This window comes from Phalangium opilio, unplaced genomic scaffold (genome assembly GCF_054372755.1).
Source record: "Phalangium opilio isolate 3A_F unplaced genomic scaffold, DU_Popi_V2 ptg001421l_1, whole genome shotgun sequence".
NCBI lineage: Eukaryota > Metazoa > Arthropoda > Arachnida > Opiliones > Phalangiidae > Phalangium > Phalangium opilio.
The window spans coordinates 628,180-763,192 of NW_028324258.1; the positions used below are offsets into that span (position 1 = coordinate 628,180).

The 135,013-nt window shown below is 42.8% G+C and overlaps 43 non-coding genes and 74 pseudogenes across 43 annotated transcripts; 112 read left to right on the forward strand and 5 right to left on the reverse strand.

Annotated features, from left to right (window-relative positions):
- Window positions 1–54,474: 54,474 nt before the first annotated feature.
- LOC149583116 (5S ribosomal RNA) lies at window positions 54,475–54,593 on the reverse strand (annotated as a pseudogene).
- A 136-nt stretch (window positions 54,594–54,729) lies between these two features.
- On the reverse strand, window positions 54,730–54,848 carry LOC149583117 (5S ribosomal RNA; annotated as a pseudogene).
- Window positions 54,849–55,205: 357 nt separating this feature from the next.
- LOC149583118 (5S ribosomal RNA) lies at window positions 55,206–55,324 on the reverse strand (annotated as a pseudogene).
- Window positions 55,325–56,461: 1,137 nt separating this feature from the next.
- Window positions 56,462–56,580, forward strand: LOC149583119 (5S ribosomal RNA; annotated as a pseudogene).
- A 131-nt stretch (window positions 56,581–56,711) lies between these two features.
- Window positions 56,712–56,830, forward strand: LOC149583120 (5S ribosomal RNA; annotated as a pseudogene).
- Window positions 56,831–56,965: 135 nt separating this feature from the next.
- On the forward strand, window positions 56,966–57,084 carry LOC149583121 (5S ribosomal RNA; annotated as a pseudogene).
- A 136-nt stretch (window positions 57,085–57,220) lies between these two features.
- Window positions 57,221–57,339, forward strand: LOC149583122 (5S ribosomal RNA). Its single transcript, XR_016380553.1, has one exon. It is a non-coding gene; the product is annotated as a 5S ribosomal RNA (ribosomal RNA).
- A 137-nt stretch (window positions 57,340–57,476) lies between these two features.
- Window positions 57,477–57,595, forward strand: LOC149583123 (5S ribosomal RNA; annotated as a pseudogene).
- A 137-nt stretch (window positions 57,596–57,732) lies between these two features.
- LOC149583124 (5S ribosomal RNA) lies at window positions 57,733–57,851 on the forward strand (annotated as a pseudogene).
- A 132-nt stretch (window positions 57,852–57,983) lies between these two features.
- LOC149583125 (5S ribosomal RNA) lies at window positions 57,984–58,102 on the forward strand (annotated as a pseudogene).
- A 135-nt stretch (window positions 58,103–58,237) lies between these two features.
- On the forward strand, window positions 58,238–58,356 carry LOC149583126 (5S ribosomal RNA). The gene has a single exon (XR_016380554.1). It is a non-coding gene; the product is annotated as a 5S ribosomal RNA (ribosomal RNA).
- A 361-nt stretch (window positions 58,357–58,717) lies between these two features.
- Window positions 58,718–58,836, forward strand: LOC149583127 (5S ribosomal RNA). Its single transcript, XR_016380519.1, has one exon. It is a non-coding gene; the product is annotated as a 5S ribosomal RNA (ribosomal RNA).
- Window positions 58,837–58,973: 137 nt separating this feature from the next.
- LOC149583128 (5S ribosomal RNA) lies at window positions 58,974–59,092 on the forward strand (annotated as a pseudogene).
- Window positions 59,093–59,230: 138 nt separating this feature from the next.
- Window positions 59,231–59,349, forward strand: LOC149583129 (5S ribosomal RNA). Its single transcript, XR_016380536.1, has one exon. It is a non-coding gene; the product is annotated as a 5S ribosomal RNA (ribosomal RNA).
- Window positions 59,350–59,486: 137 nt separating this feature from the next.
- Window positions 59,487–59,605, forward strand: LOC149583130 (5S ribosomal RNA; annotated as a pseudogene).
- A 137-nt stretch (window positions 59,606–59,742) lies between these two features.
- Window positions 59,743–59,845, forward strand: LOC149583131 (5S ribosomal RNA; annotated as a pseudogene).
- A 122-nt stretch (window positions 59,846–59,967) lies between these two features.
- Window positions 59,968–60,086, forward strand: LOC149583132 (5S ribosomal RNA; annotated as a pseudogene).
- Window positions 60,087–60,448: 362 nt separating this feature from the next.
- LOC149583133 (5S ribosomal RNA) lies at window positions 60,449–60,568 on the forward strand (annotated as a pseudogene).
- Window positions 60,569–60,704: 136 nt separating this feature from the next.
- On the forward strand, window positions 60,705–60,823 carry LOC149583134 (5S ribosomal RNA; annotated as a pseudogene).
- Window positions 60,824–61,261: 438 nt separating this feature from the next.
- Window positions 61,262–61,380, forward strand: LOC149583135 (5S ribosomal RNA; annotated as a pseudogene).
- A 137-nt stretch (window positions 61,381–61,517) lies between these two features.
- LOC149583136 (5S ribosomal RNA) lies at window positions 61,518–61,636 on the forward strand. The gene has a single exon (XR_016380485.1). It is a non-coding gene; the product is annotated as a 5S ribosomal RNA (ribosomal RNA).
- A 136-nt stretch (window positions 61,637–61,772) lies between these two features.
- LOC149583137 (5S ribosomal RNA) lies at window positions 61,773–61,875 on the forward strand (annotated as a pseudogene).
- A 120-nt stretch (window positions 61,876–61,995) lies between these two features.
- LOC149583138 (5S ribosomal RNA) lies at window positions 61,996–62,114 on the forward strand. The gene has a single exon (XR_016380520.1). It is a non-coding gene; the product is annotated as a 5S ribosomal RNA (ribosomal RNA).
- Window positions 62,115–62,251: 137 nt separating this feature from the next.
- On the forward strand, window positions 62,252–62,370 carry LOC149583139 (5S ribosomal RNA; annotated as a pseudogene).
- Window positions 62,371–62,507: 137 nt separating this feature from the next.
- On the forward strand, window positions 62,508–62,626 carry LOC149583140 (5S ribosomal RNA). Its single transcript, XR_016380546.1, has one exon. It is a non-coding gene; the product is annotated as a 5S ribosomal RNA (ribosomal RNA).
- A 136-nt stretch (window positions 62,627–62,762) lies between these two features.
- Window positions 62,763–62,865, forward strand: LOC149583141 (5S ribosomal RNA; annotated as a pseudogene).
- Window positions 62,866–62,987: 122 nt separating this feature from the next.
- Window positions 62,988–63,106, forward strand: LOC149583142 (5S ribosomal RNA). Its single transcript, XR_016380537.1, has one exon. It is a non-coding gene; the product is annotated as a 5S ribosomal RNA (ribosomal RNA).
- A 228-nt stretch (window positions 63,107–63,334) lies between these two features.
- Window positions 63,335–63,437, forward strand: LOC149583143 (5S ribosomal RNA; annotated as a pseudogene).
- Window positions 63,438–63,559: 122 nt separating this feature from the next.
- On the forward strand, window positions 63,560–63,678 carry LOC149583144 (5S ribosomal RNA; annotated as a pseudogene).
- A 137-nt stretch (window positions 63,679–63,815) lies between these two features.
- LOC149583145 (5S ribosomal RNA) lies at window positions 63,816–63,934 on the forward strand. The gene has a single exon (XR_016380486.1). It is a non-coding gene; the product is annotated as a 5S ribosomal RNA (ribosomal RNA).
- A 137-nt stretch (window positions 63,935–64,071) lies between these two features.
- LOC149583146 (5S ribosomal RNA) lies at window positions 64,072–64,174 on the forward strand (annotated as a pseudogene).
- A 122-nt stretch (window positions 64,175–64,296) lies between these two features.
- On the forward strand, window positions 64,297–64,415 carry LOC149583147 (5S ribosomal RNA). The gene has a single exon (XR_016380488.1). It is a non-coding gene; the product is annotated as a 5S ribosomal RNA (ribosomal RNA).
- A 137-nt stretch (window positions 64,416–64,552) lies between these two features.
- Window positions 64,553–64,655, forward strand: LOC149583148 (5S ribosomal RNA; annotated as a pseudogene).
- Window positions 64,656–64,777: 122 nt separating this feature from the next.
- On the forward strand, window positions 64,778–64,896 carry LOC149583149 (5S ribosomal RNA). Its single transcript, XR_016380538.1, has one exon. It is a non-coding gene; the product is annotated as a 5S ribosomal RNA (ribosomal RNA).
- A 228-nt stretch (window positions 64,897–65,124) lies between these two features.
- Window positions 65,125–65,227, forward strand: LOC149583150 (5S ribosomal RNA; annotated as a pseudogene).
- A 122-nt stretch (window positions 65,228–65,349) lies between these two features.
- LOC149583151 (5S ribosomal RNA) lies at window positions 65,350–65,468 on the forward strand (annotated as a pseudogene).
- Window positions 65,469–65,605: 137 nt separating this feature from the next.
- Window positions 65,606–65,724, forward strand: LOC149583152 (5S ribosomal RNA; annotated as a pseudogene).
- A 137-nt stretch (window positions 65,725–65,861) lies between these two features.
- Window positions 65,862–65,964, forward strand: LOC149583153 (5S ribosomal RNA; annotated as a pseudogene).
- A 122-nt stretch (window positions 65,965–66,086) lies between these two features.
- On the forward strand, window positions 66,087–66,205 carry LOC149583154 (5S ribosomal RNA). Its single transcript, XR_016380496.1, has one exon. It is a non-coding gene; the product is annotated as a 5S ribosomal RNA (ribosomal RNA).
- Window positions 66,206–66,341: 136 nt separating this feature from the next.
- On the forward strand, window positions 66,342–66,444 carry LOC149583155 (5S ribosomal RNA; annotated as a pseudogene).
- Window positions 66,445–66,566: 122 nt separating this feature from the next.
- Window positions 66,567–66,685, forward strand: LOC149583156 (5S ribosomal RNA). The gene has a single exon (XR_016380539.1). It is a non-coding gene; the product is annotated as a 5S ribosomal RNA (ribosomal RNA).
- A 228-nt stretch (window positions 66,686–66,913) lies between these two features.
- On the forward strand, window positions 66,914–67,016 carry LOC149583157 (5S ribosomal RNA; annotated as a pseudogene).
- A 122-nt stretch (window positions 67,017–67,138) lies between these two features.
- LOC149583158 (5S ribosomal RNA) lies at window positions 67,139–67,257 on the forward strand (annotated as a pseudogene).
- A 137-nt stretch (window positions 67,258–67,394) lies between these two features.
- LOC149583159 (5S ribosomal RNA) lies at window positions 67,395–67,513 on the forward strand (annotated as a pseudogene).
- Window positions 67,514–67,650: 137 nt separating this feature from the next.
- LOC149583160 (5S ribosomal RNA) lies at window positions 67,651–67,753 on the forward strand (annotated as a pseudogene).
- A 122-nt stretch (window positions 67,754–67,875) lies between these two features.
- LOC149583161 (5S ribosomal RNA) lies at window positions 67,876–67,994 on the forward strand. Its single transcript, XR_016380497.1, has one exon. It is a non-coding gene; the product is annotated as a 5S ribosomal RNA (ribosomal RNA).
- A 228-nt stretch (window positions 67,995–68,222) lies between these two features.
- LOC149583162 (5S ribosomal RNA) lies at window positions 68,223–68,325 on the forward strand (annotated as a pseudogene).
- A 122-nt stretch (window positions 68,326–68,447) lies between these two features.
- LOC149583163 (5S ribosomal RNA) lies at window positions 68,448–68,566 on the forward strand (annotated as a pseudogene).
- A 137-nt stretch (window positions 68,567–68,703) lies between these two features.
- Window positions 68,704–68,822, forward strand: LOC149583164 (5S ribosomal RNA; annotated as a pseudogene).
- A 137-nt stretch (window positions 68,823–68,959) lies between these two features.
- LOC149583165 (5S ribosomal RNA) lies at window positions 68,960–69,062 on the forward strand (annotated as a pseudogene).
- A 122-nt stretch (window positions 69,063–69,184) lies between these two features.
- LOC149583166 (5S ribosomal RNA) lies at window positions 69,185–69,303 on the forward strand. The gene has a single exon (XR_016380499.1). It is a non-coding gene; the product is annotated as a 5S ribosomal RNA (ribosomal RNA).
- Window positions 69,304–69,439: 136 nt separating this feature from the next.
- On the forward strand, window positions 69,440–69,542 carry LOC149583167 (5S ribosomal RNA; annotated as a pseudogene).
- A 122-nt stretch (window positions 69,543–69,664) lies between these two features.
- On the forward strand, window positions 69,665–69,783 carry LOC149583168 (5S ribosomal RNA). Its single transcript, XR_016380540.1, has one exon. It is a non-coding gene; the product is annotated as a 5S ribosomal RNA (ribosomal RNA).
- Window positions 69,784–70,011: 228 nt separating this feature from the next.
- LOC149583169 (5S ribosomal RNA) lies at window positions 70,012–70,114 on the forward strand (annotated as a pseudogene).
- A 122-nt stretch (window positions 70,115–70,236) lies between these two features.
- LOC149583170 (5S ribosomal RNA) lies at window positions 70,237–70,355 on the forward strand. The gene has a single exon (XR_016380522.1). It is a non-coding gene; the product is annotated as a 5S ribosomal RNA (ribosomal RNA).
- Window positions 70,356–70,492: 137 nt separating this feature from the next.
- Window positions 70,493–70,611, forward strand: LOC149583171 (5S ribosomal RNA). The gene has a single exon (XR_016380489.1). It is a non-coding gene; the product is annotated as a 5S ribosomal RNA (ribosomal RNA).
- A 137-nt stretch (window positions 70,612–70,748) lies between these two features.
- Window positions 70,749–70,851, forward strand: LOC149583172 (5S ribosomal RNA; annotated as a pseudogene).
- Window positions 70,852–70,973: 122 nt separating this feature from the next.
- On the forward strand, window positions 70,974–71,092 carry LOC149583173 (5S ribosomal RNA). The gene has a single exon (XR_016380523.1). It is a non-coding gene; the product is annotated as a 5S ribosomal RNA (ribosomal RNA).
- Window positions 71,093–71,229: 137 nt separating this feature from the next.
- LOC149583174 (5S ribosomal RNA) lies at window positions 71,230–71,348 on the forward strand. The gene has a single exon (XR_016380490.1). It is a non-coding gene; the product is annotated as a 5S ribosomal RNA (ribosomal RNA).
- A 137-nt stretch (window positions 71,349–71,485) lies between these two features.
- Window positions 71,486–71,604, forward strand: LOC149583175 (5S ribosomal RNA). Its single transcript, XR_016380441.1, has one exon. It is a non-coding gene; the product is annotated as a 5S ribosomal RNA (ribosomal RNA).
- A 137-nt stretch (window positions 71,605–71,741) lies between these two features.
- Window positions 71,742–71,860, forward strand: LOC149583176 (5S ribosomal RNA). Its single transcript, XR_016380442.1, has one exon. It is a non-coding gene; the product is annotated as a 5S ribosomal RNA (ribosomal RNA).
- A 137-nt stretch (window positions 71,861–71,997) lies between these two features.
- On the forward strand, window positions 71,998–72,100 carry LOC149583177 (5S ribosomal RNA; annotated as a pseudogene).
- A 122-nt stretch (window positions 72,101–72,222) lies between these two features.
- Window positions 72,223–72,341, forward strand: LOC149583178 (5S ribosomal RNA; annotated as a pseudogene).
- Window positions 72,342–72,478: 137 nt separating this feature from the next.
- Window positions 72,479–72,597, forward strand: LOC149583179 (5S ribosomal RNA). The gene has a single exon (XR_016380444.1). It is a non-coding gene; the product is annotated as a 5S ribosomal RNA (ribosomal RNA).
- Window positions 72,598–72,733: 136 nt separating this feature from the next.
- Window positions 72,734–72,836, forward strand: LOC149583180 (5S ribosomal RNA; annotated as a pseudogene).
- A 122-nt stretch (window positions 72,837–72,958) lies between these two features.
- LOC149583181 (5S ribosomal RNA) lies at window positions 72,959–73,077 on the forward strand. Its single transcript, XR_016380438.1, has one exon. It is a non-coding gene; the product is annotated as a 5S ribosomal RNA (ribosomal RNA).
- A 138-nt stretch (window positions 73,078–73,215) lies between these two features.
- On the forward strand, window positions 73,216–73,334 carry LOC149583182 (5S ribosomal RNA). Its single transcript, XR_016380445.1, has one exon. It is a non-coding gene; the product is annotated as a 5S ribosomal RNA (ribosomal RNA).
- Window positions 73,335–73,471: 137 nt separating this feature from the next.
- On the forward strand, window positions 73,472–73,574 carry LOC149583183 (5S ribosomal RNA; annotated as a pseudogene).
- A 122-nt stretch (window positions 73,575–73,696) lies between these two features.
- LOC149583184 (5S ribosomal RNA) lies at window positions 73,697–73,815 on the forward strand (annotated as a pseudogene).
- A 135-nt stretch (window positions 73,816–73,950) lies between these two features.
- On the forward strand, window positions 73,951–74,053 carry LOC149583185 (5S ribosomal RNA; annotated as a pseudogene).
- Window positions 74,054–74,175: 122 nt separating this feature from the next.
- LOC149583186 (5S ribosomal RNA) lies at window positions 74,176–74,294 on the forward strand (annotated as a pseudogene).
- Window positions 74,295–74,432: 138 nt separating this feature from the next.
- LOC149583187 (5S ribosomal RNA) lies at window positions 74,433–74,551 on the forward strand. The gene has a single exon (XR_016380446.1). It is a non-coding gene; the product is annotated as a 5S ribosomal RNA (ribosomal RNA).
- A 136-nt stretch (window positions 74,552–74,687) lies between these two features.
- Window positions 74,688–74,806, forward strand: LOC149583188 (5S ribosomal RNA). Its single transcript, XR_016380439.1, has one exon. It is a non-coding gene; the product is annotated as a 5S ribosomal RNA (ribosomal RNA).
- A 138-nt stretch (window positions 74,807–74,944) lies between these two features.
- Window positions 74,945–75,063, forward strand: LOC149583189 (5S ribosomal RNA). The gene has a single exon (XR_016380447.1). It is a non-coding gene; the product is annotated as a 5S ribosomal RNA (ribosomal RNA).
- Window positions 75,064–75,200: 137 nt separating this feature from the next.
- On the forward strand, window positions 75,201–75,303 carry LOC149583190 (5S ribosomal RNA; annotated as a pseudogene).
- Window positions 75,304–75,425: 122 nt separating this feature from the next.
- LOC149583191 (5S ribosomal RNA) lies at window positions 75,426–75,544 on the forward strand (annotated as a pseudogene).
- Window positions 75,545–75,679: 135 nt separating this feature from the next.
- Window positions 75,680–75,782, forward strand: LOC149583192 (5S ribosomal RNA; annotated as a pseudogene).
- Window positions 75,783–75,904: 122 nt separating this feature from the next.
- LOC149583193 (5S ribosomal RNA) lies at window positions 75,905–76,023 on the forward strand (annotated as a pseudogene).
- A 138-nt stretch (window positions 76,024–76,161) lies between these two features.
- On the forward strand, window positions 76,162–76,280 carry LOC149583194 (5S ribosomal RNA). The gene has a single exon (XR_016380448.1). It is a non-coding gene; the product is annotated as a 5S ribosomal RNA (ribosomal RNA).
- A 136-nt stretch (window positions 76,281–76,416) lies between these two features.
- Window positions 76,417–76,535, forward strand: LOC149583195 (5S ribosomal RNA). Its single transcript, XR_016380548.1, has one exon. It is a non-coding gene; the product is annotated as a 5S ribosomal RNA (ribosomal RNA).
- A 137-nt stretch (window positions 76,536–76,672) lies between these two features.
- On the forward strand, window positions 76,673–76,791 carry LOC149583196 (5S ribosomal RNA; annotated as a pseudogene).
- Window positions 76,792–76,928: 137 nt separating this feature from the next.
- On the forward strand, window positions 76,929–77,031 carry LOC149583197 (5S ribosomal RNA; annotated as a pseudogene).
- A 122-nt stretch (window positions 77,032–77,153) lies between these two features.
- Window positions 77,154–77,272, forward strand: LOC149583198 (5S ribosomal RNA; annotated as a pseudogene).
- A 137-nt stretch (window positions 77,273–77,409) lies between these two features.
- LOC149583199 (5S ribosomal RNA) lies at window positions 77,410–77,528 on the forward strand (annotated as a pseudogene).
- A 137-nt stretch (window positions 77,529–77,665) lies between these two features.
- On the forward strand, window positions 77,666–77,768 carry LOC149583200 (5S ribosomal RNA; annotated as a pseudogene).
- Window positions 77,769–77,890: 122 nt separating this feature from the next.
- On the forward strand, window positions 77,891–78,009 carry LOC149583201 (5S ribosomal RNA; annotated as a pseudogene).
- Window positions 78,010–78,145: 136 nt separating this feature from the next.
- LOC149583202 (5S ribosomal RNA) lies at window positions 78,146–78,248 on the forward strand (annotated as a pseudogene).
- A 122-nt stretch (window positions 78,249–78,370) lies between these two features.
- LOC149583203 (5S ribosomal RNA) lies at window positions 78,371–78,489 on the forward strand (annotated as a pseudogene).
- Window positions 78,490–78,626: 137 nt separating this feature from the next.
- On the forward strand, window positions 78,627–78,745 carry LOC149583204 (5S ribosomal RNA). The gene has a single exon (XR_016380449.1). It is a non-coding gene; the product is annotated as a 5S ribosomal RNA (ribosomal RNA).
- A 137-nt stretch (window positions 78,746–78,882) lies between these two features.
- On the forward strand, window positions 78,883–78,985 carry LOC149583205 (5S ribosomal RNA; annotated as a pseudogene).
- Window positions 78,986–79,107: 122 nt separating this feature from the next.
- LOC149583206 (5S ribosomal RNA) lies at window positions 79,108–79,226 on the forward strand (annotated as a pseudogene).
- A 136-nt stretch (window positions 79,227–79,362) lies between these two features.
- LOC149583207 (5S ribosomal RNA) lies at window positions 79,363–79,481 on the forward strand. Its single transcript, XR_016380450.1, has one exon. It is a non-coding gene; the product is annotated as a 5S ribosomal RNA (ribosomal RNA).
- A 136-nt stretch (window positions 79,482–79,617) lies between these two features.
- LOC149583208 (5S ribosomal RNA) lies at window positions 79,618–79,736 on the forward strand. The gene has a single exon (XR_016380493.1). It is a non-coding gene; the product is annotated as a 5S ribosomal RNA (ribosomal RNA).
- Window positions 79,737–79,875: 139 nt separating this feature from the next.
- Window positions 79,876–79,994, forward strand: LOC149583209 (5S ribosomal RNA; annotated as a pseudogene).
- A 361-nt stretch (window positions 79,995–80,355) lies between these two features.
- LOC149583210 (5S ribosomal RNA) lies at window positions 80,356–80,474 on the forward strand (annotated as a pseudogene).
- Window positions 80,475–80,611: 137 nt separating this feature from the next.
- On the forward strand, window positions 80,612–80,730 carry LOC149583211 (5S ribosomal RNA; annotated as a pseudogene).
- A 137-nt stretch (window positions 80,731–80,867) lies between these two features.
- On the forward strand, window positions 80,868–80,970 carry LOC149583212 (5S ribosomal RNA; annotated as a pseudogene).
- Window positions 80,971–81,092: 122 nt separating this feature from the next.
- LOC149583213 (5S ribosomal RNA) lies at window positions 81,093–81,211 on the forward strand (annotated as a pseudogene).
- Window positions 81,212–81,347: 136 nt separating this feature from the next.
- LOC149583214 (5S ribosomal RNA) lies at window positions 81,348–81,466 on the forward strand. The gene has a single exon (XR_016380451.1). It is a non-coding gene; the product is annotated as a 5S ribosomal RNA (ribosomal RNA).
- Window positions 81,467–81,602: 136 nt separating this feature from the next.
- Window positions 81,603–81,721, forward strand: LOC149583215 (5S ribosomal RNA). The gene has a single exon (XR_016380494.1). It is a non-coding gene; the product is annotated as a 5S ribosomal RNA (ribosomal RNA).
- A 139-nt stretch (window positions 81,722–81,860) lies between these two features.
- On the forward strand, window positions 81,861–81,979 carry LOC149583216 (5S ribosomal RNA; annotated as a pseudogene).
- Window positions 81,980–82,340: 361 nt separating this feature from the next.
- On the forward strand, window positions 82,341–82,459 carry LOC149583217 (5S ribosomal RNA; annotated as a pseudogene).
- Window positions 82,460–82,596: 137 nt separating this feature from the next.
- Window positions 82,597–82,715, forward strand: LOC149583218 (5S ribosomal RNA; annotated as a pseudogene).
- Window positions 82,716–82,852: 137 nt separating this feature from the next.
- LOC149583219 (5S ribosomal RNA) lies at window positions 82,853–82,955 on the forward strand (annotated as a pseudogene).
- Window positions 82,956–83,077: 122 nt separating this feature from the next.
- On the forward strand, window positions 83,078–83,196 carry LOC149583220 (5S ribosomal RNA; annotated as a pseudogene).
- Window positions 83,197–83,332: 136 nt separating this feature from the next.
- On the forward strand, window positions 83,333–83,451 carry LOC149583221 (5S ribosomal RNA). The gene has a single exon (XR_016380452.1). It is a non-coding gene; the product is annotated as a 5S ribosomal RNA (ribosomal RNA).
- Window positions 83,452–83,588: 137 nt separating this feature from the next.
- Window positions 83,589–83,707, forward strand: LOC149583222 (5S ribosomal RNA). Its single transcript, XR_016380495.1, has one exon. It is a non-coding gene; the product is annotated as a 5S ribosomal RNA (ribosomal RNA).
- Window positions 83,708–83,844: 137 nt separating this feature from the next.
- On the forward strand, window positions 83,845–83,947 carry LOC149583223 (5S ribosomal RNA; annotated as a pseudogene).
- A 122-nt stretch (window positions 83,948–84,069) lies between these two features.
- LOC149583224 (5S ribosomal RNA) lies at window positions 84,070–84,188 on the forward strand (annotated as a pseudogene).
- Window positions 84,189–84,325: 137 nt separating this feature from the next.
- LOC149583225 (5S ribosomal RNA) lies at window positions 84,326–84,444 on the forward strand (annotated as a pseudogene).
- Window positions 84,445–84,581: 137 nt separating this feature from the next.
- Window positions 84,582–84,684, forward strand: LOC149583226 (5S ribosomal RNA; annotated as a pseudogene).
- Window positions 84,685–89,449: 4,765 nt separating this feature from the next.
- TRNAT-GGU (transfer RNA threonine (anticodon GGU)) lies at window positions 89,450–89,522 on the forward strand. Its single transcript has one exon. It is a non-coding gene; the product is annotated as a tRNA-Thr (tRNA).
- A 74-nt stretch (window positions 89,523–89,596) lies between these two features.
- TRNAK-CUU (transfer RNA lysine (anticodon CUU)) lies at window positions 89,597–89,669 on the forward strand. Its single transcript has one exon. It is a non-coding gene; the product is annotated as a tRNA-Lys (tRNA).
- Window positions 89,670–90,918: 1,249 nt separating this feature from the next.
- On the forward strand, window positions 90,919–90,991 carry TRNAT-GGU (transfer RNA threonine (anticodon GGU)). Its single transcript has one exon. It is a non-coding gene; the product is annotated as a tRNA-Thr (tRNA).
- Window positions 90,992–91,065: 74 nt separating this feature from the next.
- On the forward strand, window positions 91,066–91,138 carry TRNAK-CUU (transfer RNA lysine (anticodon CUU)). The gene has a single exon. It is a non-coding gene; the product is annotated as a tRNA-Lys (tRNA).
- A 22,064-nt stretch (window positions 91,139–113,202) lies between these two features.
- Window positions 113,203–113,275, reverse strand: TRNAD-GUC (transfer RNA aspartic acid (anticodon GUC)). Its single transcript has one exon. It is a non-coding gene; the product is annotated as a tRNA-Asp (tRNA).
- Window positions 113,276–114,526: 1,251 nt separating this feature from the next.
- Window positions 114,527–114,599, reverse strand: TRNAY-GUA (transfer RNA tyrosine (anticodon GUA)). Its single transcript has one exon. It is a non-coding gene; the product is annotated as a tRNA-Tyr (tRNA).
- Window positions 114,600–135,013: the final 20,414 nt, after the last annotated feature.

A 135,013-nucleotide genomic window follows, 5' to 3' on the forward strand; every position in this document is an offset into this window, starting at 1 on the left:
CATAGGAAATGCATTAGACTATACTTTGCAGGCCCATAACTCTGTGTCTACTACAGATACAAGGATGTCCTTAGGATATGTTATAGTCCAATTTGTCCCCCATCTAACCATACTAAAAACTTTGGTCTACGACAAACAGGGGCCGAGTACTTAAGCAAAACGTAAAGAAACAACCCCTCCATAGGAAATGCATTAGACTATACTTTGCAGGCTCGTAACTCTGTTTCTACTGGAGATACGGGGATGTGCTTTGAGTATGTTATAGTTCAATTTGTCCCCCATCTAACCATACTAAAAACATTGAGCTACGACAAACAGGGGCCGAGTACTTAAGCAAAACGTAAACAAACAACCCCTCCATAGGAAATGCATAAGACTATACTTTGCAGGCCCATAACTCTGTGTCTACTAGAGATACGGGGATGTCCTTAGGATATGTTATAGTCCAAATTGTCCCCCTTCAAACCATACTAAAAACTTTGGGCTACGACAAACAGGGGCCGAGTACTTAAGCAAAACGTAACGAAACAAACCCCCTCCATAGGAAATGCATTAGACTATACTTTGCAGGCTCGTAACTCTGTTTCTACTGGAGATACGGGGATGTCATTTGAGTATGTTATTGTCCAATTTGTCCCCCATCTAACCATACTAAAAACTTTGGGCTACGACAAACAGGGGCCGAGTAATTAAGCTAATTGTAAACAAACAACCCCTCCATAGGAAATGCATTAGACTATACTTTGCAGGCCAATAACTCTGTGTCTACTAGAGATACGGGGATGTCCTTAGGATACGTTATAGTCCAAATTGTCCCCCTTCAAACCATACTAAAAACTTTGGGCTACGACAAACAGGGGCCGAGTACTTAAGCAAAACGTAACGAAACAAACCCCCTCCATAGGAAATGCATTAGACTATACTTTGCAGGCTCGTAACTCTGTTTCTACTGGAGATACGGGGATGTTATTTGAGTATGTTATTGTCCAATTTGTCCTTCATCTAACCATACTAAAAACTTTGGGCTACGACAAACAGGGGCCGAGTAATTAAGCTAAATGTAAACAAACAACCCCTCCATAGGAAATGCATTAGACTATACTTTGCAGGCCCATAACTCTGTGTCTACTACAGATACAAGGATGTCCTTAGGATATGTTATAGTCCAATTTGTCCCCCATCTAACCATACTAAAAACTTTGGTCTACGACAAACAGGGGCCGAGTACTTAAGCAAAACGTAAAGAAACAACCCCTCCATAGGAAATGCATTAGACTATACTTTGCAGGCTCGTAACTCTGTTTCTACTGGAGATACGGGGATGTGCTTTGAGTATGTTATAGTTCAATTTGTCCCCCATCTAACCATACTAAAAACATTGAGCTACGACAAACAGGGGCCGAGTACTTAAGCAAAACGTAAACAAACAACCCCTCCATAGGAAATGCATAAGACTATACTTTGCAGGCCCATAACTCTGTGTCTACTAGAGATACGGGGATGTCCTTAGGATATGTTATAGTCCAAATTGTCCCCCTTCAAACCATACTAAAAACTTTGGGCTACGACAAACAGGGGCCGAGTACTTAAGCAAAACGTAACGAAACAAACCCCCTCCATAGGAAATGCATTAGACTATACTTTGCAGGCTCGTAACTCTGTTTCTACTGGAGATACGGGGATGTCATTTGAGTATGTTATTGTCCAATTTGTCCCCCATCTAACCATACTAAAAACTTTGGGCTACGACAAACAGGGGCCGAGTAATTAAGCTAATTGTAAACAAACAACCCCTCCATAGGAAATGCATTAGACTATACTTTGCAGGCCAATAACTCTGTGTCTACTAGAGATACGGGGATGTCCTTAGGATACGTTATAGTCCAAATTGTCCCCCTTCAAACCATACTAAAAACTTTGGGCTACGACAAACAGGGGCCGAGTACTTAAGCAAAACGTAACGAAACAAACCCCCTCCATAGGAAATGCATTAGACTATACTTTGCAGGCTCGTAACTCTGTTTCTACTGGAGATACGGGGATGTTATTTGAGTATGTTATTGTCCAATTTGTCCTTCATCTAACCATACTAAAAACTTTGGGCTACGACAAACAGGGGCCGAGTAATTAAGCTAAATGTAAACAAACAACCCCTCCATAGGAAATGCATTAGACTATACTTTGCAGGCCCATAACTCTGTGTCTACTACAGATACAAGGATGTCCTTAGGATATGTTATAGTCCAATTTGTCCCCCATCTAACCATACTAAAAACTTTGGTCTACGACAAACAGGGGCCGAGTACTTAAGCAAAACGTAAAGAAACAACCCCTCCATAGGAAATGCATTAGACTATACTTTGCAGGCTCGTAACTCTGTTTCTACTGGAGATACGGGGATGTGCTTTGAGTATGTTATAGTTCAATTTGTCCCCCATCTAACCATACTAAAAACATTGAGCTACGACAAACAGGGGCCGAGTACTTAAGCAAAACGTAAACAAACAACCCCTCCATAGGAAATGCATAAGACTATACTTTGCAGGCCCATAACTCTGTGTCTACTAGAGATACGGGGATGTCCTTAGGATATGTTATAGTCCAAATTGTCCCCCTTCAAACCATACTAAAAACTTTGGGCTACGACAAACAGGGGCCGAGTACTTAAGCAAAACGTAACGAAACAAACCCCCTCCATAGGAAATGCATTAGACTATACTTTGCAGGCTCGTAACTCTGTTTCTACTGGAGATACGGGGATGTCATTTGAGTATGTTATTGTCCAATTTGTCCCCCATCTAACCATACTAAAAACTTTGGGCTACGACAAACAGGGGCCGAGTAATTAAGCTAATTGTAAACAAACAACCCCTCCATAGGAAATGCATTAGACTATACTTTGCAGGCCAATAACTCTGTGTCTACTAGAGATACGGGGATGTCCTTAGGATACGTTATAGTCCAAATTGTCCCCCTTCAAACCATACTAAAAACTTTGGGCTACGACAAACAGGGGCCGAGTACTTAAGCAAAACGTAACGAAACAAACCCCCTCCATAGGAAATGCATTAGACTATACTTTGCAGGCTCGTAACTCTGTTTCTACTGGAGATACGGGGATGTTATTTGAGTATGTTATTGTCCAATTTGTCCTTCATCTAACCATACTAAAAACTTTGGGCTACGACAAACAGGGGCCGAGTAATTAAGCTAAATGTAAACAAACAACCCCTCCATAGGAAATGCATTAGACTATACTTTGCAGGCCCATAACTCTGTGTCTACTACAGATACAAGGATGTCCTTAGGATATGTTATAGTCCAATTTGTCCCCCATCTAACCATACTAAAAACTTTGGTCTACGACAAACAGGGGCCGAGTACTTAAGCAAAACGTAAAGAAACAACCCCTCCATAGGAAATGCATTAGACTATACTTTGCAGGCTCGTAACTCTGTTTCTACTGGAGATACGGGGATGTGCTTTGAGTATGTTATAGTTCAATTTGTCCCCCATCTAACCATACTAAAAACATTGAGCTACGACAAACAGGGGCCGAGTACTTAAGCAAAACGTAAACAAACAACCCCTCCATAGGAAATGCATAAGACTATACTTTGCAGGCCCATAACTCTGTGTCTACTAGAGATACGGGGATGTCCTTAGGATATGTTATAGTCCAAATTGTCCCCCTTCAAACCATACTAAAAACTTTGGGCTACGACAAACAGGGGCCGAGTACTTAAGCAAAACGTAACGAAACAAACCCCCTCCATAGGAAATGCATTAGACTATACTTTGCAGGCTCGTAACTCTGTTTCTACTGGAGATACGGGGATGTCATTTGAGTATGTTATTGTCCAATTTGTCCCCCATCTAACCATACTAAAAACTTTGGGCTACGACAAACAGGGGCCGAGTAATTAAGCTAATTGTAAACAAACAACCCCTCCATAGGAAATGCATTAGACTATACTTTGCAGGCCAATAACTCTGTGTCTACTAGAGATACGGGGATGTCCTTAGGATACGTTATAGTCCAAATTGTCCCCCTTCAAACCATACTAAAAACTTTGGGCTACGACAAACAGGGGCCGAGTACTTAAGCAAAACGTAACGAAACAAACCCCCTCCATAGGAAATGCATTAGACTATACTTTGCAGGCTCGTAACTCTGTTTCTACTGGAGATACGGGGATGTTATTTGAGTATGTTATTGTCCAATTTGTCCTTCATCTAACCATACTAAAAACTTTGGGCTACGACAAACAGGGGCCGAGTAATTAAGCTAAATGTAAACAAACAACCCCTCCATAGGAAATGCATTAGACTATACTTTGCAGGCCCATAACTCTGTGTCTACTACAGATACAAGGATGTCCTTAGGATATGTTATAGTCCAATTTGTCCCCCATCTAACCATACTAAAAACTTTGGTCTACGACAAACAGGGGCCGAGTACTTAAGCAAAACGTAAAGAAACAACCCCTCCATAGGAAATGCATTAGACTATACTTTGCAGGCTCGTAACTCTGTTTCTACTGGAGATACGGGGATGTGCTTTGAGTATGTTATAGTTCAATTTGTCCCCCATCTAACCATACTAAAAACATTGAGCTACGACAAACAGGGGCCGAGTACTTAAGCAAAACGTAAACAAACAACCCCTCCATAGGAAATGCATAAGACTATACTTTGCAGGCCCATAACTCTGTGTCTACTAGAGATACGGGGATGTCCTTAGGATATGTTATAGTCCAAATTGTCCCCCTTCAAACCATACTAAAAACTTTGGGCTACGACAAACAGGGGCCGAGTACTTAAGCAAAACGTAACGAAACAAACCCCCTCCATAGGAAATGCATTAGACTATACTTTGCAGGCTCGTAACTCTGTTTCTACTGGAGATACGGGGATGTCATTTGAGTATGTTATTGTCCAATTTGTCCCCCATCTAACCATACTAAAAACTTTGGGCTACGACAAACAGGGGCCGAGTAATTAAGCTAATTGTAAACAAACAACCCCTCCATAGGAAATGCATTAGACTATACTTTGCAGGCCAATAACTCTGTGTCTACTAGAGATACGGGGATGTCCTTAGGATACGTTATAGTCCAAATTGTCCCCCTTCAAACCATACTAAAAACTTTGGGCTACGACAAACAGGGGCCGAGTACTTAAGCAAAACGTAACGAAACAAACCCCCTCCATAGGAAATGCATTAGACTATACTTTGCAGGCTCGTAACTCTGTTTCTACTGGAGATACGGGGATGTTATTTGAGTATGTTATTGTCCAATTTGTCCCCCATCTAACCATACTAAAAACTTTGGGCTACGACAAACAGGGGCCGAGTAATTAAGCTAAATGTAAACAAACAACCCCTCCATAGGAAATGCATTAGACTATACTTTGCAGGCCCATAACTCTGTGTCTACTACAGATACAAGGATGTCCTTAGGATATGTTATAGTCCAATTTGTCCCCCATCTAACCATACTAAAAACTTTGGTCTACGACAAACAGGGGCCGAGTACTTAAGCAAAACGTAAAGAAACAACCCCTCCATAGGAAATGCATTAGACTATACTTTGCAGGCTCGTAACTCTGTTTCTACTGGAGATACGGGGATGTGCTTTGAGTATGTTATAGTTCAATTTGTCCCCCATCTAACCATACTAAAAACATTGAGCTACGACAAACAGGGGCCGAGTACTTAAGCAAAACGTAAACAAACAACCCCTCCATAGGAAATGCATAAGACTATACTTTGCAGGCCCATAACTCTGTGTCTACTAGAGATACGGGGATGTCCTTAGGATATGTTATAGTCCAAATTGTCCCCCTTCAAACCATACTAAAAACTTTGGGCTACGACAAACAGGGGCCGAGTACTTAAGCAAAACGTAACGAAACAAACCCCCTCCATAGGAAATGCATTAGACTATACTTTGCAGGCTCGTAACTCTGTTTCTACTGGAGATACGGGGATGTCATTTGAGTATGTTATTGTCCAATTTGTCCCCCATCTAACCATACTAAAAACTTTGGGCTACGACAAACAGGGGCCGAGTAATTAAGCTAATTGTAAACAAACAACCCCTCCATAGGAAATGCATTAGACTATACTTTGCAGGCCAATAACTCTGTGTCTACTAGAGATACGGGGATGTCCTTAGGATACGTTATAGTCCAAATTGTCCCCCTTCAAACCATACTAAAAACTTTGGGCTACGACAAACAGGGGCCGAGTACTTAAGCAAAACGTAACGAAACAAACCCCCTCCATAGGAAATGCATTAGACTATACTTTGCAGGCTCGTAACTCTGTTTCTACTGGAGATACGGGGATGTTATTTGAGTATGTTATTGTCCAATTTGTCCTTCATCTAACCATACTAAAAACTTTGGGCTACGACAAACAGGGGCCGAGTAATTAAGCTAAATGTAAACAAACAACCCCTCCATAGGAAATGCATTAGACTATACTTTGCAGGCCCATAACTCTGTGTCTACTACAGATACAAGGATGTCCTTAGGATATGTTATAGTCCAATTTGTCCCCCATCTAACCATACTAAAAACTTTGGTCTACGACAAACAGGGGCCGAGTACTTAAGCAAAACGTAAAGAAACAACCCCTCCATAGGAAATGCATTAGACTATACTTTGCAGGCTCGTAACTCTGTTTCTACTGGAGATACGGGGATGTGCTTTGAGTATGTTATAGGTCAATTTGTCCCCCATCTAAACATACTAAAAACATTGAGCTACGACAAACAGGGGCCGAGTACTTAAGCAAAACGTAAACAAACAACCCCTCCATAGGAAATGCATAAGACTATACTTTGCAGGCCCATAACTCTGTGTCTACTAGAGATACGGGGATGTCCTTAGGATATGTTATAGTCCAAATTGTCCCTCTTCTAACCATACTAAAAACTTTGGGCTACGACAAACAGGGGCCGAGTGCTTAAGCAAAACGTAACGAAACAAACCCCCTCCATAGGAAATGCATTAGACTATACTTTGCAGGCTCGTAACTCTGTTTCTACTGGAGATACGGGGATGTGCTTTGAGTATGTTATAGGTCAATTTGTCCCCCATCTAACCATACTAAAAACATTGAGCTACGACAAACAGGGGCCGAGTACTTAAGCAAAACGTAAACAAACAACCCCTCCATAGGAAATGCACTAGACTATACTTTGCAGGCTCGTAACTCTGTGTCTACTAGAGATACGGGGATGTCCTTAGGATATGTTATAGTCCAAATTGTCCCTCTTCTAACCATACTAAAAACTTTGGGCTACGACAAACAGGGGCCGAGTGCTTAAGCAAAACGTAACGAAACAAACCCCCTCCATAGGAAATGCATTAGACTATACTTTGCAGGCTCGTAACTCTGTTTCTACTGGAGATACGGGGATGTCCTTTGAGTATGTTATTGTCCAATTTGTCCCCCATCTAACCATACTAAAAACTTTGGGCTACGACAAACAGGGGCCGAGTACTTAAGCAAAACGTAAAGAAACAAACCCCCTCCAAAGAAAATGAGTTAGACTATACTTTGCAGGCCCATAACTCTGTGTGTACTAGAGATACGGGGATGTCCTTAGGATATGTTATAGTCCAATTTGTCCCCCATCTAACCATACTAAAAACTTTGGTCTACGACAAACAGGGGCCGAGTACTTTAGCAAAACGTAAAGAAACAACCCCTCCATAGGAAATGCACTAGACTATACTTTGCAGGCTCGTAACTCTGTTTCTACTGGAGATACGGGGATGTCATTTGAGTATGTTATTGTCCAATTTGTCCCCCATCTAACCATACTAAAAACTTTGGGCTACGACAAATAGGGGCCGAGTAATTAAGCTAAATGTAAACAAACAACCCCTCCATAGGAAATGCATTAGACTATACTTTGCAGGCCCATAACTCTGTGTCTACTAGAGATACAAGGATGTCCTTAGGATATGTTATAGTCCAATTTGTCCCCCTTCAAACCATACTAAAAACTTTGGGCTACGACAAACAGGGGCCGAGTACTTAAGCAAAACGTAACGAAACAAACCCCCTCCATAGGAAATGCATTAGACTATACTTTGCAGGCTCGTAACTCTGTTTCTACTGGAGATACGGGGATGTCATTTAAGAATGTTATTGTCCAATTTGTACCCCATCTAACCATACTAAAAACTTTGGGCTACGACAAACAGGGGCCGAGTAATTAAGCTAAATGTAAACAAACAACCCCTCCATAGGAAATGCATTTGACTATACTTTGCAGGCTCGTAACTCTGTTTCTACTGGAGATACGGGGATGTCATTTGAGTATGTTATTGTCCAATTTGTCCCCCATCTAACCATACTAAAAACTTTGGTCTACGACAAACAGGGGCCGAGTACTTAAGCAAAACGTAAAGAAACAACCCCTCCATAGGAAATGCATTAGACTATACTTTGCAGACTCGTAACTCTGTTTCTACTGGAGATACGGGGATGTGCTTTGAGTATGTTATAGTTCAATTTGTCCCCCATCTAACCATACTAAAAACATTGAGCTACGACAAACAGGGGCCGAGTACTTAAGCAAAACGTAAACAAACAACCCCTCCATAGGAAATGCATAAGACTATACTTTGCAGGCCCATAACTCTGTGTCTACTAGAGATACGGGGATGTCCTTAGGATATGTTATAGTCCAAATTGTCCCCCTTCAAACCATACTAAAAACTTTGGGCTACGACAAACAGGGGCCGAGTACTTAAGCAAAACGTAACGAAACAAACCCCCTCCATAGGAAATGCATTAGACTATACTTTGCAGGCTCGTAACTCTGTTTCTACTGGAGATACGGGGATGTCATTTGAGTATGTTATTGTCCAATTTGTACCCCATCTAACCATACTAAAAACTTTGGGCTACGACAAACAGGGGCCGAGTAATTAAGCTAAATGTAAACAAACAACCCCTCCATAGGAAATGCATTTGACTATACTTTGCAGGCTCGTAACTCTGTTTCTACTGGAGATACGGGGATGTCATTTGAGTATGTTATTGTCCAATTTGTCCCCCATCTAACCATACTAAAAACTTTGGTCTACGACAAACAGGGGCCGAGTACTTAAGCAAAACGTAAAGAAACAACCCCTCCATAGGAAATGCATTAGACTATACTTTGCAGGCTCGTAACTCTGTTTCTACTGGAGATACGGGGATGTGCTTTGAGTATGTTATAGTTCAATTTGTCCCCCATCTAACCATACTAAAAACATTGAGCTACGACAAACAGGGGCCGAGTACTTAAGCAAAACGTAAACAAACAACCCCTCCATAGGAAATGCATAAGACTATACTTTGCAGGCCCATAACTCTGTGTCTACTAGAGATACGGGGATGTCCTTAGGATATGTTATAGTCCAAATTGTCCCCCTTCAAACCATACTAAAAACTTTGGGCTACGACAAACAGGGGCCGAGTACTTAAGCAAAACGTAACGAAACAAACCCCCTCCATAGGAAATGCATTAGACTATACTTTGCAGGCTCGTAACTCTGTTTCTACTGGAGATACGGGGATGTCATTTGAGTATGTTATTGTCCAATTTGTCCCCCATCTAACCATACTAAAAACTTTGGGCTACGACAAACAGGGGCCGAGTAATTAAGCTAAATGTAAACAAACAACCCCTCCATAGGAAATGCATTAGACTATACTTTGCAGGCCCATAACTCTGTGTCTACTAGAGATACAAGGATGTCCTTAGGATATGTTATAGTCCAATTTGTCCCCCATCTAACCATACTAAAAACTTTGGTCTACGACAAACAGGGGCCGAGTACTTAAGCAAAACGTAAAGAAACAACCCCTCCTTAGGAAATGCATTAGACTATACTTTGCAGGCTCGTAACTCTGTTTCTACTGGAGATACGGGGATGTGCTTTGAGTATGTTATAGTTCAATTTGTCCCCCATCTAACCATACTAAAAACATTGAGCTACGACAAACAGGGGCCGAGTACTTAAGCAAAACGTAAACAAACAACCCCTCCATAGGAAATGCATAAGACTATACTTTGCAGGCCCATAACTCTGTGTCTACTAGAGATACGGGGATGTCCTTAGGATATGTTATAGTCCAAATTGTCCCTCTTCTAACCATACTAAAAACTTTGGGCTACGACAAACAGGGGCCGAGTGCTTAAGCAAAACGTAACGAAACAAACCCCCTCCATAGGAAATGCATTAGACTATACTTTGCAGGCTCGTAACTCTGTTTCTACTGGAGATACGAGGATGTCCTTAGGATATGTTATAGTCCAAATTGTCCCCCTTCAAACCATACTAAAAACTTTGGGCTACGACAAACAGGGGCCGAGTACTTAAGCAAAACGTAACGAAACAAACCCCCTCCATAGGAAATGCATTAGACTATACTTTGCAGGCTCGTAACTCTGTTTCTACTGGAGATACGGGGATGTCATTTGAGTATGTTATTGTCCAATTTGTCCCCCATCTAACCATACTAAAAACTTTGGGCTACGACAAACAGGGGCCGAGTAATTAAGCTAAATGTAAACAAACAACCCCTCCATAGGAAATGCATTAGACTATACTTTGCAGGCCCATAACTCTGTGTCTACTAGAGATACAAGGATGTCCTTAGGATATGTTATAGTCCAATTTGTCCCCCTTCAAACCATACTAAAAACTTTGGGCTACGACAAACAGGGGCCGAGTACTTAAGCAAAACGTAACGAAACAAACCCCCTCCATAGGAAATGCATTAGACTATACTTTGCAGGCTCGTAACTCTGTTTCTACTGGAGATACGGGGATGTCATTTGAGTATGTTATTGTCCAATTTGTACCCCATCTAACCATACTAAAAACTTTGGGCTACGACAAACAGGGGCCGAGTAATTAAGCTAAATGTAAACAAACAACCCCTCCATAGGAAATGCATTTGACTATATTTTGCAGGCTCGTAACTCTGTTTCTACTGGAGATACGGGGATGTCATTTGAGTATGTTATTGTCCAATTTGTCCCCCATCTAACCATACTAAAAACTTTGGTCTACGACAAACAGGGGCCGAGTACTTAAGCAAAACGTAAAGAAACAACCCCTCCATAGGAAATGCATTAGACTATACTTTGCAGACTCGTAACTCTGTTTCTACTGGAGATACGGGGATGTGCTTTGAGTATGTTATAGTTCAATTTGTCCCCCATCTAACCATACTAAAAACTTTGGGCTACGACAAACAGGGGCCCAGTAATTAAGCTAAATGTAAACAAACAACCCCTCCATAGGAAATGCATTTGACTATACTTTGCAGGCTCGTAACTCTGTTTCTACTGGAGATACGGGGATGTCATTTGAGTATGTTATTGTCCAATTTGTCCCCCATCTAACCATACTAAAAACTTTGGTCTACGACAAACAGGGGCCGAGTACTTAAGCAAAACGTAAAGAAACAACCCCTCCATAGGAAATGCATTAGACTATACTTTGCAGACTCGTAACTCTGTTTCTACTGGAGATACGGGGATGTGCTTTGAGTATGTTATAGTTCAATTTGTCGCCCATCTAACCATACTAAAAACATTGAGCTACGACAAACAGGGGCCGAGTACTTAAGCAAAACGTAAACAAACAACCCCTCCATAGGAAATGCATAAGACTATACTTTGCAGGCCCATAACTCTGTGTCTACTAGAGATACGGGGATGTCCTTAGGATATGTTATAGTCCAAATTGTCCCCCTTCAAACCATACTAAAAACTTTGGGCTACGACAAACAGGGGCCGAGTACTTAAGCAAAACGTAACGAAACAAACCCCCTCCATAGGAAATGCATTAGACTATACTTTGCAGGCTCGTAACTCTGTTTCTACTGGAGATACGGGGATGTCATTTGAGTATGTTATTGTCCAATTTGTACCCCATCTAACCATACTAAAAACTTTGGGCTACGACAAACAGGGGCCGAGTAATTAAGCTAAATGTAAACAAACAACCCCTCCATAGGAAATGCATTTGACTATACTTTGCAGGCTCGTAACTCTGTTTCTACTGGAGATACGGGGATGTCATTTGAGTATGTTATTGTCCAATTTGTCCCCCATCTAACCATACTAAAAACTTTGGTCTACGACAAACAGGGGCCGAGTACTTAAGCAAAACGTAAAGAAACAACCCCTCCATAGGAAATGCATTAGACTATACTTTGCAGACTCGTAACTCTGTTTCTACTGGAGATACGGGGATGTGCTTTGAGTATGTTATAGTTCAATTTGTCCCCCATCTAACCATACTAAAAACTTTGGGCTACGACAAACAGGGGCCGAGTAATTAAGCTAAATGTAAACAAACAACCCCTCCATAGGAAATGCATTTGACTATACTTTGCAGGCTCGTAACTCTGTTTCTACTGGAGATACGGGGATGTCATTTGAGTATGTTATTGTCCAATTTGTCCCCCATCTAACCATACTAAAAACTTTGGTCTACGACAAACAGGGGCCGAGTACTTAAGCAAAACGTAAAGAAACAACCCCTCCATAGGAAATGCATTAGACTATACTTTGCAGACTCGTAACTCTGTTTCTACTGGAGATACGGGGATGTGCTTTGAGTATGTTATAGTTCAATTTGTCGCCCATCTAACCATACTAAAAACATTGAGCTACGACAAACAGGGGCCGAGTACTTAAGCAAAACGTAAACAAACAACCCCTCCATAGGAAATGCATAAGACTATACTTTGCAGGCCCATAACTCTGTGTCTACTAGAGATACGGGGATGTCCTTAGGATATGTTATAGTCCAAATTGTCCCCCTTCAAACCATACTAAAAACTTTGGGCTACGACAAACAGGGGCCGAGTACTTAAGCAAAACGTAACGAAACAAACCCCCTCCATAGGAAATGCATTAGACTATACTTTGCAGGCTCGTAACTCTGTTTCTACTGGAGATACGGGGATGTCATTTGAGTATGTTATTGTCCAATTTGTACCCCATCTAACCATACTAAAAACTTTGGGCTACGACAAACAGGGGCCGAGTAATTAAGCTAAATGTAAACAAACAACCCCTCCATAGGAAATGCATTTGACTATACTTTGCAGGCTCGTAACTCTGTTTCTACTGGAGATACGGGGATGTCATTTGAGTATGTTATTGTCCAATTTGTCCCCCATCTAACCATACTAAAAACTTTGGTCTACGACAAACAGGGGCCGAGTACTTAAGCAAAACGTAAAGAAACAACCCCTCCATAGGAAATGCATTAGACTATACTTTGCAGGCTCGTAACTCTGTTTCTACTGGAGATACGGGGATGTGCTTTGAGTATGTTATAGTTCAATTTGTCCCCCATCTAACCATACTAAAAACATTGAGCTACGACAAACAGGGGCCGAGTACTTAAGCAAAACGTAAACAAACAACCCCTCCATAGGAAATGCATAAGACTATACTTTGCAGGCCCATAACTCTGTGTCTACTAGAGATACGGGGATGTCCTTAGGATATGTTATAGTCCAAATTGTCCCCCTTCAAACCATACTAAAAACTTTGGGCTACGACAAACAGGGGCCGAGTAATTAAGCTAAATGTAAACAAACAACCCCTCCATAGGAAATGCATTAGACTATACTTTGCAGGCCCATAACTCTGTGTCTACTAGAGATACAAGGATGTCCTTAGGATATGTTATAGTCCAATTTGTCCCCCATCTAACCATACTAAAAACTTTGGTCTACGACAAACAGGGGCCGAGTACTTAAGCAAAACGTAAAGAAACAACCCCTCCTTAGGAAATGCATTAGACTATACTTTGCAGGCTCGTAACTCTGTTTCTACTGGAGATACGGTGATGTGCTTTGAGTATGTTATAGTTCAATTTGTCCCCCATCTAACCATACTAAAAACATTGAGCTACGACAAACAGGGGCCGAGTACTTAAGCAAAACGTAAACAAACAACCCCTCCATAGGAAATGCATAAGACTATACTTTGCAGGCCCATAACTCTGTGTCTACTAGAGATACGGGGATGTCCTTAGGATATGTTATAGTCCAAATTGTCCCTCTTCTAACCATACTAAAAACTTTGGGCTACGACAAACAGGGGCCGAGTGCTTAAGCAAAACGTAACGAAACAAACCCCCTCCATAGGAAATGCATTAGACTATACTTTGCAGGCTCGTAACTCTGTTTCTACTGGAGATACGAGGATGTCCTTAGGATATGTTATAGTCCAAATTTTCCCCCTTCAAACCATACTAAAAACTTTGGGCTACGACAAACAGGGGCCGAGTACTTAAGCAAAACGTAACGAAACAAACCCCCTCCATAGGAAATGCATTAGACTATACTTTGCAGGCTCGTAACTCTGTTTCTACTGGAGATACGGGGATGTCATTTGAGTATGTTATTGTCCAATTTGTCCCCCATCTAACCATACTAAAAACTTTGGGCTACGACAAACAGGGGCCGAGTAATTAAGCTAAATGTAAACAAACAACCCCTCCATAGGAAATGCATTAGACTATACTTTGCAGGCCCATAACTCTGTGTCTACTAGAGATACAAGGATGTCCTTAGGATATGTTATAGTCCAATTTGTCCCCCATCTAACCATACTAAAAACTTTGGTCTACGACAAACAGGGGCCGAGTACTTAAGCAAAACGTAAAGAAACAACCCCTCCTTAGGAAATGCATTAGACTATACTTTGCAGGCTCGTAACTCTGTTTCTACTGGAGATACGGGGATGTGCTTTGAGTATGTTATAGTTCAATTTGTCCCCCATCTAACCATACTAAAAACATTGAGCTACGACAAACAGGGGCCGAGTACTTAAGCAAAACGTAAACAAACAACCCCTCCATAGGAAATGCATAAGACTATACTTTGCAGGCCCATAACTCTGTGTCTACTAGAGATACGGGGATGTCCTTAGGATATGTTATAGTCCAAATTGTCCCCCTTCAAACCATACTAAAAACTTTGGGCTACGACAAACAGGGGCCGAGTACTTAAGCAAAACGTAACGAAACAAACCCCCTCCATAGGAAATGCATTAGACTATACTTTGCAGGCTCGTAACTCTGTTTCTACTGGAGATACGGGGATGTCATTTGAGTATGTTATTGTCCAATTTGTCCCCCATCTAACCATACTAAAAACTTTGGGCTACGACAAACAGGGGCCGAGTAATTAAGCTAAATGTAAACAAACAACCCCTCCATAGGAAATGCATTAGACTATACTTTGCAGGCCCATAACTCTGTGTCTACTAGAGATACAAGGATGTCCTTAGGATATGTTATAGTGCAATTTGTCCCCCATCTAACCATACTAAAAACTTTGGTCTACGACAAACAGGGGCCGAGTACTTAAGCAAAACGTAAAGAAACAACCCCTCCTTAGGAAATGCATTAGACTATACTTTGCAGGCTCGTAACTCTGTTTCTACTGGAGATACGGGGATGTGCTTTGAGTATGTTATAGTTCAATTTGTCCCCCATCTAACCATACTAAAAACATTGAGCTACGACAAACAGGGGCCGAGTACTTAAGCAAAACGTAAACAAACAACCCCTCCATAGGAAATGCATAAGACTATACTTTGCAGGCCCATAACTCTGTGTCTACTAGAGATACGGGGATGTCCTTAGGATATGTTATAGTCCAAATTGTCCCTCTTCTAACCATACTAAAAACTTTGGGCTACGACAAACAGGGGCCGAGTGCTTAAGCAAAACGTAACGAAACAAACCCCCTCCATAGGAAATGCATTAGACTATACTTTGCAGGCTCGTAACTCTGTTTCTACTGGAGATACGAGGATGTCCTTAGGATATGTTATAGTCCAAATTGTCCCCCTTCAAACCATACTAAAAACTTTGGGCTACGACAAACAGGGGCCGAGTACTTAAGCAAAACGTAACGAAACAAACCCCCTCCATAGGAAATGCATTAGACTATACTTTGCAGGCTCGTAACTCTGTTTCTACTGGAGATACGGGGATGTCATTTGAGTATGTTATTGTCCAATTTGTCCCCCATCTAACCATACTAAAAACTTTGGGCTACGACAAACAGGGGCCGAGTAATTAAGCTAAATGTAAACAAACAACCCCTCCATAGGAAATGCATTAGACTATACTTTGCAGGCCCATAACTCTGTGTCTACTAGAGATACAAGGATGTCCTTAGGATATGTTATAGTCCAATTTGTCCCCCATCTAACCATACTAAAAACTTTGGTCTACGACAAACAGGGGCCGAGTACTTAAGCAAAACGTAAAGAAACAACCCCTCCTTAGGAAATGCATTAGACTATACTTTGCAGGCTCGTAACTCTGTTTCTACTGGAGATACGGGGATGTGCTTTGAGTATGTTATAGTTCAATTTGTCCCCCATCTAACCATACTAAAAACATTGAGCTACGACAAACAGGGGCCGAGTACTTAAGCAAAACGTAAACAAACAACCCCTCCATAGGAAATGCATAAGACTATACTTTGCAGGCCCATAACTCTGTGTCTACTAGAGATACGGGGATGTCCTTAGGATATGTTATAGTCCAAATTGTCCCCCTTCAAACCATACTAAAAACTTTGGGCTACGACAAACAGGGGCCGAGTACTTAAGCAAAACGTAACGAAACAAACCCCCTCCATAGGAAATGCATTAGACTATACTTTGCAGGCTCGTAACTCTGTTTCTACTGGAGATACGGGGATGTCATTTGAGTATGTTATTGTCCAATTTGTCCCCCATCTAACCATACTAAAAACTTTGGGCTACGACAAACAGGGGCCGAGTAATTAAGCTAAATGTAAACAAACAACCCCTCCATAGGAAATGCATTAGACTATACTTTGCAGGCCCATAACTCTGTGTCTACTAGAGATACAAGGATGTCCTTAGGATATGTTATAGTCCAATTTGTCCCCCATCTAACCATACTAAAAACTTTGGTCTACGACAAACAGGGGCCGAGTACTTAAGCAAAACGTAAAGAAACAACCCCTCCTTAGGAAATGCATTAGACTATACTTTGCAGGCTCGTAACTCTGTTTCTACTGGAGATACGGGGATGTGCTTTGAGTATGTTATAGTTCAATTTGTCCCCCATCTAACCATACTAAAAACATTGAGCTACGACAAACAGGGGCCGAGTACTTAAGCAAAACGTAAACAAACAACCCCTCCATAGGAAATGCATAAGACTATACTTTGCAGGCCCATAACTCTGTGTCTACTAGAGATACGGGGATGTCCTTAGGATATGTTATAGTCCAAATTGTCCCTCTTCTAACCATACTAAAAACTTTGGGCTACGACAAACAGGGGCCGAGTGCTTAAGCAAAACGTAACGAAACAAACCCCCTCCATAGGAAATGCATTAGACTATACTTTGCAGGCTCGTAACTCTGTTTCTACTGGAGATACGAGGATGTCCTTAGGATATGTTATAGTCCAAATTTTCCCCCTTCAAACCATACTAAAAACTTTGGGCTACGACAAACAGGGGCCGAGTACTTAAGCAAAACGTAACGAAACAAACCCCCTCCATAGGAAATGCATTAGACTATACTTTGCAGGCTCGTAACTCTGTTTCTACTGGAGATACGGGGATGTGCTTTGAGTATGTTATAGTTCAATTTGTCTCCCATCTAACCATACTAAAAACATTGAGCTACGACAAACAGGGGCCGAGTACTTAAGCAAAACGTAAACAAACAACCCCTCCATAGGAAATGCATAAGACTATACTTTGCAGGCCCATAACTCTGTGTCTACTAGAGATACGGGGATGTCCTTAGGATATGTTATAGTCCAAATTGTCCCCCTTCAAACCATACTAAAAACTTTGGGCTACGACAAACAGGGGCCGAGTACTTAAGCAAAACGTAACGAAACAAACCCCCTCCATAGGAAATGCATTAGACTATACTTTGCAGGCTCGTAACTCTGTTTCTACTGGAGATACGGGGATGTCATTTGAGTATGTTATTGTCCAATTTGTCCCCCATCTAACCATACTAAAAACTTTGGGCTACGACAAACAGGGGCCGAGTAATTAAGCTAAATGTAAACAAACAACCCCTCCATAGGAAATGCATTAGACTATACTTTGCAGGCCCATAACTCTGTGTCTACTAGAGATACAAGGATGTCCTTAGGATATGTTATAGTCCAATTTGTCCCCCATCTAACCATACTAAAAACTTTGGTCTACGACAAACAGGGGCCGAGTACTTAAGCAAAACGTAAAGAAACAACCCCTCCTTAGGAAATGCATTAGACTATACTTTGCAGGCTCGTAACTCTGTTTCTACTGGAGATACGGGGATGTGCTTTGAGTATGTTATAGTTCAATTTGTCCCCCATCTAACCATACTAAAAACATTGAGCTACGACCAACAGGGGCCGAGTACTTAAGCAAAACGTAAACAAACAACCCCTCCATAGGAAATGCATAAGACTATACTTTGCAGGCCCATAACTCTGTGTCTACTAGAGATACGGGGATGTCCTTAGGATATGTTATAGTCCAAATTGTCCCCCTTCGAACCATACTAAAAACTTTGGGCTACGACAAACAGGGGCCGAGTACTTAAGCAAAACGTAAAGAAACAACCCCTCCTTAGGAAATGCATTAGACTATACTTTGCAGGCTCGTAACTCTGTTTCTACTGGAGATACGAGGATGTCCTTAGGATATGTTATAGTCCAAATTGTCCCCCTTCAAACCATACTAAAAACTTTGGGCTACGACAAACAGGGGCCGAGTACTTAAGCAAAACGTAACGAAACAAACCCCCTCCATAGGAAATGCATTAGACTATACTTTGCAGGCTCGTAACTCTGTTTCTACTGGAGATACGGGGATGTCATTTGAGTATGTTATTGTCCAATTTGTCCCCCATCTAACCATACTAAAAACTTTGGGCTACGACAAACAGGGGCCGAGTAATTAAGCTAAATGTAAACAAACAACCCCTCCATAGGAAATGCATTAGACTATACTTTGCAGGCCCATAACTCTGTGTCTACTAGAGATACAAGGATGTCCTTAGGATATGTTATAGTGCAATTTGTCCCCCATCTAACCATACTAAAAACTTTGGTCTACGACAAACAGGGGCCGAGTACTTAAGCAAAACGTAAAGAAACAACCCCTCCTTAGGAAATGCATTAGACTATACTTTGCAGGCTCGTAACTCTGTTTCTACTGGAGATACGGGGATGTGCTTTGAGTATGTTATAGTTCAATTTGTCCCCCATCTAACCATACTAAAAACATTGAGCTACGACAAACAGGGGCCGAGTACTTAAGCAAAACGTAAACAAACAACCCCTCCATAGGAAATGCATAAGACTATACTTTGCAGGCCCATAACTCTGTGTCTACTAGAGATACGGGGATGTCCTTAGGATATGTTATAGTCCAAATTGTCCCTCTTCTAACCATACTAAAAACTTTGGGCTACGACAAACAGGGGCCGAGTGCTTAAGCAAAACGTAACGAAACAAACCCCCTCCATAGGAAATGCATTAGACTATACTTTGCAGGCTCGTAACTCTGTTTCTACTGGAGATACGAGGATGTCCTTAGGATATGTTATAGTCCAAATTGTCCCCCTTCAAACCATACTAAAAACTTTGGGCTACGACAAACAGGGGCCGAGTACTTAAGCAAAACGTAACGAAACAAACCCCCTCCATAGGAAATGCATTAGACTATACTTTGCAGGCTCGTAACTCTGTTTCTACTGGAGATACGGGGATGTGCTTTGAGTATGTTATAGTTCAATTTGTCCCCCATCTAACCATACTAAAAACATTGAGCTACGACAAACAGGGGCCGAGTACTTAAGCAAAACGTAAACAAACAACCCCTCCATAGGAAATGCATAAGACTATACTTTGCAGGCCCATAACTCTGTGTCTACTAGAGATACGGGGATGTCCTTAGGATATGTTATAGTCCAAATTGTCCCTCTTCTAACCATACTAAAAACTTTGGGCTACGACAAACAGGGGCCGAGTGCTTAAGCAAAACGTAACGAAACAAACCCCCTCCATAGGAAATGCATTAGACTATACTTTGCAGGCTCGTAACTCTGTTTCTACTGGAGATACGAGGATGTCCTTAGGATATGTTATAGTCCAAATTGTCCCCCTTCAAACCATATTAAAAACTTTGGGCTACGACAAACAGGGGCCGAGTACTTAAGCAAAACGTAACGAAACAAACCCCCTCCATAGGAAATGCATTAGACTATACTTTGCAGGCTCGTAACTCTGTTTCTACTGGAGATACGGGGATGTCATTTGAGTATGTTATTGTCCAATTTGTCCCCCATCTAACCATACTAAAAACTTTGGGCTACGACAAACAGGGGCCGAGTAATTAAGCTAAATGTAAACAAACAACCCCTCCATAGGAAATGCATTAGACTATACTTTGCAGGCCCATAACTCTGTGTCTACTAGAGATACAAGGATGTCCTTAGGATATGTTATAGTCCAATTTGTCCCCCATCTAACCATACTAAAAACTTTGGTCTACGACAAACAGGGGCCGAGTACTTAAGCAAAACGTAAAGAAACAACCCCTCCTTAGGAAATGCATTAGACTATACTTTGCAGGCTCGTAACTCTGTTTCTACTGGAGATACGGGGATGTGCTTTGAGTATGTTATAGTTCAATTTGTCCCCCATCTAACCATACTAAAAACATTGAGCTACGACAAACAGGGGCCGAGTACTTAAGCAAAACGTAAACAAACAACCCCTCCATAGGAAATGCATAAGACTATACTTTGCAGGCCCATAACTCTGTGTCTACTAGAGATACGGGGATGTCCTTAGGATATGTTATAGTCCAAATTGTCCCCCTTCAAACCATACTAAAAACTTTGGGCTACGACAAACAGGGGCCGAGTACTTAAGCAAAACGTAAAGAAACAACCCCTCCTTAGGAAATGCATTAGACTATACTTTGCAGGCTCGTAACTCTGTTTCTACTGGAGATACGGGGATGTGCTTTGAGTATGTTATAGTTCAATTTGTCCCCCATCTAACCATACTAAAAACATTGAGCTACGACAAACAGGGGCCGAGTACTTAAGCAAAACGTAAACAAACAACCCCTCCATAGGAAATGCATAAGACTATACTTTGCAGGCCCATAACTCTGTGTCTACTAGAGATACGGGGATGTCCTTAGGATATGTTATAGTCCAAATTGTCCCTCTTCTAACCATACTAAAAACTTTGGGCTACGACAAACAGGGGCCGAGTGCTTAAGCAAAACGTAACGAAACAAACCCCCTCCATAGGAAATGCATTAGACTATACTTTGCAGGCTCGTAACTCTGTTTCTACTGGAGATACGAGGATGTCCTTAGGATATGTTATAGTCCAAATTGTCCCCCTTCAAACCATACTAAAAACTTTGGGCTACGACAAACAGGGGCCGAGTACTTAAGCAAAACGTAACGAAACAAACCCCCTCCATAGGAAATGCATTAGACTATACTTTGCAGGCTCGTAACTCTGTTTCTACTGGAGATACGGGGATGTCATTTGAGTATGTTATTGTCCAATTTGTCCCCCATCTAACCATACTAAAAACTTTGGGCTACGACAAACAGGGGCCGAGTAATTAAGCTAAATGTAAACAAACAACCCCTCCATAGGAAATGCATTAGACTATACTTTGCAGGCCCATAACTCTGTGTCTACTAGAGATACAAGGATGTCCTTAGGATATGTTATAGTGCAATTTGTCCCCCATCTAACCATACTAAAAACTTTGGTCTACGACAAACAGGGGCCGAGTACTTAAGCAAAACGTAAAGAAACAACCCCTCCTTAGGAAATGCATTAGACTATACTTTGCAGGCTCGTAACTCTGTTTCTACTGGAGATACGGGGATGTGCTTTGAGTATGTTATAGTTCAATTTGTCCCCCATCTAACCATACTAAAAACATTGAGCTACGACAAACAGGGGCCGAGTACTTAAGCAAAACGTAAACAAACAACCCCTCCATAGGAAATGCATAAGACTATACTTTGCAGGCCCATAACTCTGTGTCTACTAGAGATACGGGGATGTCCTTAGGATATGTTATAGTCCAAATTGTCCCTCTTCTAACCATACTAAAAACTTTGGGCTACGACAAACAGGGGCCGAGTGCTTAAGCAAAACGTAACGAAACAAACCCCCTCCATAGGAAATGCATTAGACTATACTTTGCAGGCTCGTAACTCTGTTTCTACTGGAGATACGAGGATGTCCTTAGGATATGTTATAGTCCAAATTGTCCCTCTTCTAACCATACTAAAAACTTTGGGCTACGACAAACAGGGGCCGAGTGCTTAAGCAAAACGTAACGAAACAAACCCCCTCCATAGGAAATGCATTAGACTATACTTTGCAGGCTCGTAACTCTGTTTCTACTGGAGATACGGGGATGTCATTTGAGTATGTTATTGTCCAATTTGTCCCCCATCTAACCATACTAAAAACTTTGGGCTACGACAAACAGGGGCCGAGTAATTAAGCTAAATGTAAACAAACAACCCCTCCATAGGAAATGCATTAGACTATACTTTGCAGGCCCATAACTCTGTGTCTACTAGAGATACAAGGATGTCCTTAGGATATGTTATAGTCCAATTTGTCCCCCATCTAACCATACTAAAAACTTTGGTCTACGACAAACAGGGGCCGAGTACTTAAGCAAAACGTAAAGAAACAACCCCTCCTTAGGAAATGCATTAGACTATACTTTGCAGGCTCGTAACTCTGTTTCTACTGGAGATACGGGGATGTGCTTTGAGTATGTTATAGTTCAATTTGTCCCCCATCTAACCATACTAAAAACATTGAGCTACGACAAACAGGGGCCGAGTACTTAAGCAAAACGTAAACAAACAACCCCTCCATAGGAAATGCATAAGACTATACTTTGCAGGCCCACAACTCTGTGTCTACTAGAGATACGGGGATGTCCTTAGGATATGTTATAGTCCAAATTGTCCCCCTTCAAACCATACTAAAAACTTTGGGCTACGACAAACAGGGGCCGAGTACTTAAGCAAAACGTAAAGAAACAACCCCTCCTTAGGAAATGCATTAGACTATACTTTGCAGGCTCGTAACTCTGTTTCTACTGGAGATACGGGGATGTGCTTTGAGTATGTTATAGTTCAATTTGTCCCCCATCTAACCATACTAAAAACATTGAGCTACGACAAACAGGGGCCGAGTACTTAAGCAAAACGTAAACAAACAACCCCTCCATAGGAAATGCATAAGACTATACTTTGCAGGCCCATAACTCTGTGTCTACTAGAGATACGGGGATGTCCTTAGGATATGTTATAGTCCAAATTGTCCCCCTTCAAACCATACTAAAAACTTTGGGCTACGACAAACAGGGGCCGAGTACTTAAGCAAAACGTAACGAAACAAACCCCCTCCATAGGAAATGCATTAGACTATACTTTGCAGGCTCGTAACTCTGTTTCTACTGGAGATACGGGGATGTCATTTGAGTATGTTATTGTCCAATTTGTCCCCCATCTAACCATACTAAAAACTTTGGGCTACGACAAACAGGGGCCGAGTAATTAAGCTAAATGTAAACAAACAACCCCTCCATAGGAAATGCATTAGACTATACTTTGCAGGCCCATAACTCTGTGTCTACTAGAGATACAAGGATGTCCTTAGGATATGTTATAGTCCAATTTGTCCCCCATCTAACCATACTAAAAACTTTGGTCTACGACAAACAGGGGCCGAGTACTTAAGCAAAACGTAAAGAAACAACCCCTCCTTAGGAAATGCATTAGACTATACTTTGCAGGCTCGTAACTCTGTTTCTACTGGAGATACGGGGATGTGCTTTGAGTATGTTATAGTTCAATTTGTCCCCCATCTAACCATACTAAAAACATTGAGCTACGACAAACAGGGGCCGAGTACTTAAGCAAAACGTAAACAAACAACCCCTCCATAGGAAATGCATAAGACTATACTTTGCAGGCCCATAACTCTGTGTCTACTAGAGATACGGGGATGTCCTTAGGATATGTTATAGTCCAAATTGTCCCCCTTCAAACCATACTAAAAACTTTGGGCTACGACAAACAGGGGCCGAGTACTTAAGCAAAACGTAACGAAACAAACCCCCTCCATAGGAAATGCATTAGACTATACTTTGCAGGCTCGTAACTCTGTTTCTACTAGAGATACGGGGATGTCATTTGAGTATGTTATTGTCCAATTTGTCCCCCATCTAACCATACTAAAAACTTTGGGCTACGACAAACAGGGGCCGAGTAATTAAGCTAAATGTAAACAAACAACCCCTCCATAGGAAATGCATTAGACTATACTTTGCAGGCCCATAACTCTGTGTCTACTAGAGATACAAGGATGTCCTTAGGATATGTTATAGTCCAATTTGTCCCCCATCTAACCATACTAAAAACTTTGGTCTACGACAAACAGGGGCCGAGTACTTAAGCAAAACGTAAAGAAACAACCCCTCCATAGGAAATGCATTAGACTATACTTTGCAGGCTCGTAACTCTGTTTCTACTGGAGATACGGGGATGTGCTTTGAGTATGTTATAGTTCAATTTGTCCCCCATCTAACCATACTAAAAACATTGAGCTACGACAAACAGGGGCCGAGTACTTAAGCAAAACGTAAACAAACAACCCCTCCATAGGAAATGCATAAGACTATACTTTGCAGGCTCGTAACTCTGTTTCTACTGGAGATACGGGGATGTCCTTTGAGTATGTTATAGTTCAATTTGTCCCCCATCTAACCATACTAAAAACATTGAGCTACGACAAACAGGGGCCGAGTTATTAAGCTTAACGTAAACAAACAACCCCTCCATAGGAAATGCATTAGACTATACTTTGCAGGCCCATAACTCTGTGTCTACTAGAGATACGGGGATGTCCTTAGGATATGTTATAGTCCAAATTGTCCCCCTTCAAACCATACTAAAAACTTTGGGCTACGACAAACAGGGGCCGAGTACTTAAGCAAAACGTAACGAAACAAACCCCCTCCATAGGAAATGCATTAGACTATACTTTGCAGGCTCGTAACTCTGTTTCTACTGGAGATACGGGGATGTCATTTGAGTATGTTATTGTCCAATTTGTCCCCCATCTAACCATACTAAAAACTTTGGGCTACGACAAACAGGGGGCGAGTAATTAAGCTAAATGTAAACAAACAACCCCTCCATAGGAAATGCATTAGACTATACTTTGCAGGCCCATAACTCTGTGTCTACTAGAGATACAAGGATGTCCTTAGGATATGTTATAGTCCAATTTGTCCCCCATCTAACCATACTAAAAACTTTGGTCTACGACAAACAGGGGCCGAGTACTTAAGCAAAACGTAAAGAAACAACCCCTCCATAGGAAATGCACTAGACTATACTTTGCAGGCTCGTAACTCTGTTTCTACTGGAGATATGGGGATGTCCTTAGGATATGTTATAGTCCAAATTGTCCCCCTTCAAACCATACTAAAAACTTTGGGCTACGACAAACAGGGGCCGAGTACTTAAGCAAAACGTAACGAAACAAACCCCCTCCATAGGAAATGCATTAGACTATACTTTGCAGGCTCGTAACTCTGTTTCTACTGGAGATACGGGGATGTCATTTGAGTATGTTATTGTCCAATTTGTCCCCCATCTAACCATACTAAAAACTTTGGGCTACGACAAACAGGGGCCGAGTAATTAAGCTAAATGTAAACAAACAACCCCTCCATAGGAAATGCATTAGACTATACTTTGCAGGCCCATAACTCTGTGTCTACTAGAGATACAAGGATGTCCTTAGGATATGTTATAGTCCAATTTGTCCCCCATCTAACCATACTAAAAACTTTGGTCTACGACAAACAGGGGCCGAGTACTTAAGCAAAACGTAAAGAAACAACCCCTCCTTAGGAAATGCATTAGACTATACTTTGCAGGCTCGTAACTCTGTTTCTACTGGAGATACGGGGATGTGCTTTGAGTATGTTATAGTTCAATTTGTCCCCCATCTAACCATACTAAAAACATTGAGCTACGACAAACAGGGGCCGAGTACTTAAGCAAAACGTAAACAAACAACCCCTCCATAGGAAATGCATAAGACTATACTTTGCAGGCCCATAACTCTGCGTCTACTAGAGATACGGGGATGTCCTTAGGATATGTTATAGTCCAAATTGTCCCCCTTCAAACCATACTAAAAACTTTGGGCTACGACAAACAGGGGCCGAGTACTTAAGCAAAACGTAACGAAACAAACCCCCTCCATAGGAAATGCATTAGACTATACTTTGCAGGCTCGTAACTCTGTTTCTACTGGAGATACGGGGATGTCATTTGAGTATGTTATTGTCCAATTTGTCCCCCATCTAACCATACTAAAAACTTTGGGCTACGACAAACAGGGGCCGAGTAATTAAGCTAAATGTAAACAAACAACCCCTCCATAGGAAATGCATTAGACTATACTTTGCAGGCCCATAACTCTGTGTCTACTAGAGATACAAGGATGTCCTTAGGATATGTTATAGTCCAATTTGTCCCCCATCTAACCATACTAAAAACTTTGGTCTACGACAAACAGGGGCCGAGTACTTAAGCAAAACGTAAAGAAACAACCCCTCCTTAGGAAATGCATTAGACTATACTTTGCAGGCTCGTAACTCTGTTTCTACTGGAGATACGGGGATGTGCTTTGAGTATGTTATAGTTCAATTTGTCCCCCATCTAACCATACTAAAAACATTGAGCTACGACAAACAGGGGCCGAGTACTTAAGCAAAACGTAAACAAACAACCCCTCCATAGGAAATGCATAAGACTATACTTTGCAGGCCCATAACTCTGCGTCTACTAGAGATACGGGGATGTCCTTAGGATATGTTATAGTCCAAATTGTCCCCCTTCAAACCATACTAAAAACTTTGGGCTACGACAAACAGGGGCCGAGTACTTAAGCAAAACGTAAAGAAACAACCCCTCCTTAGGAAATGCATTAGACTATACTTTGCAGGCTCGTAACTCTGTTTCTACTGGAGATACGGGGATGTGCTTTGAGTATGTTATAGTTCAATTTGTACCCCATCTAACCATACTAAAAACATTGAGCTACGACAAACAGGGGCCGAGTACTTAAGCAAAACGTAAACAAACAACCCCTCCATAGGAAATGCATAAGACTATACTTTGCAGGCCCATAACTCTGCGTCTACTAGAGATACGGGGATGTCCTTAGGATATGTTATAGTCCAAATTGTCCCCCTTCAAACCATACTAAAAACTTTGGGCTACGACAAACAGGGGCCGAGTACTTAAGCAAAACGTAACGAAACAAACCCCCTCCATAGGAAATGCATTAGACTATACTTTGCAGGCTCGTAACTCTGTTTCTACTGGAGATACGGGGATGTCATTTGAGTATGTTATTGTCCAATTTGTCCCCCATCTAACCATACTAAAAACTTTGGGCTACGACAAACAGGGGCCGAGTAATTAAGCTAAATGTAAACAAAGAACCCCTCCATAGGAAATGCATTAGACTATACTTTGCAGGCCCATAACTCTGTGTGTACTAGAGATACGGGGATGTCCTTAGGATATGTTATAGTCCAATTTGTCCCCCATCTAACCATACTAAAAACTTTGGTCTACGACAAACAGGGGCCGAGTACTTTAGCAAAACGTAAAGAAACAACCCCTCCATAGGAAATGCACTAGACTATACTTTGCAGGCCCATAACTCTGCGTCTACTAGAGATACAAGGATGTCCTTAGGATATGTTATAGTCCAATTTGTCCCCCATCTAACCATACTAAAAACTTTGGTCTACGACAAACAGGGGCCGAGTACTTAAGCAAAACGTAAAGAAACAACCCCTCCATAGGAAATGCATTAGACTATACTTTGCAGGCTCGTAACTCTGTTTCTACTGGAGATACGGGGATGTCCTTTGAGTATGTTATTGTCCAATTTGTCCCCCATCTAACCATACTAAAAACTTTGGGCTACGACAAACAGGGGCCGAGTACTTAAGCAAAACGTAAAGAAACAAACCCCCTCCAAAGAAAATGAGTTAGACTATACTTTGCAGGCCCATAACACTGTGTGTACTAGAGATACGGGGATGTCCTTAGGATATGTTATAGTCCAATTTGTCCCCCATCTAACCATACTAAAAACTTTGGTCTACGACAAACAGGGGCCGAGTACTTTAGCAAAACGTAAAGAAACAACCCCTCCATAGGAAATGCACTAGACTATACTTTGCAGGCTCGTAACTCTGTTTCTACTGGAGATACGGGGATGTCCTTTGAGTATGTTATAGTTCAATTTGTCCCCCATCTAACCATACTAAAAACATTGAGCTACGACAAACAGGGGCCGAGTTATTAAGCTTAACGTAAACAAACAACCCCTCCATAGGAAATGCATTAGACTATACTTTGCAGGCCCATAACTCTGTGTCTACTAGAGATACGGGGATGTCCTTAGGATATGTTATAGTCCAAATTGTCCCCCTTCAAACCATACTAAAAACTTTGGGCTACGACAAACAGGGGCCGAGTACTTAAGCAAAACGTAACGAAACAAACCCCCTCCGTAGGAAATGCATTAGACAATACTTTGCAGGCTCGTAACTCTGTTTCTACTGGAGATACGGGGATGTCATTTGAGTATGTTATTGTCCAATTTGTCCCCCATCTAACCATACTAAAAACTTTGGGCTACGACAAACAGGGGCCGAGTAATTAAGCTAAATGTAAACAAACAACCCCTCCATAGGAAATGCATTAGACTATACTTTGCAGGCCCATAACTCTGTGTCTACTAGAGATACAAGGATGTCCTTAGGATATGTTATAGTCCAATTTGTCCCCTATCTAACCATACTAAAAACTTTGGTCTACGATAAACAGGGGCCGAGTACTTAAGCAAAACGTAAAGAAACAACCCCTCCATAGGAAATGCATTAGACTATACTTTGCAGGCTCGTAACTCTGTTTCTACTAGAGATACGGGGATGTCCTTCGAGTATGATATAGTTCAATTTGTCCCCCATCTAACCATACTAAAAACATTGAGCTACGACAAACAGGGGCCGAGTACTTAAGCAAAACGTAAACAAACAACCCCTCCATAGGAAATGCATAAGACTATACTTTGCAGGCCCATAACTCTGTGTCTACTAGAGATACGGGGATGTCCTTAGGATATGTTATAGTCCAAATTGTCCCTCTTCTAACCATACTAAAAACTTTGGGCTACGACAAACAGGGGCCGAGTGCTTAAGCAAAACGTAACGAAACAAACCCCCTCCATAGGAAATGCATTAGACTATACTTTGCAGGCTCGTAACTCTGTTTCTACTGGAGATACGAGGATGTCCTTAGGATATGTTATAGTCCAAATTGTCCCCCTTCAAACCATACTAAAAACTTTGGGCTACGACAAACAGGGGCCGAGTACTTAAGCAAAACGTAACGAAACAAACCCCCTCCATAGGAAATGCATTAGACTATACTTTGCAGGCTCGTAACTCTGTTTCTACTGGAGATACGGGGATGTCCTTTGAGTATGTTATTGTCCAATTTGTCCCCCATCTAACCATACTAAAAACTTTGGGCTACGACAAACAGGGGCCGAGATATTAAGCAAAATGTTCGTCAACTTTGGTATCGTCTCACTTATTTTTATTATGTTACTTATGATTTTTGCACTATACTTTTGAGGCTCATAACTCTTGTTCTACAAGAGATACTGGGATCTCCTTTGGATATGTTATAGTACTCTTTGCTCCCCATACAAGCATTCTTTAAACTTGAGGCTACCTCAATATCGTCGTCAACTTATTTTTTGTCTCACTTATTGTTAGAAGGTTACTTTTGATTTTTGAAAATAAACTTTGCAGGCTCGTAACTCTGTTTCTACTGGAGATACGGGGATGTCCTTTGAGTATGTTATAGTTCAATTTGTCCCCCATCTAACCATACTAAAAACATTGAGCTACGACAAACAGGGGCCGAGTTATTAAGCTAAACGTAAACAAACAACCCCTCCATAGGAAATGCATTAGACTATACTTTGCAGGCCCATAACTCTGTGTCTACTAGAGATACGGGGATGTCCTTAGGATATGTTATAGTCCAAATTGTCCCCCTTCAAACCATACTAAAAACTTTGGGGTACGACAAACAGGGGCCGAGTACTTAAGCAAAACGTAACGAAACAAACCCCCTCCATAGGAAATGCATTAGACTATACTTTGCAGGCTCGTAACTCTGTTTCTACTGGAGATACGGGGATGTCCTTTGAGTATGTTATTGTCCAATTTGTCCCCCATCTAACCATACTAAAAACTTTGGGCTACGACAAACAGGGGCCGAGTAATTAAGCTAAATGTAAACAAACAACCCCTCCATAGGAAATTGAACTATAACATACACAAAGGACATCCCCGTATATCCAGTAGAAACAGAGTTACGAGCCTGCAAAGTATAGTCTAACTCATTTCCTTTGGAGGGGGTTTGTTTCTTTACGTTTTGCTTAAGTACTCGGCCCCTGTTTGTCGTAGCCCAAAGTTTTTAGTATGGTTAGATGGGGGACAAATTGGACAATAACATACTCAAAGGACATCCCCGTATCTCCAGTAGAAACAGAGTTACGAGCCTGCAAAATATAGTCTAATGCATTTCCTATGGAGGGGGTTTGTTTCGTTACGTTTTGCTTAAGTACTCGGTCCCTGTTTGTCGTAGCCCAAAGTTTTTAGTATAGTTAGATGGGGAACAATTTGGACTATAACATATCCTAAGGACATCCCCGTATCTCTAGTAGACACAGAGTTATGGGCCTGCAAAGTATAGTCTAATGCAATTCCTATGGAGGGGTTGTTTGTTTACGTTTAGCTTAATTACTCGGCCCCTGTTTGTCGTAGCCCAAAGTTTTTAGTATGGTTAGATGGGGGACAATTTGGACTATAACATATCTTAAGGACATCCCCGTATCTCCAGTAAAAACAGAGTTACGAGCCTGCAAAGTATAGTCTAACGCATTTCCTATGGAGGGGGTTTGTTTCGTTACGTTTTGCTTAAGTACTCGGCCCCTGTTTGTCGTAGCCCAAAGTTTTGAGTATGGTTAGATGGGGGACAATTTGGACTATAACATATCGTAAGGACATCCCCGTATCTCTAGTAGACACAGAGTTATGGGCCTGCAAAGTATAGTCTAATGCATTTCCTATGGAGGGGTTGTTTGTTTACGTTTAGCTTAATTACTCGGCCCCTGTTTGTCGTAGCTCAATGTTTTTAGTATGGTTAGATGGGGGACAAATTGAACTATAACATACTCGAAGGACATCCCCGTATATCCAGTAGAAACAGAGTTACGAGCCTGCAAAGTATAGTCTAACTCATTTCCTATGGAGGGGGTTTGTTTCTTTACGTTTTGCTTAAGTACTCGGCCCCTGTTTGTCGTAGCCCAAAGTTTTTAGTATGGTTAGATGGGGGACAAATTGGACAATAACATACTCAAAGGACATCCCCTTATCTCCAGTAGAAACAGAGTTACGAGCCTGCAAAGTATAGTCTAATGCATTTCCTATGGAGGGGGTTTGTTTCGTTACGTTTAGCATAATTACTCGACCCCTGTTTGTCGTAGCTCAATGTTTTAGTATGGTTAGATGGGGGACAAATTGGACTGTAACATACTCAAAGGACATCCCCGTATCTCCAGTAGAAACAGAGTTACGAGCCTGCAAATATAGTCTAATGCATTTTCTATGGAGGGGTTTGTTTGTTCACGTATTGCTTAATTACTTGACCCTGTTCTTTCGATTAAAAATAATAACATATCTTTAGTGTAGCGGTTATCGCATCCGCCTCACTCCCGGAAGGCCACAGGTTCGAACCCGCGAAGTTTTTTTTTTTGCTTGGAACATGCAAAGACCTTTATAATTATCCGAACATTTGTGTCAAGGTCACATTATTTACATCCCCGTATCTCTGGTAGAACCAGAGTTACGAGCCTCCAGAATTTAGTCTAATGTATTTCCTATGGAGGGGTTTGTTTGTTTACGATTAGCTTAATTACTCGACTACTGTTTGTCGTAGCCCTAATTCTTAGTATGGCTAGATGGGAAACAAATTGGTCTATAACATACTCAAAGGACATCCCCGTATCTCCAGCAGAAACAGAGTTACGAGCCTGCAAAGTTTATTTTCAAAAATCAAAAGTAACCTTCTAACAATAAGTGAGACAAAAAATAAGTTGACGACGATATTGAAGTAGCCTCAAGTTTAAAGTATCCTTGTATGGGGAGCAAAGAGTACTATAACATATCCAAAGGAGATCCCAGTATTTCTTGTAGAACAAGAGTTATGAGCCTCCAAAATTTAGTGCAAAAATCATAAGTAACATAATAAAAATAAGTGAGACGATACCAAAGTTGACGAACATTTTGCTTAATATCTCGGCCCCTGTTTGTCGTAGCTCAATGTTTTTAAATTGGTTAGATGGGGGACAATTTGGACTATAACATATCCTAAGGACATCCTCGTATCTCCAGTAGAAACAGAGCTACGAGCCTGCAAAGTATAGTCTAATGCATTTCCTATGGAGGGGGTTTGTTTCGTTACGTTTTGCTTAAGTACTCGGCCCCTGTTTGTCGTAGCTCAATGTTTTTAGTATGGTTAGAAGGGGGACAATTTGGACTATAACATATCCTAAGGACATCCCCGTATCTCTAGTAGACACAGAGTTATGGGCCTGCAAAATATAGTCTAATGCATTTCCTATGGAGGAGTTGTTTGTTTACGTTTTGCTTAAGTACTCGGCCCCTGTTTGTCGTAGCTCAATGTTTTTAGTATGGTTAGATTGGGGACAAATTGAACTATAACATACTCAAAGGACATCCCCGTATCTCCAGTAGAAACAGAGTTACGAGCCTGCAAAGTATAGTCTAATGCATTTCCTATGGAGGGGTTGTTTCTTTACGTTTTGCTTAAGTACTCGGCCCCTGTTTGTCGTAGCCCAAAGTTTTTAGTATGGTTTGAAGGGGCTACGACAAACAGGGGCCGAGTACTTAAGCAAAACGTAACGAAACAAACCCCCTCCATAGGAAATGCATTAGACTATACTTTGCAGGCCCATAACTCTGTGTCTACTAGAGATACGGGGATGTCCTTAGGATATGTTATAGTCCAATTTGTCCCCCATCTAACCATACTAAAAACTTTGGGCTACGACAAACAGGGGCCGAGTACTTAAGCAAAACGTAAAGAAACAACCCCTCCATAGGAAATGCAATAGACTATACTTTTCAGGCTCGTAACTCTGTTTCTACTGGAGATACGGGGATGTCCTTTGAGTATGTTATAGTTCAATTTGTCCCCCATCTAACCATACTAAAAACATTGAGCTACGACAAACAGGGGCCGAGATATTAAGCAAAATGTTCGTCAACTTTGGTATCGTCTCACTTATTTTTATTATGTTACTTATGATTTTTGCACTAAATTTTGGAGGCTCATAACTCTTGTTCTACAAGAGATACTGGGATCTCCTTTGGATATGTTATAGTACTCTTTGCTCCCCATACAAGGATACTTTAAACTTGAGGCTACCTCAATATCGTCGTCAACTTATTTTTTGTCTCACTTATTGTTAGAAGGTTACTTTTGATTTTTGAAAATAAACTTTGCAGGCTCGTAACTCTGTTTCTACTGGAGATACGGGGATGTCCTTTGAGTATGTTATAGTTCAATTTGTCCCCCATCTAACCATACTAAAAACATTGAGCTACGACAAACAGGGGCCGAGTTATTAAGCTAAACGTAAACAAACAACCCCTCCATAGGAAATGCATTAGACTATACTTTGCAGGCCCATAACTCTGTGTCTACTAGAGATACGGGGATGTCCTTAGGATATGTTATAGTCCAAATTGTCCTTCTTCAAACCATACTAAAAACTTTGGGCTACGACAAACAGGGGCCGAGTACTTAAGCAAAACGTAACGAAACAAACCCCCTCCATAGGAAATGCATTAGACTATACTTTGCAGGCTCGTAACTCTGTTTCTACTGGAGATAGGGGATGTCCTTTGAGTATGTTACTGTCCAATTTGTCCCCCATCTAACCATACTAAAAACTTTGGGCTACGACAAACAGGGCCCGAGTAATTAAGCTAAATGTAAACAAACAACCCCTCCATAGGAAATGCATTAGACTATACTTTGCAGGCCCATAACTCTGTGTCTACTAGAGATACGGGGATGTCCTTAGGATATGTTATAGTCCAATTTGTCCCCCATCTAACCACACTAAAAACTTTGGGCTACGACAAACAGGGGCCGAGTACTTAAGCAAAACGTAAAGAAACAACCCCTCCATAGGAAATGCATTAGACTATACTTTTCAGGCTCGTAACTCTGTTTCTACTGGAGATACGGGTATGTCCTTTGAGTATGTTATAGTTCAATTTGTCCCCCATCTAACCATACTAAAAACATTGAGCTACGACAAACAGGGGCCGAGTACTTAAGCAAAACGTAAACAAACAACCCCTCCATAGGAAATGCATTAGACTATACTTTGCAGGCTCGTAACTCTGTTTCTACTGGAGATACGAGGATGTCCTTAGGATATGTTATAGTCCAATTTGTCCCCCATCTAACCATACTAAAAACTTTGGGCTACGACAAACAGGGGCCGAGTAATTAAGCTAAATGTAAACAAACAACCCCTCCATAGGAAATGCATTAGACTATATTTTGCAGGCCCATAACTCTGTGTCTACTAGAGATACGGGGATGTCCTTAGGATATGTTATAGTCCAATTTGTCCCCCATCTAACCATACTAAAAACTTTGGGCTACGACAAACAGGGGCCGAGTACTTAAGCAAAACGTAAAGAAACAACCCCTCCATAGGAAATGCATTAGACTATACTTTTCAGGCTCGTAACTCTGTTTCTACTGGAGATACGGGTATGTCCTTTGAGTATGTTATAGTTCAATTTGTCCCCCATCTAACCATACTAAAAACATTGAGCTACGACAAACAGGGGCCGAGTACTTAAGCAAAACGTAAACAAACAACCCCTCCATAGGAAATGCATTAGACTATACTTTGCAGGCTCGTAACTCTGTTTCTACTGGAGATACGAGGATGTCCTTAGGATATGTTATAGTCCAATTTGTCCCCCATCTAACCATACTAAAAACTTTGGGCTACGACAAACAGGGGCCGAGTAATTAAGCTAAATGTAAACAAACAACCCCTCCATAGGAAATGCATTAGACTATATTTTGCAGGCCCATAGCTCTGTGTCTACTAGAGATACGGGGATGTACTTAGGATATTTTATAGTCCAATTTGTCCCCCATCTAACCATACTAAAAACTTTGGGCTACGACAAACAGGGGCCGAGTACTTAAGCAAAACGTAAAGAAACAACCCCTCCATAGGAAATGCAATAGACTATACTTTTCAGGCTCGTAACTCTGTTTCTACTGGAGATACGGGGATGTCCTTTGAGTATGTTATAGTTCAATTTGTCCCCCATCTAACCATACTAAAAACATTGAGCTACGACAAACAGGGGCCGAGATATTAAGCAAAATGTTCGTCAACTTTGGTATCGTCTCACTTATTTTTATTATGTTACTTATGATTTTTGCACTAAATTTTGGAGGCTCATAACTCTTGTTCTACAAGAGATACTGGGATCTCCTTTGGATATGTTATAGTACTCTTTGCTCCCCATACAAGGATACTTTAAACTTGAGGCTACCTCAATATCGTCGTCAACTTATTTTTTGTCTCACTTATTGTTAGAAGGTTACTCTTGATTTTTGAAAATAAACTTTGCAGGCTCGTAACTCTGTTTCTACTGGAGATACGGGGATGTCCTTTGAGTATGTTATAGTTCAATTTGTCCCCCATCTAACCATACTAAAAACATTGAGCTACGACAAACAGGGGCCGAGTTATTAAGCTAAACGTAAACAAACAACCCCTCCATAGGAAATGCATTAGACTATTATTTGCAGGCCCATAACTCTGTGTCTACTAGAGATACGAGGATGTCCTTAGGATATGTTATAGTCCAAATTGTCCTTCTTCAAACCATACTAAAAACTTTGGGCTACGACAAACAGGGGCCGAGTACTTAAGCAAAACGTAACGAAACAAACCCCCTCCATAGGATATGCATTAGACTATACTTTGCAGGCTCGTAACTCTGTTTCTACTGGAGATAGGGGATGTCCTTTGAGTATGTTACTGTCCAATTTGTCCCCCATCTAACCATACTAAAAACTTTGGGCTACGACAAACAGGGGCCGAGTAATTAAGCTAAATGTAAACAAACAACCCCTCCATAGGAAATGCATTAGACTATACTTTGCAGGCCCATAACTCTGTGTCTACTAGAGATACGGGGATGTCCTTAGGATATGTTATAGTCCAATTTGTCCCCCATCTAACCACACTAAAAACTTTGGGCTACGACAAACAGGGGCCGAGTACTTAAGCAAAACGTAAAGAAACAACCCCTCCATAGGAAATGCATTAGACTATACTTTTCAGGCTCGTAACTCTGTTTCTACTGGAGATACGGGGATGTCCTTTGAGTATGTTATAGTTCAATTTGTCCCCCATCTAACCATACTAAAAACATTGAGCTACGACAAACAGGGGCCGAGTACTTAAGCAAAACGTAAACAAACAACCCCTCCATAGGAAATGCATTAGACTATACTTTGCAGGCTCGTAACTCTGTTTCTACTGGAGATACGGGGATGTCCTTTGAGTATATTATTGTCCAATTTGTCCCCCATCTAACCATACTAAAAACTTTGGGCTACGATAAACAGGGGCCGAGTAATTAAGCTAAACGTAAACAAACAACCCCTCCATAGGAAATGCATTAGACTATAATTTGCAGGCCCATAACTCTGTGTCTACTAGAGATACGGGGATGTCCTTAGGATATGTTATAGTCCAATTTGCCCCCATCTAACCATACTAAAAACTTTGGGCTACGACAAACTAGGGCCGAGTACTTAAGCAAAACGTAAACAAACAACTCCTCCATAGGAAATGCATTAGAATATACTTTGCAGGCCCATAACTCTGTGTCTACTAGAGATACGGGGATGTCCTTAGGATATGTTATAGTCCAAATTGTCCCCCTTCTAACCATACTAAAAACTTTGGGCTACGACAAACAGGGGCCGAGTACTTAAGCAAAACGTAAACAAACAACCCCTCCATAGGAAATGCATTAGACTATACTTTGCAGGCTCGTAACTCTGTTTCTACTGGAGATACGGGGATGTCCTTTGAGTATATTATTGTCCAATTTGTCCCCCATCTAACCATACTAAAAACTTTGGGCTACGATAAACAGGGGCCGAGTAATTAAGCTAAACGTAAACAAACAACCCCTCCATAGGAAATGCATTAGACTATAATTTGCAGGCCCATAACTCTGTGTCTACTAGAGATACGGGGATGTCCTTAGGATATGTTATAGTCCAATTTGCCCCCATCTAACCATACTAAAAACTTTGGGCTACGACAAACAGGGGCCGAGTACTTAAGCAAAACGTAAAGAAACAACCCCTCCATAGGAAATGCAATAGACTATACTTTTCAGGCTCGTAACTCTGTTTCAAATGGAGATACGGGGATGTCCTTTGAGTATGTTATAGTTCAATTTGTCCCCCATCTAACCATACTAAAAACATTGAGCTACGACAAACAGGGGCCGAGATATTAAGCAAAATGTTCGTCAACTTTGGTATCGTCTCACTTATTTTTATTATGTTACTTATGATTTTTGCACTAAATTTTGGAGGCTCATAACTCTTGTTCTACAAGAGATACTGGGATCTCCTTTGGATATGTTATAGTACTCTTTGCTCCCCATACAAGGATACTTTAAACTTGAGGCTACCTCAATATCGTCGTCAACTTATTTTTTGTCTCACTTATTGTTAGAAGGTTACTTTTGATTTTTGAAAATAAACTTTGCAGGCTCGTAACTCTGTTTCTACTGGAGATACGGGGATATCCTTTGAGTATGTTATAGTTCAATTTGTCCCCCATCTAACCATACTAAAAACATTGAGCTACGACAAACAGGGGCCGAGTTATTAAGCTAAACGTAAACAAACAACCCCTCCATAGGAAATGCATTAGACTATACTTTGCAGGCCCATAACTCTGTGTCTACTAGAGATACGAGGATGTCCTTAGGATATGTTATAGTCCAAATTGTCCTTCTTCAAACCATACTAAAAACTTTGGGCTACGACAAACAGGGGCCGAGTACTTAAGCAAAACGTATCGAAACAAACCCCCTCCATAGGAAATGCATTAGACTATACTTTGCAGGCTCGTAACTCTGTTTCTACTGGAGATAGGGGATGTCCTTTGAGTATGTTACTGTCCAATTTGTCCCCCATCTAACCATACTAAAAACTTTGGGCTACGACAAACAGGGGCCGAGTAATTAAGCTAAATGTAAACAAACAACCCCTCCATAGGAAATGCATTAGACTATACTTTGCAGGCCCATAACTCTGTGTCTACTAGAGATACGGAGATGTCCTTAGGATATGTTATAGTCCAATTTGTCCCCCATCTAACCACACTAAAAACTTTGGGCTACGACAAACAGGGGCCGAGTACTTAAGCAAAACGTAAAGAAACAACCCCTCCATAGGAAATGCATTAGACTATACTTTTCAGGCTCGTAACTCTGTTTCTACTGGAGATACGGGGATGTCCTTTGAGTATGTTATAGTTCAATTTGTCCCCCATCTAACCATACTAAAAACATTGAGCTACGACAAACAGGGGCCGAGTACTTAAGCAAAACGTAAACAAACAACCCCTCCATAGGAAATGCATTAGACTATACTTTGCAGGCTCGTAACTCTGTTTCAACTGGAGATACGGGGATGTCCTTTGAGTATGTTATTGTCCAATTTGTCCCCCATCTAACCATACTAAAAACTTTGGGCTACGATAATTAGGGGCCGAGTAATTAAGCTAAACGTAAACAAACAACCCCTCCATAGGAAATGCATTAGACTATACTTTGCAGGCTCGTAACTCTGTTTCTACTGGAGATACGAGGATGTCCTTAGGATATGTTATAGTCCAAATTGTCCCCCATCTAACCATACTAAAAACTTTGGGCTACGACAAACAGGGGCCGAGTAATTAAGCTAAATGTAAACAAACAACCCCTTCATAGGAAATGCATTAGACTATATTTTGCAGGCCCATAACTCTGTGTCTACTAGAGATACGGGGATGTCCTTTGAGTATGTTATAGTTCAATTTGTCCCCCATCTAACCATACTAAAAACATTGAGCTACGACAAACAGGGGCCGAGATATTAAGCAAAATGTTCGTCAACTTTGGTATCGTCTCACTTATTTTTATTATGTTACTTATGATTTTTGCACTAAATTTTGGAGGCTCATAACTCTTGTTCTACAAGAGATACTGGGATCTCCTTTGGATATGTTATAGTACTCTTTGCTCCCCATACAAGGATACTTTAAACTTGAGGCTACCTCAATATCGTCGTCAACTTATTTTTTGTCTCACTTATTGTTAGAAGGTTACTTTTGATTTTTGAAAATAAACTTTGCAGGCTCGTAACTCTGTTTCTACTGGAGATACGGGGATGTCCTTTGAGTATGTTATAGTTCAATTTGTCCCCCATCTAACCATACTAAAAACATTGAGCTACGACAAACAGGGGCCGAGTTATTAAGCTAAACGTAAACAAACAACCCCTCCATAGGAAATGCATTAGACTATACTTTGCAGGCCCATAACTCTGTGTCTACTAGAGATACGGGGATGTCCTTAGGATATGTTATAGTCCAAATTGTCCTTCTTCAAACCATACTAAAAACTTTGGGCTACGACAAACAGGGGCCGAGTACTTAAGCAAAACGTAACGAAACAAACCCCCTCCATAGGAAATGCATTAGACTATACTTTGCAGGCTCGTAACTCTGTTTCTACTGGAGATAGGGGATGTCCTTTGAGTATGTTACTGTCCAATTTGTCCCCCATCTAACCATACTAAAAACTTTGGGCTACGACAAACAGGGCCCGAGTAATTAAGCTAAATGTAAACAAACAACCCCTCCATAGGAAATGCATTAGACTATACTTTGCAGGCCCATAACTCTGTGTCTACTAGAGGTACGGGGATGTCCTTAGGATATGTTATAGTCCAATTTGTCCCCCATCTAACCACACTAAAAACTTTGGGCTACGACAAACAGGGGCCGAGTAATTAAGCTAAATGTAAACAAAAATCCCCTCCATAGGAAATGCATTAGACTATACTTTTCAGGCTCGTAACTCTGTTTCTACTGGAGATACGGGTATGTCCTTTGAGTATGTTATAGTTCAATTTGTCCCCCATCTAACCATACTAAAAACATTGAGCTACGACAAACAGGGGCCGAGTACTTAAGCAAAACGTAAACAAACAACCCCTCCATAGGAAATGCATTAGACTATACTTTGCAGGCTCGTAACTCTGTTTCTACTGGAGATACGAGGATGTCCTTAGGATATGTTATAGTCCAATTTGTCCCCCATCTAACCATACTAAAAACTTTGGGCTACGACAAACAGGGGCCGAGTAATTAAGCTAAATGTAAACAAACAACCCCTCCATAGGAAATGCATTAGACTATATTTTGCAGGCCCATAACTCTGTGTCTACTAGAGATACGGGGATGTCCTTAGGATATGTTATAGTCCAATTTGTCCCCCATCTAACCATACTAAAAACTTTGGGCTACGACAAACAGGGGCCGAGTACTTAAGCAAAACGTAAAGAAACAACCCCTCCATAGGAAATGCATTAGACTATACTTTTCAGGCTCGTAACTCTGTTTCTACTGGAGATACGGGTATGTCCTTTGAGTATGTTATAGTTCAATTTGTCCCCCATCTAACCATACTAAAAACATTGAGCTACGACAAACAGGGGCCGAGTACTTAAGCAAAACGTAAACAAACAACCCCTCCATAGGAAATGCATTAGACTATACTTTGCAGGCTCGTAACTCTGTTTCTACTGGAGATACGAGGATGTCCTTAGGATATGTTATAGTCCAATTTGTCCCCCATCTAACCATACTAAAAACTTTGGGCTACGACAAACAGGGGCCGAGTAATTAAGCTAAATGTAAACAAACAACCCCTCCATAGGAAATGCATTAGACTATATTTTGCAGGCCCATAACTCTGTGTCTACTAGAGATACGGGGATGTCCTTAGGATATGTTATAGTCCAATTTGTCCCCCATCTAACCATACTAAAAACTTTGGGCTACGACAAACAGGGGCCGAGTACTTAAGCAAAACGTAAAGAAACAACCCCTCCATAGGAAATGCAATAGACTATACTTTTCAGGCTCGTAACTCTGTTTCTACTGGAGATACGGGGATGTCCTTTGAGTATGTTATAGTTCAATTTGTCCCCCATCTAACCATACTAAAAACATTGAGCTACGACAAACAGGGGCCGAGATATTAAGCAAAATGTTCGTCAACTTTGGTATCGTCTCACTTATTTTTATTATGTTACTTATGATTTTTGCACTAAATTTTGGAGGCTCATAACTCTTGTTCTACAAGAGATACTGGGATCTCCTTTGGATATGTTATAGTACTCTTTGCTCCCCATACAAGGATACTTTAAACTTGAGGCTACCTCAATATCGTCGTCAACTTATTTTTTGTCTCACTTATTGTTAGAAGGTTACTTTTGATTTTTGAAAATAAACTTTGCAGGCTCGTAACTCTGTTTCTACTGGAGATACGGGGATGTCCTTTGAGTATGTTATAGTTCAATTTGTCCCCCATCTAACCATACTAAAAACATTGAGCTACGACAAACAGGGGCCGAGTTATTAAGCTAAACGTAAACAAACAACCCCTCCATAGGAAATGCATTAGACTATACTTTGCAGGCCCATAACTCTGTGTCTACTAGAGATACGGGGATGTCCTTAGGATATGTTATAGTCCAAATTGTCCTTCTTCAAACCATACTAAAAACTTTGGGCTACGACAAACAGGGGCCGAGTACTTAAGCAAAACGTAACGAAACAAACCCCCTCCATAGGAAATGCATTAGACTATACTTTGCAGGCTCGTAACTCTGTTTCTACTGGAGATAGGGGATGTCCTTTGAGTATGTTACTGTCCAATTTGTCCCCCATCTAACCATACTAAAAACTTTGGGCTACGACAAACAGGGCCCGAGTAATTAAGCTAAATGTAAACAAACAACCCCTCCATAGGAAATGCATTAGACTATACTTTGCAGGCCCATAACTCTGTGTCTACTAGAGATACGGGGATGTCCTTAGGATATGTTATAGTCCAATTTGTCCCCCATCTAACCACACTAAAAACTTTGGGCTACGACAAACAGGGGCCGAGTACTTAAGCAAAACGTAAAGAAACAACCCCTCCATAGGAAATGCATTAGACTATACTTTTCAGGCTCGTAACTCTGTTTCTACTGGAGATACGGGTATGTCCTTTGAGTATGTTATAGTTCAATTTGTCCCCCATCTAACCATACTAAAAACATTGAGCTACGACAAACAGGGGCCGAGTACTTAAGCAAAACGTAAACAAACAACCCCTCCATAGGAAATGCATTAGACTATACTTTGCAGGCTCGTAACTCTGTTTCTACTGGAGATACGAGGATGTCCTTAGGATATGTTATAGTCCAATTTGTCCCCCATCTAACCATACTAAAAACTTTGGGCTACGACAAACAGGGGCCGAGTAATTAAGCTAAATGTAAACAAACAACCCCTCCATAGGAAATGCATTAGACTATATTTTGCAGGCCCATAACTCTGTGTCTACTAGAGATACGGGGATGTCCTTAGGATATGTTATAGTCCAATTTGTCCCCCATCTAACCATACTAAAAACTTTGGGCTACGACAAACAGGGGCCGAGTACTTAAGCAAAACGTAAAGAAACAACCCCTCCATAGGAAATGCATTAGACTATACTTTTCAGGCTCGTAACTCTGTTTCTACTGGAGATACGGGTATGTCCTTTGAGTATGTTATAGTTCAATTTGTCCCCCATCTAACCATACTAAAAACATTGAGCTACGACAAACAGGGGCCGAGTACTTAAGCAAAACGTAAACAAACAACCCCTCCATAGGAAATGCATTAGACTATACTTTGCAGGCTCGTAACTCTGTTTCTACTGGAGATACGGGGATGTCCTTTGAGTATATTATTGTCCAATTTGTCCCCCATCTAACCATACTAAAAACTTTGGGCTACGATAAACAGGGGCCGAGTAATTAAGCTAAACGTAAACAAACAACCCCTCCATAGGAAATGCATTAGACTATAATTTGCAGGCCCATAACTCTGTGTCTACTAGAGATACGGGGATGTCCTTAGGATATGTTATAGTCCAATTTGCCCCCATCTAACCATACTAAAAACTTTGGGCTACGACAAACAGGGGCCGAGTACTTAAGCAAAACGTAAAGAAACAACCCCTCCATAGGAAATGCAATAGACTATACTTTTCAGGCTCGTAACTCTGTTTCAAATGGAGATACGGGGATGTCCTTTGAGTATGTTATAGTTCAATTTGTCCCCCATCTAACCATACTAAAAACATTGAGCTACGACAAACAGGGGCCGAGATATTAAGCAAAATGTTCGTCAACTTTGGTATCGTCTCACTTATTTTTATTATGTTACTTATGATTTTTGCACTAAATTTTGGAGGCTCATAACTCTTGTTCTACAAGAGATACTGGGATCTCCTTTGGATATGTTATAGTACTCTTTGCTCCCCATACAAGGATACTTTAAACTTGAGGCTACCTCAATATCGTCGTCAACTTATTTTTTGTCTCACTTATTGTTAGAAGGTTACTTTTGATTTTTGAAAATAAACTTTGCAGGCTCGTAACTCTGTTTCTACTGGAGATACGGGGATATCCTTTGAGTATGTTATAGTTCAATTTGTCCCCCATCTAACCATACTAAAAACATTGAGCTACGACAAACAGGGGCCGAGTTATTAAGCTAAACGTAAACAAACAACCCCTCCATAGGAAATGCATTAGACTATACTTTGCAGGCCCATAACTCTGTGTCTACTAGAGATACGAGGATGTCCTTAGGATATGTTATAGTCCAAATTGTCCTTCTTCAAACCATACTAAAAACTTTGGGCTACGACAAACAGGGGCCGAGTACTTAAGCAAAACGTATCGAAACAAACCCCCTCCATAGGAAATGCATTAGACTATACTTTGCAGGCTCGTAACTCTGTTTCTACTGGAGATAGGGGATGTCCTTTGAGTATGTTACTGTCCAATTTGTCCCCCATCTAACCATACTAAAAACTTTGGGCTACGACAAACAGGGGCCGAGTAATTAAGCTAAATGTAAACAAACAACCCCTCCATAGGAAATGCATTAGACTATACTTTGCAGGCCCATAACTCTGTGTCTACTAGAGATACGGAGATGTCCTTAGGATATGTTATAGTCCAATTTGTCCCCCATCTAACCACACTAAAAACTTTGGGCTACGACAAACAGGGGCCGAGTACTTAAGCAAAACGTAAAGAAACAACCCCTCCATAGGAAATGCATTAGACTATACTTTTCAGGCTCGTAACTCTGTTTCTACTGGAGATACGGGGATGTCCTTTGAGTATGTTATAGTTCAATTTGTCCCCCATCTAACCATACTAAAAACATTGAGCTACGACAAACAGGGGCCGAGTACTTAAGCAAAACGTAAACAAACAACCCCTCCATAGGAAATGCATTAGACTATACTTTGCAGGCTCGTAACTCTGTTTCAACTGGAGATACGGGGATGTCCTTTGAGTATGTTATTGTCCAATTTGTCCCCCATCTAACCATACTAAAAACTTTGGGCTACGATAATTAGGGGCCGAGTAATTAAGCTAAACGTAAACAAACAACCCCTCCATAGGAAATGCATTAGACTATACTTTGCAGGCTCGTAACTCTGTTTCTACTGGAGATACGAGGATGTCCTTAGGATATGTTATAGTCCAAATTGTCCCCCATCTAACCATACTAAAAACTTTGGGCTACGACAAACAGGGGCCGAGTAATTAAGCTAAATGTAAACAAACAACCCCTTCATAGGAAATGCATTAGACTATATTTTGCAGGCCCATAACTCTGTGTCTACTAGAGATACGGGGATGTCCTTTGAGTATGTTATAGTTCAATTTGTCCCCCATCTAACCATACTAAAAACATTGAGCTACGACAAACAGGGGCCGAGATATTAAGCAAAATGTTCGTCAACTTTGGTATCGTCTCACTTATTTTTATTATGTTACTTATGATTTTTGCACTAAATTTTGGAGGCTCATAACTCTTGTTCTACAAGAGATACTGGGATCTCCTTTGGATATGTTATAGTACTCTTTGCTCCCCATACAAGGATACTTTAAACTTGAGGCTACCTCAATATCGTCGTCAACTTATTTTTTGTCTCACTTATTGTTAGAAGGTTACTTTTGATTTTTGAAAATAAACTTTGCAGGCTCGTAACTCTGTTTCTACTGGAGATACGGGGATGTCCTTTGAGTATGTTATAGTTCAATTTGTCCCCCATCTAACCATACTAAAAACATTGAGCTACGACAAACAGGGGCCGAGTTATTAAGCTAAACGTAAACAAACAACCCCTCCATAGGAAATGCATTAGACTATACTTTGCAGGCCCATAACTCTGTGTCTACTAGAGATACGGGGATGTCCTTAGGATATGTTATAGTCCAAATTGTCCTTCTTCAAACCATACTAAAAACTTTGGGCTACGACAAACAGGGGCCGAGTACTTAAGCAAAACGTAACGAAACAAACCCCCTCCATAGGAAATGCATTAGACTATACTTTGCAGGCTCGTAACTCTGTTTCTACTGGAGATAGGGGATGTCCTTTGAGTATGTTACTGTCCAATTTGTCCCCCATCTAACCATACTAAAAACTTTGGGCTACGACAAACAGGGGCCGAGTAATTAAGCTAAATGTAAACAAACAACCCCTCCATAGGAAATGCATTAGACTATACTTTGCAGGCCCATAACTCTGTGTCTACTAGAGATACGGGGATGTCCTTAGGATATGTTATAGTCCAATTTGTCCCCCATCTAACCACACTAAAAACTTTGGGCTACGACAAACAGGGGCCGAGTACTTAAGCAAAACGTAAAGAAACAACCCCTCCATAGGAAATGCATTAGACTATACTTTTCAGGCTCGTAACTCTGTTTCTACTGGAGATACGGGGATATCCTTTGAGTATGTTATAGTTCAATTTGTCCACCATCTAACCATACTAAAAACATTGAGCTACGATAAACAGGGGCCGAGTAATTAAGCTAAACGTAAACAAACAACCCCTCCATAGGAAATGCATTAGACTATAATTTGCAGGCCCATAACTCTGTGTCTACTAGAGATACGGGGATGTCCTTAGGATATGTTATAGTCCAATTTGCCCCCATCTAACCATACTAAAAACTTTGGGCTACGACAAACAGGGGCCGAGTACTTAAGCAAAACGTAACGAAACAAACCCCCTCCATAGGAAATGCATTAGACTATACTTTGCAGGCTCGTAACTCTGTTTCTACTGGAGATACGAGGATGTCCTTAGGATATGTTATAGTCCAAATTGTCCCCCATCTAACCATACTAAAAACATTGAGCTACGACAAACAGGGGCCGATATATTAAGCAAAATGTTCGTCAACTTTGGTATCGTCTCACTTATTTTTATTATGTTACTTATGATTTTTGCACTAAATTTTGGAGGCTCATAACTCTTGTTCTACAAGAGATTAATCAAAAATGTCTTGATTAGGATCAAGACCTAAAAAGTATCGATAAGACTGAGGTTATCACTTGTCTGAAGGATCAGATATAAATTTTTCTTTTTAATTGAAATTTAAATGCATGCTTAAGAAAAAACAACGTTCCATTACCGTTTTCCGTTGAAATAAAATATTGTACTGGTAATCAATTTCAAAAATTTACTTATCTCGGCTTTTCGACCACAATTCCATTCCCCGAAAACATTTTATCTTTACATTAATTACTTTTTGGAGAGTACGTGTATGGTTTTGCGTTTTAAAAGGTTCCTAAAGACGTTACATCCCCATTCGTGACCGGCACGCTTCGCAGTGGAACATTTTCATTATTCTAAAACCGATGGCGCCAAATTCAATAGGGACAGTAAGATTTTTACTCGCGGTTTTGAAAAATGATGTAATATCAAGTATACTTTAGTCAACCGTCGTATTGTTCTTTCTCATAGTTCAGGGCATGATCAGTGTTACGGCCCAATTTCTCTCTCGAGTTTCTAACAATGGTTAGAGACTATTTGATATGTCACGGCACAACGTTATATACATTTGTAAATTCTAAGTAGCACAAAAGGAAAAAGAATCCATTTTTTAACATTTTGGTTTGAAATAAATAAACTCATGATAGTAGTTACAACGAACAGAAATTCAAGGGAATAGCACCGGTAATGAGCAGCAAAAAGAGAGGAAAGTTTGCTTCAAGTTAGCAGAGGTTGTGAAAATAGTTATCTAGAATTTTGTTCGTTCAAACCTTAATATATCATGAAAAATTCAAGTGAGGAGGCGGCACTACCTAGAAAGATTGATTTTGGTAGATAACAGCGAAAAAACAGTTTACATCAATTCTCCCTGGTCGTGCTAGTAGCAGGTTAAGCTATAGTTTGCTCAGGTCCTGTTAGTCTCGAAAGGGTTATATAGTCCTAGTTACTTTTAAAAGGTTGTTGTCATTGCTAAACAGACCGCTATTACAGTTTTTTTTATTGTTTTATAGGTTATTTTGACACGATATCTCCCAAAAGTAATATGTAATGATAAAATGTTTTCGGGGAATGGAATTGTGGTCGAAAAGCCGAGATAAGTAAATTTTTGAAATTGATTACCAGTACAATATTTTATTTCAACGGAAAACGGTAATGGAACGTTGTTTTTTCTTAAGCATGCATTTAAATTTCAATTAAAAAGAAAAATTTATATCTGATCCTTCAGACAAGTGATAACCTCAGTCTTATCGATACTTTTTAGGTCTTGATCCTAATCAAGACATTTTTGATTAATATCTGTTCCTTCAGTCTTCATTTTAATTAAGAATGTTAAGAAACTGTTTTACATTTTAAAAATCTGCACTAAGCAGAAACAAATATAGAGTAATAGCAGTATTACGTATGCTAACGTCATACCCTTCTATCTCTTAGCTAAGTGTCATCCGCCTACTGGGAGCGTACAGTTATCGCCTCTTACAAGAGCGCTCCCAGAGAGAAAGATACACAGTCTACACCCCTCTCTACCGCCACTAGTCTATAAAGGGGACCATAACTTTAGCTCAATCAGACATTTATTTATAATGATACTTTAAAAAAAACGTAAATCAATAAAAGTTTGTATTCTTATTGTAATTAACTAAATACAAATTTTTACAATCATTTATTGAAACGCGAGGTGCCCCCCTAAAAATTCCAGAAATAGGACCAAATTGACGATTTTACAAAATTTTTAAAAATCTTGATTTATGTCCGTTTAACATTTAGCTCAAAATTGTCATAAGCCCAATATGAAATTCGGATATCCTTAGAACTTCACAAAGACGATCCGAGATTGTCAATTTCAAACTTTTTTGTAGCATAAACTAACGTCTGTTTGATATTAAGCTTAAAACCTTAAACAAAATATAGTCAGGGCTACCCTACAAGTTCACAAAGATGATCCAAGATTGTTAATACGCCTAAAAAGTGCCATCTTCAAAATATGTAGCCGGGGAAATGAGAGCGTGATCGAGTGGGCTATACTAGTGGTTGGAAGTCGCGTGGGTTGGGACAGGGATAAGGGAGTAGAAATGGATTGGAAATGATGATGGGCGACCTGCGGCACCGTATCTCTCCCAATGTACCTCGCACACGCCCCTACCCTTCGGTAGGTGATTGCTAAGTGCTGCCGCGTAGCGCCATTTTATTTGTATGAGAACTAGCTTCTATTTTGAAGATAGAGGGAGCGCCTTTTACAATTTCGTCCAGTACGACCCTACCTAACCGCTGAGGATGCTGGGAAGACTATGGGGCCGTAGGTGGGGGTACACAGGCAACGCTATATGTATGGGGGTTTCCACTCCAATCCTCTCTCCTTCAAGGTTGGGACTCCAGGCATAGCCGACTCCATCACGCACTCGACAACGCAAAGCAACTCGCGCCAGCGTGGGAAGTAAGGCAGTGACACAAGGCAAATGACCAGTTTAAAAATTGCCTGGTCCAGTTCAAAAATTAAATCGGAGGGGGGGTCAGTGGTCCACGAGACTATTAAGAAAGTTCAAGGGTAACCAGACTCCACACATTAAAATTCTAATATTTTAATTATCCACTTCTTTAGTTTAGCAGACGACGTGCTCTGGTCAATGGTCACGGACCAGTTTTTTTATTCCAAGTCAGGAAAGTCGCTAGCTTAATTACAGTTTAAAAATGCTTATTTGGTCACGGGCCAGAAAACTCACGTAAACGCGACGCGAATGACGAAAACTACTTATTTTCCGACTGAGGAGAGGCGAAATAGCCCGGCCTCCTTTAACGTCCCCGTCCCTTGCATTTTGAAAGGGGGACTGGGACTATGGCGCGCGAATACTTATGCATCTTATACCTTCTCCCTAGTGAACTAGATATCACTTCTTGGTAAAACTTTATATAACTATAACCATGAGTTTATAACATATGTTCCATAACAAGGTTCATACAACGTTTGGAAAACAAATTTCCATGAGATTTCCAGGCTTTTCCCCTTATACTACCCTGAGTTTTCAAGGTTTTTCCCGTATATGGAGTATCCTATGGAACAAATGTTAACGAAGTAGGGAAGAGTCAAAAAGGACTATTACATAATCAAAGGATATCCCCGTCTCTCTAATATAACCAGAGTTACGAGCTTCCAAAATTTAGTGTAATGTTAATCCTATGGAGGAGGCAAAGTACCTACAAGCACCAAGGGCAAGTACCTACAAGCACTCACAAGCACCTAAAAGTACCCGGGGCAAGTACCTACAAGCACCCGGGGCAAGTACCTACAAGCACCCGGGGCAAGTACCTACAAGCACCCGGAGCAAGTACCTACAAGCACCCGGAGCATGTACCTACAAGCACCCGGAGCATGTACCTACAAGCACCCGGAGCATGTACCTACAAGCACCCGGAGCATGTACCTACAAGCACTCACAAGCACCTACAAGCACCCGGAGCAAGTACCTTCAAGCACCCGGAGAAAGTACCTACAAGCACCCGGAGCAAGTACCTACAAGCACCCGGAGCAAGTACCTACAAGTACTTACAAGCACCCACAAGTACACGGGGCAAGCACCCACAAGTATCCGGGGCAAGCACCCACAAGTACCCGGGGCAAATACCCACAAATACCTACAAGCACCCACAAGTACAAGGGGCAAGCACCCACAAGTACCCGGGGCAAGCACCCACAAGTACCCGGGGTAAGTACCCACAAGTACAAGGGGCAAGCACCCACAAGTACCCGGGGCAAGTACCCACAAGTACCTTCAAGCACCCACAAGTACCTTCAAGCACCCACAAGTACCTAGAAGTACCTACAAGTACCTTCAAGCACCCACAAGTACCTTCAAGCACCCACAAGTACCCACAAGTACCTACAAGTACCTTCAAGCACCCACAAGTACCTACAAGTACCCACAAGTACCTTCAAGCACCCACAAGTACCCACAAGTGCCTACAAGTACCCAAAAGTACCTACAAGTACCCACAAGTACCTACAAGCACCCACAAGAGCCCACAAGTACCCACAAGCACCTACAAGTACCCACAAGTACCTACAACCACCCACAAGCACCTACAAGTACCCATAAGTACCTACACGCACCAACAAGTACCTACAAGTACCCACAAGTACCTACAAGTACTCACAAGTACCCACAAGTACCTACAAGTACCTTCAAGCACCCACAAGTACCCACAAGTACCTACAAGTACCCACAAGTACCTACAAGTACCCAAAATTACCTTCAAGCAACCACAAATACCCACAATTACCTTCAAGCAACCACAAGTACCCAGAAGTACCTACAAGTACCTACAAGTACCCACAAGTACCCACAAGAACCTACAAGCACCCACAAGAACCTACAAGCACCCACAAGAACCTACAAGCACCCACAAGAACCCACAAGCACCCACAAGCAGTACCCACAAGTACCTACAAGCACCCACAAGTACCCAAAAGCACCTACAAGCACCCACAAGCACCTACAAGCACCCACAAGCACCTACAAGTACCCATAAGTACCTACAAGTACCCATAAGTACCTACAAGTACCCATAGGTACCTACACGCACCCACAAGTACCCGGGGCAAGTACCCACAAGAACCTACAAGCACCCACAAGAACCTACAAGCACCCACAAGAACCTACAAGCACCCACAAGAACGCACAAGCACCCACAAGAACCCACAAGTACCCACAAGTACCTACAAGCACCCACAAGTACCCAAAAGCACCTACAAGCACCCACAAGCACCTACAAGCACCTACAAGCACCTACAAGTACCCATAAGTACCTACAAGTACCCATAAATACCTACAAGTACCCATAAGTACCTACAAGTACCCATAAATACCTACAAGTACCCATAAGTACCTACAAGTACCCATAAGTACCTACAAGTACCCATAAATACCTACAAGTACCCATAAGTAACTACAAGTACCCATAAGTAACTACAAGTACCCATAAGTACCTACAAGTACCCATAGGTACCTACACGCACCCACAAGTACCCGGGGCAAGTACCCACAAGTACCTACAAGCACCCACAAGAACCCACAAGTACCTAGAAGCACCCACAAGTACCTACTAGTACCCACAAGTACCTACTAGTACCCACAAGTACCTACAAGTACCCACAAGTACCTTCAAGCACCCACAAGTACCTTCAAGTACCTTCAAGCACCCACAAGTACCTACAAGCACCCACAAGTACCTACAAGTACCCATAAGTACCTACAAGCACCCACAAGTACCCACAAGTTCCTACAAGCACCCACAAGTACCTTCAAACACCCACAAGCATCTACAAGTACCCACAAGCACCTACAAGTACCCAAAAGCACCCACAAGTACCCACAAGCATCTACAAGTACCCACAAGCATCTACAAGTACCCACAAGCATCTACAAGTACCCACAAGCACCTACAAGTACCCAAAAGCACCCACAAGCACCTACAAGTATCCACAAGCACCCACAAGCATCTACAAGTACCCGGGCTAACACCTACAAGAGCTCAAACGCCATGTTTTTCTTGCTTAATATCCCTCTAACGGCGTGAATCACGGCAAAATTAGGGCTAAATAACAGTGGTAAAACGCTGTAATTCCAATACCCAAAACAACGTAAGTCAAAGTATGTGTTAATAATGATAAAAATCAATACTTAAACTTAATTGATCTTTATGAAACTTGAAAAGTAGGTAGAATGAAGTGTTATCTTTCATTTAAGATGGTTCCCAAACGTAACGATTGAATAGTTTTCCTTATATGCCTTCGGAGAAAATGCTCTTTTTTATAAAATTCCCATGTTATGTCTATGGAAGAATATTGTATCTTTCACCAAATGTCGGATTAATTTTATGGATTCTAAAACCACCCTTAACAACTTTTTTCATTATAGAATTAACTATTAGTTGGATCTCATTGAAATTTTAACCACAAAATTTGGGCCCAAATTTTAGTTCACTGGCAAAATTTCAAAGCAGCAAACACAATACGAAAAAAGTTACGGCCAATCAAAGAACCCTCCTTTAGCATTAGAGGCGGTATCAAGTCTTATCTAAGAGAGCGACCGCTCTCCTAGAATACTGGGATCTCCTTTGGATATGTTATAGTACTCTTTGCTCCCCATACAAGGATACTTTAAACTTGAGGCTACCTCAATATCGTCGTCAACTTATTTTTTGTCTCACTTATTGTTAGAAGGTTACTTTTGATTTTTGAAAATAAACTTTGCAGGCTCGTAACTCTGTTTCTACTGGAGATACGGGGATGTCCTTTGAGTATGTTATAGACCAATTTGTTTCCCATCTAGCCATACTAAGAATTAGGGCTACGACAAACAGGGGCCGAGTACTTAAGCAAAACGTAAAGAAACAAACCCCCTCCAAAGGAAATGAGTTAGACTATACTTTGCAGGCTCGTAAATCTGTTTCTACTGGATATACGGGGATGTCCTTTGTGTATGTTATAGTTCAATTTCCTATGGAGGGGTTGTTTGTTTACATTTAGCTTAATTACTCGTCCCCTGTTTGTCGTAGCCCAAAGTTTTTAGTATGGTTAGATGGGGGACAAATTGGACAATAACATATCCTAAGGACATCCCCGTATCTCTAGTAGACACAGAGTTATGGGCCTGCAAATTAAAGTCTAATGCATTTCCTATGGAGGGGTTGTTTGTTTACGTTTAGCTTAATTACTCGGCCCCTGTTTGTCGTAGCCCAAAGTTTTTAGTATGGTTAGATGGGGGACAAATTGGACAATAATATACTCAAAGGACATCCCCGTGTCTCCAGTAGAAACAGAGTTACGAGCCTGCAAAGTATAGTCTAATGCATTTCCTATGGAGGGGGTTTGTTTCGATACGTTTTGCTTAAGTACTCGGCCCCTGTTTGTCGTAGCCCAAAGTTTTTAGTATGGTTAGATGGGGGACAAATTAGACTATAACATATCCTAAGGACATCCCCGTATCTCTATTAGACACAGAGTTATGGGCCTGCAAAGTATAGTCTAATGCATTTCCTATGGAGGGGTTGTTTGTTTACGTTTAGCTAAATAACTCAGCCCCTGTTTGTCGTAACTCAATGTTTTTAGTATGGTTAGATGGGGGACAAATTGAACTATAACATACTCAAAGGACATCCCCGTATCTCAATGTACTGACTGCGCTCGACGCTGCTTAACTTCGGTGATATGACTAGAACCGGTGTTTTCAGCGCGATATGGCCGTTGCCGAGAGTGCTAGTTAATAATTCGAATTTAAATTAAGTGAGACAAATTAACCTTCATCTTTTTAAAACAGTAACAAAAAGAAATTAAGTTTGCTTTTTTCATATCTATTGGAATTTAAAAGAGGAAAAAAAAAGTGAAAAAGCCAACGGCACGCAGTGTTCCTAAGTGGTCTCCCTCCCAAGTACTGACTGCGCTCGACGGTGCTTAACTTCGGTGATAGGACTAGAACCGGTGTTTTCAGCGTGATATGGCCGTTGCTGAGAGTGCTAGTTAATAATTCGAATTTAAATTAAGTGAGACAAATTAACCTTCATCTTTTTAAAACAATAACAAAAAGAAAATAAGTTTGCTTTTTTCATATCTATTGGTATTTAAAACAGGAAAAAAAGTGAAAAAGCCAACGGCACGCAGTGTTCCCAAGTGGTCTGCCTCCCAAGTACTGACTGCGCTCGACGGTGCTTAACTTCGGTGATAGGACTAGAACCGGTGTTTTCAGCGTGATATGGCCGTTGCTGAGAGTGCTAGTTAATAATTCGAATTTAAATTAAGTGAGACAAATTAACCTTCATCTTTTTAAAACAATAACAAAAAGAAAATAAGTTTGCTTTTTTCATATCTATTGGTATTTAAAACAGGAAAAAAAAGTGAAAAAGCCAACGGCACGCAGTGTTCCCAAGTGGTCTGCCTCCCAAGTACTGACTGCGCTCGACGCGACGAGAACCGGTGTTTTCAGCGTGATATGGCCGTTGCCGAGAGTGCTATTTAATAATTTGAATTTAATTAACCTTCATCTTTATAAAACAATAACAAAAAGAAGATATGTTTGCTTATTTCATATCTATTGGAATTTAAAAGTGGAAAAAAAGTGAAAAACCAACGGCACGCAGTGTTCCTAAGTGGTCTCCCTCCCAAGTACTGACTGCGCTCGACGCTGCTTAACTTCGGTGATAGGACGAGAACCGGTGTTTTCAGCGTGATATGGCCGTTGCCGAGAGTGCTTGTTAATAATTCGAATTTAAATTAAGTGAGACAAATTAACCTTCATCTTTTTAAAACAATAACAAAAAGAAAACATGTTTGCTTTTTTCATATCCATCCATAACAATACTCATTAAAAGTTATTTCATCTCGATTGATCAATAAATAAAAATGAACCTCGATTTTTAATAACATTTTCAAAATCGACGTTTCTCGGCCAGAGAAGCACATTTTGACAATTTTTTCACTATTTTCAAATATAACCACTGAAACCATTTTTTTGGTACTTTTTCTTTAATTCAAGCAAATATAACGATACTCATCCAAAAAACTGTTAAAATTCAATTTCCAATAAGAAATCGTTGTCACGGATTTTGTATCTTGAAGAAAAAAACATGCGATTTTTTCGGTACACTTTTGAATGCATTTTTTTCTGGACAAATGTTTGACCGAATTCAAATTAATTACCTATAAAATACTCATTAAAAGTGATTTCATTTCGATTGATCAATAAATAAAAATGAACCTCGATTTTAATAACATTTTCAAAATCGACGTTTCTCGGCCAGAGAAGCACATTTTGAGAATTTTTTCACTATTTTAAAATATAACCACTGAAACCACTATTTTTGTACTTTTTGCTTTAATTCAAGCAAATATAACGATATTCATTCAAAAAAGTGTTCCAATTCAAATAAGCTGAATTCGGTCAAAAATTTGTCCAGAAAAAAATTCCTTAAAAAGTGTACCGAAAAAATCGCATGTTTTTTTTCTTCAAGATACAAAATCCGTGACAACTATTTCTTATTGGAAATTGAATTTTAACAGTTTTTTGGATGAGTATCGTTATATTTGCTTGAATTAAAGCAAAAAGTACAAAAAAAAATGGTTTCAGAGGTTATATTTGAAAATAGTGAAAAAATTCTCAAAATGTGCTTCTCTGGCCGAGAAACGTCGATTTTGAAAATGTTATTAAAAATCGAGGTTCATTTTTATTTATTGATCAATCGAGATGAAGTCACTTTTAATGAGTATTGTTATGGATGGATATGAAAAAAGCAAACATGTTTTCTTTTTGTTATTGTTTTAAAAAGATGAAGGTTAATTTGTCTCACTTAATTTAAATTCGAATTATTAACTAGCACTCGCGGCAACGGCCATATCACGCTGAAAACACCGGTTCACGTCCTATCACCGAAGTTAAGCAGCGTCGAGCGCAGTCAGTACTTGGGAGGGAGACCACTTAGGAACACTGCGTGCCGTTGGTTTTTCACTTTTTTTCCACTTTTTTTCCACTTTTAAATTCCAATAGATATGAAATAAGCAAACATATCTTCTTTTTGTTATTGTTTTATAAAGATGAAGGTTAATTAAATTCAAATTATTAAATAGCACTCTCGGCAACGGCCATATCACGCTGAAAACACCGGTTCTAGTCATATCACCGAAGTTAAGCAGCGTCGAGCACAGTCAGTACATGGGAGGGAGACCACTTAGGAACACTGCGTGCCGTTGGTTTTTCACTTTTTTTCCACTTTTAAATTCCAATAGATATGAAAAAAGCAAACATATCTTCTTTTTGTTTTTGTTTTAAAAAGATGAAGGTTAATTTGTCTCACTTAATTTAAATTCGAATTATTAACTAGCACTCTCAGCAACGGCCATATCACGCTGAAAACACCGGTTCTAGTCCTATCACCGAAGTTAAGCACCGTCGAGCGCAGTCAGTACTTGGGAGGGAGACCACTTAGGAACACTGCGTGCCGTGGGTTTTTTCACTTTTTTTCCTCTTTTAAATTCCAATAGATATGAAAAAAGCAAACTTATTTTCTTTTTGTTATTGTTTTAAAAAGATGAAGGTTAATATGTCTCACTTAATTTAAATTCGAATTATTAACTAGCGCTCTCGGCAACGGCCATATCACGCTGAAAACACCGGTTCTCGTACGATCACCGAAGTTAAGCAGCGTCGAGCGCAGTCAGTACTTGGGAGGCAGACCACTTGGGAACACTGCGTGCCGTTGGCTTTTTCACTTTTTTTTCCTGTTTTAAATTCCAATAGATATGAAAAAAGCAAACTTATTTTCTTTTTGTTATTGTTTTAAAAAGATGAAGGTTAATTTGTCTCACTTAATTTAAATTCGAATTATTAACTAGCACTCTCAGCAACGGCCATATCACGCTGAAAACACCGGTTCTAGTCCTATCACCGAAGTTAAGCACCGTCGAGCGCAGTCAGTACTTGGGAGGGAGACCACTTAGGAACACTGCGTGCCGTTGGCTTTTTCACTTTTTTTTCCTCTTTTAAATTCCAATAGATATGAAAAAAGCAAACTTATTTTCTTTTTGTTACTGTTTTAAAAAGATGAAGGTTAATTTGTCTCACTTAATTTAAATTCGAATTATTAACTAGCACTCTCGGCAACGGCCATATCGCGCTGAAAACACCGGTTCTAGTCATATCACCGAAGTTAAGCAGCGTCGAGCACAGTCAGTACATGGGAGGGAGACCACTTAGGAACACTGCGTGCCGTTGGTTTTTCACTTTTTTTCCACTTTTAAATTCCAATAGATATGAAAAAAGCAAACATATCTTTTTGTTTTTGTTTTAAAAAGATGAAGGTTAATTTGTCTCACTTAATTTAAATTCGAATTATTAACTAGCACTCTCAGCAACGGCCATATCACGCTGAAAACACCGGTTCTAGTCCTATCACCGAAGTTAAGCACCGTCGAGCGCAGTCAGTACTTGGGAGGGAGACCACTTAGGAACACTGCGTGCCGTGGGTTTTTTCACTTTTTTTCCTCTTTTAAATTCCAATAGATATGAAAAAAGCAAGTTATTTTCTTTTTGTTATTGTTTTAAAAAGATGAAGGTTAATATGTCTCACTTAATTTAAATTCGAATTATTAACTAGCGCTCTCGGCAACGGCCATATCACGCTGAAAACACCGGTTCTCGTACGATCACCGAAGTTAAGCAGCGTCGAGCGCAGTCAGTACTTGGGAGGCAGACCACTTGGGAACACTGCGTGCCGTTGGCTTTTTCACTTTTTTTTCCTGTTTTAAATTCCAATAGATATGAAAAAAGCAAACTTATTTTCTTTTTGTCATTGTTTTAAAAAGATGAATGTTAATTTGTCTCACTTAATTTAAATTCGAATTATTAACTAGCACTCTCGGCAACGGCCATATCACGTTGAAAACACCGGTTCTAGTCCTATCACCGAAGTTAAGCAGCGTCGAGCGCAGTCAGTAATTGGAAACTCTGCGTGCCGTTGGTTTTTCACTTTTTTTTCCACTTTTAAATTCCAATAGATATGAAATAAGCAAACAAATCTTCTTTTTGTTATTGTTTTATAAAGATGAAGGTTATTTAAATTCAAATTATTATCTAGCACTCTCGGCAACGGCCATATCACGCTGAAAACACCCGTTCTCGTCCGATCACCGAAGTTAAGCAGCGTCGAGCGCAGTCAGTACTTGGGAGGGAGACCACTTAGGAACACTGCGTGCCGTTGGCTTTTTCACTTTTTTTTCCTCTTTTAAATTCCTATAGATATGAAAAAAGCAAACATATTTTCTTTTTGTTATTGTTTTAAAAAGATGAAGGTCAATTTATCTCACTTAATTTAAATTCGAATTATTATCTAGCACTCTCGGCAACGGCCGTATCACGCTGAAAACACCGGTTCTCGTCGGATCACCAAAGTTAAGCAGCGTCGAGCGCAGTCAGTACTTGGGAGGGAGACCACTTAGGAACACTGCGTGCCGTTGGCTTTTTCACTTTTTTTTTCCTCTTTTAAATTCCAATGGATATGAAAAAAGCAAACATATTTTCTTTTTGTTATTGTTTTAAAAAGATGAAGGTTAATTTGTCTCACTTAATTTAAATTCGAATTATTAAATACCACTCTCGGCAACGGCCATATCACGCTGAAAACACCGGTTCTCGTCCGATCACCGAAGTTAAGCAGCGTCGAGCGCAGTCAGTACTTGGGAGGGAGACCACTTAGGAACACTGCGTGCCGTTGGCTTTTTCACTTTTTTTTCCTCTTTTAAAATCCAATAGATATGAAAAAAGCAAACATATTTTCTTTTTGTTATTGTTTTAAAAAGATGATGGTTAATTTGTCTCACTGAATTTAAATTCTAATTATTATCTAGCACTCTCGGCAACGGCCATATCACGCTGAAAACACCGGTTCTCGTCGGATCACCGAAGTTAAGCAGCGTCGAGCGCAGTCAGTACTTGGGAGGGAGAACACTTAGGAACACTGCGTGCCGTTGGCTTTTTCACTTTTTTTTCCTCTTTTAAATTCCAATAGATATGAAAAAAGCAAACATATTTTCTTTTTGTTATTGTTTTAAAAAGATGATGGTTAATTTGTCTCACTTAATTTAAATTCGAATTATTATCTAGCACTCTCGGCAACGGCCATATCACGCTGAAAACACCGGTTCTCGTCCGATCACCGAAGTTAAGCAGCGTCGAGCGCAGTCAGTACTTGGAAACTTTGCGTGCCGTTGGCTTTTTCACTTTTACTTCCTCTTTTAAATTCCATCAGATATGAAAAAAGCAATCGTATCTTCTTTTTCTTATTGATTTATAAAGATGAAGGTTAATTAAATTCAAATTATTAAATAGCACTCTCGGCAACGGCCATATCACGCTGAAAACACCGGTTCTCGTCCGATCACTGAAGTTAAGCAGCGTCGAGTGCAGTCAGTACTTGGGAGGGAGACCACTTAGGAACACTGCGTGCCGTTGGCTTTTTCACTTTTTTTTCCTCTTTTGAATTCCTATAGATATGAAAAAAGCAAACATATTTTCTTTTTGATATTGTTTTAAAAAGATGAAGGTCAATTTGTCTCACTTAATTTAAATTCGAATTATTTTCTAGCACTCTCGGCAACGGCCTAATCACGCTGAAAACACCGGTTCTCGTCCGATCACCGAAGTTAAGCAGCGTCGAGCGCAGTCAGTACTTGGAAACTTTGCGTGCCGTTGGCTTTTTCACTTTTATTTCCTCTTTTAAATTCCATCAGATATGAAAAAAGCAAACATATCTTCTTTTTCTTATTGATTTATAAAGATGAAGGTTAATTAAATTCAAATTATTATCTAGCACTCTCAGCAACGGCCATATCACGCTGAAAAACACCGGTTCTAGTCCTATCACCGAAGTTAAGCACCGTCGAGCGCAGTCAGTACTTGGGAGGGAGACCACTTAGGAACACTGCGTGCCGTGGGTTTTTTCACTTTTTTTCCTCTTTTAAATTCCAATAGATATGAAAAAAGCAAACTTATCTTCTTTTTGTTATTGTTTTAAAAAGATGAAGGTTAATATGTCTCACTTAATTTAAATTCGAATTATTAACTAGCGCTCTCGGCAACGGCCATATCACGCTGAAAACACCGGTTCTCGTACGATCACCGAAGTTAAGCAGCGTCGAGCGCAGTCAGTACTTGGGAGGCAGACCACTTGGGAACACTGCGTGCCATTGGCTTTTTCACTTTTATTTCCTGTTTTAAATTCCAATAGATATGAAATAAGCAAACAAATCTTCTTTTTGTTATTGTTTTATAAAGATGAAGGTTATTTAAATTCAAATTATTATCTAGCACTCTCGGCAACGGCCATATCACGCTGAGAACACCGGTTCTCGTCCGACCGCCGACGTTAGCAGCGTCGAGCGCAGTCAGTACTTGGGAATACTGCGAGCAACGGCCATATGACGCTGAAAACACCGGTTCTCGTCCGATCACCGAAGTTAAGCAGCGTCGAGCGCAGTCAGTACTTGGAAACTTTGCGTGCCGTTGGCTTTTTCACTTTTATTTCCTCTTTTAAATTCCATCAGATATGAAAAAAGCAAACATATCTTCTTTTTCTTATTGATTTATTAAGATGAAGGTTAATTAAATTCAAATTATTAAATAGCACTCTCGGCAACGGCCATATCATGCTGAAAACACCGGTTCTCGTCCGATCACCGAAGTTAAGCAGCGTCAAGCGCAGTCAGTACTTGGGAGGGAGACCACTTAGGAACACTGCGTGCCGTTGGGTTTTTCACTTTTTTTTCCTCTTTTAAAATCCAATAGATATGAAAAAAGCAAACATATTTTCTATTTGTTATTGTTTTAAAAAGATGATGGTTAATTTGTCTCACTGAATTTAAATTCTAATTATTATCTAGCACTCTCGGCAACGGCCATATCACGCTGAAAACACCGGTTCTCGTCGGATCACCGAAGTTAAGCAGCGTCGATCGCAGTCAGTACTTGGGAGGGAGACCACTTAGGAACACTGCGTGCCGTTGCCTTTTTCACTTTTTTTTCCTCTTTAAATTCCAATAGATATGAAAAAAGCAAACATATTTTCTTTTTGTTATTGTTTTAAAAAGATGATGGTTAATTTGTCTCACTTAATTTAAATTCGAATTATTATCTAGCACTCTCGGCAACGGCCATATCACGCTGAAAACACCGGTTCTCGTCCGATCACCGAAGTTAAGCAGCGTCGAGCGCAGTCAGTACTTGGAAACTTTGCGTGCCGTTGGCTTTTTCACTTTTATTTCCTCTTTTAAATTCCATCAGATATGAAAAAAGCAAACATCTTCTTTTTCTTATTGATTTATAAAGATGAAGGTTATTTAAATTCAAATTATTATCTAGCACTCTCGGCAACGGCCATATCACGCTGAAAACACCCGTTCTCGTCCGATCACCGAAGTTAAGCAGCGTCGAGCGCAGTCAGTACTTGGGAGGGAGACCACTTAGGAACACTGCGTGCCGTTGGCTTTTTCACTTTTTTTTCCTCTTTTAAATTCCTATAGATATGAAAAAAGCAAACATATTTTCTTTTTATTATTGTTTTAAAAAGATGAAGGTCAATTTATCTCACTTAATTTAAATTCAAATTATTATCTAGCACTCTCGGCAACGGCCGTATCACGCTGAAAACACCGGTTCTCGTCGGATCACCGAAGTTAAGCAGCGTCGAGCGCAGTCAGTACTTGGGAGGGAGACCACTTAGGAACCCTGCGTGCCGTTGGCTTTTTCACTTTTTTTTCCTCTTTTAAATTCCAATAGATATGAAAAAAGCAAACATATTTTCTTTTTGTTATTGTTTTAAAAAGATGAAGGTTAATTTGTCTCACTTAATTTAAATTCGAATTATTAAATACCACTCTCGGCAACGGCCATATCTCGCTGAAAACACCGGTTCTCGTCCGATCACCGAAGTTAAGCAGCGTCGAGCGCAGTCAGTACTTGGGAGGGAGACCACTTAGGAACACTGCGTGCCGTTGGCTTTTTCACTTTTTTTCCTCTTTTGAATTCCTATAGATATGAAAAAAGCAAACATATTTTCTTTTTGATATTGTTTTAAAAAGATGAAGGTCAATTTGTCTCACTTAATTTAAATTCGAATTATTTTCTAGCACTCTCGGCAACGGCCATATCACGCTGAAAACACCGGTTCTCGTCCGATCACCGAAGTTAAGCAGCGTCGAGCGCAGTCAGTACTTGGAAACTTTGCGTGCCGTTGGCTTTTTCACTTTTACTTCCTCTTTTAAATTCCATCAGATATGAAAAAAGCAAACATATCTTCTTTTTCTTATTGATTTATAAAGATGAAGGTTAATTAAATTCAAATTATTATCTAGCACTCTCGGCAACGGCCATATCACGCTGAAAACACCGGTTCTCGTCGGATCACCGAAGTTAAGCAGCGTCGAGCGCAGTCAGTACTTGGGAGGGAGACCACTTAGGAACACTGCGTGCCGTTGCCTTTTTCACTTTTTTTTCCTCTTTTAAATTCCAATAGATATGAAAAAAGCAAACATATTTTCTTTTTGTTATTGTTTTAAAAAGATGATGGTTAATTTGTCTCACTTAATTTAAATTCGAATTATTATCTAGCACTCTCGGCAACGGCCATATCATGCTGAGAACACCGGTTCTCGTCCGACCGCCGACGTTAGCAGCGTCGAGCGCAGTCAGTACTTGGGAATACTGCGAGCAACGGCCATATCACGCTGAAAACACCGGTTCTCGTCCGATCACCGAAGTTAAGCAGCGTCGAGCGCAGTCAGTACTTGGAAACTTTGCGTGCCGTTGGCTTTTTCACTTTTATTTCCTCTTTTAAATTCCATCAGATATGAAAAAAGCAAACATATCTTCTTTTTCTTATTGATTTATAAAGATGAAGGTTAATTAAATTCAAATTATTAAATAGCACTCTCGGCAACGGCCATATCATGCTGAAAACACCGGTTCTCGTCCGATCAACGAAGTTAAGCAGCGTCGAGCGCAGTCAGTACTTGGGAGGGAGACCACTTAGGAACACTGCGTGCCGTTGGGTTTTTCACTTTTTTTTCCTCTTTTAAAATCCAATAGATATGAAAAAAGCAAACATATTTTCTATTTGTTATTGTTTTAAAAAGATGATGGTTAATTTGTCTCACTGAATTTAAATTCTAATTATTATCTAGCACTCTCGGCAACGGCCATATCACGCTGAAAACACCGGTTCTCGTCGGATCACCGAAGTTAAGCAGCGTCGATCGCAGTCAGTACTTGGGAGGGAGACCACTTAGGAACACTGCGTGCCGTTGCCTTTTTCACTTTTTTTTCCTTTTTTAAATTCCAATAGATATGAAAAAAGCAAACATATTTTCTTTTTGTTATTGTTTTAAAAAGATGATGGTTAATTTGTCTCACTTAATTTAAATTCGAATTATTATCTAGCACTCTCGGCAACGGCCATATCACGCTGAAAACACCGGTTCTCGTCCGATCACCGAAGTTAAGCAGCGTCGAGCGCAGTCAGTACTTGGAAACTTTGCGTGCCGTTGGCTTTTTCACTTTTACTTCCTCTTTTAAATTCCATCAGATATGAAAAAAGCAAACATATCTTCTTTTTCTTATTGATTTATAAAGATGAAGGTTAATTAAATTCAAATTATTATCTAGCACTCTCGGCAACGGCCATATCACGCTGAAAACACCGGTTCTCGTCGGATCACCGAAGTTAAGCAGCGTCGATCGCAGTCAGTACTTGGGAGGGAGACCACTTAGGAACACTGCGTGCCGTTGCCTTTTTCACTTTTTTTTCCTTTTTTAAATTCCAATAGATATGAAAAAAGCAAACATATTTTCTTTTTGTTATTGTTTTAAAAAGATGAAGGTCAATTTGTCTCACTTAATTTAAATTCGAATTATTTTCTAGCACTCTCGGCAACGGCCATATCACGCTGAAAACACCGGTTCTCGTCCGATCACCGAAGTTAAGCAGCGTCGAGCGCAGTCAGTACTTGGAAACTTTGCGTGCCGTTGGCTTTTTCACTTTTACTTCCTCTTTTAAATTCCATCAGATATGAAAAAAGCAAACATATCTTCTTTTTCTTATTGATTTATAAAGATGAAGGTTAATTAAATTCAAATTATTATCTAGCACTCTCGGCAACGGCCATATCACGCTGAAAACACCGGTTCTCGTCGGATCACCGAAGTTAAGCAGCGTCGAGCGCAGTCAGTACTTGGGAGGGAGACCACTTAGGAACACTGCGTGCCGTTGCCTTTTTCACTTTTTTTTCCTCTTTTAAATTCCAATAGATATGAAAAAAGCAAACATATTTTCTTTTTGTTATTGTTTTAAAAAGATGATGGTTAATTTGTCTCACTTAATTTAAATTCGAATTATTATCTAGCACTCTCGGCAACGGCCATATCATGCTGAGAACACCGGTTCTCGTCCGACCGCCGACGTTAGCAGCGTCGAGCGCAGTCAGTACTTGGGAATACTGCGAGCAACGGCCATATCACGCTGAAAACACCGGTTCTCGTCCGATCACCGAAGTTAAGCAGCGTCGAGCGCAGTCAGTACTTGGAAACTTTGCGTGCCGTTGGCTTTTTCACTTTTATTTCCTCTTTTAAATTCCATCAGATATGAAAAAAGCAAACATATCTTCTTTTTCTTATTGATTTATAAAGATGAAGGTTAATTAAATTCAAATTATTAAATAGCACTCTCGGCAACGGCCATATCATGCTGAAAACACCGGTTCTCGTCCGGTCACCGAAGTTAAGCAGCGTCGAGCGCAGTCAGTACTTGGGAGGGAGACCACTTAGGAACACTGCGTGCCGTTGGGTTTTTCACTTTTTTTCCCTCTTTTAAAATCCAATAGATATGAAAAAAGCAAACATATTTTCTATTTGTTATTGTTTTAAAAAGATGATGGTTAATTTGTCTCACTGAATTTAAATTCTAATTATTATCTAGCACTCTCGGCAACGGCCATATCACGCTGAAAACACCGGTTCTCGTCGGATTACCGAAGTTAAGCAGCGTCGATCGCAGTCAGTACTTGGGAGGGAGACCACTTAGGAACACTGCGTGCCGTTGCCTTTTTCACTTTTTTTTCCTTTTTTAAATTCCAATAGATATGAAAAAAGCAAACATATTTTCTTTTTGTTATTGTTTTAAAAAGATGATGGTTAATTTGTCTCACTTAATTTAAATTCGAATTATTATCTAGCACTCTCGGCAACGGCCATATCACGCTGAAAACACCGGTTCTCGTCCGATCACCGAAGTTAAGCAGCGTCGAGCGCAGTCAGTACTTGGAAGCTTTGCGTGCCGTTGGCTTTTTCACTTTTACTTCCTCTTTTAAATTCCATCAGATATGAAAAAAGCAAACGTTTCTTCTTTTTCTTATTGATTTATAAAGATGAAGGTTAATTAAATTCAAATTATTAAATAGCACTCTCGGCAACGGCCATATCACGCTGAAAACACCGGTTCTTGTCCGATCACCGAAGTTAAGCAGCGTCGAGCGCAGTCAGTACTTGGGAGGGAGACCACTTAGGAACACTGCGTGCCGTTGGCTTTTTCACTTTTTTTCCTCTTTTGAATTCCTATAGATATGAAAAAAGCAAACATATTTTCTTTTTGATATTGTTTTAAAAAGATGAAGGTCAATTTGTCTCACTTAATTTAAATTCGAATTATTTTCTAGCACTCTCGGCAACGGCCATATCACGCTGAAAACACCGGTTCTCGTCCGATCACCGAAGTTAAGCAGCGTCGAGCGCAGTCAGTACTTGGAAACTTTGCGTGCCGTTGGCTTTTTCACTTTTACTTCCTCTTTTAAATTCCATCAGATATGAAAAAAGCAAACATATCTTCTTTTTCTTATTGATTTATAAAGATGAAGGTTAATTAAATTCAAATTATTATCTAGCACTCTCGGCAACGGCCATATCACGCTGAAAACACCGGTTCTCGTCGGATCACCGAAGTTAAGCAGCGTCGAGCGCAGTCAGTACTTGGGAGGGAGACCACTTAGGAACACTGCGTGCCGTTGCCTTTTTCACTTTTTTTTCCTCTTTTAAATTCCAATAGATATGAAAAAAGCAAACATATTTTCTTTTTGTTATTGTTTTAAAAAGATGATGGTTAATTTGTCTCACTTAATTTAAATTCGAATTATTATCTAGCACTCTCGGCAACGGCCATATCATGCTGAGAACACCGGTTCTCGTCCGACCGCCGACGTTAGCAGCGTCGAGCGCAGTCAGTACTTGGGAATACTGCGAGCAACGGCCATATCACGCTGAAAACACCGGTTCTCGTCCGATCACCGAAGTTAAGCAGCGTCGAGCGCAGTCAGTACTTGGAAACTTTGCGTGCCGTTGGCTTTTTCACTTTTATTTCCTCTTTTAAATTCCATCAGATATGAAAAAAGCAAACATATCTTCTTTTTCTTATTGATTTATAAAGATGAAGGTTAATTAAATTCAAATTATTAAATAGCACCCTCGGCAACGGCCATATCATGCTGAAAACACCGGTTCTCGTCCGGTCACCGAAGTTAAGCAGCGTCGAGCGCAGTCAGTACTTGGGAGGGAGACCACTTAGGAACACTGCGTGCCGTTGGGTTTTTCACTTTTTTTCCCTCTTTTAAAATCCAATAGATATGAAAAAAGCAAACATATTTTCTATTTGTTATTGTTTTAAAAAGATGATGGTTAATTTGTCTCACTGAATTTAAATTCTAATTATTATCTAGCACTCTCGGCAACGGCCATATCACGCTGAAAACACCGGTTCTCGTCGGATTACCGAAGTTAAGCAGCGTCGATCGCAGTCAGTACTTGGGAGGGAGACCACTTAGGAACACTGCGTGCCGTTGCCTTTTTCACTTTTTTTTCCTTTTTTAAATTCCAATAGATATGAAAAAAGCAAACATATTTTCTTTTTGTTATTGTTTTAAAAAGATGATGGTTAATTTGTCTCACTTAATTTAAATTCGAATTATTATCTAGCACTCTCGGCAACGGCCATATCACGCTGAAAACACCGGTTCTCGTCCGATCACCGAAGTTAAGCAGCGTCGAGCGCAGTCAGTACTTGGAAGCTTTGCGTGCCGTTGGCTTTTTCACTTTTACTTCCTCTTTTAAATTCCATCAGATATGAAAAAAGCAAACGTTTCTTCTTTTTCTTATTGATTTATAAAGATGAAGGTTAATTAAATTCAAATTATTAAATAGCACTCTCGGCAACGGCCATATCACGCTGAAAACACCGGTTCTTGTCCGATCACCGAAGTTAAGCAGCGTCGAGCGCAGTCAGTACTTGGGAGGGAGACCACTTAGGAACACTGCGTGCCGTTGGCTTTTTCACTTTTTTTCCTCTTTTGAATTCCTATAGATATGAAAAAAGCAAACATATTTTCTTTTTGATATTGTTTTAAAAAGATGAAGGTCAATTTGTCTCACTTAATTTAAATTCGAATTATTTTCTAGCACTCTCGGCAACGGCCATATCACGCTGAAAACACCGGTTCTCGTCCGATCACCGAAGTTAAGCAGCGTCGAGCGCAGTCAGTACTTGGGAATACTGCGAGCAACGGCCATATCACGCTGAAAACACCGGTTCTCGTCCGATCACCGAAGTTAAGCAGCGTCGAGCGCAGTCAGTACTTGGAAACTTTGCGTGCCGTTGGCTTTTTCACTTTTATTTCCTCTTTTAAATTCCATCAGATATGAAAAAAGCAAACATATCTTCTTTTTCTTATTGATTTATAAAGATGAAGGTTAATTAAATTCAAATTATTAAATAGCACTCTCGGCAACGGCCATATCATGCTGAAAACACCGGTTCTCGTCCGGTCACCGAAGTTAAGCAGCGTCGAGCGCAGTCAGTACTTGGGAGGGAGACCACTTAGGAACACTGCGTGCCGTTGGGTTTTTCACTTTTTTTCCCTCTTTTAAAATCCAATAGATATGAAAAAAGCAAACATATTTTCTATTTGTTATTGTTTTAAAAAGATGATGGTTAATTTGTCTCACTGAATTTAAATTCTAATTATTATCTAGCACTCTCGGCAACGGCCATATCACGCTGAAAACACCGGTTCTCGTCGGATTACCGAAGTTAAGCAGCGTCGATCGCAGTCAGTACTTGGGAGGGAGACCACTTAGGAACACTGCGTGCCGTTGCCTTTTTCACTTTTTTTTCCTTTTTTAAATTCCAATAGATATGAAAAAAGCAAACATATTTTCTTTTTGTTATTGTTTTAAAAAGATGATGGTTAATTTGTCTCACTTAATTTAAATTCGAATTATTATCTAGCACTCTCGGCAACGGCCATATCACGCTGAAAACACCGGTTCTCGTCCGATCACCGAAGTTAAGCAGCGTCGAGCGCAGTCAGTACTTGGAAGCTTTGCGTGCCGTTGGCTTTTTCACTTTTACTTCCTCTTTTAAATTCCATCAGATATGAAAAAAGCAAACGTTTCTTCTTTTTCTTATTGATTTATAAAGATGAAGGTTAATTAAATTCAAATTATTAAATAGCACTCTCGGCAACGGCCATATCACGCTGAAAACACCGGTTCTTGTCCGATCACCGAAGTTAAGCAGCGTCGAGCGCAGTCAGTACTTGGGAGGGAGACCACTTAGGAACACTGCGTGCCGTTGGCTTTTTCACTTTTTTTCCTCTTTTGAATTCCTATAGATATGAAAAAAGCAAACATATTTTCTTTTTGATATTGTTTTAAAAAGATGAAGGTCAATTTGTCTCACTTAATTTAAATTCGAATTATTTTCTAGCACTCTCGGCAACGGCCATATCACGCTGAAAACACCGGTTCTCGTCCGATCACCGAAGTTAAGCAGCGTCGAGCGCAGTCAGTACTTGGAAACTTTGCGTGCCGTTGGCTTTTTCACTTTTACTTCCTCTTTTAAATTCCATCAGATATGAAAAAAGCAAACATATCTTCTTTTTCTTATTGATTTATAAAGATGAAGGTTAATTAAATTCAAATTATTATCTAGCACTCTCGGCAACGGCCATATCACGCTGAAAACACCGGTTCTCGTCGGATCACCGAAGTTAAGCAGCGTCGAGCGCAGTCAGTACTTGGGAGGGAGACCACTTAGGAACACTGCGTGCCGTTGCCTTTTTCACTTTTTTTTCCTCTTTTAAATTCCAATAGATATGAAAAAAGCAAACATATTTTCTTTTTGTTATTGTTTTAAAAAGATGATGGTTAATTTGTCTCACTTAATTTAAATTCGAATTATTATCTAGCACTCTCGGCAACGGCCATATCATGCTGAGAACACCGGTTCTCGTCCGACCGCCGACGTTAGCAGCGTCGAGCGCAGTCAGTACTTGGGAATACTGCGAGCAACGGCCATATCACGCTGAAAACACCGGTTCTCGTCCGATCACCGAAGTTAAGCAGCGTCGAGCGCAGTCAGTACTTGGAAACTTTGCGTGCCGTTGGCTTTTTCACTTTTATTTCCTCTTTTAAATTCCATCAGATATGAAAAAAGCAAACATATCTTCTTTTTCTTATTGATTTATAAAGATGAAGGTTAATTAAATTCAAATTATTAAATAGCACTCTCGGCAACGGCCATATCATGCTGAAAACACCGGTTCTCGTCCGATCACCGAAGTTAAGCAGCGTCGAGCGCAGTCAGTACTTGGGAGGGAGACCACTTAGGAACACTGCGTGCCGTTGGGTTTTTCACTTTTTTTTCCTCTTTTAAAATCCAATAGATATGAAAAAAGCAAACATATTTTCTATTTGTTATTGTTTTAAAAAGATGATGGTTAATTTGTCTCACTGAATTTAAATTCTAATTATTATCTAGCACTCTCGGCAACGGCCATATCACGCTGAAAACACCGGTTCTCGTCGGATCACCGAAGTTAAGCAGCGTCGATCGCAGTCAGTACTTGGGAGGGAGACCACTTAGGAACACTGCGTGCCGTTGCCTTTTTCACTTTTTTTTCCTTTTTTAAATTCCAATAGATATGAAAAAAGCAAACATATTTTCTTTTTGTTATTGTTTTAAAAAGATGATGGTTAATTTGTCTCACTTAATTTAAATTCGAATTATTATCTAGCACTCTCGGCAACGGCCATATCACGCTGAAAACACCGGTTCTCGTCCGATCACCGAAGTTAAGCAGCGTCGAGCGCAGTCAGTACTTGGAAACTTTGCGTGCCGTTGGCTTTTTCACTTTTATTTCCTCTTTTAAATTCCATCAGATATGAAAAAAGCAAACATATCTTCTTTTTCTTATTGATTTATAAAGATGAAGGTTAATTAAATTCAAATTATTAAATAGCACTCTCGGCAACGGCCATATCATGCTGAAAACACCGGTTCTCGTCCGATCACCGAAGTTAAGCAGCGTCGAGCGCAGTCAGTACTTGGGAGGGAGACCACTTAGGAACACTGCGTGCCGTTGGGTTTTTCACTTTTTTTTCCTCTTTTAAAATCCAATAGATATGAAAAAAGCAAACATATTTTCTATTTGTTATTGTTTTAAAAAGATGATGGTTAATTTGTCTCACTGAATTTAAATTCTAATTATTATCTAGCACTCTCGGCAACGGCCATATCACGCTGAAAACACCGGTTCTCGTCGGATCACCGAAGTTAAGCAGCGTCGATCGCAGTCAGTACTTGGGAGGGAGACCACTTAGGAACACTGCGTGCCGTTGCCTTTTTCACTTTTTTTTCCTTTTTTAAATTCCAATAGATATGAAAAAAGCAAACATATTTTCTTTTTGTTATTGTTTTAAAAAGATGATGGTTAATTTGTCTCATTTAATTTAAATTCGAATTATTATCTAGCACTCTCGGCAACGGCCATATCACGCTGAAAACACCGGTTCTCGTCGGATCACCGAAGTTAAGCAGCGTCGAGCGCAGTCAGTACTTGGGAGGGAGACCACTTAGGAACACTGCGTGCCGTTGGCTTTTTCACTTTTTTTTCCTCTTTTAAATTCCAATAGATATGAAAAAAGCCAACATATTTTCTTTTTGTTATTGTTTTAAAAAGATGAAGGTCAATTTGTCTCACTTAATTTAAATTCGAATTATTTTCTAGCACTCTCGGCAACGGCCATATCACGCTGAAAACACCGGTTCTCGTCGGATCACCGAAGTTAAGCAGCGTCGAGCGCAGTCAGTACTTGGGAGGGAGACCACTTAGGAACACTGCGTGCCGTTGGCTTTTTCACTTTTTTTTCCTCTTTTAAATTCCAATAGATATGAAAAAAGCAAACATATTTTCTTTTTGTTATTGTTTTAAAAAGATGATGGTTAATTTGTCTCACTTAATTTAAATTCGAATTATTATCTAGCACTCTCGGCAACGGCCATATCACGCTGAAAACACCGGTTCTCGTCCGATCACCGAAGTTAAGCAGCGTCGAGCGCAGTCAGTACTTGGAAACTTTGCGTGCCGTGGGCTTTTTCACTTTTATTTCCTCTTTTAAATTCCATCAGATATGAAAAAAGCAAACATATCTTCTTTTTCTTATTGATTTATAAAGATGAAGATTAATTAAATTCAAATTATTATCTAGCACTCTCGGCAACGGCCATATCACGCTGAAAACACCGGTTCTCGTCGGATTACCGAAGTTAAGCAGCGTCGAGCGCAGTCAGTACTAGGGAGGGAGACCACTTAGGAACACTGCGTGCCGTTGGCTTTTTCACTTTTTTTTCCTCTTTTAAATTCCAATAGATATGAAAAAAGCCAACATATTTTCTTTTTGTTATTGTTTTAAAAAGATGAAGGTCAATTTGTCTCACTTAATTTAAATTCGAATTATTTTCTAGCACTCTCGGCAACGGCCATATCACGCTGAAAACACCGGTTCTCGTCGGATCACCGAAGTTAAGCAGCGTCGAGCGCAGTCAGTACTTGGGAGGGAGACCACTTAGGAACACTGCGTGCCGTTGGCTTTTTCACTTTTTTTCCTCTTTTAAATTCCAATAGATATGAAAAAAGCAAACATATTTTCTTTTTGTTATTGTTTTAAAAAGATGATGGTTAATTTGTCTCACTTAATTTAAATTCGAATTATTATCTAGCACTCTCGGCAACGGCCATATCACGCTGAAAACACCGGTTCTCGTCCGATCACCGAAGTTAAGCAGCGTCGAGCGCAGTCAGTACTTGGAAACTTTGCGTGCCGTTGGCTTTTTCACTTTTATTTCCTCTTTTAAATTCCATCAGATATGAAAAAAGCAAACATATCTTCTTTTTCTTATTGATTTATAAAGATGAAGGTTAATTAAATTCAAATTATTATCTAGCACTCTCGGCAACGGCCATATCACGCTGAAAACACCGGTTCTCGTCGGATCACCGAAGTTAAGCAGCGTCGAGCGCAGTCAGTACTAGGGAGGGAGACCACTTAGGAACACTGCGTGCCGTTGGCTTTTTCACTTTTTTTTTCCTCTTTTAAAATCCAATAGATATGAAAAAAGCAAACATGTTTTCTTTTTGTTATTGTTTTAAAAAGATGAAGGTCAATTTGTCTCACTTAATTTAAATTCGAATTATTTTCTAGCACTCTCGGCAACGGCCATATCACGCTGAAAACACCGGTTCTCGTCGGATCACCGAAGTTAAGCAGCGTCGAGCGCAGTCAGTACTTGGGAGGGAGACCACTTAGGAACACTGCGTGCCGTTGGCTTTTTCACTTTTTTTTCCTCTTTTAAATTCCAATAGATATGAAAAAAGCAAACATATTTTCTTTTTGTTATTGTTTTAAAAAGATGATGGTTAATTTGTCTCACTTAATTTAAATTCGAATTATTATCTAGCACTCTCGGCAACGGCCATATCACGCTGAAAACACCGGTTCTCGTCCGATCACCGAAGTTAAGCAGCGTCGAGCGCAGTCAGTACTTGGAAACTTTGCGTGCCGTTGGCTTTTTCACTTTTATTTCCTCTTTTAAATTCCATCAGATATGAAAAAAGCAAACATTTCTTCTTTTTCTTATTGATTTATAAAGATGATGGTTAATTAAATTCAAATTATTATCTAGCACTCTCGGCAACGGCCATATCACGCTGAAAACACCGGTTCTCGTCGGATCACCGAAGTTAAGCAGCGTCGAGCGCAGTCAGTACTTGGGAGGGAGACCACTTAGGAACACTGCGTGCCGTTGGGTTTTTCACTTTTTTCCTCTTTTAAAATCCAATAGATATGAAAAAAGCAAACATGTTTTCTTTTTGTTATTGTTTTAAAATGATGAAGGTTAATTTGTCTCACTTAATTTAAATTCGAATTATTAACTAGCACTCTCGGCAACGGCCATATCACGCTGAAAACACCGGTTCACGTCCGATCACCGAAGTTAAGCAGCGTCGAGCGCATACAGTACTTGGGAATACTGCGTGCCGTTGGCTTTTTCACTTTTGTTTCCTCTTTCAAATTCCACCAGATATGAAAAAAGCAAACATATCTTCTTTTTGTTATTGTTTTATAAAGATGAAAGTTAATTAAATTCAAATTATTAACTAGCACTCTCGGCAACGGCCATATCACGCTGAATACACCGGTTCTCGTCCGATAACCGAAGTTAAGAAGCGTCGAGCGCAGTCAGTACTTGGGAGGGAGACTACTTAGGAACACTGCGTGCCGTTGGGTTTATTCACTTTTTTTTCCTCTTTTAAAATCCAATAGATATGAAAAAAGCAAACATATTTTCTATTTGTTATTGTTTTAAAAAGATGATGGTTAATTTGTCTCACTGAATTTAAATTCTAATTATTATCTAGCACTCTCGGCAACGGCCATATCACGCTGAAAACACCGGTTCTCGTCGGATCACCGAAGTTAAGCAGCGTCGAGCGCAGTCAGTACTTGGGAGGGAGACCACTTAGGAACACTGCGTGCCGTTGGCTTTTTCACTTTTTTTTCTCTTTTAAATTCCAATAGATATGAAAAAAGCAAACATATTTTCTATTTGTTATTGTTTTAAAAAGATGATGGTTAATTTGTCTCACTGAATTTAAATTCTAATTATTATCTAGCACTCTCGGCAACGGCCATATCACGCTGAAAACACCGGTTCTCGTCGGATCACCGAAGTTAAGCAGCGTCGAGCGCAGTCAGTACTAGGGAGGGAGACCACTTAGGAACACTGCGTGCCGTTGGCTTTTTCACTTTTTTTTTCCTCTTTTAAAATCCAATAGATATGAAAAAAGCAAACATGTTTTCTTTTTGTTATTGTTTTAAAAAGATGAAGGTCAATTTGTCTCACTTAATTTAAATTCGAATTATTTTCTAGCACTCTCGGCAACGGCCATATCACGCTGAAAACACCGGTTCTCGTCGGATCACCGAAGTTAAGCAGCGTCGAGCGCAGTCAGTACTTGGGAGGGAGACCACTTAGGAACACTGCGTGCCGTTGGCTTTTTCACTTTTTTTTCCTCTTTTAAATTCCAATAGATATGAAAAAAGCAAACATATTTTCTTTTTGTTATTGTTTTAAAAAGATGATGGTTAATTTGTCTCACTTAATTTAAATTCGAATTATTATCTAGCACTCTCGGCAACGGCCATATCACGCTGAAAACACCGGTTCTCGTCCGATCACCGAAGTTAAGCAGCGTCGAGCGCAGTCAGTACTTGGAAACTTTGCGTGCCGTTGGCTTTTTCACTTTTATTTCCTCTTTTAAATTCCATCAGATATGAAAAAAGCAAACATTTCTTCTTTTTCTTATTGATTTATAAAGATGATGGTTAATTAAATTCAAATTATTATCTAGCACTCTCGGCAACGGCCATATCACGCTGAAAACACCGGTTCTCGTCGGATCACCGAAGTTAAGCAGCGTCGAGCGCAGTCAGTACTTGGGAGGGAGACCACTTAGGAACACTGCGTGCCGTTGGGTTTTTCACTTTTTTCCTCTTTTAAAATCCAATAGATATGAAAAAAGCAAACATGTTTTCTTTTTGTTATTGTTTTAAAATGATGAAGGTTAATTTGTCTCACTTAATTTAAATTCGAATTATTAACTAGCACTCTCGGCAACGGCCATATCACGCTGAAAACACCGGTTCACGTCCGATCACCGAAGTTAAGCAGCGTCGAGCGCATACAGTACTTGGGAATACTGCGTGCCGTTGGCTTTTTCACTTTTGTTTCCTCTTTCAAATTCCACCAGATATGAAAAAAGCAAACATATCTTCTTTTTGTTATTGTTTTATAAAGATGAAAGTTAATTAAATTCAAATTATTAACTAGCACTCTCGGCAACGGCCATATCACGCTGAATACACCGGTTCTCGTCCGATAACCGAAGTTAAGAAGCGTCGAGCGCAGTCAGTACTTGGGAGGGAGACTACTTAGGAACACTGCGTGCCGTTGGGTTTATTCACTTTTTTTTCCTCTTTTAAAATCCAATAGATATGAAAAAAGCAAACATATTTTCTATTTGTTATTGTTTTAAAAAGATGATGGTTAATTTGTCTCACTGAATTTAAATTCTAATTATTATCTAGCACTCTCGGCAACGGCCATATCACGCTGAAAACACCGGTTCTCGTCGGATCACCGAAGTTAAGCAGCGTCGAGCGCAGTCAGTACTTGGGAGGGAGACCACTTAGGAACACTGCGTGCCGTTGGCTTTTTCACTTTTTTTTCTCTTTTAAATTCCAATAGATATGAAAAAAGCAAACATATTTTCTATTTGTTATTGTTTTAAAAAGATGATGGTTAATTTGTCTCACTGAATTTAAATTCTAATTATTATCTAGCACTCTCGGCAACGGCCATATCACGCTGAAAACACCGGTTCTCGTCCGATCACCGAAGTTAAGCAGCGTCGAGCGCAGTCAGTACTTGGGAGGGAGACCACTTAGGAACACTGCGTGCCGTTGGCTTTTTCACTTTTTTTTCCTCTTTTAAATTCCAATAGATATGAAAAAAGCAAACATATTTTCTTTTTGTTATTGTTTTAAAAAGATGAAGGTTAATTTGTCTCACTTAATTTAAATTCGAATTATTAAATAGCATTCTCGGCAACGGCCATATCACGCTGAAAACACCGGTTCTCGTCCGATCACCGAAGTTAAGCAGCGTCGAGCGCAGACAGTACTTGGGAGGGAGACCACTTAGGAACACTGGGTGCCGTTGGGTTTTTCACTTTTTTTCCCTCTTTTAAAATCCAATAGATATGAAAAAAGCAAACATGTTTTCTTTTTGTTATTGTTTTAAAATGATGAAGGTTAATTTGTCTCACTTAATTTAAATTCGAATTATTAACTAGCACTCTCGGCAACGGCCATATCACGCTGAAAACACCGGTTCACGTCCGATCACCGAAGTTAAGCAGCGTCGAGCGCATACAGTACTTGGGAATACTGCGTGCCGTTGGCTTTTTCACTTTTGTTTCCTCTTTCAAATTCCACCAGATATGAAAAAAGCAAACATATCTTCTTTTTGTTATTGTTTTATAAAGATGAAAGTTAATTAAATTCAAATTATTAACTAGCACTCACGGCAACGGCCATATGACGCTGAATACACCGGTTCTCGTCCGATAACCGAAGTTAAGCAGCGTCGAGCGCAGACACTACTTGGGAGGGAGACCACTTAGGAACACTGCGTGCCGTTGGCTTTTTCACTTTTTTTTCCTCTTTTAAATTTTAATAGATATGAAAAAAGCAAACATGTTTTCTTTTTGTTATTGTTTTAAAATGATGAAGGTTAATTTGTCTCACTTAATTTAAATTCGAATTATTAACTAGCACTCTCGGCAACGGCCATATCACGCTGAAAACACCGGTTCTCGTCCGATCACCGACGTTAAGCAGCGTCGAGCGCAGTCAGTACTTGGGAGGGAGACCACTTAGGAACACTGCGTGCCGTTGGGTTTTTCACTTTTTTTTCCTCTTTTAAAATCCAATAGATATGAAAAAAGCAAACATGTTTTCTTTTTGTTATTGTTTTAAAATGATGAAGGTTAATTTGTCTCACTTAATTTAAATTCGAATTATTAACTAGCACTCTCGGCAACGGCCATATCACGCTGAAAACACCGGTTCTCGTCCGATCACCGAAGTTAAGCAGCGTCGAGCGCAGTCAGTACTTGGAAACTTTGCGTGCCGTTGGCTTTTTCACTTTTATTTCCTCTTTTAAATTCCATCAGATATGAAAAAAGCAAACATTTCTTCTTTTTCTTATTGATTTATAAAGGTGATGGTTAATTAAATTCAAATTATTATCTAGCACTCTCGGCAACGGCCATATCACGCTGAAAACACCGGTTCTCGTCGGATCACCGAAGTTAAGCAGCGTCGAGCGCAGTCAGTACTTGGGAGGGAGACCACTTAGGAACACTGCGTGCCGTTGGGTTTTTCACTTTTTTTCCTCTTTTAAAATCCAATAGATATGAAAAAAGCAAACATGTTTTCTTTTTGTTATTGTTTTAAAATGATGAAGGTTAATTTGTCTCACTTAATTTAAATTCGAATTATTAACTAGCACTCTCGGCAACGGCCATATCACGCTGAAAACACCGGTTCACGTCCGATCACCGAAGTTAAGCAGCGTCGAGCGCATACAGTACTTGGGAATACTGCGTGCCGTTGGCTTTTTCACTTTTGTTTCCTCTTTCAAATTCCACCAGATATGAAAAAAGCAAACATATCTTCTTTTTGTTATTGTTTTATAAAGATGAAAGTTAATTAAATTCAAATTATTAACTAGCACTCTCGGCAACGGCCATATCACGCTGAATACACCGGTTCTCGTCCGATAACCGAAGTTAAGAAGCGTCGAGCGCAGTCAGTACTTGGGAGGGAGACTACTTAGGAACACTGCGTGCCGTTGGGTTTATTCACTTTTTTTCCTCTTTTAAAATCCAATAGATATGAAAAAAGCAAACATATTTTCTATTTGTTATTGTTTTAAAAAGATGATGGTTAATTTGTCTCACTGAATTTAAATTCTAATTATTGTCTAGCACTCTCGGCAACGGCCATATCACGCTGAAAACACCGGTTCTCGTCGGATCACCGAAGTTAAGCAGCGTCGAGCGCAGTCAGTACTTGGGAGGGAGACCACTTAGGAACACTGCGTGCCGTTGGCTTTTTCACTTTTTTTTCCTCTTTTAAATTCCAATAGATATGAAAAAAGCAAACATATTTTCTATTTGTTATTGTTTTAAAAAGATGATGGTTAATTTGTCTCCCTTAATTTAAATTCGAATTATTATCTAGCACTCTCGGCAACGGCCATATCACGCTGAAAACACCGGTTCTCGTCCGATCACCGAAGTTAAGCGGCGTCGAGCGCAGTCAGTACTTGAAAACTTTGCGTGTCGTTGGCTTTTTCACTTTTATTTCCTCTTTTAAATTCCATCAGATATGAAAAAAGCAAACAAATCTTCTTTTTCTTATTGATTTATAAAGATGAAGGTTAATTAAATTCAAATTATTATCTAGCACTCTCGGCAACGCCCATATCACGCTGAAAACACCGGTTCTCGTCGGATCACCGAAGTTAAGCAGCGTCGACCGCAGTCAGTACTTGGGAGGGAGACCACTTAGGAACACTGCGTGCAGTTGGCTTTTTCACTTTTTTTCCTCTTTTAAATTCCAATAGATATGAAAAAAGCAAACATATTTTCTTTTTGTTATTGTTTTAAAAAGATGATGGATAATTTGTCTCACTTAATTTAAATTCAAATTATTATCTAGCACTCTCGGCAACGGCCATATCACGCTGAAAACACCGGTTCTCGTCGGATCACCGAAGTTAAGCAGCGTCGAGCGCAGTCAGTACTTGGGAGGGAGACCACTTAGGAACACTGCGTGCCGTTGGCTTTTTCACTTTTTTTCCTCTTTTAAATTCCAATAGATATGAAAAAAGCAAACATATTTTCTATTTGTTATTGTTTTAAAAAGATGATGGTTAATTTGTCTCACTGAATTTAAATTCTAATTATTATCTAGCACTCTCGGCAACGGCCATATCACGCTGAAAACACCGGTTCTCGTCCGATCACCGAAGTTAAGCAGCGTCGAGCGCAGTCAGTACTTGGGAGGGAGACCACTTAGAAACACTGCGTGCCGTTGGCTTTTTCACTTTTTTTTTTCCTCTTTTAAATTCCAATAGATATGAAAAAAGCAAACATATTTTCTTTTTGTTATTGTTTTAAAAAGATGAAGGTTAATTTGTCTCACTTAATTTAAATTCGAATTATTAAATAGCATTCTCGGCAACGGCCATATCACGCTGAAAACACCGGTTCTCGTCCGATCACCGAAGTTAAGCAGCGTCGAGCGCAGACAGTACTTGGGAGGGAGACCACTTAGGAACACTGGGTGCCGTTGGGTTTTTCACTTTTTTTCCCTCTTTTAAAATCCAATAGATATGAAAAAAGCAAACATGTTTTCTTTTTGTTATTGTTTTAAAATGATGAAGGTTAATTTGTCTCACTTAATTTAAATTCGAATTATTAACTAGCACTCTCGGCAACGGCCATATAAGCTGAAAACACCGGTTCACGTCCGATCACCGAAGTTAAGCAGCGTCGAGCGCATACAGTACTTGGGAATACTGCGTGCCGTTGGCTTTTTCACTTTTGTTTCCTCTTTCAAATTCCACCAGATATGAAAAAAGCAAACATATCTTCTTTTTGTTATTGTTTTATAAAGATGAAAGTAAATTAAATTCAAATTATTAACTAGCACTCACGGCAACGGCCATATGACGCTGAATACACCGGTTCTCGTCCGATAACCGAAGTTAAGCAGCGTCGAGCGCAGACACTACTTGGGAGGGAGACCACTTAGGAACACTGCGTGCCGTTGGCTTTTTCACTTTTTTTTCCTCTTTTAAATTTTAATAGATATGAAAAAAGCAAACATGTTTTCTTTTTGTTATTGTTTTAAAATGATGAAGGTTAATTTGTCTCACTTAATTTAAATTCGAATTATTAACTAGCACTCTCGGCAACGGCCATATCACGCTGAAAACACCGGTTCTCGTCCGATCACCGACGTTAAGCAGCGTCGAGCGCAGTCAGTACTTGGGAGGGAGACCACTTAGGAACACTGCGTGCCGTTGGGTTTTTCACTTTTTTTTCCTCTTTTAAAATCCAATAGATATGAAAAAAGCAAACATGTTTTCTTTTTGTTATTGTTTTAAAATGATGAAGGTTAATTTGTCTCACTTAATTTAAATTCGAATTATTAACTAGCACTCTCGGCAACGGCCATATCACGCTGAAAACACCGGTTCACGTCCGATCACCGAAGTTAAGCAGCGTCGAGCGCATACAGTACTTGGGAATACTGCGTGCCGTTGGCTTTTTCACTTTTGTTTCCTCTTTCAAATTCCACCAGATATGAGAAAAGCAAACATATCTTCTTTTTGTTATTGTTTTATAAAGATGAAAGTTAATTAAATTCAAATTATTAACTAGCACTCTCGGCAACGGCCATATCACGCTGAATACACCGGTTCTCGTCGGATCACCGAAGTTAAGCAGCGTCGACCGCAGTCAGTACTTGGGAGGGAGACCACTTAGGAACACTGCGTGCAGTTGGCTTTTTCACTTTTTTTCCTCTTTTAAATTCCAATAGATATGAAAAAAGCAAACATATTTTCTTTTTGTTATTGTTTTAAAAAGATGATGGATAATTTGTCTCACTTAATTTAAATTCGAATTATTATCTAGCACTCTCGGCAACGGCCATATCACGCTGAAAACACCGGTTCTCGTCGGATCACCGAAGTTAAGCAGCGTCGAGCGCAGTCAGTACTTGGGAGGGAGACCACTTAGGAACACTGCGTGCCGTTGGCTTTTTCACTTTTTTTCCTCTTTTAAATTCCAATAGATATGAAAAAAGCAAACATATTTTCTATTTGTTATTGTTTTAAAAAGATGATGGTTAATTTGTCTCACTGAATTTAAATTCTAATTATTATCTAGCACTCTCGGCAACGGCCATATCACGCTGAAAACACCGGTTCTCGTCCGATCACCGAAGTTAAGCAGCGTCGAGCGCAGTCAGTACTTGGGAGGGAGACCACTTAGAAACACTGCGTGCCGTTGGCTTTTTCACTTTTTTTTTTCCTCTTTTAAATTCCAATAGATATGAAAAAAGCAAACATATTTTCTTTTTGTTATTGTTTTAAAAAGATGAAGGTTAATTTGTCTCACTTAATTTAAATTCGAATTATTAAATAGCATTCTCGGCAACGGCCATATCACGCTGAAAACACCGGTTCTCGTCCGATCACCGAAGTTAAGCAGCGTCGAGCGCAGACAGTACTTGGGAGGGAGACCACTTAGGAACACTGGGTGCCGTTGGGTTTTTCACTTTTTTTCCCTCTTTTAAAATCCAATAGATATGAAAAAAGCAAACATGTTTTCTTTTTGTTATTGTTTTACAATGATGAAGGTTAATTTGTCTCACTTAATTTAAATTCGAATTATTAACTAGCACTCTCGGCAACGGCCATATAAGCTGAAAACACCGGTTCACGTCCGATCACCGAAGTTAAGCAGCGTCGAGCGCATACAGTACTTGGGAATACTGCGTGCCGTTGGCTTTTTCACTTTTGTTTCCTCTTTCAAATTCCACCAGATATGAAAAAAGCAAACATATCTTCTTTTTGTTATTGTTTTATAAAGATGAAAGTAAATTAAATTCAAATTATTAACTAGCACTCACGGCAACGGCCATATGACGCTGAATACACCGGTTCTCGTCCGATAACCGAAGTTAAGCAGCGTCGAGCGCAGACACTACTTGGGAGGGAGACCACTTAGGAACACTGCGTGCCGTTGGCTTTTTCACTTTTTTTTCCTCTTTTAAATTTTAATAGATATGAAAAAAGCAAACATGTTTTCTTTTTGTTATTGTTTTAAAATGATGAAGGTTAATTTGTCTCACTTAATTTAAATTCGAATTATTAACTAGCACTCTCGGCAACGGCCATATCACGCTGAAAACACCGGTTCTCGTCCGATCACCGACGTTAAGCAGCGTCGAGCGCAGTCAGTACTTGGGAGGGAGACCACTTAGGAACACTGCGTGCCGTTGGGTTTTTCACTTTTTTTTCCTCTTTTAAAATCCAATAGATATGAAAAAAGCAAACATGTTTTCTTTTTGTTATTGTTTTAAAATGATGAAGGTTAATTTGTCTCACTTAATTTAAATTCGAATTATTAACTAGCACTCTCGGCAACGGCCATATCACGCTGAAAACACCGGTTCACGTCCGATCACCGAAGTTAAGCAGCGTCGAGCGCATACAGTACTTGGGAATACTGCGTGCCGTTGGCTTTTTCACTTTTGTTTCCTCTTTCAAATTCCACCAGATATGAGAAAAGCAAACATATCTTCTTTTTGTTATTGTTTTATAAAGATGAAAGTTAATTAAATTCAAATTATTAACTAGCACTCTCGGCAACGGCCATATCACGCTGAATACACCGGTTCTCGTCGGATCACCGAAGTTAAGCAGCGTCGACCGCAGTCAGTACTTGGGAGGGAGACCACTTAGGAACACTGCGTGCAGTTGGCTTTTTCACTTTTTTTCCTCTTTTAAATTCCAATAGATATGAAAAAAGCAAACATATTTTCTTTTTGTTATTGTTTTAAAAAGATGATGGATAATTTGTCTCACTTAATTTAAATTCGAATTATTATCTAGCACTCTCGGCAACGGCCATATCACGCTGAAAACACCGGTTCTCGTCGGATCACCGAAGTTAAGCAGCGTCGAGCGCAGTCAGTACTTGGGAGGGAGACCACTTAGGAACACTGCGTGCCGTTGGCTTTTTCACTTTTTTTTCCTCTTTTAAATTCCAATAGATATGAAAAAAGCAAACATATTTTCTATTTGTTATTGTTTTAAAAAGATGATGGTTAATTTGTCTCACTGAATTTAAATTCTAATTATTATCTAGCACTCTCGGCAACGGCCATATCACGCTGAAAACACCGGTTCTCGTCCGATCACCGAAGTTAAGCAGCGTCGAGCGCAGTCAGTACTTGGGAGGGAGACCACTTAGAAACACTGCGTGCCGTTGGCTTTTTCACTTTTTTTTCCTCTTTTAAATTCCAATAGATATGAAAAAAGCAAACATATTTTCTTTTTGTTATTGTTTTAAAAAGATGAAGGTTAATTTGTCTCACTTAATTTAAATTCGAATTATTAAATAGCATTCTCGGCAACGGCCATATCACGCTGAAAACACCGGTTCACGTCCGATCACCGAAGTTAAGCAGCGTCGAGCGCATACAGTACTTGGGAATACTGCGTGCCGTTGGCTTTTTCACTTTTGTTTCCTCTTTCAAATTCCACCAGATATGAAAAAAGCAAACATATCTTCTTTTTGTTATTGTTTTATAAAGATGAAAGTAAATTAAATTCAAATTATTAACTAGCACTCACGGCAACGGCCATATGACGCTGAATACACCGGTTCTCGTCCGATAACCGAAGTTAAGCAGCGTCGAGCGCAGACACTACTTGGGAGGGAGACCACTTAGGAACACTGCGTGCCGTTGGCTTTTTCACTTTTTTTTCCTCTTTTAAATTTTTATAGATATGAAAAAAGCAAACATGTTTTCTTTTTGTTATTGTTTTAAAATGATGAAGGTTAATTTGTCTCACTTAATTTAAATTCGAATTATTAACTAGCACTCTCGGCAACGGCCATATCACGCTGAAAACACCGGTTCTCGTCCGATCACCGACGTTAAGCAGCGTCGAGCGCAGTCAGTACTTGGGAGGGAGACCACTTAGGAACACTGCGTGCCGTTGGGTTTTTCACTTTTTTTTCCTCTTTTAAAATCCAATAGATATGAAAAAAGCAAACATGTTTTCTTTTTGTTATTGTTTTAAAATGATGAAGGTTAATTTGTCTCACTTAATTTAAATTCGAATTATTAACTAGCACTCTCGGCAACGGCCATATCACGCTGAAAACACCGGTTCACGTCCGATCACCGAAGTTAAGCAGCGTCGAGCGCATACAGTACTTGGGAATACTGCGTGCCGTTGGCTTTTTCACTTTTGTTTCCTCTTTCAAATTCCACCAGATATGAGAAAAGCAAACATATCTTCTTTTTGTTATTGTTTTATAAAGATGAAAGTTAATTAAATTCAAATTATTAACTAGCACTCTCGGCAACGGCCATATCACGCTGAATACACCGGTTCTCGTCCGATTACATCTACGCTACATCTGAGACCTCACAACACCGCTCCCGGATGGGCTCGAACCACCAACCGTTCGATTAACAGCCGAACGCGCTTACCATTGAGCCACGGAAGCCCGAAAATTAAATGTTCGTCAGGTATTGTGGAAAAACTCTGACATTTTACGTTACATCTGAGACGTCACATCACTTCTCCCGGATGGGCTCGAACCACCAACCTATTGGTTAACAGCCGAACGCGCTAACCATTGAGCCACGGAAGCTCAGAAAATAAATGGTTATCACGTATTATGGAAAAAGTTTGACTTTTCACGCTACATCGGAGACCTCACAACACCGCTCCCGGATGGGCTCGAACCACCAACCTTTCGGTTAACAGCCGAACGCGCTAACCATCCGCCACGGACGCCCAAAAATTAAATGGTCGTCAGGTATTGTGGAAAAACTTTGGCTATTTACGTTACATTTGAGATCCCAAAACACCGCTCCCGGGTGGGCTCGAACCACCAACCTTTCGATTAACAGCTGGACGCGCTAATTATTGCGCCACGGAAGCCCAAAAATGAAATGTTCGTCAGGTATTGTGGAAAAACTCTGACATTTTACGTAACATCTGAGACGTCACAACACCGCTCCCGGATGGGCTCGAACCACCAACCTCTCGGTTAACAGCCGAACGCGCTAACCATTGCGCCACGGACGCCCAAAAATTAAATGGTCGTCAGGTATCGTGGAAAAACTTTGGGTTTTTACGTTACATTAGAGATCCCACAACACCGCTCCCGGGTGGGCTCGAACCACCAACCTTTCAATTAACAGCCGAACGCGCTAACCATTGAGCCACGGTAGCCCAGAGATTAAATGTTCGTCAGGTATTGTGGAAAAACTCTGACATTTTACGTTACATCTGAGACCTCACAACACCTCTCCCGGATGGGCTCGAACCACCAACCTATTGGTTAACAGCCGAACGCGCTAACCATTGCGCCACTGAAGCCCAAAAATTAAATTTTCGTCAGGTATTGAGGTAAAACTTTGACTTATTACTTCACATCTGAGACCTCACAACACCGCTCCCGGATGGGCTCGAACCACCAACCTTTCGGTTAACAGCCGAACGCGCTAACCATTCGCCACGGACGCCCAAAAATTAAATGGTCGTCAGGTATTGTGGAAAAACTTTGGCTATTTACGTTACATTTGAGATCCAAAAACACCGCTCCCGGGTGGGCTCGAACCACCAACCTTTCGGTTAACAGCCGAACGCGCTTACCATTGAGCTATGGAAGCCCGAAAATTAAATGTTCGTCAGGTATTGTGGAAAAACTCTGACATTTTACGTTACATCTGAGACGTCACATCACTTCTCCCGGATGGGCTCGAACCACCAACCTATTGGTTAACAGCCGAACGCGCTAACCATTGAGCCACGGAAGCCCAAAAATTAAATGCTCGTCAAGTATTGTGGAAAAACTCTGACATTTTACGTTACATCTGAGACGTCACAACACCGCTCCCAGGAGGGCTCGAACCACCAACCTATTGGTTAACAGCCGAACGCTCTAACCATTGAGCCACGGAAGCCCAAAAATTAAATGTTCGTCAGGTATTATGGAAAAAGTTTGACTTTTCACGCTACATCTGAGACCTCACAACACCGCTCCCGGATGGGCTCGAACCACCAACCGTTCGATTAACAGCCGAACGCGCTAACCATTGAGCCACGGAAGCCCGAAAATTAAATGTTCGTCAGGTATTGTGGAAAAACTCGGACATTTTACGTTACATCTGAGACGCCACAACACTTCTCCCGGATGGGCTCGAACCACCAACCTATTGGTTAACAGCCGAACGCGCTAACCATTGAGCCACTGAAGCTCAGAAAATAAATGGTTATCACGTATTATGGAAAAAGTTTGACTTTTCACGCTACATCTGAGACCTCACAACACCGCTCCCGGATGGGCTCGAACCACCAACCTTTCGGTTAACAGCCGAACGCGCTAACCATTCGCCACGGACGCCCAAAAATTAAATGGTCGTCAGGTATTGTGGAAAAACTTTGGCTATTTACGTTACATTTGAGATCCCAAAACACCGCTACCGGGTGGGCTCGAACCACCAACCTTTCGATTAACAGCTGGACGCGCTAATTATTGCGCCACGGAAGCCCAAAAATGAAATGTTCGTCAGGTATTGTGGAAAAACTCTGACATTTTACGTAACATCTGAGACGTCACAACACCGCTCCCGGATGGGCTCGAACCACCAACCTCTCGGTTAACAGCCGAACGCGCTAACCATTGCCTCACGGACGCCCAAAAATTAAATGGTCGTCAGGTATTGTGGAAAAACTTTGGGTTTTTACGTTACATTAGAGATCTCACAACACCGCTCCCGGGTGGGCTCGAACCACCAACCTTTCGGTTAACAGCCGAACGCGCTAACCATAGCGCAACGGAAGCCCAAATATTAAATGGTCGTCAGGTATTGAGGTAAAACTTTGACTTTTTACTTCACATCTGAGACCTCACAACACCGCTCCCGGATGTGCTCGAACCACCATCCTTTCGGTTAACAGCCGAACGCGCTAACCATTGCGCCACGGACGCCCAAAAATTAAACGGTCGTCAGGTATTGTGGAAAAACTTTGGCTATTTACCTTACATTTGAGATCCCAAAACACCGCTCCCGGGTGGGCTCGAACCACCAACCTATTGGTTAACAGCCGAACGAGCTAACAATTGAGCCACGGAAGCTCAGAAAATAAATGGTTATCAAGTATTATGGAAAAAGTTTGACTTTTCAAGCTACATCTGAGACCTCACAACACCGCTCGCGGATGGGCTCGAACCACCAACATTTCGATTAACAGCCGAACGCGCTAACCATTGAGCCACGGAAGCCCAGAAATTAAATGTTCGTCAGGTTTTGTGGAAAAACTCTGACATTTTACGTTACATCTGAGACGTCACAACACCTCTCCCGGATGGGCTCGAACCACCAACCTTTCGGTTAACAGCCGAAGGCGCTAACCATTCGCCACGGACGCCCAAAAATTAAATGGTCGTCAGGTATTGAGGTAAAACTTTGACTTTTTACTTCACATCTGAGACCTCACAACACCGCTCCCGGATGGACTCGAACCACCAACCTTTCGATTAACAGCTGAACGCGCTATCCATTTAGCGACGGAAGCCCAAGAATTAAATGCTCGTCAAGTATTGTGGAAAAACTCTGACATTTAACGTTACATCTGAGACGTCACAACACCGCTAACGGGAGGGCTCGAACCACCAACCTATTGGTTAACAGCCGAACGCTCTAACCATTGAGCCACGGAAGCCCAAAAATTAAATGTTCGTCAAGTATTGTGGAAAAACTCTGACATTTTACGTTACATCTGAGACCCTACAACACCTCTCCCAGGTGGGCTCGAACCACCAACCTTTCGGTCAACAGCCGAACGCGCTAACCATTGCGCCAAGGAAGCCCAAAAATTAAATGGTAGTCAGGTATTGTGGAAAAACTTTGGCTATTTACGTTACATTTGAGATCCAAAAACACCGCTCCCGGGTGGGCTCGAACCACCAACCTTTCGGTTAACAGCTGAACGCGCTGACCATTGCGCCACTAAAGCCCAAAAATTAAATTTTCGTCAGGTATTGAGGTAAAACTTTGACTTTTTACTTCACATCTGAAACCTCACAACACCGCTCCCGGATGGGCTCGAACCACCAACCTTTCGGTTAACAGCCGAACGCGCTAACCATTCGCCACGGACGCCCAAAAATTAAATGGTCGTCAGGTATTGTGGAAAAACTTTGGCTATTTACGTTACATTTGAGATCCAAAAACACCGCTCCCGGGTGGGCTCGAACCACCAACCTTTCGGTTAACAGCTGAACGCGCTGACCATTGCGCCACTAAAGCCCAAAAATTAAATTTTCGTCAGGTATTGAGGTAAAACTTTGACTTTTTACTTCACATCTGAAACCTCACAACACCGCTCCCGGATGGGCTCGAACCACCAACCTTTCGGTTAACAGCCGAACGCGCTAACCATTCGCCACGGACGCCCAAAAATTAAATGGTCGTCAGGTATTGTGGAAAAACTTTGGCTATTTACGTTACATTTGAGATCCAAAAACACCGCTCCCGGGTGGGCTCGAACCACCAACCTTTCGGTTAGCGCGTTGAGCTGTTAATCGAAAGGTTGGTGGTTCGAGCCCATCCGGGAGCGGTGTTGTGAGTTCTCAGATGTGAAGTAAAAAGTCAAAGTTTTACCTCAATACCTGACGAAAATTTAATTTTTGGGCTTCAGTGGCGCAATGGTCAGCGCGTTCATCTGTTAACCGAAAGGTTGGTGGTTCGAGCCCACCCGGGAGCGGTGTTTTTGGATCTCAAATGTAACGCAAATAGCCAAAGATTTTCCACAATACCTGACGACCATTTAATTTTTGGGCGTCCGTGGCGAATGGTTAGCGCGTTCGGCTGTTAACCGAAAGGTTGGTGGTTCGAGCCCATCCGGGAGCGGTGTTGTGAGGTCTCAGATGTGAAGAAAAAAGTCAAAGTTTTACCTCAATACCTGACGAACATTTAATTTTTGGGCTTCCGTGGCTCAATGGTTAGAGCGTTCGGCTGGTAACCAATAGGTTGGTGGTTCGAGCCCTCCCGGAAGCGGTGTTGTGACGTCTCAGATGTAACGTAAAATATCAGAGTTTTTCCACAATACTTGACGAGCATTTAATTTTTGGGCTTCCGTGGCGCAATGGTTAGCGCGTTCAGCTCTTAATCGAAAGCTTGGTGGTTCGAGCCCATCCGGGAGCGGTGTTGTGAGGTCTCAGATGTGAAGTAAAAACTCAAAGTTTTACCTCAATACCTGACGAAAATTTAATCTTTGGGCTTCAGTGGCGCAATGGTCAGCGCGTTCAGCTGTTAACCGAAAGTTTGGTGGTTCGAGCCCATCTGGGAGCGGTGTTGTGAGGTCTCAGATGTGAAGTAAAAAGTCAAAGTTTTACCTCAATACCTGACGAAAATTTAATTTTTGGGCTTCAGTGGCGCAATGGTTAGCGCGTTCGGCTGTTAACCAATAGGTTGGTGGTTCGAGCCCATCCGGGAGAGGTGATGTGACGTCTCAGAGGTAACGTAAAATGTCAGAGTTTTTCCACAATACCTTACGAACATTTAATTTCTGGGCTTCCGTGGCTCAATGGTTAGCGCGTTCGGCTGTTAATCGAAAGGTTGGTGGTTCGAGCCCATTCGGGAGCGGTGTTGTGAGGTCTCAGATGTAGCGTGAAAAGTCAAACTTTTTCCATAATACGTGATAACCTTCTATTATCTGAGCTTCCGTGGCTCAATTGTTAGCGCGTTCGGCTGTTAACCAATAGGTTGGTGGTTCGAGCCCATCCGGGAGAAGTGTTGTGACGTCTCAGATGTAACGTAAAATGTCAGAGTTTTTCCACAATACCTGACGAACATTTAATTTTTGGGCTTCCGTGGCTCAATGGTTAGAGCGTTCGGCTGTTAACCAATAGGTTGGTGGTTCGAGCCCTCCCGGGAGCGGTGTTGTGACGTCTCAGATGTAACGTAAAATGTCAGAGTTTTTCCACAATACTTGACGAGCATTTAATTTTTGGGCTTCCGTGGCGCAATGGTTAGCGCGTTCAGATGTTAATCGAAAGGTTGGTGGTTCGAGCCCATCCGGGAGCGGTGTTGTGAGGTCTCAGATGTGAAGTAAAAACTCAAAGTTTTACCTCAATACCTGACGAAAATTTAATTTTTGGGCTTCAGTGACGCAATGGTCAGCGCGTTCAGCTGTTAACCGAAAGGTTGGTGGTTCGAGCCCACCCGGGAGCGGTGTTTTTGGATCTCAAATGTAACGTAAATAGCCAAAGTTTTTCCACAATACCTGACGACCATTTAATTTTTGGGCGTCCGTGGCGAATGGTTAGCGCGTTCGGCTGTTAACCGAAAGGTTGGTGGTTCGAGCCCATCCGGGAGCGGTGTTGTGAGGTCTCAGATGTGAAGAAAAAAGTCAAAGTTTTACCTCAATACCTGACGAACATTTAATTTTTGGGCTTCCGTGGCTCAATGGTTAGAGCGTTCGGCTGGTAACCAATAGGTTGGTGGTTCGAGCCCTCCCGGAAGCGGTGTTGTGACGTCTCAGATGTAACGTAAAATATCAGAGTTTTTCCACAATACTTGACGAGCATTTAATTTTTGGGCTTCCGTGGCGCAATGGTTAGCGCGTTCAGCTCTTAATCGAAAGCTTGGTGGTTCGAGCCCATCCGGGAGCGGTGTTGTGAGGTCTCAGATGTGAAGTAAAAACTCAAAGTTTTACCTCAATACCTGACGAAAATTTAATCTTTGGGCTTCAGTGGCGCAATGGTCAGCGCGTTCAGCTGTTAACCGAAAGTTTGGTGGTTCGAGCCCATCTGGGAGCGGTGTTGTGAGGTCTCAGATGTGAAGTAAAAAGTCAAAGTTTTACCTCAATACCTGACGAAAATTTAATTTTTGGGCTTCAGTGGCGCAATGGTTAGCGCGTTCGGCTGTTAACCAATAGGTTGGTGGTTCGAGCCCATCCGGGAGAGGTGATGTGACGTCTCAGAGGTAACGTAAAATGTCAGAGTTTTTCCACAATACCTTACGAACATTTAATTTCTGGGCTTCCGTGGCTCAATGGTTAGCGCGTTCGGCTGTTAATCGAAAGGTTGGTGGTTCGAGCCCATTCGGGAGCGGTGTTGTGAGGTCTCAGATGTAGCGTGAAAAGTCAAACTTTTTCCATAATACGTGATAACCTTCTATTATCTGAGCTTCCGTGGCTCAATTGTTAGCGCGTTCGGCTGTTAACCAATAGGTTGGTGGTTCGAGCCCATCCGGGAGAAGTGTTGTGACGTCTCAGATGTAACGTAAAATGTCAGAGTTTTTCCACAATACCTGACGAACATTTAATTTTTGGGCTTCCGTGGCTCAATGGTTAGAGCGTTCGGCTGTTAACCAATAGGTTGGTGGTTCGAGCCCTCCCGGGAGCGGTGTTGTGACGTCTCAGATGTAACGTAAAATGTCAGAGTTTTTCCACAATACTTGACGAGCATTTAATTTTTGGGCTTCCGTGGCGCAATGGTTAGCGCGTTCAGATGTTAATCGAAAGGTTGGTGGTTCGAGCCCATCCGGGAGCGGTGTTGTGAGGTCTCAGATGTGAAGTAAAAACTCAAAGTTTTACCTCAATACCTGACGAAAATTTAATTTTTGGGCTTCAGTGACGCAATGGTCAGCGCGTTCAGCTGTTAACCGAAAGGTTGGTGGTTCGAGCCCACCCGGGAGCGGTGTTTTTGGATCTCAAATGTAACGTAAATAGCCAAAGTTTTTCCACAATACCTGACGACCATTTAATTTTTGGGCGTCCGTGGCGAATGGTTAGCGCGTTCGGCTGTTAACCGAAAGGTTGGTGGTTCGAGCCCATCCGGGAGCGGTGTTGTGAGGTCTCAGATGTGAAGTAAAATGTCAGAGTTTTTCCACAATACCTGACGAACATTTAATTTCTGGGCTTCCGTGGCGAATGGTTAGCGCGTTCGGCTGTTATCCGAAAGGTTGGTGGTTCGAGCCCATCCGGGAGCGGTGTTGTGAGGTCTCAGATGTAGCGTGAAAAGTCAAACTTTTTCCATAATACGTGATAACCATTTATTTTCCGAGCTTCCGTGGCTCAATTGTTAGCGCGTTCGGCTGTTAACCAATAGGTTGGTGGTTCGAGCCCACCCGGGAGCGGTGTTTTGGGATCTCAAATGTAACGTAAATAGCCAAAGTTTTTCCACAATACCTGACGACCATTTAATTTTTGGGCGTCCGTGGGGCAATGGTTAGCGCGTTCGGCTGTTAACCGAAAGGTTGGTGGTTCGAGCCCATCCGGGAGCGGTGTTGTGAGGTCTCAGATGTGAAGTAAAAAGTCAAAGTTTTACCTCAATACCTGTCGACCATTTAATATTTGGGCTTCCGTTGCGCAATGGTTAGCGCGTTCGGCTGTTAACCGAAAGGTTGGTGGTTCGAGCCCACCCGGGAGCGGTGTTGTGGGATCTCTAATGTAACGTAAAAACCCAAAGTTTTTCCACAATACCTGACGACCATTTAAATTTTGGGCGTCCGTGGCGCAAAGGTTAGCGCGTTCGGCTGTTAACCGAAAGGTTGGTGGTTCGAGCCCATCCGGGAGCGGTGTTGTGACGTCTCAGATGTTACGTAAAATGTCAGAGTTTTTCCACAATACCTGACGAACATTTAATTTTTGGGCTTCCGTGGCGCAATAATTAGCGCGTCCAGCTGTTAATCGAAAGGTCGGTGGTTCGAGCCCACCCGGGAGCGGTGTTTTGGGATCTCAAATGTAACGTAAATAGCCCAAGTTTTTCCACAATACCTGACGACCATTTAATTTTTGGGCGTCCGTGGCGAATGGTTAGCGCGTTCGGCTGTTAACCGAAAGGTTGGTGGTTCGAGCCCATCCGGGAGCGGTGTTGTGAGGTCTCAGATGTAGCGTGAAAAGTCAAACTTTTTCCATAATACGTGATAACCATTTACTTTCTGAGCTTCCGTGGCTCAATGGTTAGCGCGTTCGGCTGTTAACCAATAGGTTGGTGGTTCGAGCCCATCCGGGAGAAGTGTTGTGACGTCTCAGATGTAACGTAAAATGTCAGAGTTTTTCCACAATACCTGACGAACATTTAATTTTTGGGCTTCCGTGGCTCAATGGTTAGCGCGTTCGGCTGTTAATCAAAAGGTTGGTGGTTCGAGCCCATCCGGGAGCGGTGTTGTGAGGTCTCAGATGTAGCGTGAAAAGTCAAACTTTTCCATAATACGTGATAACCATTTATTTTCTGAGCTTCCGTGGCTCAATGGTTAGCGCGTTCGGCTGTTAAGCAATAGGTTGGTGGTTCGAGCCCACCCGGGAGCGGTGTTTTGGGATCTCTAATGTAACGTAAAAAGCCAAAGTTTTTCCACAATACCTGACGACCATTTTTTTGGGGCGTCCGTGGCGCAATGGTTAGCGCGTTCGGCTGTTAACCGAAAGGTTGGTGGTTCGAGCCCATCCGGGAGCGGTGTTGTGACGTCTCAGATGTTACGTAAAATGTCATAACTTATCCACAATACCTAACAACCATTTAATTTCTGAGCTTCTGTGGCTCAATGGTTAGCGCGTTCGGCTGTTTACCAATAGGTTGGTGGTTTGAGCCCATCCGGGAGAAGTGTTGTGACGTCTCAGATGTAACGTAAAATGTCAGAGTTTTACCTCAATACCTGACGAAAATTTAATTTTTGGGCTTCAGTGGCGCAATGGTTAGCGCGTTCGGCTGTTAACCAATAGGTTGGTGGTTTGAGCCCATCCGGGAGAAGTGTTGTGACGTCTCAGATGTAACGTAAAATGTCAGAGTTTTACCTCAATACCTGACGAAAATTTAATTTTTGGGCTTCAGTGGCGCAATGGTTAGCGCGTTCGGCTGTTAACCAATAGGTTGGTGGTTCGAGCCCATCCGGGAGAGGTGTTGTGACGTCTCAGAGGTAACGTAAAATGTCAGAGTTTTTCCACAATACTTGACGAGCATTTAATTTTTGGGCTTCCGTGGCGCAATGGTTAGCGCGTTCAGATGTTAATCGAAAGGTTGGTGGTTCGAGCCCATCCGGGAGCGGTGTTGTGAGGTCTCAGATGTGAAGTAAAAACTCAAAGTTTTACCTCAATACCTGACGAAAATTTAATTTTTGGGCTTCAGTGGCGCAATGGTTAGCGCGTTCGGCTGTTAACCAATAGGTTGGTGGTTCGAGCCCATCCGGGAGAGGTGTTGTGACGTCTCAGAGGTAACGTAAAATGTCAGAGTTTTTCCACAATACCTGACGAACATTTAATTTCTGGGCTTCCGTGGCGAATGGTTAGCGCGTTCGGCTGTTATCCGAAAGGTTGGTGGTTCGAGCCCATCCGAGAGCGGTGTTGTGAGGTCTCAGATGTAGCGTGAAAAGTCAAACTTTTTCCATAATACGTGATAACCATTTATTTTCCGAGCTTCCGTGGCTCAATTGTTAGCGCGTTCGGCTGTTAACCAATAGGTTGGTGGTTCGAGCCCATCCGGGAGCGGTGTTGTGACGTCTCAGATGTTACGTAAAATGTCATAACTTATCCACAATACCTAACAACCATTTAATTTCTGAGCTTCCGTGGCTCAATGGTTAGCGCGTTCGGCTGTTAACCAATAGGTTGGTGGTTCGAGCCCATCCGGGAGAAGTGTTGTGACGTCTCAGATGTAACGTAAAATGTCAGAGTTTTTCCACAATACCTGACGAACACTTAATTTTTGGGCTTCCGTGGCGCAATGGTTAGCGCGTTCGGCTGTTAATCGAACGGTTGGTGGTTCGAGCCCATCCGGGAGCGGTGTTGTGAGGTCTCAGATGTAGCGTGAAAAGTCAAACTTTTTCCATAATACGTGATAACCATTTATTTTCTGAGCTTCCGTGGCTCAATTGTTAGCGCGTTCGGCTGTTAACCAATAGGTTGGTGGTTCGAGCCCACCCGGGAGCGGTGTTTTTGGATCTCAAATGTAACGTAAATAGCCAAAGTTTTTCCACAATACCTGACGACCATTTAATTTTTGGGCGTCCGTGGCGAATGGTTAGCGCGTTCGGCTGTTAACCGAAAGGTTGGTGGTTCGAGCCCATCCGGGAGCGGTGTTGTGAGGTCTCAGATGTGAAGTAAAAAGTCAAAGTTTTACCTCAATACCTGACGAAAATTTAATTTTTGGGCTTCAGTGGCGCAATGGTTAGCGCGTTCGGCTGTTAACCAATAGGTTGGTGGTTCGAGCCCATCCGGGAGAGGTGTTGTAACGTCTCAGAGGTAACGTAAAATGTCAGAGTTTTTCCACAATACCTGACGAACATTTAATTTTTGGGCTTCCGTGGCTCAATGGTTAGAGCGTTCGGCTGTTAACCAATAGGTTGGTGGTTCGAGCCCTCCCGGGAGCGGTGTTGTGACGTCTCAGATGTAACGTAAAATGTCAGAGTTTTTCCACAATACTTGACGAGCATTTAATTTTTGGGCTTCCGTGGCGCAATGGTTAGCGCGTTCGGCTGTTAATCGAAAGGTTGGTGGTTCGAGCCCATCCGGGAGCGGTGTTGTGAGGTCTCAGATGTAGCGTGAAAAGTCAAACTTTTTCCATAATACGTGATAACCATCTATTATCTGAGCTTCCGTGGTTCAATTGTTAGCGCGTTCGGCTGTTTTCCAATAGGTTGGTGGTTCGAGCCCATCCGGGAGAAGTGTTGTGACGTCTCAGATGTAACGTAAAATGTCAGAGTTTTTCCACAATACCTGACGAACATTTAATTTTTGGGCTTCCGTGGCTCAATGGTTAGAGCATTCGGCTGTTAACCAATAGGTTGGTGGTTCGAGCCCTCCCGGGAGCGGTGTTGTGACGTCTCAGATGTAACGTAAAATGTCAGAGTTTTTCCACAATACTTGACGAGCATTTAATTTTTGGGCTTCCGTGGCGCAATGGTTAGCGCGTTCAGATGTTAATCGAAAGGTTGGTGGTTCGAGCCCATCCGGGAGCGGTGTTGTGAGGTCTCAGATGTGAAGTAAAAACTCAAAGTTTTACCTCAATACCTGACGAAAATTTAATTTTTGGGCTTCAGTGACGCAATGGTCAGCGCGTTCAGCTGTTAACCGAAAGGTTGGTGGTTCGAGCCCACCCGGGAGCGGTGTTTTTGGATCTCAAATGTAACGTAAATAGCCAAAGTTTTTCCACAATACCTGACGACCATTTAATTTTTGGGCGTCCGTGGCGAATGGTTAGCGCGTTCGGCTGTTAACTGAAAGGTTGGTGGTTCGAGCCCATCCGGGAGCGGTGTTGTGAGGTCTCAGATATGAAGTAAAAAGTCAAAGTTTTACCTCAATACCTGACGAAAATTTAATTTTTGGGCTTCAGTGGCGCAATGGTTAGCGCGTTCGGCTGTTAACCAATAGGTTGGTGGTTCGAGCCCATCCGGGAGAGGTGTTGTAACGTCTCAGAGGTAACGTAAAATGTCAGAGTTTTTCCACAATACCTGACGAACATTTAATTTCTGGGCTTCCGTGGCGAATGGTTAGCGTGTTCGGCTGTTATCCGAAAGGTTGGTGGTTCGAGCCCATCCGGGAGCGGTGTTGTTAGGTCTCAGATGTAGCGTGAAATGTCAAACTTTTTCCATAATACGTGATAACCATTTATTTTCCGAGCTTCCGTGGCTCAATTGTTAGCGCGTTCGGCTGTTAACCAATAGGTTGGTGGTTCGAGCCCATCCGGGAGAAGTGTTGTGACGTCTCAGATGTAACGTAAAATGTCAGAGTTTTTCCACAATACCTGACGAACACTTAATTTTTGGGCTTCCGTGGCGCAATGGTTAGCGCGTTCGGCTGTTAATCGAACGGTTGGTGGTTCGAGCCCATCCGGGAGCGGTGTTGTGAGGTCTCAGATGTAGCGTGAAAAGTCAAACGTTTTCCATAATACGTGATAACCATTTATTTTCTGAGCTTCCGTGGCTCAATTGTTAGCGCGTTTGGCTGTTAACCAATAGGTTGGTGGTTCGAGCCCACCCGGGAGCGGTGTTTTGGGATCTCAAATGTAACGTAAATAGCCAAAGTTTTTCCACAATACCGGATGACCATTTAATTTTTGGGCGTCCGTGGCGCAATGGTTAGCGCGTTCGGCTGTTAACCGAAAGGTTGGTGGTTCGAGCCCATCCGGGAGCGGTGTTGTGAGGTCTCAGATGTGAAGTAAAAACTCAAAGTTTTACCTCAATACCTGACGAAAATTTAATTTTTGGGCTTCAGTGACGCAATGGTCAGCGCGTTTAGCTGTTAACCGAAAGGTTGGTGGTTCGAGCCCACCCGGGAGCGGTGTTTTTACCTCTCCGAGTGACGTATGTCACGGAGAGGTTCTAATTTCGACGTGTCTGTGTGTCTGTGTGTCTGTCTGTCTGTCTTTCCGTTGTTACACCCACGTGACCGCGTTCGCAGTTTGCAAATCGGAGCAAACGTGTATTCAATTTCCAGACCGCATATACAGTCCGGGAAATTGTATTTCACTTACAGGCTATTACTCCATTGCCTGTCTAACAACTCTGTTCCTTTGTCCACCCCACATGGACACCAGTCTGAACTTACTGGCTTCTAAACACCACCACCTGCTCGTCTTTGTCCATTCCACATGGACACCACCAGTCTGTACACCTGGCTTCTAACACCACCATCTTCTGGTCTTTGTTTTTGTCCATCCCACATGGACACCAGTTTTTACACCTGGCTTCTAACACCAGCATCTTCTGGTCTTTGTTTTTGTCCATCCCACATGGACACCAGTCTGTACACCTGGCTTCTAACACCACCATCTTCTGGTCTTTGTTTTTGTCCATCCCACATGGACACCAGTCTGTACACCTGGCTTCTAACACCACCATCTTCTGGTCTTTGTTTTTGTCCATCCCACATGGACACCAGTCTGTACACCTGGCTTCTAACACCACCATCTTCTGGTCTTTGTTTTTGTCCATCCCACATGGACACCAGTCTGTACACCTGGCTTCTAACACCACCATCATCCTTAAGGTTAAGACATACGCGGCGATCGGCTAGGGTTACGAGAAACGTCTAGCCTTCCATTGGAGGGGTCTTCCTCCAAGGTTCACGCAATTGCGGTTGTTCTTGCTTTTAACTGTAGTTCGACACCCTTATATACTACCTATTTTAGTAAGGCGAAGCAACCGGCGTATGCTTCATTTCAAACGCCAATATTAGTCAAGTCTCTCAAGAATGTTTAATTGTTCTTTATCAAAACGATGTAACGCTCAATAAGGCGAACAACTAACGAAGAAAATATTAAATATTAATTATATTTATTTTAATATTTAAGATAATCTCTTTTCTCAATTCAAAATGAATACGGAAAGAGTTAAAAAGTAGTCTATTTTTTTTTGTCTGTGTGTGTCTGTCCGTTGTCACACTAGTGCGCCGAGTTAGCAGTTCGCGTTGTTTAATATTCACTTTTTCCATAATATAAAGTGAATATGTGGAAATCTTTTTCGTAATTACGATGCATTTAGTACTTTTGTAGCTTTAAAGCTCTGTTTCATTTTGATATTCCAAGGATGTTTTTTAATATTATTATTTGAAATGGCTGTTTATATATTACTTCAGCTATACTAATCTGTATATAGAATAATCCTTGGTTTAGTTATTTCAAGGAGAAAGCTAAGGCCTGGATTCTATCGGGTAAATCAAGTTTGATCCGCAATAGGCTTAGTGAACTAAAGAGTAAATAATTGAGACCTGAGGTGGAGTAAACTTTGGGTTTTGATTATCGTGTCTGTAATCATAGATAATAAACACAAGGATCGGAAGGTATGCCTTCCGTAGTGTATCTCTCTTTGCCGCGCTTGTGCGGGGGGGCCGCACGCCAAACTTCTGCAGTTGACTTCCGCTTCTGCGCAGACGAGGTATGCATGCTCGTTTTTCGCTCCGCCCCGTGGCACCCGTGTGGCCCTTAATCTAAACCGAGGCTTAGGAAGTTTTTCAATAATTATTGAAAATACAACATTATAAATTAACCTGACCTTTAAGGGGTATCCTTTTTTGTTTCTAGTAAGTAGTTTATAGTCAGTTAAAGCCATAGTGCCAAGATATGCTCATATGATACTATAAGATGATAACCGATAGGCCTAAAAACTTTAAAAGAATGCACGTGGGGAAATTTGTTTTCCAACACGTGCATTATTTATCCATGATTCTACGCTGTACGCATGCGCTGGTTTCCGGAAGTAGAACCTACCCAGTTTGTACAAAGCGCGGCAAGCTCTGCCCCGACCTTCTGATCCTGGTGTTTATTATCTATGCTGTAATGAAGGGACATTAACGGTTCAGAGTGAGCCGAAAGTTAAATACACGTTTAAATTATCAGATTTAGATTTTATAATAGAAGAAAGCATCATGGTAGCTATTAGATCAGTGAAAGGGCTAATCGTTATCGGGTTAGTGGTATGCATCAGAGAATAAAATTTAACATAGAACTTATATTATTTGTAAATAATGATTTCAAACCTAGGATTAGCGGATGATTATATATTTTGACAATGTAGAGAAAACTATTCAATGACTTAAGCCTCGTTAGACAAAACAAAGCGAAAAAATGTTGCTCTAGTATTTCGATATTGAGTCGTATACTAGTCTTTTCCCCTACTCGGAGAGGTAATATTTTGGTTTTCCCAACTTGTTGGATCTCAAATGTAACGTAAATAGCCAAAGTTTTTCCACAATACCTGACGACCATTTAATTTTTGGGCGTCCGTGGCGAATGGTTAGCGCGTTCGGCTGTTAACCGAAAGGTTGGTGGTTCGAGCCCATCCGGGAGCGGTGTTGTGAGGTCTCAGATGTGAAGTAAAAAGTCAAAGTTTTACCTCAATACCTGACGAAAATTTAATTTTTGGGCTTCAGTGGCGCAATGGTTAGCGCGTTCGGCTGTTAACCAATAGGTTGGTGGTTCGAGCCCATCCGGGAGAGGTGTTGTAACGTCTCAGAGGTAACGTAAAATGTCAGAGTTTTTCCACAATACCTGACGAACATTTAATTTCTGGGCTTCCGTGGCAAATGGTTAGCGCGTTCGGCTGTTATCCGAAAGGTTGGTGGTTCGAGCCAATCCGGGAGCGGTGTTGTTAGGTCTCAGATGTAGCGTGAAAAGTCAAACTTTTTCCATAATACGTGATAACCATTTATTTTCCGAGCTTCCGTGGCTCAATGGTTAGCGCGTTCGGCTGTTAACCAATAGGTTGGTGGTTTGAGCCCATCCGGGAGAAGTGTTGTGACGTCTCAGATGTAACGTAAAATGTCAGAGTTTTTCCACAATACCTGACGAACACTTATTTTTTGGGCTTCCGTGGCGCAATGGTTAGCGCGTTCGGCTGTTAATCGAACGGTTGGTGGTTCGAGCCCATCCGGGAGCGGTGTTGTGAGGTCTCAGATGTAGCGTGAAAAGTCAAACTTTTTCCATAATACGTGATAACCATTTATTTTCTGAGCTTCCGTGGCTCAATTGTTAGCGCGTTCGGCTGTTAACCAATAGGTTGGTGGTTCGAGCCCACCCGGGAGCGGTGTTTTGGGATCTCAAATGTAACGTAAATAGCCAAAGTTTTTCCACAATACCGGATGACCATTTAATTTTTGGGCGTCCGTGGCGCAATGGTTAGCGCGTTCGGCTGTTAACCGAAAGGTTGGTGGTTCGAGCCCATCCGGGAGCGGTGTTGTGAGGTCTCAGATGTGAAGTAAAAAGTCAAAGTTTTACCTCAATACCTGACGACCATTTAATATTTGGGCTTCCGTTGCGCAATGGTTAGCGCGTTCGGCTGTTAAACGGAAGGTTGGTGGTTCGAGCCCACCCGGGAGCGGTGTTGTGGGATCTCTAATGTAACGTAAAAACCCAAAGTTTTTCCACAATACCTGACGACCATTTATTTTTTGGGCGTCCGTGGCGCAAAGGTTAGCGCGTTCGGCTGTTAACCGAAAGGTTGGTGGTTCGAGCCCATCCGGGAGCGGTGTTGTGACGTCTCAGATGTTACGTAAAATGTCAGAGTTTTTCCACAATACCTGACGAACATTTAATTTTTGGGCTTCTGTGGCGCAATAATTAGCGCGTCCAGCTGTTAATCGAAAGGTCGGTGGTTCGAGCCCACCCGGGAGTGGTGTTTTGGGATCTCAAATGTAACGTAAATAGCCCAAGTTTTTCCACAATACCTGACGACCATTTAATTTTTGGGCGTCCGTGGCGAATGGTTAGCGCGTTCGGCTGTTAACCGAAAGGTTGGTGGTTCGAGCCCATCCGGGAGCGGTGTTGTGAGGTCTCAGATGTAGCGTGAAAAGTCAAACTTTTTCCATAATACGTGATAACCATTTACTTTCTGAGCTTCTGTGGCTCAATGGTTAGCGCGTTCGGCTGTTAACCAATAGGTTGGTGGTTCGAGCCCATCCGGGAGAAGTGTTGTGACGTCTCAGATGTAACGTAAAATGTCAGAGTTTTTCCACAATACCTGACGAAAGTTAATTTTTGGGCTTCCGTGGCTCAATGGTTAGCGCGTTCGGCTGTTAATCAAAAGGTTGGTGGTTCGAGCCCATCCGGGAGCGGTGTTGTGAGGTCTCAGATGTAGCGTGAAAAGTCAAACTTTTTCCATAATACGTGATAACCATTTATTTTCTGAGCTTCCGTGGCTCAATGGTTAGCGCGTTCGGCTGTTAAGCAATAGGTTGGTGGTTCGAGCCCACCCGGGAGCGGTGTTTTGGGATCTCAAAGGTAACGTAATTAGCCAAAGTTTTTCCACAATACCTGACGATCATTTAATTTTTGGGCGTCCGGGGCGCAATGGTTAGCGCGTTCGGCTGTTAACCGAAAGGTTGGTGGTTCGAGCCCAGCCGGGAGCGGTGTTGTAGGATCTCTAATGTAACGTAAAAAGCCAAAGTTTTTCCACAATACCTGACGACCATTTTTTTTGGGGCGTCCGTGGCGCAATGGTTAGCGCGTTCGGCTGTTAACCGAAAGGTTGGTGGTTCGAGCCCACCCGGGAGCGGTGTTGTAGGATCTCTAATGTAACGTAAAAAGCCAAAGTTTTTCCACAATACCTGACGACCATTTTTTTTGGGGCGTCCGTGGCGCAATGGTTAGCGCGTTCGGCTGTTAACCGAAAGGTTGGTGGTTCGAGCCCATCCGGGAGCGGTGTTGTGACGTCTCAGATGTTACGTAAAATGTCATAACTTATCCACAATACCTAACAACCATTTAATTTCTGAGCTTCTGTGGCTCAATGGTTAGCGCGTTCGGCTGTTAACCAATAGGTTGGTGGTTTGAGCCCATCCGGGAGAAGTGTTGTGACGTCTCAGATGTAACGTAAAATGTCAGAGTTTTTCCACAATACCTGACGAACATTTAATTTTTGGGCTTCCGTGGCTCAATGGTTAGCGCGTTCGGCTGTTAACCAATAGGTTGGTGGTTCGAGCCCTCCCGGGAGCGGTGTTGTGACGTCTCAGATGTAACGTAAAATGTCAGAGTTTTTCCACAATACCTGACGAGCATTTAATTTTTGGGCTTCCGTGGCGCAATGGTTAGCGCGTTCAGCTGTTAATCGAAAGGTTGGTGGTTCGAGCCCACCCGGTAGAGGTGTTGTTGGGTCTCATATGTAGCGTAAAAAGTCAAAACTTTTCCACAATACGTGACAACCATTTATTTTCTGAGCTTTCGTGGCTCAATGGTTAGCGCGTTCGGCTGTTAACCAATAGGTTGGTGGTTCGAGCCCACCCGGGAGCGGTGTTTTTGGATCTCAAATGTAACGTAAATAGCCAAAGTTTTTCCACAATACCTGACGACCATTTAATTTTTGGGCGTCCGTGGCGAATGGTTAGCGCGTTCGGCTGTTAACCGAAAGGTTGGTGGTTCGAGCCCATCCGGGAGCGGTGTTGTGAGGTCTCAGATGTGAAGTAAAAAGTCAAAGTTTTACCTCAATACCTGACGAAAATTTAATTTTTGGGCTTCAGTGGCGCAATGGTTAGCGCGTTCGGCTATTAACCAATAGGTTGGTGGTTCGAGCCCATCCGGGAGAAGTGTTGTGACGTCTCAGATGTAACGTAAAATGTCAGAGTTTTTCCACAATACCTGACGAACATTTAATTTTTGGGCTTCAGTGGCGCAATGGTCAGCGCGTTCAGCTGTTAGCCGAAAGGTTGGTGGTTCGAGCCCACCCGGGAGCGGTGTTGTGGGATCTCTAATGTAACGTAAAAAGCCAAAGTTTTTCCACAATACCTGACGACCATTTTTTTTGGGGCGTCCGTGGCGCAATGGTTAGCGCGTTCGGCTGTTAACCGAAAGGTTGGTGGTTCGAGCCCATCCGGGAGCGGTGTTGTGACGTCTCAGATGTTACGTAAAATGTCATAACTTATCCACAATACCTAACAACCATTTAATTTCTAAGCTTCTGTGGCTCAATGGTTAGCGCGTTCGGCTGTTAACCAATAGGTTGGTGGTTTGAGCCCATCCGGGAGAAGTGTTGTGAGGTCTCAGATGTAACGTAAAATGTCAGAGTTTTTCCACAATACCTGACGAACATTTAATTTTTGGGCTTCAGTGGCGCAATGGTCAGCGCGTTCAGCTGTTAACCGAAAGGTTGGTGGTTCGAGCCCAAACGAGAGAGGTTTTGTGGGGTCTCAGATGTAGCGTGAAAAGTCGTAACTTTTCAACAATACCTGACAACCATTTAATTTCTGAGCTTCCGTGGCTCAAAGGTTAGCGTGTTCGGCTGTTAACCAATAGGATGGTGGTTCTAGCCCATCCGGGAGCGGTGTTGTGAGTTCTCAGATGTAACGTAAAATGTCAGAGTTTTTCCACAATACCTGACGAACATTTAATTTTGGGGCTTCCGTGGCGCAATGGTTAGCGCGTTCGGCTGTTAATCGAAATGTTGGTGGTTCGAGCCCACCCGGTAGAGGTGTTGTGGGGTCGCAGATGTAGCGTAAAAAGTCAAAACGTTTCCACAATACGTGACAACCATTTATTTTCTGAGCTTTCGTGGCTCAATGGTTAACGCGTTCGGCTGTTAACCAATAGGTTGGTGGTTCGAGCCCACCCGGGAGCGGTGTTTTCGTATCTCAAATGTAACGTAAATAGCCAAAGTTTTTCCACAATAAATGACGACCATTTAATTTTTGGGCGTCAGTGGCGAATGGTTAGCGCGTTCGGCTGTTAACCGAAAGGTTGGTGGTTCGAGCCCATCCGGGAGCGGTGTTGTGAGGTCTCAGATGTAGCGTGAAAAGTCAAACTTTTTCCATAATACGTAATAACCATTTATTTTCTGAGCTTCCATGGCTCAATGGTTAGCGCGTTCGGCTGTTAACCAATAGGTTGGTGGTTCGAGCCCACCCGGGAGCAGTGTTTTGGGATCTCAAATGTAACGTAAATAGCCAAAGTTTTTCCACAATACCTGACGACCATTTAAATTTTGGGCGTCAGTGGCGCAATGGTTAGCGCGTTCGGCTGTTAACCGAAAGGTTGGTGGTTCGAGCCCATCCGGGAGCGGTTATGTGAGGTGTCAGATGTGAAGTAAAAAGTCAAGGTTTTACCTCAATACCTGACGAAAATTTTATTTTTGGGCTTCAGTGGCGCAATGGTCAGCGCGTTCAGCTGTTAACCGAAAGGTTGGTGGTTCGAGCCCTCCCGGGAGCGGTGTTGTGACGTCTCAGATGTAACGTAAAATGTCAGAGTTTTTCCACAATACCTGACGAGCATTTAATTTTTGGGCTTCCGTGGCGCAATGGTTAGCGCGTTCAGCTGTTAATCGAAAGGTTGGTGGTTCGAGCCCACGCGGGAGAGGTGTTGTGAGGTCTCAGATGTAGCGTGAATAGTCAAACTTTTTCCATAATACGTGATAACCATTTATTTTCTGATCTTTCGTGGCTCAATGGTTAGCGCGTTCGGCTGTTAACCAATAGCTTGGTGGTTCGAGCCCACCCGGGAGCGGTGTTTTTGGATCTCAAATGTAACGTAAATAGCCAAAGTTTTTCCACAATACCTGACGACCATTTAATTTTTGGGCTTCCGTGGCGCAATGGTTAGCGCGTTCAGCTGTTAATCGAAAGGTTGGTGGTTCGAGCCCATCCGGGAGCGGTGTTGTGAGGTCTCAGATGTGAAGTAAAAAGTCAAAGTTTTACCTCAATACCTGACGACCATTTAATTTTTGGGCTTCCGTGGCGCAATGGTTAGCGCGTTCAGCTGTTAACCGAAAGGTTGGTGGTTCGAGCCCAAACGAGAGAGGTTTTGTGGGGTCTCAGATGTAGCGTGAAAAGTCGTAACTTTTCAACAATACCTGACAACCATTTAATTTTTGGGCGTCCGTGGCGCAATGGTTAGCGCGTTCGGCTGTTAACCGAAAGGTTGGTGGTTCGAGCCCATCGGGGAGCGGTGTTGTGACGTCTCAGATGTTACGTAAAATGTCAGAGTTTTTCCACAATACCTGACGAACATTTAATTTTTGGGCTTCCGTGGCGCAATAATTAGCGCGTCCAGCTCTTAATCGAAAGGTTGGTGGTTCGAGCCCACCCGGAAGAGGTGTTGTGGGGTCTCAGATGTAGCGTCAGGTATTGTGGAAAAACTCTGACATTTTACGTTACATCTGAGACGTCACAACACCGCTCCCGGGTGGGCTCGAACCACCAACCTTTCGGTTAACAGCTGAACGCGCGGACCATTGCGCCACTGAAGCCCAAAAATTATATTTTCGTCAGGTATTGAGGTAAAACTTTGACTTTTTACTTCACATCCGAGACCTCACAACACCGCTCCCGGATGGGCTCGAACCACCAACCTTTCGGTTAACAGCCGAACGCGCTAACCATTGCGCCACGGACGCCCAAAATTTAAATGGTCGTCAGGTATTGTGGAAAAACTTTGACTATTTTCGTTACATTTGAGATCCCAAAACACCGCTCCCGGGTGGGCTCGAACCACCAACCTATTGGTTAACAGCCGAACGCGCTAACCATTGAGCCACGGAAGCTCAGAAAATAATTGGTTATCACGTATTATGGAAAAAGTTTGACTTTTCACGCTACATCTGAGACCTCACAACACCGCTCCCGGATGGGCTCGAACCACCAACCTTTCGGTTAACAGCTGAACGCGCTGACCATTGCGCCACTGAAGCCCAAAAATTAAATTTTCGTCAGGTATTGAGGTAAAACTTTGACTTTTTACTTCACATCTGAGACCTCACAACACCGCTCCCGGATGGGCTCGAACCACCAACCTTTCGGTTAACAGCCGAACGCGCTAACCATTCGCCACGGACGCCCAAAAATTAAATGGTCGTCATTTATTGTGGAAAAACTTTGGCTATTTACGTTACATTTGAGATACAAAAACACCGCTCCCGGGTGAGCTCGAACCACCAACCTATTGGTTAACAGCCGAACGCGCTAACCATTGAGCCACGGAAGCTCAGAAAATAAATGGTTATCACTTATTATGGAAAAAGTTTGACTTTTCACGCTATATCTGAGACCTCAGAACACCGCTCCCGGATGGGCTCGAACCACCATCCTTTCGATTAACAGCCGAACGCGCAAACCATTGAGCCACGGAAGCTCAAAAATTAAATGGTTGTCACGTATTGTGGAAAAGTTTTGACTTTTTACGCTACATCTGAGACCCCACAACACCTCTTCCGGGTGGGCTCGAACCACCAACCTTTCGATTAACAGCTGAACGCGCTATCCATTGCGCCACGGAAGCCCAAAAATTAAATGCTCGTCAGGTATTGTGGAAAAACTCTGACATTTTACGTTACATCTGAGACGTCACAACACCGCTCCCTGGAGGGCTCGAACCACCAACCTATTGGTTAACAGCCGAACGCGCTAACCATTGAGCCACGGAAGCTCAGAAAATAAATGGTTATCACTTATTATGGAAAAAGTTTGACTTTTCACGCTACATCTGAGACCTCACAACACCGCTCCCGGATGGGCTCGAACCACCAACCTTTCGATTAACAGCCGAACGCGCTAACCATTGAGCCACGGAAGCTCAAAAATTAAATGGTTGTCACGTATTGTGGAAAAGTTTTGACTTTTTACGCTACATCTGAGACCCCACAACACCTCTTCCGGGTGGGCTCGAACCACCAACCTTTCGATTAACAGCTGAACGCGCTAAACATTGCGCCACGGAAGCCCAAAAATTAAATGTTCGTCAGGTATTGTGGAAAAACTCTGACATTTTACGTTACATCTGAGACCTCACAACACCGCTCCCGGATGGGCTAGAACCACCAACCTATTGGTTAACAGCCGAACGCGCTAACCATTGAGCCACGGAAGCTCAGAAATTAAATGGTTGTCAGGTATTGTGGAAAAACTTTGGCTAGTTACGTTACATTTGAGACCCAAAAACACCGCTCCCGGGTGGGCTCGAACCACCAACCTATTGCTTAACAGCCGAACGCGCTAACCATTGAGCCACGGAAGCTCAGAAAATAAATGGTTATCACGTATTATGGAAAAAGTTTGACTTTTCACGCTACATCTGAGACCTCACAACACCGCTCCCGGATGGGCTCGAACGACCAACCTTTCGATTAACAGTTGAACGCGCTAACTATTGAGCCACGGAAGTCCAAAAATTAAATGTTCGTCAGGTATTGTGGAAAAACTTTGACTTTTTACTTCACATCTGAGACCTCACAACACCGCTCCCGGATGGGCTCGAACCACCAACCTTTCGGTTAACAGCCGAACGCGCTAACCATTGCGCCGCGGACGCCCAAAAATTAAATGGTCGTCAGGTATTGTGGAAAAACTTTGGCTATTTACGTTACATTTGAGATCCAAAAACACCGCTCCCGGGTGGGCTCGAACCACCAACCTTTCGGTTAACAGCTGAACGCGCTGACCATTGCGCCACTGAAGCCCAAAAATTAAATTTTCGTCAGGTATTGAGGTAAAACTTTGACTTTTTACTTCACATCTGAGACCTCACAACACCGCTCCCGGATGGGCTCGAACTACCAACCTTTCGATTAACAGCTGAACGCGCTGACCATTGCGCCACTGAAGCCCAAAAATTAAATGTTCGTCAAGTATTGTGGAAAAATTCTGACATTTTACGTAACATTTGAGACGTCACAACACCGTTCCCGGATTGGCTCGAACCACCAACCTTCCGATTAACAGCCGAACGCTCTAACCATTGCGCAACGGAAGCCCAAATATTAAAAGGTCGTCAGTTATTGGGGAAAATCCTTGACTTTTTACGTCACATCTGCGACCTCACAACACCGCTCCCGGGTGGGCTCGAACCATCAACCTATTGGTTAACAGCCGAACGCGCTAACCATTGCGCAACGGAAGCCCAAATATTAAATGGTCGTCAGGTATTGTGGAAAATCCTTGACTTTTTACGTCACATCTGAGACCTCACAACACCGCTCCCGGGTGGGCTCGAACCACCAACCTATTGGTTAACAGCCGAACGCGCTAACCATTGCGCAACGGAAGCCCAAGAATTAAATGGTCGTCAGGTATTGTGGAAAAACTATGACATTTTACGTTACGTCTGAGACCTCACAACACCGCTCCCGGATGGGCTCGAACCACCAACCTATTGGTTAAAAGCCGAACGCGCTAACCATTGAGCCACGGAAGCTCCGATATTAAATGGTTGTCAGGTATTGTGGAGAAACTCTGACTTTTTACGTTACATCTGAGACCCCACAAAACGCTCCCGGAGGGGCTAGAACCACCAACCTTTTGAATAACAGCTGAGCGCACTAACCATTGCGCCACGGAAGCCCAAAAATTAAATGTTCGTCAGGTATTGTGGAAAAACTCTGACTTTTCACGTTACATCTGAGACACCACAAAACGCTCCCGGATGGGCTCGAACCACCAAACTTTCGGTTCGTCAGTTATTGTGGAAAACGTTTTACTTTTTACGTTACATCTGAGACCTCACAACACCGCTCCCAGATGGGCTCGAACCACCAACCTATTGGTTAAGAGCCGAACGCGCTAACCATTGAGCCACGGAAGTTCAGAAATTAAATGTTTGTCCCGTATTGTGGAAAAGTTTTGAATTTTTATGCTACATCTGAGACCCCACAACACCGCTCCCGGGTGGGCTCGAACCACCAACCTTTCGGTTAACTGCTGAACGCACTAACCATTGTGCCACGGAAGCCCAAAAATTAAATGTTCGTCAGTTATTGTGGAAAAACTCTGACATTTTACGTTACATCTGAGACCTCACAGCACCGCTCCCGGGAGGGCTCAAACCACCACTCTTTTGAATAACAGCTGAACGCGCTAACCATTGCGCCACGGAAGCACAAATATTAAATGGTCGTCAGGTATTGTGGAAAACTTTTGACTTTTTACGTCACATCTGAGACCTCACAACACCGCTCCCGGATGGGCTCGAACCACCAACCTTTCGGTTAACAGCCGAACGCACCAACCATTGCGCCATGGAAGCTCGAAACTTATATGGTCGTCAGGTATTGTGGAAAAACTTTGACTTTTTACGTCACATCTGAGACCTCACAACACCTCTCCTGGGTGGGCTCAGAACCACCAAACTTTCGGTTAACAGCTGTACGCGCTAACCATTGAGCCACGGAAATTCAGAAATTAAATGTTTGTCCCGTATTGTGGAAAGGTTTTGACTTTTTACGCTACATCTGAGACCCCACAACGTCTCTCCTGGGTGGGCTCGAAACACCAACCTTTCGGTTAACTGCTGAACGCGCTAACCATTGCGCCACGGAAGCCCAAATATTAAATATTCGTCAGTTATTGTGGAAAAACTATGACATTTTACGTTACATCTGAGACCTCACAACACCGCTTTCGGGTGGGCTCGAACCACCAACCTTTCGGTTAACAGCCGAACGCGCTAACCATTGCGCCACGGAAGCCCAAATGTTAAATGGTCGTCAGGTATTGTGGAAAAACCTCGACTTTTTACGTCACATCTGAGACATCACAACACCGCTCCCGGGTACGCTCGAACCACCAACCTTTTGAATAACAGTTGAGCGCGCTAACCATTGCACCACGGAAGCACAAAAATTAAATGTTCGTCAGGTATTGTGGAAAAACTCTGACTTTTTACGTCACATCTGAGACCTCACAACACCGCTCCCGGATGGGCACGAACCACCAACCTTTCGGTTCATAGCCGAACGCGCTAACCAATGCGTCACGGAAACCCAAAAATTAAATGGTTGTCAGGTATTGTGGAAAAACTTTGGTTTTTACGTTACATTTCAGATCCCACAACACCGGTCCCAGATGGGCTCGAACCACCAACCTATTGGTTAACAGCCGAAAGCGCTAACCATTGAGCCACGGAAGCTCAGAAATTAAATGGTTGTCAGGTATTGTGGAAAAACCTTGACTTTTTACGTCACATCTGAGACCTCACAGCACCGCTCCCGGGAGGGCTCAAACCACCAACCTTTCGGTTAACAGCCGAACGCACCAACCATTGCGCCATGGAAGCTCGAAACTTATATGGTCGTCAGGTATTGTGGAAAAACTTTGACTTTTTACGTCACATCTGAGACCTCACAACACCTCTCCTGGGTGGGCTCGAACCACCAAACTTTCGGTTAACAGCTGTACGCGCTAACCATTGAGCCACGGAAATTCAGAAATTAAATGTTTGTCCCGTATTGTGGAAAAGTTTTGACTTTTTACGCTACATCTGAGACCCCACAACGTCTCTCCTGGGTGGGCTCGAAACACCAACCTTTCGGTTAACTGCTGAACGCGCTAACCATTGCGCCACGGAAGCCCAAATATTAAATATTCGTCAGTTATTGTGGAAAAACTATGACATTTTACGTTACATCTGAGACCTCACAACACCGCTTTCGGGTGGGCTCGAACCACCAACCTTTCGGTTAACAGCCGAACGCGCTAACCATTGCGCCACAAAAGCCCAAATGTTAAATGGTCGTCAGGTATTGTGGAAAAACCTCGACTTTTTACGTCACATCTGAGACATCACAACACCGCTCCCGGGTACGCTCGAACCACCAACCTTTTGAATAACAGTTGAGCGCGCTAACCATTGCACCACGGAAGCACAAAAATTAAATGTTCGTCAGGTATTGTGGAAAAACTCTGACTTTTTACGTCACATCTGAGACCTCACAACACCGCTCCCGGATGGGCACGAACCACCAACCTTTCGGTTCATAGCCGAACGCGCTAACCAATGCGTCACGGAAACCCAAAAATTAAATGGTTGTCAGGTATTGTGGAAAAACTTTGGTTTTTACGTTACATTTCAGATCCCACAACATCGGTCCCAGATGGGCTCGAACCACCAACCTATTGGTTAACAGCCGAAAGCGCTAACCATTGAGCCACGGAAGCTTAGAAATAAAATGGTTGTCAGGTATTGTGGAAAAACCTTGACTTTTTACGTCACATCTGAGACCTCACAGCACCGCTCCCGGGAGGGCTCAAACCACCAGTCTTTTGAATAACAGCTGAACGCGCTAACCATGCGCCATGGAAGCCCAAAAATTAAATGGTCGTCAGGTGCTGTGGAACAACCTTGACTTGTTACGTCACATCTGAGACCTCACAACACCGCTCCCGGACGGGCTCGAAACACCAACCTATTGGTTGACAGCCGAACGCGCTAATCATTGAGCCACGGAAGCTCAGAAATTAAATGGTTGTCAGGTATTGTGGAAAAGTTTTGACTTTTCACGCTACGTCTGAGACCCCACCACACCTCTCTCGGGTGGGCTCGAACCACCAACCTTTTGAATAACAGCTGAGCGCGCTAACCATTGCGCCACGGAAGCCCAAAAATTAAATGTTCGTCAGGTATTGTGTAAAAACCTTGACTTTTTACGTCACATCTGAGACCTCACAACACCGCTCCCGGATGGGCTCGAACCACAAACCTATTGGTTAAAAGCCGAACGCGCTAACCATTGAGCCACGGAAGCTCAGAAATTAAATGGTTGTCAGGTATTGTGGATAAGTTATGACTAATTACGTTACATCTGAGACCCTACAACACCTCTCCCGGTTGGGCTCAAACCACCAACCTTTCGGTTAACAGCCGAACGCGCTAACCATTGGGCCAAGGAAGCCCAAAAATTAAATGGTCGTCAGGTATTGTGGAAAAACCTTGACATTTTACGTCGCATCTGAGACCTCACAACACCGCTCCCGAATGGGCTCGTACCACCAACCTATTGGTAAATAGCCGAACGCGCTAATCATTGCGCCAAGGAAGCCCAAAAATTAAATGTTCGTCGGTATTGTGGAAAAACTCTGACATTTTACGTTACATCTGAGACCTCACAACACCGCTCCCGGATGGGCTCGAACCACAAACCTATTGGTTAAAAGCCGAACGCGCTAACCATTGAGCCACGGAAGCTCAGAAATTAAATGGTTGTCAGGTATTGTGGATAAGTTATGACTAATTACGTTACATCTGAGACCCAACAACACCTCTCCCGGTTGGGCTCAAACCACCAACCTTTCGGTTAACAGCCGAACGCGCTAACCATTGGGCCAAGGAAGCCCAAAAATTAAATGGTCGTCAGGTATTGTGGAAAAACCTTGACATTTTACGTCGCATCTGAGACCTCACAACACCGCTCCCGAATGGGCTCGTACCACCAACCTATTGGTTAACAGCCGAACGCGCTAACCATTGAGCCACGGAAGCTCAGAAATTAAATGGTCGTCACGTATTGTGGAAAAACTTTGGCTTTCTGCGCTACATTTGAGATCCCACAACACCGCTCCCGGGTGGGCTCGAACCGCCAACCTATCGGTTGACAGCTGAACGCGCTAACCATTGCGCCACGGAAGCCCAAAAATTAAATGCTCGTCAGGTATTGTGTAAAAACCTTGACTTTTTACGTCACATCTGAGACCTCACAACACCGCTCCCGGATAGGCTCGAACCACCAACCTATTGGTTAACAGCCGAACGCGCTAACCATTGCGCCGCGGAAGCCCAAAAGTTAAATGCTCGTCAGGTATTGTGTAAAAAGCTTGACTTTTTACGTCACATCTGAGACCTCACAACACCGCTCCCGGGTGGGCTCGAACCACCAACCTATTGGTTAACAGACGAACGCGCTAACCATTGAGCCACGGAAGCTCGGAAATTAAATGGTTGTCAGGTATTGTGGAAAAACTTTGGCTTTCTACGTTACATTTGAGACCCCACAACACCTCTCCCGGGTGGGCTCGAACCACCAACCTTTCGATTAACAGCAGAACGCGCTAACCATTGCGCCACGGAAGCCCAAAAATTAAATGGTCGTCAGGTATTGTGAAAAAACCTTGACTTTTTACGTCGCATCTGAGACGTCACAGCACCGCTCCCGGATGGGCTAGAACCACCAACCTATTGGTTAACAGCCGAACGCGCTAACCATTGCGCCGCGGAAGCCCAAAAGTTAAATGCTCGTCAGGTATTGTGTAAAAAGCTTGACTTTTTACGTCACATCTGAGACCTCACAACACCGCTCCCGGATGGGCTCGAACCACCAACCTATTGGTTAACAGCCGAACGCGCTAACCATTGCGCCACGGAAGACCAAGAATTAAATGGTCGTCAGGTATTGTGGAAAAACTTTGGCTTTCTACGTTACATTTGAGATCCCACAACACCGCTCCCGGGTGGGCTCGAACCACCAACCTATTTTTTAACAGCCGAACGCGCTAACCATTGAGCCACGGATCCTCAGAAATTAAATGGTTGTCACGTATTGTGGAAACCTTTTGACTTTTTACGCTACATCTGAGACCTCACAACACCGCTCCCGGATATGCTCGAACCACCAACCTATTGGTTAACAGCCGAAAATCGCTAACCATTGAGCCACGGAAGCTCAGAAATTAAATGGTTGTCAGGTATTGTGGATAAGTTATGACTTATTACGTTACATCTGAGACCCTACAACACCTCTCCCGGTTGGGCTCGAACCACCAACCTTTCGGTTAACAGCCGAACGCGCTAACCATTGCGCCAAGGAAGCCCAAAAATTAAATGGTCGTCAGGTATTGTGGAAAATCTTTGGCTTTCTACGTTACATTTGAGATCCCACAACACCGCTCCCGGGTGGGCTCGAACCACCAACCTATTGGTTTACAGCTGAACGCGCTAACCATTGCGCCACGGAAGCCCAAAAATTAAATGCTCGTCAGGTATTGTGTAAAAACCTTGACTTTTTACGTCACATCTGAGACCTCACAACACCGCTCCCGGATGGGCTCGAACCACCAACCTATTGGTTAACAGCCGAACGCGCTAACCATTGCGCCACGGAAGCCCAAGAATTGAATGGTCGTCAGGTATTGTGGAAAAACTTTGGCTTTCTACGTTACATTTGAGATCCCACAACACCGCTCCCGGGTGGGCTCGAACCACCAACCTATTGGTTAACAGCCGAACGCGCTAACCATTGAGCCACGGAACCTCAGAAATTAAATGGTTTTCACGTATTGTGGAAACGTTTTGACTTTTTACGCTACATCTGAGACCCCACAACACCTCTCCCGGTTGGGCTCGAACAACCAACCTATTGGTTAACAGCCGAACGCGCTAACCATTGCGCCACGGAAGCCCAAGAATTAAATGGTCGTCAGGTATTGTGGAAAAACTTTGGTTTTCTACGTTACATTTGAGATCCCACAACACCGCTCCCGGGTGGGCTCGAACCACCAACCTATTGGTTAACAGTTGAACGCGCTAACCATTGAGCCACGGAACCTCAGAAATTAAATGACTGTCACGTATTGTGGAAACGTTTTGACTTTTTACGCTACATCTGAGACCCCACAACACCTCTCCCGGGTGGGCTCGAACCTTCAACCTTTCGATTAACAGCTGAACGCGCTAATCATTGCACCACGGAGCCCAAAAATTAAATGCTCGTCAGGTATTGTGTAAAAACCTTGACTTTTTACGTCACATCTGAGACCTCACAACACCGCTCCCGGATGGGCTCGAACCACCAACCTATTGGTTAACAGCCGAACGCGATAACCATTGAGCCACGGAAGCTCAGAAATTAAATGGTTGTCAGGTATTGTGGATAAGTTATGACTTATTACGTTACATCTGAGACCCTACAACACCTCTCCCGGTTGGGCTCGAACCACCAACCTTTCGGTTAACAGCCGAAAGCGCTAACCATTGCGCCAAGGAAGCCCAAAAATTAAATGGTCGTCAGGTAATGTGGAAAAACTTTGGCTTTCTACGTTATATTTGAGATCCCACAACACCGCTCCCGGGTGGGCTCGAACCACCAACCTATTGGTAAACAGCCGAACGCGCTAACCATTGCGCCACGGAAGCCCAAAAACTAAATGGTCGTCAGGTATTGTGGAAAAACTTTGGCTTTCTACGTTACATTTGAGATCCCACAACACCGCTCCCGGGTGGGCTCGAACCACCAACCTATTGGTTAAAAGCTGAACGCGCTAACCATTGCGCCACGGAAGCCCAAAAGTTAAGTGCTTGTCAGGTATTGTGTAAAAACCTTGACTTTTACGTCACATCTGACACCTCACAACACCGCTCCCGGATGGGCTCGAACCACCAACTTATTGGTTAACAGCCGAACGCGCTAACCATTGCGCCACGGAAGCCCAAGAATTAAATGGTCGTCAGGTATTGTGGAAAAACTTTGGCTTTCTACGTTACATTTGAGATCCCACAACACCGCTCCCGGGTGGGCTCGAACCACCAACCTATTTTTTAACAGCCGAACGCGCTAACCATTGAGCTACGGAACCTCAGAAATTAAATGGTTGTCACGTATTGTGGAAACGTTTTGACTTTTTACTCTACATCTGAGACCCCACAACACCTCTCCCGGGTGGGCTCGAACCTTCAACCTTTCGATTAACAGCTGAACGCGCTAATCATTGCACCACGGAGCCCAAAAATTAAATGCTCGTCAGGTATTGTGTAAAAACCTTGACTTTTTACGTCACATCTGAGACCTCACAACACCGCTCCCGGATGGGCTCGAACCACCAACCTATTGGTTAACAGCCGAACGCGATAACCATTGAGCCACGGAAGCTCAGAAATTAAATGGTTGTCAGGTATTGTGGATAAGTTATGACTTATTACGTTACATCTGAGACCCTACAACACCTCTCCCGGTTGGGCTCGAACCACCAACCTTTCGGTTAACAGCCGAAAGCGCTAACCATTGCGCCAAGGAAGCCCAAAAATTAAATGGTCGTCAGGTAATGTTGAAAAACTTTGGCTTTCTACGTTATATTTGAGATCCCACAACACCGCTCCCGGGTGGGCTCGAACCACCAACCTATTGGTAAACAGCCGAACGCGCTAACCATTGCGCCACGGAAGCCCAAAAACTAAATGGTCGTCAGGTATTGTGGAAAAACTTTGGCTTTCTACGTTACATTTGAGATCCCACGTTCGAGCCCACCCGGGATAGGTGTTGTGGGGTCTCAGATGTAGCGTAAAAAGTCAAAACTTTTCCACAATACGTGACAACCATTTAATTTCTGAGCTTCCGTGGCTCAATGGTTAGCGCGTTCGGCTGTTAACCAATAGGTTGGTGGTTCGAGCCCACCCGGGAGCGGTGTTGTGGGATCTCAAATGTAACGTAGAAAGCCAAAGTTTTTCCACAATACCGGACGACCATTTAGTTTTTGGGCTTCCGTGGCGCAATGGTTAGCGCGTTCGGCTGTTAACCAATAGGTTGGTGGTTCGAGCCCACCCGGGAGCGGTGATGTGGGATCTAAAATGTAACGTAGAAAGCCATAGTTTTTCCACAATACCTGACGACCATTTATTTTTAGGGCTTCCTTGGCGCAATGGTTAGCGCGTTCGGCTGTTAACGAAAGGTTGGTGGGTCGAGCCCAACCGGGAGAGGTGTTGTAGGGTCTCAGATGTAACGTAATAAGTCATAACTTATCCACAATACCTGACAACCATTCAATTTCTGAGCTTCCGTGGCTCAATGGTTAGCGCGTTCGGCTGTTAACCAATAGGTTGGTGGTTCGAGCCCATCCGGGAGCGGTGTTGTGAGGTCTCAGATGTAACGTAAAAGGTCAGAGTTTTTCCACAATACCTGACGAACATTTAATTTTTTGGCTTCCGTGGCGCAATGATTAGCGCGTTCAGCTGTTAATCGAAAGGTTGAAGGTTCGAGCCCACCCGGGAGAGGTGTTGTGGGGTCTCAGATGTAGCGTAAAAAGTCAAAACTTTTCCACAATACGTGACAACCATTTAATTTCTGAGCTTCCGTGGCTCAATGGTTAGCGCGTTCGGCTGTTAACCAATAGGTTGGTGGTTCGAGCCAACCCGGGAGCGGTGATGTGGGATCTCAAATGTAACGTAGAAAGCCAAAGTTTTTCCACAATACCTGACGACCATTTATTGTTTGGGCTTCCTTGGCGCAATGGTTAGCGCGTTCGGCTGTTAACCGAAAGGTTAGTGGTTCGAGCCCAACCGGGAGAGGTGTTGTAGGGTCTCAGATGTAACGTAATAAGTCATAACTTATCCACAATACCTGACAACCATTCAATTTCTGAGCTTCCGTGGCTCAATGGTTAGCGCGTTCGGCTGTTAACCAATAGGTTGGTGGTTCGAGCCCATCCGGGAGCGGTGTTGTGAGGTCTCAGATGTAACGTAAAATGTCAGAGTTTTTCCACAATACCTGACGAACATTTAATTTTTTGGCTTCCGTGGCGCAATGATTAGCGCGTTCAGCTGTTAATCGAAAGGTTGAAGGTTCGAGCCCACCCGGGAGAGGTGTTGTGGGGTCTCAGATGTAGCGTAAAAAGTCAAAACTTTTCCACAATACGTGACAACCATTTAATTTCTGAGCTTCCGTGGCTCAATGGTTAGCGCGTTCGGCTGTTAACCAATAGGTTGGTGGTTCGAGCCCACCCGGGAGCGGTGTTGTGGGATCTCAAATGTAACGTAGAAAGGCAAAGTTTTTCCACAATATCTGACGACCATTTAGTTTTTGGGCTTCCGTCGCGCAATGGTTAGCGCGTTCGGCTGTTAACCAATAGGTTGGTGGTTCGAGCCCACCCGGGAGCGGTGTTGTGGGATCTCAAATGTAACGTAGAAAGCCAAAGTTTTTCTACAATACCGGACGACCATTTAGTTTTTGGGCTTCCGTGGCGCAATGGTTAGCGCGTTCGGCTGTTAACCAATAGGTTGGTGGTTCGAGCCCACCCGGGAGCGGTGATGTGGGATCTAAAATGTAACGTATAAAGCCAAAGTTTTTCCACAATACCTGACGACCATTTATTTTTAGGGCTTCCTTGGCGCAATGGTTAGCGCGTTCGGCTGTTAACCGAAAGGTTGGTGGTTCGAGCCCAACCGGGAGAGGTGTTGTAGGGTCTCAGATGTAACGTAATAAGTCATAACTTATCCACAATACCTGACAACCATTTAATTTCTGAGCTTCCGTGGCTCAATGGTTAGCGCGTTCGGCTGTTACCCAATAGGTTGGTGGTTCGAGCCCATCCGGGAGCGGTGTTGTGAGGTCTCAGATGTAACGTAAAATGTCAGAGTTTTTCCACAATACCTGACGAACATTTAATTTGTGGGCTTCCGTGGCGCAATGATTAGCGCGTTCAGCTGTTAATCGAAAGGTTGAAGGTTCGAGCACACCCGGCAGAGGTGTTGTGGGGTCTCAAATGTAGCGTAGAAAGTCAAAACTTTTCCACAATACGTGACAACCATTTAATTTCTGTGCTTCCGTGGCTCAATGGTTAGCGCGTTCGGCTGTTAACCAATAGGTTGGTGGTTCGAGCCCATCCGGGAGCGGTGTTGTGAGGTCTCAGATGTGACGTAAAAAGTCAAGGTTTTTACACAATACCTGACGAGCATTTAATTTTTGGCTTCCGTGGCGCAATGGTTAGCGCGTTCAGCTGTTAACCAATAGGTTGGTGGTTCGAGCCCACCCGGGAGCGGTGTTGTGGGATCTCAAATGTAACGTAGAAAGGCAAAGTTTTTCCACAATATCTGACGACCATTTAGTTTTTGGGCTTCCGTCGCGCAATGGTTAGCGCGTTCGGCTGTTAACCAATAGGTTGGTGGTTCGAGCCCACCCGGGAGCGGTGTTGTGGGATCTCAAATGTAACGTAGAAAGCCAAAGTTTTTCTACAATACCGGACGACCATTTAGTTTTTGGGCTTCCGTGGCGCAATGGTTAGCGCGTTCGGCTGTTAACCAATAGGTTGGTGGTTCGAGCCCACCCGGGAGCGGTGATGTGGGATCTAAAATGTAACGTATAAAGCCAAAGTTTTTCCACAATACCTGACGACCATTTATTTTTAGGGCTTCCTTGGCGCAATGGTTAGCGCGTTCGGCTGTTAACCGAAAGGTTGGTGGTTCGAGCCCAACCGGGAGAGGTGTTGTAGGGTCTCAGATGTAACGTAATAAGTCATAACTTATCCACAATACCTGACAACCATTTAATTTCTGAGCTTCCGTGGCTCAATGGTTAGCGCGTTCGGCTGTTACCCAATAGGTTGGTGGTTCGAGCCCATCCGGGAGCGGTGTTGTGAGGTCTCAGATGTAACGTAAAATGTCAGAGTTTTTCCACAATACCTGACGAACATTTAATTTGTGGGCTTCCGTGGCGCAATGATTAGCGCGTTCAGCTGTTAATCGAAAGGTTGAAGGTTCGAGCACACCCGGCAGAGGTGTTGTGGGGTCTCAAATGTAGCGTAGAAAGTCAAAACTTTTCCACAATACGTGACAACCATTTAATTTCTGTGCTTCCGTGGCTCAATGGTTAGCGCGTTCGGCTGTTAACCAATAGGTTGGTGGTTCGAGCCCATCCGGGAGCGGTGTTGTGAGGTCTCAGATGTGACGTAAAAAGTCAAGGTTTTTACACAATACCTGACGAGCATTTAATTTTTGGCTTCCGTGGCGCAATGGTTAGCGCGTTCAGCTGTTAACCAATAGGTTGGTGGTTCGAGCCCACCCGGGAGCGGTGTTGTGGGATCTCAAATGTAACGTAGAAAACCAAAGTTTTTCCACAATACCTGACAACCATTTAATTTCTGAGCTTCCGTGGCTCAATGGTTAGCGCGTTCGGCTGTTAACCAATAGGTTGGTGGTTCGAGCCCACCCGGGAGCGGTGATGTGGGATCTCAAATGTAACGTAAAAAGCCAAAGTTTTTCCACAATGCCTGACGACCATTTATTTTTTGGGCTTCCTTGGCGCAATGGTTAGCGCGTTCGGCTGTTAACCGAAAGGTTGGTGGTTCGAGCCCAACCGGGAGAGGTGTTGTGGGGTCTCAGATGTAGCGTAAAAAGTCAAAACTTTTCCACAATACGTGACAACCATTTAATTTCAGAGCTTCCGTGGCTCAATGGTTAGCGCGTTCGGCTGTTAACCAATAGGTTGGTGGTTCGAGCCCATCCGGGAGCGGTGTTGTGAGGTCTCAGATGTGACGTAAAAAGTCAAGGTTTTTACACAATACCTGACGAGCATTTAATTTTTGGGCTTCAGTGGCGCAATGGTTAGCGCGTTCAGCTGTTAACCAATAGGTTGGTGGTTCGAGCCCACCCGGGAGCGGTGTTGTGGGATCTCAAATGTAACGTAGAAAACCAAAGTTTTTCCACAATACCTGATGACCATTTAGTTTTTGGGCTTCCGTGGCGCAATGGTTAGCGCGTTCGGTTGTTAACCAATAGGTTGGTGGTTCGAGCCCACCCGGGAGGGGTGATGTGGGATCTCAAATGTAACGTAGAAAGCCAAAGTTTTTCCACAATACCTGACAACCATTTAATTTCTGAGCTTCCGTGGCTCAATGGTTAGCGCGTTCGGCTGTTAACCAATAGGTTGGTGGTTCGAGCCCATCCGGGAGAGGTGTTGTGAGGTCTCAGATGTAACGTAAAATGTCAGAGTTTTTCCACAATACCTGACGAACATTTAATTTGTGGGCTTCCGTGGCGCAATGATTAGCGCGTTCAGCTGTTAATCGAAAGGTTGAAGGTACGAGCCCACCTGGGAGAGGTGTTGTGGGGTCTCAGATGTAGCGTAAAAAGTCAAAAGTTTTCCACAATACGTGACAACCATTTAATTTCTGAGCTTCCGTGGCTCAATGGTTAGCGCGTTCGGCTGTTAACCAATAGGTTGGTGGTTCGAGCCCATCCGGGAGCGGTGTTGTGAGGTCTCAGATGTGACGTAAAAAGTCAAGGTTTTTACACAATACCTGACGAGCATTTAATTTTTGGGCTTCCTTGGCGCAATGGTTAGCGCGTTCAGCTGTTAACCAATAGGTTGGTGGTTCGAGCCCACCCGGTAGCAGTGTTGTGGGATCTCAAATGTAACGTAGAAAACCAAAGTTTTTCCACAATACCTGACGACCATTTAGTTTTTGGGCTTCCGTGGCGCAATGGTTAGCGCGTTCGGCTGTTAACCGAAAGGTTGGTGGTTCGAGCCCAACCGGGAGAGGTGTTGTAGGGTCTCAGATGTAGCGTAAAAAGTCAAAACTTTTCCACAATACGTGACAACCATTTAATTTCTGAGCTTCCGTGGCTCAATGGTTAGCGCGTTCGGCTGTTAACCAATAGGTTGGTGGTTCGAGCCCATTCGGGAGCGGTGTTGTGAGGTCTCAGATGTAACGTAAAATGTCAGAGTTTTTCCACAATACCTGACGAACATTTAATTTTTGGGCTTCCGTGGCGCAATGATTAGCGCGTTCAGCTGTTAATCGAAAGGTTGAAGGTTCGAGCCCACCCGGGAGAGGTGTTGTGGGGTCTCAGATGTAGCGTAAAAAGTCAAAACTTTTCCACAATACGTGACAACCATTTAATTTCTGAGCTTCCGTGGCTCAATGGTTAGCGCGTTCGGCTGTTAACCAATAGGTTGGTGGTTCGAGCCCATCCTGGAGCGGTGTTGTGAGGTCTCAGTTGTGACGTAAAAAGTCAAGGTTTTTACACAATACCTGACGAGCATTTAATTTTTGGGCTTCCGTGGCGCAATGGTTAGCGCGTTCAGCTGTTAACCAATAGGTTGGTGTTTCGAGACCACCCGGGAGCGGTGTTGTGGGATCTCAAATGTAACGTAGAAAGCCAAAGTCTTTCCACAATACCTGACGACCATTTAGTTTTTGGGCTTCCGTGGCGCAATGGTTAGCGCGTTCGGCTGTTAACCAATAGGTTGGTGGTTCGAGCCCACCCGGGAGCGGTGTTGTAGGGTCTCAGATGTAACGTAATAAGTCATAACTTATCCACAGTACCTGAAAACCATTTAATTTTTGAGCTTCCGTGGCTCAATGGTTAGCGCGTTCGGCTGTTAACCAATAGGTTGGTGGTTCGAGCCCATCCGGGAGCGGTGTTGTGAGGTCTCATATGTAACGTAAAATGTCAGACTTTTTCCACAATACCTGACGAACATTTAATTTTTGGGCTTCCGAGGCGCAATGATTAGCGCGTTCAGCTGTTAATCGAAAGGCTGAAGGTTCGAGCCCACCCGGGAGAGGTGTTGTGGGGTCTCAGATGTAGCGCAAAAAGTCAAAACTTTTCCACAATACGTGACAACCATTTAATTTCAGAGCTTCCGTGGCTCAATGGTTAGCGCGTTCGGCTGTTAACCAATAGGTTGGTGGTTCGAGCCCATCCGGGAGCGGTGTTGTGAGGTCTCAGATGTGACGTAAAAAGTCAAGGTTTTTACACAATACCTGACGAGCATTTAATTTTTGGGCCTCAGTGGCGCAATGGTTAGCGCGTTCAGCTGTTAACCAATAGGTTGGTGGTTCGAGCCCACCCGGGAGCGGTGTTGTGGGATCTCAAATGTAACGTAGAAAACCAAAGTTTTTCCACAATACCTGATGACCATTTAGTTTTTGGGCTTCCGTGGCGCAATGGTTAGCGCGTTCGGTTGTTAACCAATAGGTTGGTGGTTCGAGCCCACCCGGGAGGGGTGATGTGGGATCTCAAATGTAACGTAGAAAGCCAAAGTTTTTCCACAATACCTGACGACCATTTATTTTTTGGGCTTCCTTGGCGCAATGGTTAGCGCGTTCGGCTGTTAACCGAAAGGTTGGTGGTTCGAGCCCAACCGGGAGAGGTGTTGTGGGGTCTCAGATGTAGCGTAAAAAGTCAAAACTTTTCCACAATACGTGACAACCATTTAATTTCAGAGCTTCCGTGGCTCAATGGTTAGCGCGTTCGGCTGTTAACCAATAGGTTGGTGGTTCGAGCCCATCCGGGAGCGGTGTTGTGAGGTCTCAGATGTGACGTAAAAAGTCAAGGTTTTTACACAATACCTGACGAGCATTTAATTTTTGGGCTTCAGTGGCGCAATGGTTAGCGCGTTCAGCTGTTAACCAATAGGTTGGTGGTTCGAGCCCACCCGGGAGCGGTGTTGTGGGATCTCAAATGTAACGTAGAAAACCAAAGTTTTTCCACAATACCTGATGACCATTTAGTTTTTGGGCTTCCGTGGCGCAATGGTTAGCGCGTTCGGTTGTTAACCAATAGGTTGGTGGTTCGAGCCCACCCGGGAGGGGTGATGTGGGATCTCAAATGTAACGTAGAAAGCCAAAGTTTTTCCACAATACCTGACAACCATTTAATTTCTGAGCTTCCGTGGCTCAATGGTTAGCGCGTTCGGCTGTTAACCAATAGGTTGGTGGTTCGAGCCCATCCGGGAGAGGTGTTGTGAGGTCTCAGATGTAACGTAAAATGTCAGAGTTTTTCCACAATACCTGACGAACATTTAATTTGTGGGCTTCCGTGGCGCAATGATTAGCGCGTTCAGCTGTTAATCGAAAGGTTGAAGGTACGAGCCCACCTGGGAGAGGTGTTGTGGGGTCTCAGATGTAGCGTAAAAAGTCAAAAGTTTTCCACAATACGTGACAACCATTTAATTTCTGAGCTTCCGTGGCTCAATGGTTAGCGCGTTCGGCTGTTAACCAATAGGTTGGTGGTTCGAGCCCATCCGGGAGCGGTGTTGTGAGGTCTCAGATGTGACGTAAAAAGTCAAGGTTTTTCCACAATACCTGACGACCATTTAGTTTTTGGGCTTCCGTGGCGCAATGGTTAGCGCGTTCGGCTGTTAACCGAAAGGTTGGTGGTTCGAGCCCAACCGGGAGAGGTGTTGTAGGGTCTCAGATGTAGCGTAAAAAGTCAAAACTTTTCCACAATACGTGACAACCATTTAATTTCTGAGCTTCCGTGGCTCAATGGTTAGCGCGTTCGGCTGTTAACCAATAGGTTGGTGGTTCGAGCCCATTCGGGAGCGGTGTTGTGAGGTCTCAGATGTAACGTAAAATGTCAGAGTTTTTCCACAATACCTGACGAACATTTAATTTTTGGGCTTCCGTGGCGCAATGATTAGCGCGTTCAGCTGTTAATCGAAAGGTTGAAGGTTCGAGCCCACCCGGGAGAGGTGTTGTGGGGTCTCAGATGTAGCGTAAAAAGTCAAAACTTTTCCACAATACGTGACAACCATTTAATTTCTGAGCTTCCGTGGCTCAATGGTTAGCGCGTTCGGCTGTTAACCAATAGGTTGGTGGTTCGAGCCCATCCTGGAGCGGTGTTGTGAGGTCTCAGTTGTGACGTAAAAAGTCAAGGTTTTTACACAATACCTGACGAGCATTTAATTTTTGGGCTTCCGTGGCGCAATGGTTAGCGCGTTCAGCTGTTAACCAATAGGTTGGTGTTTCGAGACCACCCGGGAGCGGTGTTGTGGGATCTCAAATGTAACGTAGAAAGCCAAAGTCTTTCCACAATACCTGACGACCATTTAGTTTTTGGGCTTCCGTGGCGCAATGGTTAGCGCGTTCGGCTGTTAACCAATAGGTTGGTGGTTCGAGCCCACCCGGGAGCGGTGTTGTAGGGTCTCAGATGTAACGTAATAAGTCATAACTTATCCACAGTACCTGAAAACCATTTAATTTTTGAGCTTCCGTGGCTCAATGGTTAGCGCGTTCGGCTGTTAACCAATAGGTTGGTGGTTCGAGCCCATCCGGGAGCGGTGTTGTGAGGTCTCATATGTAACGTAAAATGTCAGACTTTTTCCACAATACCTGACGAACATTTAATTTTTGGGCTTCCGAGGCGCAATGATTAGCGCGTTCAGCTGTTAATCGAAAGGCTGAAGGTTCGAGCCCACCCGGGAGAGGTGTTGTGGGGTCTCAGATGTAGCGCAAAAAGTCAAAACTTTTCCACAATACGTGACAACCATTTAATTTCAGAGCTTCCGTGGCTCAATGGTTAGCGCGTTCGGCTGTTAACCAATAGGTTGGTGGTTCGAGCCCATCCGGGAGCGGTGTTGTGAGGTCTCAGATGTGACGTAAAAAGTCAAGGTTTTTACACAATACCTGACGAGCATTTAATTTTTGGGCCTCAGTGGCGCAATGGTTAGCGCGTTCAGCTGTTAACCAATAGGTTGGTGGTTCGAGCCCACCCGGGAGCGGTGTTGTGGGATCTCAAATGTAACGTAGAAAACCAAAGTTTTTCCACAATACCTGATGACCATTTAGTTTTTGGGCTTCCGTGGCGCAATGGTTAGCGCGTTCGGTTGTTAACCAATAGGTTGGTGGTTCGAGCCCACCCGGGAGGGGTGATGTGGGATCTCAAATGTAACGTAGAAAGCCAAAGTTTTTCCACAATACCTGACGACCATTTATTTTTTGGGCTTCCTTGGCGCAATGGTTAGCGCGTTCGGCTGTTAACCGAAAGGTTGGTGGTTCGAGCCCAACCGGGAGAGGTGTTGTGGGGTCTCAGATGTAGCGTAAAAAGTCAAAACTTTTCCACAATACGTGACAACCATTTAATTTCAGAGCTTCCGTGGCTCAATGGTTAGCGCGTTCGGCTGTTAACCAATAGGTTGGTGGTTCGAGCCCATCCGGGAGCGGTGTTGTGAGGTCTCAGATGTGACGTAAAAAGTCAAGGTTTTTACACAATACCTGACGAGCATTTAATTTTTGGGCTTCAGTGGCGCAATGGTTAGCGCGTTCAGCTGTTAACCAATAGGTTGGTGGTTCGAGCCCACCCGGGAGCGGTGTTGTGGGATCTCAAATGTAACGTAGAAAACCAAAGTTTTTCCACAATACCTGATGACCATTTAGTTTTTGGGCTTCCGTGGCGCAATGGTTAGCGCGTTCGGTTGTTAACCAATAGGTTGGTGGTTCGAGCCCACCCGGGAGGGGTGATGTGGGATCTCAAATGTAACGTAGAAAGCCAAAGTTTTTCCACAATACCTGACAACCATTTAATTTCTGAGCTTCCGTGGCTCAATGGTTAGCGCGTTCGGCTGTTAACCAATAGGTTGGTGGTTCGAGCCCATCCGGGAGAGGTGTTGTGAGGTCTCAGATGTAACGTAAAATGTCAGAGTTTTTCCACAATACCTGACGAACATTTAATTTGTGGGCTTCCGTGGCGCAATGATTAGCGCGTTCAGCTGTTAATCGAAAGGTTGAAGGTACGAGCCCACCTGGGAGAGGTGTTGTGGGGTCTCAGATGTAGCGTAAAAAGTCAAAAGTTTTCCACAATACGTGACAACCATTTAATTTCTGAGCTTCCGTGGCTCAATGGTTAGCGCGTTCGGCTGTTAACCAATAGGTTGGTGGTTCGAGCCCATCCGGGAGCGGTGTTGTGAGGTCTCAGATGTGACGTAAAAAGTCAAGGTTTTTACACAATACCTGACGAGCATTTAATTTTTGGGCTTCCTTGGCGCAATGGTTAGCGCGTTCAGCTGTTAACCAATAGGTTGGTGGTTCGAGCCCACCCGGTAGCAGTGTTGTGGGATCTCAAATGTAACGTAGAAAACCAAAGTTTTTCCACAATACCTGACGACCATTTAGTTTTTGGGCTTCCGTGGCGCAATGGTTAGCGCGTTCGGCTGTTAACCGAAAGGTTGGTGGTTCGAGCCCAACCGGGAGAGGTGTTGTAGGGTCTCAGATGTAGCGTAAAACGTCAAAACTTTTCCACAATACGTGACAACCATTTAATTTCTGAGCTTCCGTGGCTCAATGGTTAGCGCGTTCGGCTGTTAACCAATAGGTTGGTGGTTCGAGCCCATTCGGGAGCGGTGTTGTGAGGTCTCAGATGTAACGTAAAATGTCAGAGTTTTTCCACAATACCTGACGAACATTTAATTTTTGGGCTTCCGTGGCGCAATGATTAGCGCGTTCAGCTGTTAATCGAAAGGTTGAAGGTTCGAGCCCACCCGGGAGAGGTGTTGTGGGGTCTCAGATGTAGCGTAAAAAGTCAAAACTTTTCCACAATACGTGACAACCATTTAATTTCTGAGCTTCCGTGGCTCAATGGTTAGCGCGTTCGGCTGTTAACCAATAGGTTGGTGGTTCGAGCCCATCCTGGAGCGGTGTTGTGAGGTCTCAGTTGTGACGTAAAAAGTCAAGGTTTTTACACAATACCTGACGAGCATTTAATTTTTGGGCTTCCGTGGCGCAATGGTTAGCGCGTTCAGCTGTTAACCAATAGGTTGGTGTTTCGAGACCACCCGGGAGCGGTGTTGTGGGATCTCAAATGTAACGTAGAAAGCCAAAGTCTTTCCACAATACCTGACGACCATTTAGTTTTTGGGCTTCCGTGGCGCAATGGTTAGCGCGTTCGGCTGTTAACCAATAGGTTGGTGGTTCGAGCCCACCCGGGAGCGGTGTTGTAGGGTCTCAGATGTAACGTAATAAGTCATAACTTATCCACAGTACCTGAAAACCATTTAATTTTTGAGCTTCCGTGGCTCAATGGTTAGCGCGTTCGGCTGTTAACCAATAGGTTGGTGGTTCGAGCCCATCCGGGAGCGGTGTTGTGAGGTCTCATATGTAACGTAAAATGTCAGACTTTTTCCACAATACCTGACGAACATTTAATTTTTGGGCTTCCGAGGCGCAATGATTAGCGCGTTCAGCTGTTAATCGAAAGGCTGAAGGTTCGAGCCCACCCGGGAGAGGTGTTGTGGGGTCTCAGATGTAGCGCAAAAAGTCAAAACTTTTCCACAATACGTGACAACCATTTAATTTCTGAGCTTCCGTGGCTCAATGGTTAGCGTGTTCGGCTGTTAACCAATAGGTTGGTGGTTCGAGCCCATCCGGGAGCGGTGTTGTGAGGTCTCAGATGTGACGTAAAAAGTCAAGGTTTTTACACAATACCTGACGAGCATTTATTTTTTGGGCTTCCGTGGCGCAATGGTTAGCGCGTTCGGCTGTTAACCAATAGGTTGGTGGTTCGAGCCCACCCGGGAGCGGTGATGTGGGATCTCAAATGTAACGTAAAAAGCCAAAGTTTTTCCACAATACCTGACGACCATTTATCTTTTGGGCTTCCTTGGCGCAATGGTTAGCGCGTTCGGCTGTTAACCGAAAGGTTGGTGGTTCGAGCCCAACCGGGAGAGGTGTTGTGGGGTCTCAGATGTAGCGTAAAAAGTCAAAACTTTTCCACAATACGTGACAACCATTTAATTTCTGAGCTTCCGTGGCTCAATGGTTAGCGTGTTCGGCTGTTAACCAATAGGTTGGTGGTTCGAGCCCATCCGGGAGCGGTGTTGTGAGGTCTCAGATGTGACGTAAAAAGTCAAGGTTTTTACACAATACCTGACGAGCATTTAATTTTTGGGCTTCCGTGGCGCAATGGTTAGCGCGTTCAGCTGTTAACCAATAGGTTGGTGGTTCGAGCCCACCCGGGAGCGGTGTTGTGGGATCTCAAATGTAACGTAGAAAACCAAAGTTTTTCCACAATACCTGACGACCATTTAGTTTTTGGGCTTCCGTGGCGCAATGGTTAGCGCATTCGGTTGTTAACCAATAGGTTGGTGGTTCGAGCCCACCCGGGAGGGGTGATGTGGGATCTCAAATGTAACGTAGAAAGCCAAAGTTTTTCCACAATACCTGACGACCATTTATTTTTTGGACTTCCTTGGCGCAATGGTTAGCGCGTTCGGCTGTTAACCGAAAGGTTGGTGGTTCGAGCCCAACCGGGAGAGGTGTTGTAGGGTCTCAGATGTAACGTAATAAGTCATAACTTATCCACAATACCTGACAACCATTTAATTTCTGAGCTTCCGTGGCTCAATGGTTAGCGCGTTCGGCTGTTAACCAATAGGTTGGTGGTTCGAGCCCATCCGGGAGCGGTGTTGTGAGGTCTCAGATGTAACGTAAAATGTCAGAGTTTTTCCACAATACCTGACGAACATTTAATTTGTGGGCTTCCGTGGCGCAATGATTAGCGCGTTCAGCTGTTAATCGAAAGGTTGAAGGTACGAGCCCACCTGGGAGAGGTGTTGTGGGGTCTCAGATGTAGCGTAAAAAGTCAAAACTTTTCCACAATACGTGACAACAATTAATTTCTGAGCTTCCGTGGCTCAATGGTTAGCGCGTTCGGCTGTTAACCAATAGGTTGGTGGTTCGAGCCCATCCGGGAGCGGTGTTGTGAGGTCTCAGATGTGACGTAAAAAGTCAAGGTTTTTACACAATACCTGACGAGCATTTAATTTTTGGGCTTCCGTGGCGCAATGGTTAGCGCGTTCAGCTGTTAACCAATAGGTTGGTGGTTCGAGCCCACCCAGGAGCGGTGTTGTGGGATCTCAAATGTAACGTAGAAAACCAAAGTTTTTCCACAATACCTGACGACCATTTAGTTTTTGGGCTTCCGTGGCGCAATGGTTAGCGCGTTCGGTTGTTAACCAATAGGTTGGTGGTTCGAGCCCACCCGGGAGGGGGATGTGGGATCTCAAATGTAACGTAGAAAGCCAAAGTTTTTCCACAATACCTGACGACCATTTAGTTTTTGGGCTTCCGTGGCGCAATGGTTAGCGCGTTCGGCTGTTAACCAATAGGTTGGTGGTTCGAGCCCATTCGGGAGCGGTGTTGTGAGGTCTCAGATGTAACGTAAAATGTCAGAGTTTTTCTACAATACCTGACGAACATTTAATTTTTGGGCTTCCGTGGCGCAATAATTAGCGCGTTCAGCTGTTAATCGAAAGGTTGAAGGTTCGAGCCCACCCGGGAGAGGTGTTGTGGGGTCTCAGATGTAGCGTAAAAAGTCAAAACTTTTCCACAATACGTGACAACCATTTAATTTCTGAGCTTCCGTGGCTCAATGGTTAGCGCGTTCGTCTGTTAACCAATAGGTTGGTGGTTCGAGCCCATCCTGGAGCGGTGTTGTGAGGTCTCAGATGTGACGTAAAAAGTCAAGGTTTTTACGCAATACCTGACGAACATTTAATTTTTGGGTTTCCGTGGCGCAATGGTTAGCGCGTTCAGCTGTTAACCAATAGGTTGGTGGTTCGACCCCACCCGGGAGCGGTGTTGTGGGATCTCAAATGTAACGTAGAAAGCCAAAGTTTTTCCACAATACCTGACGACCATTTAGTTTTTGGGCTTCCGTGGCGCAATGGTTAGCGCATTCGGTTGTTAACCAATAGGTTGGTGGTTCGAGCCCACCCGGGAGGGGTGATGTGGGATCTCAAATGTAACGTAGAAAGCCAAAGTTTTTCCACAATACCTGACGACCATTTATTTTTTGGGCTTCCTTGGCGCAATGGTTAGCGCGTTCGGCTGTTAACCGAAAGGTTGGTGGTTCGAGCCCAACCGGGAGAGGTGTTGTAGGGTCTCAGATGTAACGTAATAAGTCATAACTTATCCACAATACCTGACAACCATTTAATTTCTGAGCTTCCGTGGCTCAATGGTTAGCGCGTTCGGCTGTTAACCAATAGGTTGGTGGTTCGAGCCCATCCGGGAGCGGTGTTGTGAGGTCTCAGATGTAACGTAAAATGTCAGAGTTTTTCCACAATACCTGACGAACATTTAATTTGTGGGCTTCCGTGGCGCAATGATTAGCGCGTTCAGCTGTTAATCGAAAGGTTGAAGGTACGAGCCCACCTGGGAGAGGTGTTGTGGGGTCTCAGATGTAGCGTAAAAAGTCAAAACTTTTCCACAATACGTGACAACAATTAATTTCTGAGCTTCCGTGGCTCAATGGTTAGCGCGTTCGGCTGTTAACCAATAGGTTGGTGGTTCGAGCCCATCCGGGAGCGGTGTTGTGAGGTCTCAGATGTGAGGTAAAAATTCAAGGTTTTTACACAATACCTGACGAGCATTTAATTTTTGGGCTTCCGTGGCGCAATGGTTAGCGCGTTCAGCTGTTAACCAATAGGTTGGTGGTTCGAGCCCACCCAGGAGCGGTGTTGTGGGATCTCAAATGTAACGTAGAAAACCAAAGTTTTTCCACAATACCTGACGACCATTTAGTTTTTGGGCTTCCGTGGCGCAATGGTTAGCGCGTTCGGTTGTTAACCAATAGGTTGGTGGTTCGAGCCCACCCGGGAGGGGGATGTGGGATCTCAAATGTAACGTAGAAAGCCAAAGTTTTTCCACAATACCTGACGACCATTTAGTTTTTGGGCTTCCGTGGCGCAATGGTTAGCGCGTTCGGCTGTTAACCAATAGGTTGGTGGTTCGAGCCCATTCGGGAGCGGTGTTGTGAGGTCTCAGATGTAACGTAAAATGTCAGAGTTTTTCTACAATACCTGACGAACATTTAATTTTTGGGCTTCCGTGGCGCAATAATTAGCGCGTTCAGCTGTTAATCGAAAGGTTGAAGGTTCGAGCCCACCCGGGAGAGGTGTTGTGGGGTCTCAGATGTAGCGTAAAAAGTCAAAACTTTTCCACAATACGTGACAACCATTTAATTTCTGAGCTTCCGTGGCTCAATGGTTAGCGCGTTCGTCTGTTAACCAATAGGTTGGTGGTTCGAGCCCATCCTGGAGCGGTGTTGTGAGGTCTCAGATGTGACGTAAAAAGTCAAGGTTTTTACGCAATACCTGACGAACATTTAATTTTTGGGTTTCCGTGGCGCAATGGTTAGCGCGTTCAGCTGTTAACCAATAGGTTGGTGGTTCGACCCCACCCGGGAGCGGTGTTGTGGGATCTCAAATGTAACGTAGAAAGCCAAAGTTTTTCCACAATACCTGACGACCATTTAGTTTTTGGGCTTCCGTGGCGCAATGGTTAGCGCATTCGGTTGTTAACCAATAGGTTGGTGGTTCGAGCCCACCCGGGAGGGGTGATGTGGGATCTCAAATGTAACGTAGAAAGCCAAAGTTTTTCCACAATACCTGACGACCATTTATTTTTTGGGCTTCCTTGGCGCAATGGTTAGCGCGTTCGGCTGTTAACCGAAAGGTTGGTGGTTCGAGCCCAACCGGGAGAGGTGTTGTAGGGTCTCAGATGTAACGTAATAAGTCATAACTTATCCACAATACCTGACAACCATTTGATTTCTGAGCTTCCGTGGCTCAATGGTTAGCGCGTTCGGCTGTTAACCAATAGGTTGGTGGTTCGAGCCCATCCGGGAGCGGTGTTGTGAGGTCTCAGATGTAACGTAAAATGTCAGAGTTTTTCCACAATACCTGACGAACATTTAATTTGTGGGCTTCCGTGGCGCAATGATTAGCGCGTTCAGCTGTTAATCGAAAGGTTGAAGGTACGAGCCCACCTGGGAGAGGTGTTGTGGGGTCTCAGATGTAGCGTAAAAAGTCAAAACTTTTCCACAATACGTGACAACAATTAATTTCTGAGCTTCCGTGGCTCAATGGTTAGCGCGTTCGGCTGTTAACCAATAGGTTGGTGGTTCGAGCCCATCCGGGAGCGGTGTTGTGAGGTCTCAGATGTGAGGTAAAAATTCAAGGTTTTTACACAATACCTGACGAGCATTTAATTTTTGGGCTTCCGTGGCGCAATGGTTAGCGCGTTCAGCTGTTAACCAATAGGTTGGTGGTTCGAGCCCACCCAGGAGCGGTGTTGTGGGATCTCAAATGTAACGTAGAAAACCAAAGTTTTTCCACAATACCTGACGACCATTTAGTTTTTGGGCTTCCGTGGCGCAATGGTTAGCGCGTTCGGTTGTTAACCAATAGGTTGGTGGTTCGAGCCCACCCGGGAGGGGGATGTGGGATCTCAAATGTAACGTAGAAAGCCAAAGTTTTTCCACAATACCTGACGACCATTTAGTTTTTGGGCTTCCGTGGCGCAATGGTTAGCGCGTTCGGCTGTTAACCAATAGGTTGGTGGTTCGAGCCCATTCGGGAGCGGTGTTGTGAGGTCTCAGATGTAACGTAAAATGTCAGAGTTTTTCTACAATACCTGACGAACATTTAATTTTTGGGCTTCCGTGGCGCAATAATTAGCGCGTTCAGCTGTTAATCGAAAGGTTGAAGGTTCGAGCCCACCCGGGAGAGGTGTTCTGGGGTCTCAGATGTAGCGTAAAAAGTCAAAACTTTTCCACAATACGTGACAACCATTTAATTTCTGAGCTTCCGTGGCTCAATGGTTAGCGCGTTCGTCTGTTAACCAATAGGTTGGTGGTTCGAGCCCATCCTGGAGCGGTGTTGTGAGGTCTCAGATGTGACGTAAAAAGTCAAGGTTTTTACGCAATACCTGACGAACATTTAATTTTTGGGTTTCCGTGGCGCAATGGTTAGCGCGTTCAGCTGTTAACCAATAGGTTGGTGGTTCGACCCCACCCGGGAGCGGTGTTGTGGGATCTCAAATGTAACGTAGAAAGCCAAAGTTTTTCCACAATACCTGACGACCATTTAGTTTTTGGGCTTCCGTGGCGCAATGGTTAGCGCATTCGGTTGTTAACCAATAGGTTGGTGGTTCGTGCCCACCCGGGAGGGGTGATGTGGGATCTCAAATGTAACGTAGAAAGCCAAAGTTTTTCCACAATACCTGACGACCATTTATTTTTTGGGCTTCCTTGGCGCAATGGTTAGCGCGTTCGGCTGTTAACCGAAAGGTTGGTGGTTCGAGCCCAACCGGGAGAGGTGTTGTAGGGTCTCAGATGTAACGTAATAAGTCATAACTTATCCACAATACCTGACAACCATTTAATTTCTGAGCTTCCGTGGCTCAATGGTTAGCGCGTTCGGCTGTTAACCAATAGGTTGGTGGTTCGAGCCCATCCGGGAGCGGTGTTGTGAGGTCTCAGATGTAACGTAAAATGTCAGAGTTTTTCCACAATACCTGACGAACATTTAATTTGTGGGCTTCCGTGGCGCAATGATTAGCGCGTTCAGCTGTTAATCGAAAGGTTGAAGGTACGAGCCCACCTGGGAGAGGTGTTGTGGGGTCTCAGATGTAGCGTAAAAAGTCAAAACTTTTCCACAATACGTGACAACAATTAATTTCTGAGCTTCCGTGGCTCAATGGTTAGCGCGTTCGGCTGTTAACCAATAGGTTGGTGGTTCGAGCCCATCCGGGAGCGGTGTTGTGAGGTCTCAGATGTGAGGTAAAAATTCAAGGTTTTTACACAATACCTGACGAGCATTTAATTTTTGGGCTTCCGTGGCGCAATGGTTAGCGCGTTCAGCTGTTAACCAATAGGTTGGTGGTTCGAGCCCACCCAGGAGCGGTGTTGTGGGATCTCAAATGTAACGTAGAAAACCAAAGTTTTTCCACAATACCTGACGACCATTTAGTTTTTGGGCTTCCGTGGCGCAATGGTTAGCGCGTTCGGTTGTTAACCAATAGGTTGGTGGTTCGAGCCCACCCGGGAGGGGGATGTGGGATCTCAAATGTAACGTAGAAAGCCAAAGTTTTTCCACAATAC